The sequence below is a fragment of the Xenopus laevis genome, chromosome 6S (assembly GCF_017654675.1).
Source record: "Xenopus laevis strain J_2021 chromosome 6S, Xenopus_laevis_v10.1, whole genome shotgun sequence".
In the NCBI taxonomy this organism is placed as follows: Eukaryota; Metazoa; Chordata; class Amphibia; order Anura; family Pipidae; genus Xenopus; species Xenopus laevis.
In genome coordinates this window covers 73,346,397-73,490,575 of record NC_054382.1, presented here as the reverse complement: position 1 = coordinate 73,490,575, position 144,179 = coordinate 73,346,397, and the positions used below count along the sequence as shown (strand labels likewise).

General features: G+C 38.7%; 1 pseudogene; it reads right to left on the bottom strand.

Moving 5' to 3' along the window:
* Positions 1-29,417: 29,417 nt before the first annotated feature.
* On the bottom strand, positions 29,418-80,979 carry LOC108719713 (annotated as a pseudogene).
* Positions 80,980-144,179: the final 63,200 nt, after the last annotated feature.

Genomic DNA, 144,179 nt, shown 5'->3' with positions numbered 1-144,179 from the left:
GCTGCTAGTTTATTTAAAGTAATGATAATGGGGCATTTTAATTACCCAGATATTGACTGGAGCAACAGTACTGCTAGATCAGTTAATGGGAACATGTTTATAAACTTATTGCATGACAATTTTTTAGCACAGGTTTTGGAGGAGCCTACCAGAAAAAATGCTATTCTTGATTTAGTGATCTCAAATGACCCAGAACTTATAGTAAATGTGCAAGTCATTGAACCCCTGGGTAATAGTGACCATAATGTTATATCTTTTACTGTCTGGTACAAAAAACAAAAATATACTGGGGCAACAAAAACCATGAATTTTGGAAAAGCTAATTTTAGTGCCTTGAGGGCTGCCCTACAGAGCATTGATTGGGGCATTAGGTTTTCAGCTAAAAACACAGAACAGAAATGGTTGTCCTTTAAAATTATATTAAATCATTACTGTTCTCAATTTATTCCCTTAAGGACTAAACGTAGAAGCTCTAAGAATCATCCTGTGTGGCTTAATACAGAAGTAAAGAAGTTAATGGGAAAGAAGAGAAAGGCATTTAAAAACTACAAATCTGTAGAGACAGAAGCTGCATTTAATGAATATAAACACTGTCATAAATGTTGTAAATCAGCAATCCGGAAGGCTAAGAAAAGAAATGAAGAGTTAATTGCGGTGGAGGTAAAAACTAACCCTAAAAAGTTTTTTAAATATATTAATAGTAAAAAGATGCAGGTTGAGAGTGTTGCTCCATTAAATAATGGTACCAGTATGGTTGTAACAGATACAGAAAAGGCAAATGTGTTAAATCAGTTCTAAATTCAGTGTATACAATAGAGTCTGGGTTCACAGGCTCACTTTATAACTGCACGAATGGTTCAGCTCAATCTAGTCAGATTCAAAAAGCTTTAATACAAATTAATGTAAACAAGGCTCCAGGGCCTGATGGCATACACGGGTTCTAAGAGAGCTTAGTTCAGTTTTAGACCAGCCCTTATTTCTGATTTTCTCAGATTCACTGTCATCTGGTATGGTGCCTATGGATTGGAGAAAAGCTGATGTTATTCCAATATTTAAAAAGGGATCACAATCTCAGCCTGGCAATTATAGGCCAGTAAGCTTGACATCTGTGGTGGGCAAATTATTTGTAGGCTTGTTAAGGGATCAAATTTAAAATTTTGTCCTAATGAATGGCATTATGAGCAACAATCAGCATGGCTTTATGAAGGATAGACGAATTTGATTGCATTTTATGATGTGGTAAGTAAGATTCTGGACAGTGGGGGGGGGCAGTAGATGTGATCTATTTGGATTTTGCCAAAGCATTTGATACTGTGCCCCACAAACGTCTGCTTTCTAAACTAAGGTCTGTTGGGCTTAATGAAGTCGTTTGCACGTGGATAGGAAACTGGCTACAGGATCGGGTACAGAGGGTGGTTGTTAATGGGACATTCTCTGCTTGGAGTAAGGTTCTTAGTGGGGTCCCCCAGGGCTCAGTATCGGGTCCACTTTTATTTAACTTGTTCATTAATGACTTAGGGGAGGGTATTGTAAGTAATGTATCAGTGTTTGCAGATGACACAAAATTATCCAGCCCAATTAATTCCATCCAGGATGTGGCATCCTTGCAACATGATCTTGACAAACTGGCAATCTGGGCAGCTAAGTGGCAAATGAGATTCAATGTTGATAAATGTAAAGTCATGCACCTGGGATGTAAAAATATCCAAGCCACTTATACCCTTAATGGGACTGCACTAGGCAAATCCATTATGGAAAAGGACCTTGGAGTCCTTGTAGATGATAAACTTGGCTGTAGCAAGCAATGCCAGTCGGCAGCATCAAGGGCAAATAAGGCCTTGAGCTGTATTAAAAGGGGCATAGAGTCAAAGGAGGAGGGGGTCATTCTTCCACTGTATAGAGCACTTGTAAGGCCCCATCTAGAATATGCCGTACAGTTTTGGTCTCCATCACTCAAACAGGACATTATTGTATTAGAGAGGGTACAGAGAAGGGCAACTAAGCTGGTAAAAGGTATTGAAAATCTTAGCTATGAGGAAAGACTGGCCAAATTGGGGAAGTTCACGCTGGAGAAGAGGCGCTTAAGGGGTGATATGATAACTATGTATAAATATATAAGGGGATCATATAATAATCTCTCTAATGCTTTATTTACCAGTAGGTCTTTCCAGCTGACACGAAGTAACCCATTCCGATTAGAAGAAAAGAGGTTCCACCTAAATATTCGGAAGGTGTTTTTTACAGTGAGAGCTGTGAAGATGTGGAATTCTCTCCCTGAATCAGTTGTACAGGCTGATAAATTAGATAGCTTTAAGAAGGGGTTGGATAGCTTTTTAGCAAGTGAGGGAATACAGGGTTATGGGAAATAGCTCATAGTCCAAGTTGATCCAGGGACTAGTCCGATTGCCATTTTGAATTCAGGAAGGAATTTTTCCCCCTCTGAGGCAAATTGGAGAGGCTTCAGATGTTTTTTTTTTGCCTTCCTCTGGATCAACTGGCAGATAGGTAGTTAAAGAAAAAAAAAAAGTTGAACTTGATGGACATGTGTCTTTTTTCAACCTTACTTACTATGTATATTCTGATGTATTCAGGTAGACAATATGGGTGAATTATTTATTCACTACCTATTATTTTTTTGTCATTCAACATGACATAGAAAAGTCCATGGTCTAACAAATGGATTAGATATTTCTGTCCCGAGTTCATTATAGGCTATGCTTTCATCTTGTAATGTTTGGATGTGAGTTTTTAGGCTTGTGCATTTGAACTGGAACTTGCAACAAAACCCATAAAACAGAACTGATGTAACAGCCATTGCTGAAGTTGCACATTACTTACGACCATTCCCTCTTGTTCCATAATATGTCATCACTGGGAATGCTCTATCTTGGATCTCCAATTATCTATCTAGTCAATCCTTTAGTGTCTCCAATACAAGCTCCACCTCCTCGCCCTGCACTCTTTTAGTTGGGGTACCTTAAGCATCTGTTCTTGGACCCCTCTTATTTTCATTTAAAACTACTGGTCTTGGTCAGCTAATCAGCTCATTTGGGTTTCAGTAGGATTTATATGCAAATGATACTCAAATGTATCTTCTCACTACCAGCCTTCATTTTTAGCTTGTGTAACAGTCTAACAGCAATTTCTGTCCTCTCATTGCCTAAAATCAACATGAACAAAACAAAACTGGTCATCTTCTAACCTTCCACTCCTGTTTCCTTGCCTGACATCACTATATACTAACATCAGTATGAAAGATAAAAATAAAACCCAATTTCCCTGCTTAGGGATCACATTTGACTCTGCCCTATCAAACATTCCCCACATTCAAACTCTCACTAAATCATATCACTGTCACTTCAGAAACAACTCTTGCAACCTTTCCTTACACAAAGGCTACTAAAATTCTTATCCATGCTCTAATTATATCCTGTTTAGATTCCGCTTCCTTAGACAATTGTAATAATAAGTGGCCACTTCCAGCAATTTCACCAACATCACTAATAAATACATACATATGACCTTAATGTACCTGCCATATTTAAATTGAGTAAGGATGTTAAAAGAGAAGGAAAGTCTTCTTGCACTTCGGGGTGCCAAATGTTAGGCACCCGCAAGTGATTGTATTGACCTGAAACCAGTACTCCTATCAGTATAAAACTGCACCAGCCCAGGGTTATACCAGTGAGCCACAGAGCGATCCTCTCCCGTCTTCCTCTTTCTCTGCTCGGCTGAGCATGCGCAGTAGAGTGAAAAGCCGAACTTTAACTAAAAAGTCGGCTATTTCGCTCTACTGCGCATGCATGTGCCCCGGGAAATTTGAAGAAAGAAGCCAGAAGAGAAGCAATCCGTGGTACTCGCTGGAATAACCCCCGGGCAGGTGCAGTTTTCTGCTGATAGGAGCACCAGCCCGGGGTTTCAGGTAAGTCAATACAATCACTTGGGGGTGTCAACATTTGGCACCCCCATGTGCAAGAAGACTTTCCTTCTCCTTTAATGAAGTATCGATAGGAAGAAAGGAACGCTAGACAAAATTTGGGAAAAAATTTTTTGCGCTGAGAAATTTTTGCTGGTAAAAGTACTCAAGCATTCATTTGCTAAGACAAAGTTTCACATTTTGATAAATACAAATATTCAGCACAAAATAATGTCTTAGTTATGCAAAGTATGGCAGAGTCTTCCAAAGTGAAAACTCACACGTAAGTAGATATGCCCCCTAGAGTGAACTATTACAAATCTTCCCTTGCACTTACTAGTCCTACTGGGCCTACCTCCACCCAGGGCCTCCAGCACTACTTCCTCCAGCAAGTGGGAACCAATAGAGGCCAAGCACATATGGCCTTGTAAAAATGTAAAATAAACTCACAGGTCTAATCACATATAGCAATTAATCTGCAAGTAGCATTTGCTGGTCATCTGTTTAAAAGCAAACACCCTATTGGTTGCTCTGGGTTATGCGTCTTTAACTACATATGGAGGGGGATGATTCGTGCCCTTGGCAGCTTTATAGGGAAAGCAAAAGTTTACAGATATTTAACCGACTCTATGAGCAAGTCAAATAGTTTATATATGTACCAAACAGTTTCCTCATACAGGTACTGTATATCCCAGTGAAATGGAAAAGCACCACTTACATGGGGTTATTCACAAAGGATGGAGTAAAGTAAAACTGGAGAAAGAAAAATTAATGATGGGAAACTGTTAAAAACCCATCAAATTGACAAATGCTCAGTTTTGTTGTTCCTAGTGACACTGATATATTCCAAGTACAGTATAAGAATCACACACACACGTGTCAACATTACGAATGACCAGACCTGTATTCAGATCCAGTTACACCTCAGCCCGCATTGGTGATTTGTACATGTGCTGGTCGCAGAAAAGAGTTGTAGCCCATCTTTTCTGCACTAGAAGAGCTGAATTTACAGTTTGAAAACCAGAAATTTGCTTCTTAAAGTTACAAGGAGCAGCATTTTTGCCACCCCTGGTAACCAGTGGGGCACTGCCGCCTGAGTAAATTCCCCTGCCTGAACCTCATTGATGCAGCTCCCCTGCCTGACTATTACTGCATCAATGGGCGCACCAGACATGAGCCAAAGGAATTATGGGGTAATGAATGTTAACATTTCTTCTGACTGTATAGCAAAGACGGTGCACTTGCAATCATGCTCATTTTTACACATCAGCCACAATTACAGCTGGCATCATGGTAATCACAAAATGGGATTAATATATGTGAGGTTTACGTGAGAGTGAAAGAGCCGGTAACTATGGGGGAAATACCTTATTCAAAAAATGAAAGAGATAAAAAAAAAAGTTAACTTTGCTAACACTTCAGAAAATGTGAGTAATATTATAGTATGGGTTTCTCATGGTGTGTGTTACATTTAAAGCTTTAAAATATGCTTTTTATAAGCAAGGGCTAACCACCATATTATCTGAATAATAAATAATAAAACAGCCCCGACATAGGGAAAATCAGCATGGAGCTTCAGAAACAGAAGTCACATTAAACAGATGAGAACACTAGCATTTAATAGGGCTATTCAGTGTTTAATTTATTTCAATGTAGGCCTACACATACACACTGCATTTTTGTTTGTTGTATTCTGTTGTTGTAACAGTTAAAATTAAAAAAAGGCTAAAACCTTTAAAAGTTTATAAGCTGTGTTATGTTTTGCGGCTCCAGACTATTTTTCTTTAGTGGAAGAGTGGGCAAAATGGCTCTTTTGATAGTAAAGGTTGCTGACCCCTGATCTATTGCATGTCAAACTCATATGAATGTACAAATACAGCTACATACAATGGCTTGCTCATTTGCACCATCACACAGCTGTTGGTGCTTTGGCCAAACCATGGTAGGTCACATCCTCCCCCATCCTAATCCCTAAGAACATCCCCAGAACTTTTGCTGTACAAAATTAAGTTACTGAGTTGACAGGAGAACATCACATGACTTGCACAGAGCCTTGACCGCCTCCTAACTGAACACTGTGGGATAAACTTTGACACCAGTTGTAAACCCCGACATGAAACCCAATATCAGTTCAGAATCTCACTATTGTTCTTGCAGCTGATTGGAAGCAAGTCCCATAACTTGTAAGTAAATACAGTTAAGTGATCAAAGGGTTTGTGCCAGAGATCTATAGCTTGGATCTATAGGATTCACTTCTATTCTATGCACTCTTCTATTCAGGGCCATATAACATGTGGCTCATATGATCATTTGTTACATCTACTGGAGAAAATAATATAGGCTTTGAAATTACTCACTTCTTATCACTTCCACTTGGTAGCTGAGGTAGAGCTTCCACTGCATGTTTGAAGCTGGATCTGTAAGAAAAATGGGTCCATATTACAAACGTTAGAGCACTAAACTTTGTTGGTGTCTTTCTATTCCCTTCAAATAACTCCTTGTTCCTGTTTCTAATAACAAAGAAAAACCATTAAAAGGGGACACAAACCTTACTTATAATCATTTCATTTATTTGGGCACCTAGAGGGAACACTGGCATGCACATATATTCATTAATGCATAAAGCAGGGATACAGTGCTTTGCTCCATTATATTTACTGTCTTGGGGAATGAAATTGAAAAAACTCCAAAAAAGGCTTTTTATTCTCCATTGATGGAACCCATATGTTTTGTCTCTGAGCTGGAAAACTGAAATGCAGATAGATGTGCCTGAATGTGTTTGACTGCTTTGAGCTTGGACACATTTGTTTTAAAAAAAAAATCATTAATCCTGATGCAAGTCACATTCAGGGAGAAAGGACTTAGACATTACATTTCAGCACTGGAACAAAAATTGAATGTTAAGTAGAAAGTTTCCAGTGCAAGCACCCAAATAAAAATGATCATGCATTTGCCCTGGGTATTTCATATTCTGAACTGCATGATACACAAGCAAAGTTTGTGAATTTTTAGGCATTACCAGAATTTCAGTGTTAATTGCTCATAAAAATGACCTGAACCCAAACAAAATAAAAAGACAAAAACAATCTACATAAAGGGATAAACAATTGTGATTCTTGCCAATACTGAGCACAAAGTTAACCCCTTTATGTGCAGTCAACTGAAAGTCAGGAGGAGTTTAAATCATTCTTCCTTTAAAAAGTTCCAGTTTCTGGAAATGTTTGCATGAACAGATTTTTTTATATCAAAGCATCTCAGTTGGCCATTTCAGAATACAATATTTATATTGTTTAAGCTATTTCCCTGATTAAGTCCAGTCCACTTTTCTGTTGCATCATCCAACATTTTTTTTAATTCAATTAAGACGTTTATTCGTTTTTCAAAGTAGCATTGCCCACAAGATTAAAGACAAATGTAACAAAAGAACACAGAACATTCACAGTTGTCTCTTATTATATCAGAAACATGCACCCATTTCTACTAAATGGAAACTAAACCTGTGAACATCTCAGGTTTCTATAAAATGAGGTCATATAAAAAACCTAAATTATGTTGCCATCGTCTTCCTCTTCTTTAATCTTAACTCTGGCCCTGGACTCAGAGCAGATACACGGAAAAGCTGGCATTTTGCTTCTAAGTTTGGCTTTTCACTCTACTGAGCTGGCACACGCAGACTGGAACATAGACGATCCGGAAGAAGATGGTGGTTGTGGCACTCCTTCAGTAGTACCCTGGGGGTATCAGGCAGGTCCAGACTGAGAATTAAAATAGGCCCTGGCATTTCAGGTACACAGAGGCCCAATCAGCCCACATAGAGGCCCAAACAGCCTCCACCAGCCCACTAAATACTGACTTTCTATGGGACCTTATAGCACCCCCTCTGGCATTTGCCAGAACCCACAGATTGCCAGTCCGGGCCTGGTATCAGGGAAGCATTTCTAATCACAGGGACAAACCTAACAAATTGCCATCCCACATTGATTATGCCTTTCCTTCTTTATATGTGTCAAGAAATTTTAGAGGATAAAATCACCTAATACAATTTTGAATAGTAGTGGCCTATGAAGACCGGTTGATTCTAGCTTGTTCTTGTCTCACCACTAAAACATTAATTAATGGGGTGTAGGAAACATGGAATGGAAATGCTGGGAGTGGGAGGGTGGAGAGAGCAAAGACATTGCACAAATGCATGTGGGAGGGGGCAAGAACAAGGATACCAGGGAGGAATGATTAGGAGAAGGAGAGAGAATAAGGAGAAAACTGATATTGGGGGAAGGAGTAGATGGAAGGGGTAAGAACACAAAGGTGCAAGAACATCAGGGAAAAAGTGGATGAAGGAGCACTGATCACAGGGAAAGAGTGGGAATGATAAGTAGAAGGCATATTGTCTATACTTTTCCACATTATCCACAACATTCTCTGCCCAGGTTGTATCAATTACAAAATACTATCTGTGCTTAACATGTGAGGGATAAATACTTTGGTTTGCCTTAAGAATAAGATTCATTTCCCAGATAACATCAACAGCTTATCTACTTATGACCAGAATGGCTTAATCTCTTAAATATTTGACATTTTGAGTTTGCCAAAAGACATGTGGACGACAACCACAAATGTATGGAGGAAGGTGCTCTGGTCAGATGAGACTAAAATTGAACTTTTTGGCCTCCAAGGAAAATGCTATGTCTGGCGCAAACCCAACCCATCCCGTCACCCAAGAACACCATCACCAAAACATGGTGGTGGCAGGATCATGCTGTGGGGAAGTTTTTCAGCAGTAGGGACTGGGAAACTGGTCCGAGTCGAGGGAAAGATGAATGGTGCTAAATACAGGGATATTCTTGAGCAAAACCTGTGTCAGTCTGCCTGTGATGAGACTGGGACGGAGGTTCACCTTCCAGCAGGACAATTACCCGAAGCATACTGCTAAAGCAACACTCAAGTGGTTTAAGGGGAAACATTTAAATGTGTTGCAATTGCCTAGTCAAAGTCCAGACCTCAATCCAATTGAGAATCTGTGGTCAGTCTTGAAGATTGCTGTTCACAAGCGAAAACCATCCAACATGAAGGAGCTGGAGCAGTTTTGCCTTGAGGAATGGGCAAAAATCCCAGTGGCAAGATGTGGCAAGCTCATATAGACTTATCTAAAATGACTTGCAGCTGTAATTGCAGCAAAAGGTGGCTCTATAAAGTACTGACTTTAGGGGGGTGAACAGTTATGCACACTGAAGATTTCTGTTATTTTGTCCTATTTGTTGTTTGCTTCACAATAAAAAAAAACATCTTCAAAGTTGAAGGCATGTTCTGTAAATGAAATGGTGCAAACTCTCAAACAATCCATTTTTAATTCCAGGTTGTGAGGCAACAAAACATGAAAAATGCCAAGGGGGGCGAGTACTTTTGCAAGGCACTGTAACTTTTTCAGTCAGAAGATTTATTACATTCACTATAAAATTCACAATCTTTCTTCCACTTTCGGAAGTGGTAGCTAAACTGTTTCCAGGTTTGCAAAAGCTATATTAAATTTGCACAATGGAACGCAAAAGGCATCATTTTTCGCATTATGGTGAATATTTTTTCTGTTACCAACTTTTATTACATTATTTTACTGGTTGCCAGAATGGCTAAATCCCTTTAGGCATTGCATGTGGACTCTTGCAATGGATCGGCCTGTAAGAGCTTAGTGCACCCTACAATAACTGCGGCAAATTACTAATTGGTTCATACAGATACATTTGTTCTGAATAGATCACTTTAGAGTAGCGCCACACAGGGCCGAAGTCAGATATCTGAAATCCACTGGCTAATTTCAGCCCTACTGGGGGCAGTAGCCTCCTCTCTTTTCTGCATTCAGAAGAACAGACTTTAGAGAATTTTGGCTCAAAACGCAGAAGCTCGCGGTTCTTCTGTTTGCACGGAAGACAATACAACCCTTCTTAATGTGGAAAAGAGAGGAGCCTACTTCGTGCTGTAGGTCTTAAATCAGCCAGTGTATTTTAGCTAGCTGAAATGGGCCCTATCCTGAGGAAGCATGCTTGGTAGATGACACATTAATCACTGACTGATTGCATTTATCAATGTATCTAACTGTTATCTGCTCTATTCCTAAGAGATTCCAACACAAAAGCAGCCTCCTTTTTGATTGCAGAATTGGTCAAGTTGCCTGACAGTATTCGGTGGTATGTGTGAACTATATGAAGTATTAACATACTTATGCATGGAGCTTTGGTAATCTAAGGAAAATCCTGTTTGCTGTCATAGATAGATTGCACTACATTTCAGGTATATGCCAAAACTCCTTATTCTAATGCTAAAATTGATTTTTACAACAAGGTAAGATTTGTTCTTTTTACTTATTTATATTTTAAAGATATATTTGTATTGCAACATAAAGGTACACAGTGCTTCACAAGGTGTGGACACAACCAGGGGTACAAATAAAAAATATATATTAAACAATGAGAATAAATTCGAAATTGCTAAATGCTTCAATACAATCTACAATATGCTTTGAAGGAATAACAATTTGCAAATGAACTAGCACACTAAACAGGAAAGCTTTTGCAACAAAATAAGTCCCTACCCTATGAGGATTTATTTTTAATATTATTATATTAATAATTATTAATACATTATTAATAGGTATTAATATTTCATTAAAAACTAAATATTCAGTCGAAATTCTGAAATAAATATTGGCCAAATAATGACAGAAAATACTTGGATGTATTCTATATGAATAGGTCTATAGTTTTTGATAAAGATGCAGACTAATTTAAACATTATAGAACAACTTTAAAAGAGATTTACCTGTAAAGCCCCATTTCTGCTGAAGAAAGACAAACACTGCATTAACCAGCTGAGTTAATTTCCTACTGCCTCTGCAATCCTTACCATTACCCTGGGCAGCAGTTCTTTGGAAACTGCAAATACCTGGAATTACCAAAATGAAGTTCTGCTTATTAGAAAATGATCAAAATGCAAATTTATAGCTAAAGATCAAAAACACAGCGTGGGCATGGCAGCTCATCATTCATTAAATACTGGAGGCTGGAAAATAGAAAAAAGGGCCAGTGTTTTATTTACTTTCTGTTTAAGTAGGTGACTTTATTTAAAAAATATTTGCCCACTTTTTTGTTTTGTGAAGTACTTCATTTTCTTTTTTTTTTTAACTTTATTTTTATTAAAATTTTGTGTTTTTATACAGAAGGAAAAACAAAAGTGAAATATCCAATAAAATTAAATAAAATCCTAACAATGTCATTGTAACATTCTGTTGTCACCATGTCATTATTACCATCAACATTTAAAGAGCAATGGGTGTGTCTATTATAGTAGTTGGTGAGGTGCAGGCATCCTGCATCAGGTTTTCCTTCTTAGTCCAGGGATTCCAGATTAACTCATATATGTCAAGTTTATCTTTTATAACATAAGTAATTTTTTCATTAGCTGCAATCCACCAGAATTTCCTCTCTACTGCTAGTTGTTGCGGGCCTGGACCTTTCCATGTTGAGGCCAAAACACGTCTTGTGGCCGAGCAAATTTGAGTTTGTTATAACTCCTGGGTATGTCCTGTAGCCTCCTGCCAAACAATGCTGCCCATGGGTCTCGGGCTATATTAGTTTGAATTATTGTCTATAAAATCGTAAATGAATAGGACCATGTTTGTTGCGCAATTGGGCATGTCCACCAATTATGCCAGTTGTCAGTCTCCTGTCCGCTACCTGAAGTTTTTTGGATCCCATTTGTGGAGTTGATTTGGTGACACATACCAATCATAAAGAATTTTATACAGTTTTTTCCTTAATGATGGTATTCAGTGAAATCTGTGCCATTTCTGTAAATATCTCTGTTGATTGCTCAGTTGAAAGGTACTCTCCTATACGTGTTTCCCATCTTTGTTTGTGCTTTGTCCTTTCTGGGGTTCTATCATGCCATAGTAGTCTATAAAGCTTTGCTGTTAGGGCCCTCGGAAGAATAAATGATTGTATATCCATTTGAACCTTGTTAGTTTAGCTGCTGGTATTATTGGGAACACAGATTTGATGTAGTGAGATACCTGCATGAATTGAAATTTGTCCTGATCGATAGTCTCAAATTTGTCTTTAAAAGTTCCCAAGATATCAGTTTATGTCATTTGATGCACAGACCATATGCCTTTAGTAACCCAACTTTTTAAACCCAGTGTCACAAAGCCTAGAGCATAGTCTGGATTATTATGGATAGGAACAACAGTGCTAGCAGAGCCTCTAAATTTGAATTTTGATTGGCCAGAATCCCATATTTGTAGCGTATGGTATATATATATGGAGATAAATACTTAGTTTGGGTGGGTCGATGTTTGAGTACTCCATTTTCGGATAAATATTCTAGACAAACATCCTAAGAAAACAAGATTTGTCTTTTTTGTTCTTCTAAGGTCTTTTCGAGGGATACAAACTCCCATATGTAATAAAAGGTATTAAGTTTGTCCAGCTGCAGTAACCAATAAGATGTTTGCTTTTAAACAGATGACTAGATGCTCACAACTGGCCATTCTATCATTAAACATTTAAATTCAAGGTAAACTACTGCTTTTAGCTGGCCATTTTAGTTTAGTTTAGTACTAGTCAGAAAAACTGTTGCTCTGTTGTCAGGTAATACACATTACTATTTATTAATACATGAGATAAACATATAGTTCCAGCCCAGTATTAGAGGGAGATTACCATACTCAGGCTCATTTAAATGATTAATGATAAATATTGTTGATGATCTAATCTCTGGAATTATATATCTCAGGATACAGTCATTCCTCAATTTAATTAAAAAAAAACATAATACCATAAGGAAAAAAAATCCAGTGGTGACCCTAAATGGCTGCAGTTGAAGTCCCAAAGGGACCCCTTCAGCCTCATTTCTGTTTTCCTAACCTGTTAACATGTACAGTGAGTGTGCAAAAATGTAAAAATAATTGAGTAGTTATTGCCTGGTGATGAAAGTGGCTGCCACAATTTAAAGTGCTGCTGCAGAAGTCAATGGTGTTTTAAGGAAAAGTGTTAATGCTGCCAAGGTAACAGCATTACAATACACTAAAATACAAACTGTAAAATGTTCTAGTGTCTAAAAACATACTTGAGAAGACAGCTCAGCATTTCGAGATCAACTCACCTCTGCATGTATAGCAATAATGTTCAAGAGTGCCTACCTAACACCTAGGTAACAGAAAAAAACAGTAATTAAATTAGTTATTGGTCATCTTCCCTTCTTGTATGTATAGGGAATTAGGATGGGCAAGGGGAATTTGGACAGGAAAATGTAAAGAAGTTATGGAAAACTTGTCTGCATGATAGTAGCGGATTCATTTTTTAGATGGTGATGAAAGAATACTGCTTTACAGTGGTATAACGACCAGGGCTGCAAATCTGGACACACACCCCATTGAGGCCTGCAAAGCTGTGACCAGTCGTATAGCAGACAACAGGGCAAGGGGAGATTTTTTTGGCAGCTTAGGAGTGGGGGAGTAACTATTTACACCACTTTGCTTTGAAAAGATGAAGAAAAGATGGCCAGAGACAGGCCAATTTTAGTGTCCAGTTTGGGCACTCCAGAAAAAAAATCAACACTTATGTGGCTGATTTTTAGATTTGAGGCCTCTGGCACACAGTGGTACAAATTGTAATGGTCACAACATCCCAAAGCTTTTGGCTAAACTCCTGGAGTGTTGAAAGGCGGACAAGTGAACAGAGCCATTTTGTAAACTGGTTTTATGCTTGATGCTAGAGGCATGTCTTGATGTGATTCTCTCCTACAGAGTAAACTTAAACCTCTACTACACCTAGAGGAAAAACTTTCAGATCAGTCTGATTTGGCCTACTACTTGGGACAACTTCATGAAACAAATGCATCTTTCCATCAATATACAGATTCAAGCTACAGTTGCACAAATGCAGCCTCAGAGGTCTATGCCATCAATATGTGAAAAAAAAAAGAAAAAAACACAGGCCCGAGTCTCCCATCAATAAAATAACATAGCTATCACCACAAACTCTCTTTCTGAATGGGAGTTTCAGATCATGAAAAATAAGAAAAGAAAAAGCATTTTACCAGACAAACTATGAACTCACTGCTTCCCTTGCTATGAGATACATACCTTTAAACTGCCTATGCTGATGGCAAATCTCCTTGCCTCTCAAGGTAAACGGTATGAGATGTGATGACCTATTCTTACATATGAGAATGGGTAGCCAAAATGTGTAATTCGTGTCTCAATACTGATTTATTTGATGGGAAAGGGGTAAAGGAGCTTAATGGTGCTTCACTGGTATAGTGATCAAGTTTAAATAGACGTGCATTCATGAAATAATATTTGTGATATACATATATAAGCTCACTTGAGTGCATTATACATTAGTTTAGCATTTTCTACCATTCAGCTCAATGCTCTACACAACCCCACATTCACATCTTGCATAGCTGAAAGACTAAGGAACTGAAAGCAGCAGTTTATATCAATCCAGGTTACCATCACACAGAGATGTATCAGTAGTTACCAATGGAAATATATTCACTGAAAACATATCAATCTCATCAGTGTGCTCAGGCAATAAATAAACACATCAACATGTATCCAATAATCATTGTATTCTAAAATATAGATACATGACACTATGGTAGATAAAAATGTGAAACACTAGTAAAGAAATGTGCACTATACTTGTATGTGCTTGGGGTTGCCTTTGAGACATTTCTGTAGTACTACAGGTTTCGAACAAACCCTAAATGTGGCTTGTTTTAAAGAAGTTTGTTAAAGAACACTTTCACATTGACAAGCTCTGTAACTGTAAGAGCCTGAGGAACAAGCACTGCCTGACATCTCCTGTGTTCAATGTGTATTTCTCTTAAATGCTAGAACAATTTGCTGTGAGATATAAGGAAGTCTGATAAGAAAAGCTATTTCTATATATACAGAAATAAACTTCTTGTTGTTGTTGGTAGTGCTAACATACTTTGCAAAATGCATAAATGATGAGATGATATAAACCCCAAAAGTTTATGTATTTGGGATAGCAAAGAACCTAGCCTGGTTAGGGTGAGATGGGCTAAAATGAGCCAAAAAGCCCTTCATGTGCAAAACATGCAGCATAAGTCCTTTGTGAAACAGACGTTATTTACTTGTCTAATGCCATACACACAGCACTGCCTTAATACCAAAAATGAAAGCTTAACTCTCAAATAAGATATTATGGAAGGAGACATGCAAATCACTTCTGTCCCTTTGGCCAACAATACATCCAGAATCACTGATTTTATAACACAGCCTAATAGTTCAGAGACATAAATACTAACTTGCAAACAGCCTGTTTTGATCTTGTTAGATCTCATCAGTGCAAGATATTGAAACATGACTTCTGAATCGGTAGAACTTGTGGAGTAGCGAATCAAATAACCTAGCCTGGTTAAGGTGAGACTGCTAAAAGGAGACAAAAAGCCATTCAAGTGCAAAACATGCAGCATAAAGCTGGTCGGACTGGCCTGCTGGGGCACCGGGAAATAACCCGGTGGGCCCCGGCAGTGGTGGGAACCAGCTACTCCGTACCAACGGGCCCACTCATTGCCGTTCCTCCTCCTCCGTGGGACGGAGTGACCAGTTATTAGGGGCGGCAAAAAGCCGCCTCTGGTAACTTTAAGAGCCGAATTTGCATTTTTTAATAGCAATAGCACTCACTGCACTAGCGATGCGGCCTCTCCTCCACCTGCTCCAACGCTAGAATTTAGAAGTGTGGTGCGGGAGGGGGGCGGCATTGGGCCCACTTTACTTGACACCCGCTTAGCCTTCCCACTGCATCCCACCATGCAGTACTTGCAGGAGCACTGTTGCCGCCTGAAACAACAGTGGCCGCCCAGCCAGACTGTAATGAGCGCAACATGGACCCGGAAGTGGATACTGGCTCTGGCCTGTTCATCTGCACATGTAACCCGTCATCCTGAAGCTGGAGCGACGCGATGTCCCAATAGCCAAGAAGTATGCATGCACAGCAGTAGAGGTGCACGGTTCTGTGTGGTGTGGGCCTGGGCAGTAAGAATAGACTGCACGTGTGTGACTACTTATAGGTACCGTACTACAGAGGGCACCTGCATAGAAGAGCTTTGAGTTGGCAATTTCTTGCTGAAGTTTCCATTTGTTCACCACAGCTGTAACATCAGGTACTGAACTGACTGAATCTATTTATTAAAAAAAAATTAACCTGGACTGTCTCAATTCACTTCTTTACACATTTTTTTGCCAGAGAAGTTTACATTTTGTTATATGAAAAAATGTTCAAAGCCCAAACTGACACTAAAGTATAAGGATTAATTATATCTTAGTTGGGATCAAGTACAAGGTACTGTTTTATTATTACTGAGAAAATTTAACTATTTGATTAAAATAAAATCTATGGGAAATTAAATAATTTAAAAACCAAAAAATAAATAAAGACCAATCGAAAGATTCAAGAATTTGATTTTATTAAGAGCTTAATCTCTTGTACAGGCATAGTATCCAGTGCCATATTGGTCTCTATTAGTGATGATCATATTTTGCTGCAAAAATGATGCCCTTAGACTCCAATGGGGGAAAAAATTGTTGGCCACAGACTTCAATACATTTTGACAAATTAAAGATATTTCTCAAATTTGCAGTAAAGTGAAATGGGTCATGTATGTAAGTTGTTTATGTACTGTGTATGCACTGGGGTATAACTTGGAATGGTTGAACTCGATGGACAGTGGCCTTTCCTCATCTTCATCTTCCTCATTATTCCTCATAATGAGCTATGTAATATGTGTAAAACAAAGCAAACTGCAGCTACCCCAGTTGTCGCTCACATTGTGTACACTGACTACACAAACCTGTTTGCAGTCTATAAAACACTACTCAGTTTAGCGTGCACTCAGGTGTCCTGTGAATGAGTTTTCTGAAAACTAAAAATAGTGGAAAATCACTTAAGGTCCATGATTGGGCAGGAACTGTTAAAGGCATTTCTTTAATTGTTTAAATTGTATTTGCACTTAAAATTTACTTACTTAATATGCTTTTGTATTTATCACTTATATTTTAATTAATATTGCAACTGCCATTTCGTTATAAATATAAATTACAAATATAAATGTTAATTTTGCTATTTTGTAGGGGGGTGCGGGCCCTTGCGATCGGGTTTCCTGGTGGGCCCCAAGCAGCCCAGTCCGACACTGCATGTCTTGGCCCCTAATGCTTTATGTGAGAGTTAACCTCTCTCTTTTGTGGTATTAAGGCAGTGCTATGTATAGGAAACAAGGCAAGTAAATAGCTTCTTTTTTTCAGAAGGCCTTATGCTGCATGTATGTGGGATACACATTTTTTTTTTTAAAGTTTTTATTTAACACTTGGCTATACATCAAATCAGTGCAGCATTACAATAGCACACACGTACATATACACACAGCATATCATAGGAACCTCACAGAGATAGTGGAACCATATCAGTACACATAGTAAAGACCCGAGAGATGTTACACAATGGGTGTCATGGGAAAGACATCGACCCACGGACCCCAAACCTTATCAAACTTTTCGGGAAGCCCTCTGGCTTCATAGGTCAACTTTATTAATGGAAGCATACAATTAACCAAATTAGACCATTGAGTAGTTGTAGGGGGTTGGGGTTGGATCCAATGCATAACAATGACCTTTCTTGCATAAAATACTAAGGTTCTGTACATAATTCTGGTGTAACTACGGGGAACTAGTTCGTCTACGGCACCTAGTAAGCACGCCTCCGGGGACAGCACCTGTGGAAGGTCCAAATAATCACTGAGGTATCTCACCACATCCCTCCAAAACCTTGCAATTATCGGGCACTCCCAGATCATGTGAATAAAGGTCGCAGAAAGTTGATGGCATCGCGGACAGGCAGAGGATTTATTAGGGAAAACCCTATGCAATCTGGCAGGGGAGTAGTAATAGAAATGTAAAATTTTAAAGTTAATCAAACGGTCCCTAGTGGAAACCAAAAAGTTATAAGCATTATCAGTGGCTTCTGCCCAGACATCTTCGGAAACAGCAGGTATAGCTTCCTGCCATCTGCGATGTGCCAATCGGAAGGGAGAGGCCTTTGTCTCCTGCAGATTTATATATAGGGTAGATACCAACTTCAAGGAGGACGCCTGACGAAGTGTAGTCTCGATGTCAAATTTATGTATCAATGGGGTATATCCTCTGAATTGAGCATTGAATGCATGTTGCAACTGCAAATACCTAAACTCATCAATAGTAACACCTAACAACCTCTCTTGTAACCGGAGACGAGATGGAAAGGTACCAAGTTCCAACAGGTCACCCAGTGTTTTAATACGGAACCTGGTCCAGTAAACAAAGTCAGGGAGATTGCGGAAGTGTGTCAGATGTGAGTTGCCCCAAAGAGGGGTGCAGTGCGAAATCAGGAATGGGGAGATATTGCTCAGCCGCAGGGCGGTTTGCCAGGCCTGATATGGTGTCCGAAGGACAGGAGGGAGTGGGTCTGAGTCCTTCAACTTGCGCAAAGGACAGTGGAGTAAAGACTCCAATGACCCTAATATCAGCGCATGGAGAAGCATATTTGGATTGTCAGCATCGGGGTTAAACCACTCATGAATGTGGGACAGTTGAGCCGCCAGGTAATACAGCCATAGATCAGGTAGACCAAGACCCCCCCGAGGGATGGGCGCTGTGAGAGATTTCCAAGAAATTCTAGGTTGCTGTCCTGCCCATACAAAGGTCAATAGCTCCGTGTTGAGCTTCCTAAAAAATTCTTTAGAAATAGCCGATGGAGCGTTCCTAAAGTAGTACAAAAATTTTGGGAGATAAACCATCTTGAAGATGTTAATCCGACCCCACATGGTAAGAGGAAGTTTCCGCCAATGTGTGACTGCTGTTGTAAATTTCGCCAATTGTGGGGAGAGATTAAGATCACGAAACTCTGATGCCTGTGGGGAAATGTGGATACCCAGATATTTTATCTCAGACGCCCATTTGAGGTTGGTATCTGTAACCCGCTGCTGAGAGGGAATATTATCAATCGGCATAATGAGGGACTTGTCCCAATTAATCTGTAGGCCCGAAAAACTACCAAAGACTCGAATAATATCCAAAGTCGCCCGAAGTGAGGGGCCGGGATCTGCCAAAAACAGGAGTATATCGTCTGCATACAAGGCAATGCGTTCTTCGCACGTCTTGTAACGCAGTCCTTGGATCATGTCAGCCTGACGAATCGCTATTGCAAGAGGCTCTATCGCCACGGCAAAAAGCAGGGGGGATAATGGGCAACCCTGACGAGTGCCGCGATATAGCTTGAAGGGTTTAGATATATTGTTATTGATACGGAGTAGTGCAGTGGGTGCCGCATACAACAGTTGTATCCAAGCTAAGAACTTAGGTCCAAAACCAAAAGCCTGGAGAGTCTCCCAAAGATAAGGCCATTCTATGGTGTCAAAGGCTTTGGCAGAGTCCAGAGACACAATCACCCTTGAGCCGGTGTTATCATGTTTGAGTTGCAAGTTTGTATAAAGCCTACGTAAATTAATGGTGGTAGATTTATTTGGCATGAAGCCGGACTGGTCAGGGTGTATTATGGTCGTTACAACTTTCAGAAGCCTAGTGGCAAGAACTTTGGCCAGTAATTTTGCATCGGTGTTGATCAGGGAGATCGGCCGATACGAATCGCATAAATCTGGGTCTTTCCCTGATTTGTGAATGAGCACTATAAGCGCCGAATATAGCGAGGGTGGGAGTTTACCTGCCGCAGCGCTGTCATTCAGCATTAGCAGGTACTGAGGGATTAAGTCTGGCGCCACCAGCTTGTACCACTCAGCTGGCAGTCCATCTGGGCCCGGGGTTTTGTTCCTGGGGAAGGACTGAAGGGCTTCGGCTAATTCCCGTTCAGTAATGGGATTGTCCAAGTAGGACATTTGCTGATGATCTAAGCGAGGACAGTTAAGATCTTGTAGGTAATTGTGTATACTGCCTTGCGAACAAGTCAGCCGTGATTCATACAGAGTGGCATAGAAACTACTAAAGGCAGCAAGAATGTCAGTGGGGGATGTGGTAACGTTCCCATTATCAAGCCTAACTCTAGGAATTAACGTGGCGGGTATCGAAATTCTGGTTAGATAGGCCAATGTTTTCCCCCCTTTGTCTCCTTGCTCAAACAATTTTTGGGAGGTATACAGGGTTTTCTTCCTGGCAAGCGAGGTATTGGCCAGTTCTAAGGCTCGTTGCGCCTTGCACAATTGATCATGTTTAGCATCTGTGGGGTCAGCCACAAAGTCTGCTTCTGCTACATGTAAATGAAGTGTGGCCTCGGCCACTAACTGTTTGCTAGCAGTCCGCGCACTGGCTATGGCCCTGGAGAGTGCGCCTCTGCTCACCGCCTTAGAGGCGTCCCAGCAGACGTCTGAGGAGGCTGTATTCGTGTTAAACTGCCAGTAGTCCTTATACCCTTGAGTGCTGAGATCGCGAACTTGCTCATTTTTTAGCCACAGGGGACTTAGCCTCCACAACCTGTCAGCAGCGGCGGAACCCAACTGCAGCTTTATCAATAAGGGAGAGTGGTCAGAAAAGGCTCTAGGGAGATATTTGACTTCTGAGACTAGGGGCAGAAAGTCCTGGGAAGCTAATGCCAAATCTATGCGGGAGAGAGTTTGGTGAGTAACGGAATGGCAGGAGAATTGCTTACTATCTGGATATTTCCACCTCCAAACATCCTGCAGGCCCCTAGAGATAGCCCAATGTGCAAGAGGAGTAAGAGTGGTGGACTGAGGAACTAATCTATCCAACTGGGGATCAAGGGTAGAATTAAAATCGCCCAATATGCAAACTGGAGCTGATGGAAGATCCAAAATTTTGGTAAACATGCTATCAAGTGTATCTAGGGACATGGGAGGTGGAAGGTACACATTGGATAAAATCAGCGGGATCGAGTTCAGCTTACAGTGAATAATGACATATTTACCAAACATATCAATGTGGATTTTCAACAGTTCAAACATAACATGCTTTCTAACCAACACAGCCACCCCACGTGCATACGATGAAAAGGTAGCGTGGTAGTGATGAGCCACCCAAGCTTTCTTAAGAGCAAGAATCTTCTGCCCGACTAAGTGCGTTTCTTGTAAGAGTAGTATTGCAGGCGAAAACGCCTTAATATGCTGAAAGAGTTGAGCCCGTTTAAATTTGGAGTTCAACCCCCTGACATTCCACGAACAGATTGTAATATCAGCCATTGTACTCAAGTGATACCTCTAGCAAAGTAGACCAGAATAGGATACTGCACCTTCAAATGACAGCCAAGAACAGTTTTTTTACAAACTCGAACATATACAAAACTTGAGAAACTGCTGCTCTCCATGCGTCCCAACTTTACCCTTCCCACCCCTGCTTACCCAAAAAAAAAAAAAAAAAAAAAAAAAAACAAAAAAGGAAAAGGAGAAAATAAACCCTCAAAAAATAGAAAAATTTGAGTAAGCCTTAGCCCAAAACTTGTCGTACAGTGAAGTGGAGTTAGGTTAGTTCGTCGTGCACCACAGTCTCCCAAACTGTACTAATCGATGACCCACACTCGTGTCGATATCGTAGAAGCGTAGCGTAGCCACAAGAACGCCGCGGCAACTGCCGAGCTGTGGCCACCGTCGAACCCAAGGCACCGGATCTGGCATCGGAAGGAGACCCGTAGACGGGCAGTAGTCAACGACCATAAACAAGAGGATGAAAAACAAACAGCGGGAACCAAAAGCATTTGTAATCCACTGAGACAACAATCGCGTGCCAGGGGGAAATCAGTTGCCGTCTGCCGCCTGGTGTGGAGAGCGGGGACCAGCCGGAGGTGGGCGATGGGATTCTATCCACTGCATTGCATCCTCAGATTTATCAAAAAATGTCGTGGAGTCCCCAGTAGTGACACGTAATCTCGCCGGAAACAGCATTGCATATTGTATCTTCAAAGAGCGTAGATGCCGCCGAACTTCAGTAAAGGAGCTGCGCTTCCTTTGTACCAACGTAGAAAAGTCAGGGTACAATGATATCCTGGCATTTTCATAGCGGATCTCACCTTTGATCCGTGCAGCCCGCAGGGCGGCGTCCCTGTCCTGAAAGTTCAGCATCTTGAGGACTATAGGCCTTGGAGGGGCCCCAGGTGGTGGCCGGCGAGCAGGCACCCTATGGGCGCGTTCCACAGCAAAGAGAGTGGAGAATGTGTCGGCTCCAAGTGTTGCCTGTAGCCAGCGGCCGATGAAACTCTCCACTTGAGTGCCTTCACTGCCTTCTGGGAGGCCGATCACTCGCAGATTAGATCTGCACTGCCTGTTTTCCAGGTCGTCCACGTGATCAATGAGCAAGCGCTGGTCGTGCTGCAGCTGCTGTATTTGCCTTTGCATTGGCGTAACATCATCCTCCAAGGCCCCAATCCTCCGTTCGGCCTCAGTAGTGCGCTCACGGAGTTTTTGCGTATCGTGGCGCAGTAAAGATAAGTCCACCTTAATTTCCTCCATTTTGGACGTCATAGTGGCAGTGGTCTCAGACAGCTGCACCATTAGGGAGGCTTTGGATTCCGTTATCGCCGTCATCAGCGATTGCATAGTGGGTTCTGGGGATGATTCCTCCACGGTAGCAGATTGCGGTGAGCTGGGACCGCTGCCTCTGGTATGCCGCGAGGCAGATTCAGAGCTCCGGCCGCCATCTTGGGCGTGCTGTTTGCCAAAAAGCTTCTGGAGGCTTTCATATTTAGTTCTGCCCTGACTACGGCTCGACATTTTTGCTCAGCAGTCGCTTCTCACCGGTCACAGTTATATCGGATCGTTACTCACTCGCCAGAAAGGGTCAGGATAGTAGAAAAATACGGGAGCTGCGGCTTGGCACGTCCGTCCTGGATCACATCCTAGCTCCGCCTCCGGGATACACATTTTTGCTAGATGGAATTATATTGATTCCAGCAGGAAACTAGTCGCTTCCTGATAACAAAGGGAACAAATTATCAGCATTCCTGAACAGATATGTGTCAGTTTGTTAACGCCATTTATGAGTGAAATAGTCATATCATCTATTCTAAGGTAAGTACAAAGACAGGGAACACTTTAATAACACAGGGCTCTTAGCAGGGTTGTTTTTATTTTAAAACAAAGGAACTGCTGATGACAGGTATGGGATCTGTTTTCTAGAATACTCTGAACCTGGGGTTTTCTGAATAAGGGGTGTTTCTGTAAAATGGATCTCCATAACTTAAAGGAACAGTAACATTCACAAATAAAAAAATTAATTTATAATGTACTGTTGCCCTGGACTGGTAAAAATGATGTGTTAGCTTCAGAAACTACTATATTTTATATACATAATCTGCTGTGTAGCTATGGGTACAACCTTTAAAAGCTGAAAAGGCTCAGGTTTTACACTCTGTAAAATACAATGGGAAATCTTCTGTTATCTACTATGTAACCTGCCTCCATGGCTACATAACAGCTTGTTTATATAAACTATAGTAGGGGTTCTGAAGGAAACTCACCAGTTTGACCAGTGCAGGGCAAGAGTACATTATATTTTAATTATTGTAAAACACTTTAATTTGTTGTTATTACTGTTCCTTTAAATCCACTAAAAAATCATTTAAACATTAAATAAACCCATAGGCTGATTTTGCTTCCAATAGGGATTAATTATCGGTGGGATGAAGTACAAGTTACTGTTTTATTACTACAGAGAAAAGGGAAATTATTTTTAAAAAGTTTGAATTATTTGATTACAATAGAGTCTATAAGGGAGATGTCCTTCCTGTAATTCAGAGCTTTCTTAACTTTGCAGAGTTCAGCCATCTTTTACATGTTCAATGGAAGTTTGCTTAAAGGGCCAGTAACACCAACAAAATTAAAATGTTCTAAAGGAATGACAATATAATGTCATTGCCCTGTGCTGATAAAACTGGTGTATTTGCTTTAGAAAATAGTAAACAATGGGATTCAGAACGTATTTGTTATCGACTGTGTGTCCTGTGCTTGGATGCAGCTTGTTTATATAAACTATAGTTGAGTTTCTGAAGCAAACACACCAGTTTTACCAGTGCCAGGACAACTGTACATGTTATTGTCATGCCTTTAAAACACTTTCATTTTTTTGGTGTAACTGTTAAATCTCAAGTGTCTAATGCGGCGCAGCGCCTAGCGAGGCGCGCCGTGACTGTTAGGGAGAGAGGGAGCACTTACCTGCCCCCCGCACGTCGCAGCAATGACGTCATCGCTTGGCATTGTCTTCTTTTAATAGTGCTGTGCGCAAGTGTGCAATCTCTTTTGCCTGCCTCCCTCCCCTATGCAACGAGAGTTTTTCTGGGTAAGATTAGGGGGTCAGCAGCATCAAGCTGTTTTTCCTTCATTAGATCTTTTTCCTTTCTTCACTCTGCCCACCCTGTTTGTGGCCAATACACACTCTGTTTGTGGCCAATAAACACTATAATGGCTGATACATTTTTACAGCAACTAAAGGCCAAAGTGGCAGCTGAGGGGGTTGATTGGCTACAGGAGTTTATTAGCCCTAGGCAGCAGCCGCCTATAAAATCAGGGAGAAAGGGGATTAAAGTGGTTAATACTCGGCCAGCCCGCCGCTCCCGCCCACCTTTCTACCTCTGCACTCAAAGCTGCACCCCCTCCCCTTTCCACAGTTACCAGTGATACCACAGCTCAAGCCGCCACAGCGGCATCGGCTGGGAGCCACATAGTTTCCAATATCATACATCAGGTCAGTGGTACGGCTGCTTCTACTAGTTGTACCGATGCAAAGGGTACTCATTCACCTAATGTCATTCCACCCACTCAAAATAAACCCCCCCACTAGACATGTGCCACTAAAAGGACGTTCATCTGGTCCTGTTTATCGGGATTCTGAATTGGATATTGCAGTTTTTTCATCCAGCTCAGAAGAGGGTGAACTTCCCCTTTTTGATCCGCTTCAAGCCAATTCCGGGATTCACATTTCTGTTCAACCCTCTACTGCTGTGCCTACAGAGAGCGCAAGGGCAGCATTTCCCGTATTACAGGGGCAGATTTGTCCATCCCCCCAATTCCTGCTGCACCTTCTCTGTCTAGCAGGGGTCACGGGCGGGTGCATAAGAGGAGATCCCACTCTTTTCACAGGGATTCTGATACCCTGAGCTCTGGTCGGCGCAGCTGCCACCAGACTGCCTGAAAAAAGTCCTGCAAGGCTGTACGGCATAGAGGTGCTACCAGCCGCAGACACAGCAGTTCTGAGTCTTCATGGGCAGAGTCGACAGTTACAGGCTCTAACTCGTCACAGACTGCTTCCTCTTCTGGCAGTTCTACAAATCACCATCGTCACTCCAGTCGTTCCAAGAAAAGAACTAGGGGCCTCTTCAGCCGTCGCTATCGCACAATTGCCAGGTTCCTCGACGGCTACACAAGTTCATGGTGAGTCATCCTGTCTAGGTGCATGGGGTGAACCCCCAGCCAATTCCGAAATACTGCTGACCTTACGTTCCATTATGGGTAAGCTTGAAGGTACTCAAGGTCAAACTATGTCTGATAACGAGGTGGTGTTACCTCCCCCATTAAAAGATACTCATTTTTGTGGGGTTACACCTCTAGGTTGTCATATTACTGATGAACTCAGGGAAAAAAATTGGCGAAATGAATACATAGATATCTGGTCCCTTGTTTCCTCTGAACAACCCACAGTAGACCGGGAAAGACGTTTTGATAGACAGGAGAATAGAAAACTGAGAGTTGCAAAAACTTTTGGTAATTGGCTTTAAGCCTTTTCAGTGTTAGCATGTGTAATTGGTCAGAAGTCTCCGGCAAAATGTTCAGAACTTTTCATATACCTAGATATAATTTACGGTACATACAGGACTCATGGGGGTTCAGCCTGGTAGCGATACGATGAGGAATTTAGAAGTAGATTGGCACTGAAACCAGACTTAGGTTGGGATAATAAAGCTACTGATGTGTGGTTGCGTCCAATGATGACCCAACGAGCACACCCCTTTCAGTACCCTGCCGCAGCACAGAATGCTATTGGGGCGTCCAGTGCTGCGTCTCCCCGACCCCCCGGAGCTTGCTGGCTCTTTAATGAAGGGCATTGCTGATTCTTTGGTTCGTGCAGATTTAAACACGAATGCTCCTTCTGTGGAGGAGCACATTCAGCGCTCCGCTGCTTCAAAAAACCTAGTGTCCCCCCATGCCACACAATCACAGGTAGGGTTGAGAACCCCAGTGAGTGTGCAAAGGATGTCCCCGTGGTTAAACATGTACCCCAAGAAGCAGGAGGCCGCCCTACTTAGGGATGGATTCACATATGGTTTCTTTATCTCTTTCAGATATGACGCAACCCCTACCTTTGCTAACAATCTAAAATCAGCAGTTGACTACCCAGATATAATGGCATCAAAATTGAAAAAGGAGGTCGAATTAGGTAGAATAGCCGGCCCCTTCGATTCCCTGCCCATCCCTAACTTGAGAATTTCACCGCTGGGTGTTGTACCCAAGAAAGAACTGGGAAAATACCATCTTATTCATCACCTCTCTTACCCCAAAGGTGATTCTGTCAATGATGGGATCAGTAAGGAGGCAGCAGCTGTGACTTACGTTTCCTTTGACAGGGCCGTCACATTGGTTAGAAAAGCAGGTCCAGGTTGCCTATTAGCAAAGTCTGATATTGAGTCCACTTTCTGGCTCCTTCCAGTGCATGAAGACTGTTTTCACTTTTTGGGTTGTCAATTTGAGGGTTACATGTATTACGATATGTGCCTCCCGATGGGATGCTCAATATTATGCAAATACTTTGACGTATTTGGTTCTTTCCTTGAGTGGGTTATCCGGAGAGAATCTGGCCACAATTCCATTATACATTACTTGGATGATTTTCTTTTTGTAGGGCCACCCTCCTCCCGCACGTGCAAATTGCTTATAGATACATTCAAATTATTTATGAGCAAATTAGGGGTACCTATTGCACATGAAAAAACTGAAGGTTTCACAACCACACTTTCCTTTTTGGGAATAGAGATAGACACAATAAGGATGGTTATTAGGCTGCCGCAATCCAAACTCACTGACTTATTGGAAAAAATTTATGGTGTGATGCAGGCCAAGAAAGTTACTTTACAACAAATGCAGTCCCTCATAGGCCTTTTGAATTTTGCTTGTCGCGTGATGCCGATGGGTCAGGCTTTTAACAGACGGCTGTCACTGGCCACAAAAGGTATCAAGAAGCCACACCATTTTATTCGGGTGACACGGCAGATGAGAGAGGACTTACTGGTATGGCACTCTTTCCTTCAGGAGTATAATGGGCACACTTGCATGTGGGAGGAGGAAGTGTCTAACCATGAGTTAAGGTGGCCATACACGGGCAGATAAAGCTGCCGATATCGGTCGTTTGGACCGATTTGACAGCTTATCTGCCCGTGTATGGGGCCTTCAGACGGGTCTTCCCGATCAATATCTGGCCACAATATCGATCGGGAAGGTTGGATTTTTAACCGACCAACCCGTCGGAGCCCCTTGGCGCATCGTAATTCGATCGTTCGGCCGTACGGCCGAACGTACAAATTACCCCCGATATAGCCATGCCGTTTAGAGGCATATCGGGGAAAGATCCGCTCGTATGTCGCCAAACGAGCGGATCTTTGAGTCTATGGCCACCTTTAGCTCTTTACATGGATGCATCTGGAGCCATAGGTTTTGGTGCCATATATGGAAACAAAGGCGACTGGCCTGAAGGGTGGGCACAAATTGGACTTTGCAAAAACCTTACACTGCTGGAACTCTTCCCCATTGTAGTGGCCATTGAACTCTGGGGGCAGTACATGACCAACCATACAATTTGTTTCTGGACAGACAATCTTAGCGTGGTTTTTTGTATAAATAAACTAACCTCTGCTTCCCTTCCAGTTCTTGCCCTGCTCTGGCACTTGGAGCTAAGGTGCCTTGAACATAATATTTGGTTTCGGGCTCAACATGTACCAGGTAAATGCAATACCGCTGCTGATTCTCTTTCTCGTTCTAAGTGGCAAAAGTTCCGGCAGCTAGTTCCTGGAGCGGACAAGGAGGGGTCAACTTGCCCAATGTTATTATTTCTTATTCTACCTGGTGGAGAACAGCTTATAAACATGGTCAGGACATCTGTTTCACCGGCCACTTGGAGAGGTTATGGTAACGCTTTTGAGGAATGGTTATCGTTTGGGAAGGGATGTAACCTGCTGTATGATCATGTGCGGCTGCAGATTAAAACTGACTACCTCCTTGACTTACAAAATAAGGGGAAATCCGCAGGAGCGGCCCAAAAGCGCCTATCGGGCATAGCTTTTTTCTTTAAATTGTGGGACCTCAAAAAAATGACAACGCATTTTGCCATACTCCAAGCATTAAAGGGTTGGAGAAAACAAGTCGTCTCCAAGGATACCTGTAAACCGGTGTCTTTTAGTCTTTTACAACAGCTGATTATCTCAACCCATGAGGTTGTAAAAACTCATTATGAAGAGGTCCTATTTGCCACTGCTTTTAGCCTCACATTTTTTGGTGCCCTTAGAATTAGCGAGCTAGTTCCTCCCAGCAAAACAAAACCAGGGGGCCTTTTAGCTGAAGACATTGTCCTAGGAACTTGATTTCTCTCAGGAAATCAAAAACTGATATTTACGGTAAGGGAGCATGGGTTACTCTGCTGGGAATAAATAGCCCAGGGTGTCCAGTTGGACTTGCACTACCATTTTCCTTGCAGCGAACCCATGGTGATAGACGAAAATGGTTCCCCCCTTACACGTTTCCAATTCAATTCGATTTTCAAAAAATGTTTAGCCAACTTAGGGCTGGGCATCAAAGATTTTGGTACTCACTCCTTTAGAATAGGGGCAGCTACCGAAGCCAGTTTAGGTGGTATGGGCGAAACACAACTTAAGCGGCTCAGGCGGTGGAAATCTGATTGCTACACCTCCTACATCCGGCCAGGTTTGCTGTTTAACTAAACATTTTCTCATTTACAGGTACCTTTCTGCCTGTTGTCCTCTTGGTGGGTCATTCTTATATACATCGGGCCAGGCGGCGTGCAGAGTCCCGCCCTGGAGGACACAATCTCGGCTTCAAAGGGGTGCATGTGCACTGTAATGGTATACCCGGATTGCAATGGCTTCGTGTCCTCCCTGAGGTTGTTAGCTTCAGCAAGAAGTACAACGGCCCATTGGTGCTTGAAGTACACGCTGGTGGAAATGATTTATGTTACGTTAGGATAGCTGAGTTAATATCCATTATAAAATTTGATTTTGATCGCTTACCAGCCTTTTTTCCAAAAATAATCATAGTCTGGTCAGAGATTGTCCCCAGGCTTGTGTGGCGCAAGGGACGTCTCCGCAATTGAACGCGCTAGGAGATTGGTAAACATGAGAGTCTCATGATTTGCATGCGCAAGGGGCTGGGTGGCCATCCGCCACCAGCAGCTAGAGGGCGATAATTCGGATTTGATGAGTCCGGATGGTGTTCATTTGACCGACATTGGCCTGGATATTTTCCTCTCAGGTATACAAGATGGCGTTGAAAGGGCGCTATTCTTGTTGGGTGGAGGTCGTAGTTCAGTGTAGGGGTACATGAACTCCTTGTGGCGAAAAAAGTTTTGATCCTTGCCTAAGCACTTTATCAAAAAATAATTGTTTTCATATGCCCATTGCTCATGCAATGGCCGGCATTGGTGTTCTTTGAGTTGAATAAAGGGTTAAGTCGGTTTAAGAAATATGTGTTTATAAAGGTGCAAGGATCTTTATATAAAACATGATTAATAAAAGCTGTGTCCGACCTTCATCCACAAGTTAGCCTCCGAGTTCTTTATTTGGGCAATTCAAGTTTAAAGAAAGGGGGGGATTGGTGTTCTTCCCTGCAGTCTCTCCAGAACCCTACCATAAAAACTACATTTATTTAAAAAAACAAAACAAGCTTCTAGAATCCTGATTTTCAGATGTGCAGACTAAGGGAACATTTAAAGTAAAAGCTTTAAAATAGTACTTTCATTTTCTCTTATAGCACATGCACTTTATACAGGAAAGCAAAGAGCATTAGCAGTTTCACAAATATGCATACACACTGCCAGTAATTTCAATACAAAAGCACATAGGCAGTCCTTTCAAATAATAAGATTGGACCAGTCTTATGACCCCAAGACTTTCAGGTTTTAATAAATGTTGACTAACGTCCCGAATATGAATTTTGCCTCCCACCCTGACTCGTCATTTACTATTATTCAAGTCATCTAATATGTCACATTCTAGTTATAGTATCTCACATTTGAAAACCGTCAGAGCAAAGGTTTCCCTGCATTACAGAGGCAGTCTGCCAAGCCCACCCCCATATTATTCTTGCATACAAGCCAGAACTATGTATTAAAAATGTATTCATTTTCAGATTCATATAATGCAAAGTATGAAAGTATGTTGTTGTTTCACATGTAACAATATATGAAATGTGCCTTTCACCATTAGTAAACAAACCACATTCTGAATTCTCACGACATTTTGAATGGTTAGAATACCCTAACCTTTAAAATTCTTTTACTCAACAGGGGGTCAGGGGCTTCAGCAGCTGCACTGCGCTACCTGTTGTTGGCAACTCCATATCTGACTGAATTGTCCCCACCCACACATCCCATTAGTTGTACTTCTCGCCTACTTGTCTGCTTATACAGTCACACATGGGATTTCCCCAGGAGCACGGCAAAGAAAAACAAGTCGACACAGAACATTATTACAGCTTTACTCCTCCCCTCGCAAGGTCTTCCAGTAAACCATAATCAATTACCAATCCAATACACATAAATGAGTGATGGGTTGTGGAGAACAGCAGTTCAGTGCCCTCTTTCCTTTCTTCTGCTCACAGCTTGCAAGCCGGCTTTAAACAATAAACAGAAAAACCCCAAAAGGAAACATTCTGGTTGTGGCAAGGAAGTGTGACATCAAGTATTTTAATAAACACATTTTTTTTACTATTTGCTCTTATGCACACATCTATAGTGAATGGAACACGGAAAGATGTCTATAAAAACAATAGTATTGATAAAGCTGTCTAGTTCCCAAACTTAAACCACACATCACCATTTCTGAAATCAGAAGACGGAATACATCCATAAACAATATTTTGTTGGTCTCATTAGCAAAAGTGTATATATATATATATATATATATATATATATATATATATATATATATATATATATATATATATATATATATATATATATATATATATATATATATATGCAGTATTTGTGTTCTTTGCATTAAAAGGGATGGAAAAACAGAAATTCATTTCTTCACGGTACCAGCGGTGGCTATTTGATACACGAACTTACTTGCTGGACAGGTTGTACCAGTTTTCTAAATTAGCTTAATTATGTAAAAATACTGTATGATAAATAAAAAATTAGCTGATATCCAAAATTATATTTAAGCTGTTGAATTCTGAAATCCAGCCAAAAAAAAATCTAGTGTATAAACCAACATTATCTAGGGAGACTGAAAAACCTATGCTCACTACTGAGTGGTGCCATTTGCTACAGGTTACTGGCACATTGATGAAGTCAGAAAATTAGATCTCTCTACTTCAGAGACACCACTTAGTGCTTCACATATCAGGAGGAGAGAGCTTATTTATATCTTAAGCCTAGTGACAATGTATGACTGTATATATATATATATATATATATATATATATATATATATATATATATATATATATATATATATATATATATATATATATATATATATATATATACACACACATCCCCATGATGCCGACACTCTCAAAAAATAGTTCTTGTGCCTGGGTGCAGAAACCTTATAATCATCCATTCCAATTCCACAAAGATCCGCACTCACAGGTCTTTTTTTTTTTTAAATGAAACAGTTGTTTTATTACAGAGCTACTGACTGACGTTTCAGCCTGCCATTCTCAAAGTATATATATTGATGAAGGATCCTTGAGAATGGTCCCCAGGTGGGATTGAAACGTTGGATGAGATGCTGTATCAATAAAAGAGTATAAGTTCATAAACTACAGAGTGTGCTGATCCTTCATCAATCTATATTATAACCTTTTGGACAAATATATATATATATGGGTGCCTAGAACCAAAAAAAGTTTAACCCTGAAAAAGGCACTTTGAGAAATATGGACATTAGGGGGGTTATTTAATAAAATCTGAATTAATCGAATTTTTTTATTAAACAAAGCTTGACCAAACTCCCATCTACAATTTTGCCTAATTTATCATTAAAATAACTTGATTTTATGGACTTCTTTCCTGATCTGATTTATTCAAGTTACATTATTGATAAATGAGGCAGATTTTTGACTTTGAAAGGTTCATAATTAAACTAAAAAATTTAAATTTTGCCCCAAAAACCCAGACCAGAAAAATTTGAGTTTTAGTAAATAACCCCCTTGGAGTGCAGCCCACCTTCATTATATATGGGTTGCGGCACGCACAGAATTTATATATCAAGATAATTTATTAGACACAAAGTTTCAAACAGTTTGTACACTCCTGACGAAGATCTCGGTGGCAGATCGAAATGTTGAGTCTGATAAATTTTGAGTCTGTCTTTCAATATTATATATGAAATTGCGGCCACCTGGATTGTTCCGGTGTCAGTGGTGTGCACCTTTGGGACTAGGATACATAAGACTAGGGGGCCGATTTACTAAGGGTCGAATATCGAGGGTTAATTAACCCTCGATATTCGACTGGGAATTAAAATCCTTCGACTTCGAATATCGAAGTCGAAGGATTTAGCGCAGATAGTAAGATCGAACGATCGAAGGATTATTCCTTCGATCAAACGATTAAATCCTTCGAATCGTTCGATTCGAAGGATTTTAATCCAACGATCGAAGGAATATCCTTCGATCAAAAAAATTTAGGAAAGCTTATGGGGACCTTCCCCATAGGCTAACATTGAGTTCGGTAGGTTTTAGATGGCGAACTAGGGGGTCGAAGTTTTTTTTAAAGAAACAGTACTTCGATTATCGAATGGTCGAATAGTCGAACGATTTTTAGTTAGAATCCTTCGATTCGAAGTCGAAGTCATAGTCGAAGTAGCCCATTCGATGGTCGAAGTAGCCCAAAAAACACTTCGAAATTCGAAGTTTTTTTACTTCGAATCCTTCACTGGAAGTTAGTGAATCAGCCCCTAGGTGATTTTGAGGTTTATTGTGTGGAGAGTGATGCTTCGGCTATATACAAGTCTATATCTATAGCTCTATTATCTGTAAGTATTAAACAGTACAGGACATCGTAGAACAAATGTTAGAATTAATGTAGTGTATAGTACCATTGAAAAATCCTTTAAAATGAAAAGCATTGTATTTCAGTCAGTCCATATAAAATAGAGAAAGCATGTGTAAGTGCGGTGGTCACTGCATGATTAAGACAATTTATTTTCTCATGCCTACATCCAGTTAAGAACACAGCGGTTTCTGAAAATCAGCTTTTACTTTACTAGCACTTTCATTCACTGTTTTTACAAGACTTCATTACGTCTCTACAAAGCCAAATTTTGGAAACACTTTTGGAACATACCCACTTCTTTAACCACATTTCCTGTTTTCAGCAATCACTTTTTAAATCCTCTGCAAAACAGAACTAAAATTAGAAATATCAGCATGTTATAAATAAAAAGGTACTTTTTTTGTGCATAAGAGACTGGTAATCTATCAGTTAATTTATTTTCCAAAACAAATTAATTTGACGCCTCACATTTATTGTAAAAGACATCATATTTTAGAAGACATCCGGAAACAAATCAAAAAGTTTTGCACAATTCATAGACAAATTTGTCGCCAAATATGTTTTTAGCAAATATAAATTTGCGAATTTTCTTGCGCAAAAATATGTTGTCACCAGTTATTGCATTTGCTGAAAATAACGTTACATACACATTAACGCCTGGTTTACTAAACAGCGAAATGTGCAAAAGACAAAATTTACGCAAGAATATTCGCAAAATTTTACCGCCACCTATGTAGTGGCATAAAAGTATTTTTTCGCCAGAAAATTCTCAAGGGGCAGGAAATATCCCATAATACCTTTTTTTTTACCCATCATACTTTGCTGACAGGAGAGAGATCTGTAGCTATTGCTGACAGAATGTTTTGGCTTCTGCTTCTATCTGCTGCAATTTCAGCTCAGAGGCGTATTATTGGCAGCGGCATCACAGTCCAAGGATTCGTCAGCCTCTATGCTTTTTTGGTTTCATTGTGATTGGCTACAGTACATTAAGCTGTGCATTTCTATGAAGCAAAGAGATTGACTGGTATCATTTCTTGTTCATATGATTCTATTGGCAGAAGGGTTTATATGATGCAGACATGTTTGATTGGTGTTACTCAGGTAATGTTGTTGGATGGTATAATCATCAGTCAATAAAGTTTATGAGTTTTGAAGATGCATTTCTGGCCATAAATGTCACAGTAAAAATTGCCATAATAACCGCCATAAAACAAGACTATTTTATAGCATAAATATTTGCAAAAACTTAATTTGTTGCCAGAAAATTCACAACTCGCTAAAATTACCGCTAACGTAAGCTGGTTCGTTAATGTAGGTAAGTGATCGCAATGACTTCTGAGCGCATCGCTGTTTAGTAAACTTAGTCGCTGCAAATATTCTGGCGGAAAAATATTCTCAGCGATAACACGCGGAAACTTAAAGTCAAATTTACCGCAATTTAGTAAACGGACCCCTTACACTTTGACTATTTTAAAAAACAATGCCAACCCCCCCCCCCCAAAAAAAAACAAATTTCTTGTTGAACTGTTACATGAGAATCTGTATCCTTAAGTATTGTGGGAAGAGAAGGGACAATTGTTTCACCTACTGAAAAGAAGGATAAGGAACTTTGGGCCAGACTCAATTCAGTGAGAAAAAGTTTTATCACGTGAAAATTCGTTGAGTTAAAAGCTAAACTTTGCCATAAAAAGTCTGCCATTTTCACTTTACTGTGCATGTGCCAGCCCCAGAATTTTGAAGAAAAAAAAAGAAGCGGAAGAACAGGTGCTTGCTTGGGGGTGCTTAAAGGGATACTTTCATGGGAAATTTCTTTTTAAAAAAATGCACCAGTTAATAGGGCTGCTCCTGTAGAATTCTGCACTGAAATCAGTTTCTCAAAAGAGCAAACAAATTTTTTCATATTTAATTTTGAAATCTGACATGGGGCTAGACATATTGTCCAACAATAACAGCTGCCTGGTAGATCTAAGAACAGCACTTAATGGTAAAACCCAGGTCCCATTGCGACACATTCAGTTACATTGAGTTGGAGAAACAACAGCCTGCAAGAAAGCAGTTCCATTCTAAAGTGCTGGCTCTTTCTGAAAGCACATGACCAGGCAAAATGACCTGAGATGGCTGCCTACACACCAATATTACAACTAAAAATAATACACTTGCTGGTTCAGGAAAGAAATTTTACATGGTAGAGTGAATTATTTGTAGTGTAAACAGTGTAATTTAGCAATACAAAATACATCATAAAAATCATGACGGAATCCCTTTAACTTTTGGCACCCCCAAGTGTTTTGACTTTCCTTCTCCCTTAATAAGCCCATAATATAAACATGGAAACCGAAACGTTACGATATGCTAGTAAAGGACACCATTATTGAGAGAACAACCTCTGCCCTGAAAAGTTTACATACTAGCAGGTACTTACATACACCCATGACAAACATTATAAGTGCATGACAAGTGCTTTTCTAGAGGTTTAGCTAAGGTACCTTATTAATGGAGCCAGACTGGGGAAGTGCAGAAGTAACACATGTCTGTTTCATGTTTTACATGGAGCTCAGAGAAGGTATTCCCAAGTGAAGTACAAGAGATAGGTAGGCATTTAGGGCCATGTCCGCAGCGTCGGACTGGGATGCCAGGGGCCCACCAGAAAACTTAGACTGTGGGCCCACCATAAAACCTTAGGGCCCACTTTCCAAACTATTATTTTTCTTCTCCTCACTCAACCTCTTTGTTCTCCTAGTCTTTTATATCTGCTTACTTTATATCTTTATACTTTATATCTTTATACTTTATATCTTTCTTCCATTATAAAGCATTTTATCCCATAAAGAAACAGGGAATGACCATGAAATAGTCTAAATGATCAGAAGCAAGAGGGCCCACTGACACCTTGGCCCACCAGGAGTTTTCCTGGTATCCTGGGCCAGTCCGACACTGCGGGGCAGATGTATTAAGGGTCGAATATCGAGGGTTAATTAACCCTCGATATTCGACTGGCGAATTAAAATCCTTCGACTTCGAATATCGAAGTCGAAGGATTTTGCGCAATTCCTTCGATCGAAGGAATAATCGTTCGATCGAATGATTAAATCCTTCGAATCGAACGATTCGTAGGATTTGAATCCATCGATCGAAGGATTATCCTTCGATCAAAATTTTTTTAGCAAGCCTATGGGGACTTTCCCCATGTCTTTTTTTATCCTAAGACTATGGGGACCTTCCCCATAGGCTAACATTGGGCTCGGTAGGTTTTAGGTGGCGAACTAGGGGGTCGAAGAAATTTTTAAAGAGACAGTACTTCGATTATCGAATAGTCTAACGATTTTTAGTTCGAATCATTCGATTCGAAGTTGAAGGTCGTAGTCGAAGGTCGAAGTAGCCCATTCGATGGTCGAAGTAGCCATATTCGACCATTCGAAATTCTAACTTTTTTTCCTCTATTACTTCACTCGAACTTAGTGAATGGGCCCCTGCATGTCCCTATGGTTATGGATGATGATTAACTGGTATAGCCTATAGTATTAGGCATTATATAACATACAACACAAAACATATATACATACTGTACATCCCTAACTGTGTAGCCAAGTACAAAACTCAGATCTGTGGATCAAGTGTATACTGTTGCATTTCTGTTATTGCAGTATTTAGTAAGAGCGGAAATATAAGGAAGTACTAAAGAAGAGTTTTAAAGGAGAATTGAAAATGACAAAGGGGAGCCAGAAGAAGATGTAAATAATGTACTCAAAACTGATTGTAAAATTGCACTAACCAAATATATATACTGTAGATTGATGAAAAAGAATCTCACTATTCACACAAAGTAGATTACTTCATTTAAATAATTTATTAGTTGTTTTTTTAATTAATTAGAAAAATATGTTTGAGGTTTTTAATCTTTATACAAAAACATTGAAAATAATTCATGTATTAGGTATAATCAAATTTCATGTATATACATCAATTTGCCGAAATATCAGATTTCATATACATACATCAATTGGCAATATTGTTCTTCTCAAATTAATTAAGGTTCTACTTGTTTATAAATATTTGTTAAAATGATGACTCGTGGAGATGTTAGCCAATTAGCTTGTCTAACCAGAGTCTAGGCAATAATTATTTATTTTTTTCTGGCAGCTACTCAGCTTGCGAGTGATTGTTTAATTGTGTAACATTTACCGTATATACTCGAGTATAAGCCGTCCTGAGTATAAGCCGAGGTACCTAATTTTACCTCCAAAAACTGGAAAAGCTTATTGATTCGAGTATAAGCCGAGGGTGAGAAATGCAGCAGCTTCTGGTAAGTTTCAATAAAAAAATTGAGGGTTTCTGCTCCCATTGGAGGTGCTAACGTCTCGTTTTTGAATGCCGGCGACCATTCTTGGACGCCGGCGAATATTCTTGGAGACTATTATTGGACGCCGGCGAATATTCTTGGAGACTATTCTTGGGCGCCGGCGACTAGTCTTGGGCGTGGCGACTATTCTTGGGCGCCGGCGACCGTTTTTGCGCTTGACCCGAGTATAAGCCGAGGTAGAGTTTTTCAGCATATTTTGGGGGCTGAAAAACTCGGCTTATACTCGAGTATATACGGTAGTTTCTGCTTTGGTTACAATATGGTTATGTTTCCAAGGTCAGAATTGGAACAAGATAATCCGTAGCTTCAGTTATCAGACTAATCTTTTTTTCCCCTTTTGCCAGATTTCTTGCGGTTTATCTTAAAACGCTAACTTCTCCACATGGCCAAATATATATATATATATTGTACAACTAATTGTAACACCGTTCAAAAAGATCAACCTCTTTACATTACCTTTCTACTCTGTACCCAATTATAACCTTTGCTCTGCATGTGAATACTTTTCTCCTTCACCCCATTTCCATCCCACTCACTTCTCCAAGACTTTTGTATGCTACACATACCTCCCAGCTGTCCCATTTTTCGTGAGACAGTCCGATTTTGACAGCTCAATTCACAGTCTTTGATCCCCTGCACTGGACAGCCAAGTTTCTAAAACGTAATTGGCTTTTGTCACAGGTGCACTTAGATACTTTTGTAATAATTTAAGATAATCAAATAAACAAATGTAACAATTTAAGATAAGCAGGTCTCTTGGGGAAAGAGTGACTTACACCTTAAAGGGCTATTCACCCAAAACTGTAATAACACATAAAAACCACAGAGGTGTTCAAACTTTCATAATCGGTCAAATTTTTCAATTGAACATTGGGGGTGTGACCACAAAAATGGTTGTGACCAAAACAATTAATTGCAATCCACGCTGCAAATCTTTTTGCCCCTCTTTCTATTTCCAAAACGTTGGGAGCTATGCTAACACGTCATTAGATCTGTTCACTATACAAACATCGCTGTTATCTGTACAATTACGGGCTCTCATTTATAGATGAAACATTTTATTTCTATTTTCTAAATGTACTGGATGATAATAAAGGGCTGCAGAAAACTGAACCCTAAATCTTAATCTATCATTTATTCAAACTGAAAAATGCAAAAGAGAATTCGACATATACCATACATCTGCTTTTAACTATAATTACAGACTTCTATGTATTTCACTGCCTTTCCATGGTAAGTTTTTAAAGGATAAGTAAACCTTTAAAATAAGTGAATGTAAAATTGATGATAGTGCTATTCTAAGCACTTTTGTAATTGACATTCCCACCATTCTGACCACCATGTAGTCAAGGAAGTTGTCAGGAGAAACAAAGAGACTGCTCTGATGTGCTTAGGAAAACAATTAAAAACCTTTTTCAAAACTTTTTTTTTAAAGGTTTACTTATACTTATAATGGTATTAAAAATCCTGGTGAATAAACTGATGGACCCACAGAATAAAGAGCAACATTTTAAACTTAATGCAGTATAGCATTACTTTTTTTAATCTGTTTACCAAAATAGTTTTCTATAGCTTTGAATTCTGGGAGGAACAGTTTTTTTAGGGATTAAATATAGCATTTATTTTTGGTGTCCCACAAGAGTTCCACTTCTTAACTATTAGAAAACTCTGCACCTTAGGGATGTTGTGGTCAATTTAATTGAACCTCAAGTTCTGTTACTGTGTGATAGCTCTGAATATATCTTCCTTTAACAACATTTTTTTTAACTATTACATCTGAGTTTACTGATGGTGGAGAGCAAGAAGGCTGATGCCCACTGTTGGATTTCACATTATTGCATTCACATACTGTAACCCTGCCCTATGTATGGACCCATGATAAAAGAAAAAGGGAACAGAATCCTTCTTTGCCAAAACAATTACATTAATCCAACATGCAGATATTACTAACCTTTCCTGATTTTTCCTTAAAAAATGATACACACCCAATCAGTTTTATTTGGTTATTTATGAAATACAGGTGGGGGACCTATTATCCAGAAGGCTCAGGACCTGGGGCTTTCTGGATAATGGATCTTTCTGTAATCAGGCTCTTCATACCTTAAGTCTACTAGAAAATAATTGAAACATTAAATAAATCAAATTTGCTGGTTTTGCCTCCAATAAGGATTAATTATATTTTGATGAAGTACAAGTTACTGTTTATTATTAAAGAGAAAAGGGAAATCATTTTTTAAAATTTGGATTATTTGGATAAAATTGAGTCTATGGGAGACAATGTTTTCTGGCTGGTAGAGAAAAGGGCTGGAAGGAATTCAATGGAAAAAAGTAAAGACATTAACGTAAAGTAAAGGAGACTTCTCAATATTCATAAAAGCATGCACGGTAGGAATGAAACAGAAGACAGATTTCAATGACTTCAGCTTTGTCCCTTCAAAGTGTAAGTTCCAGTCCTGCCACTAGGGGATTCGCTAGACGGAGAAAGGTTCCAATGTGGTAACAAGAAATTAATAGGGTTGCCCCCCCATATGCAATAACATTTCCCAGAAGCAGTAACCCATAGCAGCCAATAAGATGTTTGCATTTAAACGGGTGACCAGTCAGTGCAACCTGTTTCATTTGCTATGGGTTACTGCACCTGAACAAACTGGGTGTTTTTTTTATATATGGGGGTAATACTATTAATTTCTTGTTACCACATTGTACCACACTTTTAGCCTAAAATCATGTAAGTGACTTAATTATGTGTGTGAGTCATTATTATGCCTAGTTATATTCTTAGTTGCATTACTAACATTTGATGGATAATATGAGCTCAGTCATAACCCCAATAATCAACTAAATAAACACATATCTGTGTTAATACTAGTGTAAAGATTAACTCAGTAGGTCTGTCTAAATAGCCATAATATTAATAGATATGGATCAAAGATGCTAGACAAAAACAAACTGATTCTGAGGAAGTATTCCTCAGAATCAACGGCACAGAATATTTAATTGATTGTATTTATAAAGTTTTTTTTTATTTCAGTATGATGAAGCTTATATTAAATCTTTATTTTCACAATAGTTCTTCTTTCAACATGATTTCAAGCCATTTAGCTGCTCTGCACAGTATCACACATCCAAACCCTCACTCCACAATGCAAATTATAACCGCAATGAAAATCCAAAGGTACCATTGGCAAAATGTAACCATGAAAATTGGACCTTTTAGCTGTATTACATTTGTACTTTTTCAAACAAATCTTTACAATTACTGTTACTGCTTAAGACAAGAGACTTCATATCTTAGCTTCTTACATCCCTGCACTTGAAGCAACACAGAAAGTGGCTTTCACAATTTGTTCTTTTTTACCGACAATTGTAGTCATTGCTACTCTTTTCCAGAAAGCTTTGGTGTTTTATCTGAATGTGGTTTTACTGCAGTGTATTTGTATGACAAATGCTAGAAAGGACAGCCTCTTGAAAATGAGTTTACTAACAGTAACAATTTTGAGTATGCAAACAAAAGTTTTGCAAGATAGCTTGATGAAAACTTAACAGGAACATTAATACTGAACAGTGAAAGTGTTAATAGTTATCCTGCAAACTACATTTTTTCCAGAAAGGAAGTGGTTAAATGCACTCAGTTTGGAAGTCTGTGTTTTTAGTCACATCTACACCCATTTATTTCACGCCATTCAAGAGTTCACGCAGTTTCAGGCACAAAAACAGAATAAACATGGAGGCCTAATTTAACTTAAATGTTTATGGAAAATGCATTAATTTTCATAATATGGCAACTATAATTTAACATAGGTACAGTTATGGAACCTGTTATTTGGAATCCTCAAGACCTGGGGTTTTCTGGATATGGGATCTTTCCGTAATTTGTTATCAATACCATAAGTATTCCAAAAATCATATAAACATTAAATTAACCAATACCTATAATAGAAGATCGCATCTATGACATCGGGATTATCTGTCTGGCAGGAGCTGGATATTAGATGCTTTGCGGGACGTTTAAGAAGTGATCGGGAATGGTGGGCTGTGTTGCCAAAATTGAGGCTGTCCCACGAAAAGCACTACTGTTGAGCGGGTCATGATGCGTGCAGCGAGACCAAGCCTCTGAGAAAGTCGCAGACGAAACGCGTAAGGCTGTCACTGGAGGGTGCCCCGTCGGTGAACACAAAGAGACAAGAGTTCCAAAGGCAAATGAGCGCTCTGGCTTAAAAAAATGCTTCCCACAGTGCAGACATTTCACTGTGGGACTGTTCCCAACAGGACATATTGATATGCATTCAGATTACGAATACCATGTGAGTGCATTTAAACACTTGGTTTTAAAAAGTAATAAAGGTATTTTTACACTACTTCAGCTGCATTTATCCTACAGCTCGCACTGGAAAGTGTACTCCGGTACCGAGGAGATTTTTTTATACATGCATTTGAACATAATTTGTTTGTGACTACCCATCTGAAAGCTTAATTCAAGGAGAGTTTTTTATTCTTTGTTTATATCACCTGTAGTGGTGGTGAAGACGGTGCTCCACATAAGGGCAAATGTACTTACCTTCGAAGCTGCGCCATCGTTGACTTTGCTGCACTTCACCACACTTCGCCAGGCGTAGATTCGCCAGGGCTGCGCCAATTCATGAACAAGTTGCGTACAAGTTACCGATCGTTTCCGAAGTTGCGCTAGCGATGTTACGATCATCGGTTCGAAGTTACGATAGCTATCGGAAATTTGCATATGGCGCCAAGTTAAAGTACAATGGCCGAATATGCAGCAGAAAACACATTACACTACACAAGGCCAGGGAACTTTAATAAATGTATTCTAATGCCCTACACATGTGCCCACAGTATAGTTTAGGTGCCATATGTTATCAAATGTAGGGGGAAGGAGGGTACCTTAAAAAAAAAAAAAATAACAATCTTTTTCAGCCTATCATCCTTAAAAAAGCACCAGCTTTTTTGGGACTTTTTCCTATCTACTCTATTGCACTTTGCCTGGTCTGTGGTGGCATAGTAAAATCTGGCACTAGAGGTAATGTTCACGAAAATCCGCAAGTTAGTGAATTAGCTTAGTTATGTCCCTTCACCATAGTGCAACTTCGCCTGGCGTAAGGGTGCGAAGTAGCGCTAGAGTAGGTCCACTTCGCTAGCGAATTTACGCCAGCACCCATTAGTAAATCGGCAAAGTGGTAAAATGACGTAACACTGGCGAATTTTCGCTAGGGTTAGCCACTTCGCACTTTAGTAAATTTGCCCCATAGTGTGGTGAATACAAATAACATCTCTTGAGCACAAAAACAAGGGGTTATATATACCAAACAATATTGCCCTATGTTTGTTTTATTTTGTCCTTTGCCTTTGGCGCTGGCTTCTATTATAGGTATTGCGATTTGGACTTGAGGGGATACAAGTAAAAGCCAGCAAAAGGACTGTGAACTCAATTGAACCTTGGGACACTGTACATTTTTCTGAACTTATTAAATTAACCAAGTAGATTTGTTTTACCTCCAAAAAAAGATTCATTATATCTTAGTTAGGATAAATTACTATAAGTACTCTTTTATTACCACAGAGATAAAAAGGAAATACTTTTAAAAAATAGCAATTATTTAACAAAAAAAATGGAGTCTATTGGAGAGGGCTTTCCTGTAATGCAGAGCTTTCTGCATAACAGGTTTCCAGATAATGGATCCAATAGGTGCAATGTTCTGTGTAATTAGCTTGGAAAGCATATTTTATCTTCCAACTGAAAGAAACATAAAATGTGGTTCACTAGACAATGGCACACACTGCAAACCCCCTATGTTTTCTCCACACTGTTTTAATTATGTTAATTATGAGCTGGGTTGCTACAGGAGCAACCCAGCTATGGAGATTCTCATCTGATTTTCACCAAAAAGAAAGGTTTTAGTACTCTAAATAAAAGTGATACAAGCACCATACCTCCCAACTTTCCCGTTTTCAGAGGGACAGTCCCTCCTTTGACAGCTCAACCCGCAGTCCCTTGTTTGACTTTCTCTTAACTGAACAGCCAGTATAAGAAACAAAGTTTCTAACTTAATTGGCTTTTGGCAGAGAGCCCAGAACAGCTAACAAATAAGATACTTTGTAAAAAGCAAATAAGTAATTGTTACAGTTTAGATAAGGAGGTCCCTTGGGAGAAGTTATACTTAAAGGGCAATTCACCTTCATTAGCAAAACTGTAATAACAAAAAAAAAAACCCACAGAAATATGTTTAAACTTTCACAGCCTGCCAAATTTTGTAAAAATGAACATGGTAATTAGGGGGTGTGGCCACAAAATTGGGCGTGGTCAAAAAAATTAGCTGTGCTAGGCGCGCCAACTGTTTTTTGTCCCTCTTTTTGTTTACAAAATGTTGGGAGGTATGAAACACTTAACAATTACTTTTCAAAACATTAAGGTACAATAAAAGTTACCTATAGGTCATGTTGATGATTTTCACTGATAGGTCTGCTTTTGTAAGTAACTGCTACTTGAATAATGCTCTGTCTGATCTATCCTGTTCACTGCTGCACTTAACTTCCTTGCCATATCTTTGCCTCTGACTTCCCTCTCCTGCAGTTTTCTATTTTTTACTATTTGATCTCTGCCCCCTTCCTTTTACAATTCCCTATTCTCTCCTATGCTGGCTGTACCCTCTTAGAATCCATTAAAGCAAGCTTAATTATATGGTAGCAGCTAAAAATTATATTATACACAAGCGCTCTGACTATCCTGTAAATTATATCCTTCCTTATAAACAGTGCCTTCATCCTTATGTTTTTATATGGTCAAGGAATTCCTCAGTAACCTATAATAGCCTTATATTTTACAATAGGGGGTACTTAATTCACTATACAGGAACGGGATCTGTTATGCAGAAACCTATTATCCACTAAGCTCTGAATATCAATCAGGAAGACCATTTCCCATAGACTCCATTTTAAACTTAAGGTATGGAGATCCAAATGACTGAAAGACCCGGAAACCATAGTGAACTTTTTACTGCAGTTTGGATTGCAGATTGCAGATTGCCCACCCCAGCTGCATGGCTCAGTGGTGTATTTCCATTCCATTCTTAGCTGCAATGAAAAGTCGAATATTTGTGTTTTTATAATTGCCTCCCTTGCATGTATGAAGGGGTAAAAACACTTCACAGTGAGCATGACCACTTCTTTTTCAAGCCAAATGCTTCAAATGGTGATGGTATTAATGCATCAATGCATGACATTTAGCATGTTGATGTTAGGCTTGCAAAGGACTGTTTGCCCACAGACATCCATTATTCTAAGCTCTGTGAGTTTTTGTAGTCTACCAGTCTGTAACAGAATTGATTTTGCTCATAGATGTTTCCACTTCTATTACTGTTAACTAGGGAAACTCTAAGGAGGCAGAAACTTGATAAACTGACTGGTTAAAAGATGAGATTCTATAACAGCCTTACATTGGAAATCACTGCTGCATACAGTATATAAAACCATCATACAAAACAGTCACGCTGCATTAACAAAAACATTATTCAAAGCAAGTAAAAAGTAAACCAATATTTCCAAGTAAACTTACCAAAGACATTAATCCTTCATTGTCAACAATCAATTAACAAAAAAAAAAAAAAAATAGTGTTAGCGCGTTAGCATCAATATTTAGGTTTTAACTTAGAGTTCTTCAGACCCTTCTTTGCAGTGAAATATTTGGGTAAGGCCCTTTAAATTCGGGTCACTGACTTATAAAAACATGAACCTAATAGATATGGGGCAAATTGGCACCGGGGCAGTTGCTCACAACAACCAATAACATTTTTGCTTTCGTCAGTGTACCTTCAGATGGATGAAACCCGCTAATCACAGATTATGGGTTACTGACCAGGTATACATTTGTGCAGTTAATAAATGAGCCCTGGTGTCTTATACGTGTCTAGGGACAACCAAAATAGTTTATATATGCTAGCTAAGGGTTGACCAACTGAAGGACCAGACTCAGCCCATTCCTCTCTGATACTCAGTTCCATGACCTTTATAAAAGCACTTGGCCCTGGGCTTCATGCCTTTGTACGTTTGGTGGATTCTAACATGCTTATACAGTATTTTCAGTAGCTGTCTTATTATTCACTTTAGAATGTATGTGATACAAGTGATAGAATTCTACCAAGATTTGCTTTTTCACCTTCGGTGGCATGCTGTAAAGTGAACATAACAGAACGCACTCGATACAATACTCAATGCAATACACGAGTATTAAATCTTGAATAGTTTGTAGCATATCGTTTGAATAGTTTTTAGCATATCGTTTGGTATCTCAAGGGCAGTCAAAGACTCATTACTGTTGGTGTTACTGAATGGGCAAGGGTTTTAGAGTTAAAATGGCTTTTGCAGTGGATTTCTCTTGATCTTCATATAAAGACATGACCTTAAGTTTGAGACATTTAATGAACACTAGTCAACTGATTTTTGTGAACTGCACAGCTTATAAAAGAAATATACAGTACTAACGTGTTTCCAGTAATGCAGATAATATAAACAGTCATATGGACATTATGTTTATTAGCAATCTTTTATTATGTAAAAGATACTATAAACTAGGTTTAGCAGTAGCTTGGCTGAAGCACAATTTAAGTACAGGTATGGGATCTGTTATGTGGAAACCCGTTATCCAGAAAGCTCCGAATTACAGAAAGGCCATCACCCATTGACTCCATTTTAAATAAATGATACAAATTTTTAGAAATGCTTTCCTTTTTCTCTGTAATAATAAAACAGTAACTTCTATGTGATCCAAACTAAGATATAATTAATCCTTATTGGAGGCAAACAAGCCTATTGGGTTTATTTCATGTTTACATGATTTTCTAGACTAAAGGTATAAAGAACCAAATTACAGAAAGATCCATTATCCAGACAGCCCCAGGTCCCAAACATTCTGGATATCAGGTCCCTTTTTTATTGATTTTATTTTATTGCATTTTGTTGTTTATTACATGTTTTGGCCCATAAAGCTGGAATTGGACAGTCTAACTAATAATGGTATTACAAAAAGGGCATTAACTCAAGAGATGAAAACATAATTATGCCTCTTTATAGGTCCCTTGTAAGACCTCATCTGGAGTATGCAGTGCAGTTTTGGACTCCAGTCCTTAAGAGGGATATAAATGAGCTGGAGAGAGTGCAGAGACATGCAACTAAATTGGTTAGAGGGATGAAAGACTTAAATTATGAGGGTAGACTGTCAAGGTTGGGGTTGTTTTCTCTGAAAAAAGGCGCTTGCGAGGGGACATGATTACACTTTACAAGTACATATATGTATGTATATATATATATATATATATATATATATATATATATATATAGAATTTAATTAAAAGTAGGGAGGGGTATGTGTATGGATGCTGGGTTTTCATTTGGAGGGGTTGAACTTGATGGACTTTGTCTTTTTTCAACCCAATTTAACTATGTAACTATGTAACCGTTATGAAACCGTGTGATGACTTATTTTACAAATTATCACTTATTTTACAATTTTTATGTGATTTTATTTCACTGCATGGGAGACCTAAAAGAAACTATAGCACCCAGTGGGTGTTTTAGCAATGGTGTATTTTTAGAGTACAAAACAGAGATGATAGGGCATTAGAGTATATGTGAAAACCTTCCAATTTACAGGCACCAGCCCCAGACCCTCAGAATAGGGAAGTGTAAAACTGTAAAATTACAAAAGGGCACTACAATAATCTAAAAGGCCATCAATGTAAAAATGTATCTTTACTTATCTCAACAACATTTCAAAAGCCTTACACATTTTGTACCAAGTTACATTTAATAATAAATATCAATGATGCCTATGACTACATGAAATTCATAAGGCTTCTAAAATGTTAATATAAAGCTATTTTATTTTTTACATTGGTGGCCTTGTGCATTCTTGTAGCATACCATACACAGTATGGGGTGCCGTTTGTCCCAAATACATTCTGTATACAAAACTATCCCTAATACACATAATGAATGTCTCTCATGTTATATCAGTATGTAAGTGACCATACACAGATAAAAAAATATACAAAAGACTTATTTCTATTAAAGAATGAAAACAAAATCTGGTTAGTGCACAAAAGGATGTCATTATATCACAAACTCCATTCTGTACAGTTTAACAAGCAATCTGTCTCACAAATGTATAACCTCCATATAACGGACGCACTTATGTGCAGAGTTACTTACAGAATGAATTATGTAAAAACAAAGTTGGACATAATATATAATAGTGTAACTAACTAGTGCTTGTCAAGCTAGATTTTACTGACAAAATAGATATCTGTGACAGAAAGCAAGATTTTATAGTACAGTATTCATTCTTTCCACAAAATGACAGTTTTGTTTCACAAAACAGATAAAATAACCATTATGTGAAGCAACACTGTCAGTCACATTCCTGAACCAATAAGAACAAAGCTTATTGCCATATACAAACAAGATGAGAAGTGGCCAGCTCTGCTCCACATGGCTAAGGCAAAGTATCTGACCTGCTATAGAGGGCGCCCTCTAAGGTCCCCTGTGCTGCATAGTAATAAACATGAACAAACCTTTCCTAAAAGAGCTGCTGTTAAACACTACAGGTTCATAAATGGAAGTTTTTACAAATGGCTGAGAAATATAATGCTGCACTTCTAATGATTGTAGAAAAAGAAAAGTATGCAAAACATAAATATGATCATTTTAGGTGATATGGCTATTCTTATTGTAGTAACCTGCTTGTGTGGCCATTTTGGTTAAGGGCATTCCTGCTGTTTTGCCATTATCTTATGACTTACTCCTATTCCTCTTCCTGTCTAAGCTGAGAGCAATAATGGGACAGGCCACACAGTTATAAATTTTGTATATTATAGTTAGACTCCAATGTCTCCTCCTAGCTGTAATCTTGCACCAATTAGCTTGTAGTAATCTCTTAATAATGTGCTTAGCTATAGTTCAACTACTACATAATAGATTTAGCCTTAGAGACTTAGGGACTGATCATGTGCACACATATCTCCCAACTGTCCCTTTTTCAGAGGGACAGTCCCTCTTTTGACAGCTCAACTTGAGGTCCCTCATTTGTACTGGAAAGTCCCTCTTTTCTCTGCACTGAACAGCCAGAAAAAGAAACAAAGTTTCTAACTTAATTGGCTTTTGGCAGAGAGGCCAGTACAGCTAACAGGTGCAACTAAGATGCTTTATAACAATTTTGAGATAAGAAAATAAGTAATTTTAACAGTTTAGATAAGGAGAAATATTTTCAAATTTTTATAACCTGCCAAACTTTGTAAAATGAACATGGTAATTATAGGGTGCGGCCACAAAATGGGTGTGGTCAAAAAAATTGCTGCACTACATGCAAAAAAATTTTTTGTGTCTCTTTTTATTTCCAAAATGTTGGTAGGTATAGTTCAACTACTACATAATAGCTTTAGCCAGAGACTTGGGACTGATCATGTGCACAGTCACGCATTCTGGATAGTATGATGTTTAGGTTATATGAGCAGCCACTCCTGAGTACTGTGTATAAACAAAAGGGGGTCATTTAAGCAGGGGCAATCATCATAATCTATTTATATAGAAGCAACAAGCTATACAATGCTTTATATTTATTTATAACAAAAGACTCTAATGATGCCGTCCCCTTATCTGCCCAGTGCTTAACCCTTTCACATCAGAGTGGGTAGAGGGGGGCACAACACTAGAGCAGAGAGCACAACTGCGCCCATGTCACATGCATGTTCAGGGCCGCCAGCAGGGGGGGGGATAAGTGTTCCGGGCCTGAAGGGGGGCCCAGAAGTGCTGCATTTTTCAAAGAGCCAGGTCCCCTTTACGAGCGCCCGAGCCATGCGGCCATTTCACATATTACCGAATGCGGGAGTGCCGAAAAGATGAAGCTGAAGTCCCGAAGTGGTGAAAAGACACAAATTCACGAAAGGAGGTGAAGTTGAAGTCCTGAAGTCTTTTGTTTACACACAGTTCTTAGGAGTGGCTGCTCATATAACCTACACATCATACTATACACAATGTGTGATGTACATGATCAGTCCCAAGTCTCTGGCTAAATCTATTATGTAGTAGTTGAACTATAGCTAAGCACATTATTAAGAGACTACTACAAGCTAATTGGTGCAAGATTACAGCTAGGAGGAGACATTGGAGTGTAACTATCATATACAAAACTTATAACTGACTCTGAGAGTCAGGCAAAGCAGCCAGACAAGCACAGTAACTTCTGGTACATTTAATAGAAGATGGCAGGTGGGTGTGGCCTGTCCCATTATTGCTCTCAGCTTAGACAGGAAGAGGAATAGGAGTAAGTCATAAGATAATGGCAAAACAGCAGGAATGCCCTTAACCAAAATGGCCACACAAGCAGGTTACTACAATAAGAATAGCCATATCACCTAAAATGAGCATATTTATGTTTTGCATACTTTTCTTTTTCTACAATCATTAGAAGTGCAGCATTATATTTCTCAGCCATTTGTAAAAACTTCCATTTATGAACCTGTAGTGTTTAACAGCAGCTCTTTTAGGAAAGGTTTGTTCATGTTTATTACTATGCAGCACAGGGGACATTAGAGGGCGCCCTCTATAGCAGGTCAGATACTTTGCCTTTGCCATGTGGAGCAGAGCTGGCCACTTCTCATCTTGTTTGTATATGGCAATAAGCTTTGTTCTTATTGGTTCAGGAATGTGACTGACAGTGTTGCTTCACATAATGGTTATTTTATCTGTTTTGTGAAACAAAACTGTCATTTTGTGGAAAGAATGAATCCTGTACTATAAAATCTTGCTTTCTGTCACAGATATCTATTTTGTCAGTCAAATCTAGCTTGACAAGCACTAGTTAGTTACACTATTATATATTATGTCCAACTTTGTTTTTACATAATTTATTCTGTAAGTAACTCTGCACATAAGTGCGTCCGTTACATGGAGGTTATACATTTGTGAGACAGATTGCTTGTTAAACTGTACAGAATGGAGTTTGTGATATAATGACATCCTTTTGTGCACAAACCAGATTTTGTTTTCATTCCTTAATAGAAATAAGTCTTTTGTATATATTTTTATCTGTGTATGGTCACAAATACTTATATAACATGAGAGACATTCATTCTGTGTATTAGGGAGAGTTTTGTATACAGAATGTATTTGGGACAAACGGCACCCCATAACACAGATATTTTAAGATATTTGAGTGTCAGATAATGTGTCTGACCAAGGTCTGGTGGGCTCTCTGCATTTACAATGTCTCTTGGCTGAAACTGCATTTGTATTCCATTCTGCAGCATGCCATACCATCCACACATCCCCACATCCCAGCACAGTCAATAACAGTGAAGGAGAAAAGTGCTCTAAAGGCAGGTGATCCAACTTTGAACCCCTGCTATTTGGGCCTGCTAAAAGCTCTGGGAAAATTGTGGACTGGAGACAGATGCTAGAAGAAAATCATGGATTTCATACAATCCAGCATTATTGTGAGCTCTTCTTTACTGAAAGAAACGGAAAGGAATAGGGAGTGAGAGGGAGCACACTGGTTCATTCTAGGAACACACAGAATGTACTATTTTTGGATTCAGTTGAATCTCCATTCTTTTGTGAAAGATTCAACTGCATACCGAACCAAATCCGAACCCTTGTTTGCATAGACAAATTAGGGGGTGTGCCCTGGAAGATGCCTCTAGGGCTATGGACACACAGGCTGTTTTCAGAGTAATTTTGCAGGCCGAGAGAAGCAGATATGCTCAGTGCATCTGCTCCATTGATTTGAATCCGATCAGTCTGTGTGTGGTCACAAACTGAGATCAGCCCAAATACGCAGGCTGAAAACATCATGTGTCCATAGCCTAATAGCTCCTTAATTTTTCTGCTTATTCCAAGTACACAATCAGTTAACTGAGCTTAGGTACCAAGTAATAATTTACAGGAAATATAAAATATAAAGGTCACAATGCAAGACTGATGATTATTTTAAATATGCATTAAATGGCAGCATAGAGACAAATGCAGTCTGCATCAGAATTGATTAATAATCAGTCCTATTACACCAGCTTCTATGGCAGATGTAATATATGCAAATGTTATATATGTATATTTAACACAACATTATAGCCAAATATTTAATGTAGTTCTCTAACTTTCAATTAAAAATATCAGACCTTAATGGAGAACTGTAATAAAAATGTTGCCCACATCTAGTAACCCACAGTCAGATGTTTGCTTTCAAGCAGCTGACCAGTAAATTATACCTGCTGACACGACCATCAATTACATTATCCCCAATGTATATAATTTTACAGTTGTAAAGTATTATTTTTTAAATGTTATTTTGTTTTGTATTTTCAAAAAAAACTTTGTCCACTTGCCCTTTGTTTAATTTCAGTAAATAACCAGTGTCTGACTGGGACACCAGGGGCCCACCCAAAAGCCCTAGGTTAGGGGCCCACCAAAAAACTTTAGACCAGGGGCCCACTCTCAGTACTATTATTCTTCCTCTCCTTCCTCCGCCTCTATTCTCCTAGTCGCTTTTCTTTATATACTATAAGCTATTATTCCATCTATTTGGCCTCTTTATTCTAATAGAAATAGGGAATGACCATGAAATAGGCCAAATGTTTAGCAGCATGAGGGCCCACTAACACCTGGGCCCACCGGGAGTTTTCCTGGTATCCCTGTGGGCCAGTCCGACACTGGTAACTGACTCACTTTAAAATAATTTTGTCTTTGTCTTGCGTTCTTCTTGGATTTTGTCCAGATTTTTGTCCAGATTTTTCTACTGTCTAAAGAAATAGAAAAAATTATTTGGTTTCTAGAAAAAAATACTTCAACACTTTCTTAAACTATTTAAAAAAAACCTTGTCAGTCACCATATATATCTACACATTTCACCAACAGAAAGATGTATTTCTATAATTATTGCAAATGAATAAAAGAAATGATGTAGCTGATGAAAAAATTGAGACTACAGGTATGGGAACTTTTATCCAGAAACCCATTATCCAGAAACTGGTTATCCCGAAAGCACCGAATTACAGAAAGGTAGACTCCCACAGACTCCACTTTATCCAAATAATCCAAATTTTAAAAAATAATTTCCTTTTGTCTTTAATAATAAAACAGTACCTTGTACTTGATACAAACTAAGATATAATTAATTTTCAGTGAAGGCAAAACCAGCTTATTTGATTTATTTAATGTTTAAATGATTTTCTAGTAGGCTTAAGGTATGAATATCCAAAGTACAGAAATGTCCATTAACAGATTCCATACTTGTATTCACATAAATTACAAAGTTAGCAAAACATCAGTGATCATCAGCAATAGATTATTTTATTAATATGTTCAAAAAGTATCACCATATTTCACTGTCATGTACAATAAATCAACCAGTACAAGAAAGCCCTGCCTAAAAGCTTACAATCTAAATAAATGGACCTTATGCCCAGCCACAGAACCCATGTGCAGAAGAAACTGTATAAATATTTAATTCAAATATATTATTTAGAAAATAAAGCAAATACCTAATTGATTGTTATAAGCACTGGTGCAATTTTGAACCTTTTTATTAAGAAAGTATGCTTCCAAGTTAAATGCACCAAATTTGTAACTGTAAATAAAATTACACTGGCTAGCAATACACTCTATCCCAGATGGTAACTGGGACATTTATTTAAAAAAACCCACACGGACAGGCAAAACAAAGCCAGCGGCATGGTACTCGGAGTGCTTCGTTCTCTGATGTCGTGCCTTAAGAGGAAACTTTGGGAGTCTTCGGAAAATGAAGCGTTCAGATTGCCATCCGGCCGGCGATTTTCATTCTAGCCGGCGGGAAGGCAGTTCAGGGAGATTAGTCGCCCCGAAGAAAAGGAGATTTGTCTCTGTCGACTAATCTCCCCGAATCTGACCGTGTGTCTCTGCCCTAAAAGATGCAAAACTCCAGCTAGGGATAGAGAAGGAGGAAGCTGGCTTTTGCAACATTGTTTAAAAAGTAAAAACCAGGAGTTAAAGAAACAGTAAAGCAAAAAAATTAGATTTGTGTAAGTAATTCTGTTATAATGTACTTTTGCTCTGCACTGGTAAAAATGTTGTGTTTTCTTCATAAAGATCACTATAGTTTATATAGCCAAGCTGCTGTATAGCCATGGGGCAACCATTCGAGCTGAAAAACAAGAAAAGGCACAGGATACACAGCAGATAACAGATAAGGTCTGTAGTCTACAATTCGATTTTTCAGAACTTACCATGACGTCAGTGGGCGGACCTATGATGTCAGTGGGCGGGGCTATGATGCGGCGATCAGCGATTGGTCGATCACCGTGTCAATCAAGGGAAGGGAATCCCGTTTCATTATTTGGAAAACCGGGCAGGAAGTATAGAATAGTATAGACCCAGGCAGCCCCTCAAAATACCGGGCTGTCCGGGTCAAAACTGGACAGGTGGCAACCCTATCCAGAACCTTTAGCTTTACCCCTTTCTTAGTAAGACCTGGTGGCATCCAATTAGCCAAGGGCTCCTCACGAGGTGAAAGGCGGCTGTTAAAGAGCCAAGACCAGGGAGCTTAGCACTGGTTCTGGATTTAGCGTGCCGAACGTGACATTCCTCACCGAATACCCTCTTTTTCATTGGTGAGCAAGCAGTGGTTTTGATCTGAATATACAGGCTTTCACACATATCCAGTACAGAACAAAACCCAAAGTAACTAATTTGGCAGCATGTCGAAATGATTAAAGCTGTAGAACAGCTGTGCAGCCATCTAAGTCACAGCATTTAGGCTAGGGCCAGATGATATGGATTCTTCTGCTGCCCGTCTGCTTCCCTTCTCTTCTGCAGGTACGTAGGATTTCGGCATGAAATGCAAAACAGTGCAGTTCAGCATCGTAATCTACTGCTTCTGCCTGCACCTGAGTGTAGACCATCCAATTAGCAGAGGGCTCCTCCCAAAGTGAAAGGCGGCTGCTACAGAAAGAAGCGGAGCCCAGGGAGACTAGCACTTGTTCTGGGTTTAGGTTGCCGATCGTGACATCTGTCCTGTATGCTTATTTGGCTGTAGTCTTTGCACAATTGTACTTAATAAACATGTAGCTTGACAAACAGGGGAGAAACACTGGCATCAATGCTCAAGAAAAGGAAAAGACTTGTGGTTAAGCTTAGATAAATGTAGAGTCTAAGTGTGGTTTCTCTAATTAGGGGTATCTAATTTTAAACACAACTACATGTTCAATTGCTTTTATGGTTGACATGTAGGTGCATTTTACAGCTCAAATTTTACAAACAATATAAAATTCAGCTTGTTTAAACACACAAGTCTGTGGACACTGGTGTAAATGCATTAAATACGTTTAAACAGATGCTTCTACTACAAACAAAGCATTCCTATATCCCATATCCAGACTAATTTTTAGCCAAAATTATTGACACTCTAAAATGTCTAAATGGCATGTCCTCGGTTGGAACACTCACTTCTGTGTTCCAAATGATCTATGTAATAATTTAGCATCAACTGGAGTGGTATAAAAGATCACCTCCATTGGAGTGATAACATTTTCATTTTGTGGCAGTCTATATGAATGCATAATGCTGACAGGGAAAATTTGGTGGAGTAGCAAAACTGGTCTGGGGAATGGTCCCTGGTTCCCCTGAAAGTAAACCTTAAAGGGATTCGGACATGATTTTTATGGTTTTTATTTCTAAATCACACTGTTTACACTGCGAATAATTCACTCTACTGTGCAAAATGTCATTCTTAATCCAACAAGTGTATTGTCTTTTAGTTGTGATATCAGTGTGTAGGCAGTAATTATGTCTGGTCATGTGCTTTCAGAAAGAACCAGTGTTGCACTATGGAACTGCTTTCGGACAGGCTGTTGTTTCTCCTACTCAATGTCACTGAAAGAGTTGCAGTGGGACATGGATGTTTACTTGATTGCAGTTCTTATATATACCAGGGAGCTGTTATGTGGTTACCTTCCCATTGTTCTGCTGATGGGCTACTGGGGGAGAAGGGAGGGGGATGACATTCCCCAGGAGGGGGATGACATCACTCCAATTTGCCGTACAGCAGTAAAGAGTGACTGAAGTTTATCAGAACACTAGTCACATGACTGGGGGCACCTGCGAAATTAATTAATAAAATAAATTAATTAATATGTCTAGCTCCATGTCAGATTTCAAAATCAAATATAAAAAAAATCAGTTTGCTCTTTTGAAAAACAGATTTCAGTGCAGAAGTATGCTGGAGAATCACTATTAAAAGGGATGTAGAGGCAAACAAAATAAAATCTCATTTTTACTTTCTTTAATGAAAAAAAAACATTCTCCAATTTACTTTAATTAAAAAATGTGTACCATTTTTATAAGAAACCTGACTGTATGCAGTGAAATTCCCCTGGACCTGGTTTATATATACAAGCTGTTGTGTAGCCATAGAAGCAGCCATTCAAGCACAAGATACACAGTAGATACATTCTAAAGAATCCCATTGTACAATACAAACCTTATATGTAATCATGGGCGAATCTGTGCCAAATGTGTTAATTTACCGTGAAATTCGCAAAAGACATTGAAGTCAATGGGTGTCAAAATAATTTTAACAGGTGTCAATTTTGACCTGATTGAAATTTTTATACACGTAACTATTTGGTCTGAATGCATTAAAGTCAGCGTCATCTGAATAATTTTGACGAGGGACAATTTTTATGAGCCCGCCAATTTTGATGAGTCAATTTTTTTTGACGTGGCAGATTTTTTTGCCAGCAAATTGTCGCCGCAGTTTTGCAAATTAATTCACTGCCAGTGAAATGCGGAAATTTGCCGTGATTTTGTCTCTGCCGAATTTATTCGCCCAGCACTACTTATATGTCAATTGCTGTTTATCCTGTGCCTTTTCCATTGTGAATTGCTTCCCCCATGGGCAAAAGCAGCAGTTGTACCAGTGCAGCGCAACAGTACATTATATTTTCATTACATTAAAACAATTAAATTATATGGTGTTATCCTGTTCCTTTAAGTCTTACGGCAGCTTCGTTAGTGCATGAGACACCCGTTACAACGTGTTCTTTTTTCAAACAAGTCTGTCCAGAAGTTTAGATTTTGAAAGTAGGCTGTAAACAGAACCTGAAACCTGTAGATTTCATGAATCAAGATTAAACTACTTTAGTAACGTAAACCTTTCCTGCACAGGCAAATCTAAACCTTTTTGTGGTAAAGCTAACGGATTCACTTTTCATCTTGGCAGTTTTGATGACTGAAAAGTTTCAACTTGGTTATCAGTTTCAACGGCCATACCGCTTACTATCAAGGCCAATTCTATATACTCTGTAGACAATTTCACATCCTTTCGATTCACTTTGAAACGTACTGCTTATCTGGTATAGGTGTTCCTAAAGTGTAGTGCATTTTGGGCCATAGTGCTCTGTAAAATTAAAAAAGTAATGACTGAAAGGTGCAGAGAATAGTATTCAATAATGCCCATGACAGGCCATGAATTATCATAGGTATAGTGTAAAGCCCATCAAGTGTAGCTTGTTAGATGAACAAATGGACCAAAACATTCTGACAGAGAATTGAATGCAAAACACTTTGTTTGCTGTGATCCAGTTTTTATATACTATTATTATTATCTACTACTGAAGGAATTACACACCTGAAAGCTTAGATGAATTAACATAAATATACACTGAAAGAGATACTTACAGGTAACATGCACATACAGTTAAAATAAACATCATAGCTATACTTCGCTAAACAGGCTTCCATTCACATATGAAATCCAGAGCTTGCAGAGGTTAGGAAGTTGCCCAACAACAACTTTCGTTAGTTTATTGACAAAGGACACTTGATGGGGTGTCTTATATCTCCATGCTAGAAATAAACATTAAATACAATAATCAGTGGTGTAACTAGATTTTACTGGGTCTCACAGCAAATATTTGTTCAGGCCTTCAAAATGTCAATATTTATTGAAATTTTATTTAATTAGGGCCTCATGGGTACCTATATCATCTGGCCCCCTGCAGCAACAGGGTCTGCTTCCTCCTACACCTCTGACAATAATAGAATATTTTACGGTTTACTGAAACATCAACAACATACATGCAGAATCTAACACATATTTATGGTTGCTTAGATACTGTTAATATTGTTTGAGCTGTACAATGGCAGTTAAAATATTTTATGATCAATAGTGGGAGGTAAATCTGGGCCACTACAGCAACATAGACCTGCATACTAATTCCCACACAGGCCCTGACATGTCGAAGAGAACGAGGAATGAATGAATTTTACTGAGTGAAGAAGAGAAACCCTCTCTTACAGGTTCACCATGTGGCTTGGCAGGGAGGGAAACAAGTGTACATAAAAGGCATCATATTGTCTTTAATGTTAATTTATACATGTGTGAACACTATCTGAATCATATCATGCTTCACAGTGTGCCAATAGATATAATTAAAGATAGGCATTAAATAGTAATAAATAGTTGCAGCACTGAATAATTCTGCATGTATTTTTTTAAAATCTGGAGCTTCTGTGCTGTTTCTACTGTAGTATAAATAAGGATACAGCATATTTTAAGTTGTGCTTGCGAGTCACACAAATGAATGCAAAATGTCTACAAGCATTAAATGCAATGCAAAACATGTAACAGTGGCTAGGCACAAAAAAGAATATAGACCTAATTTACTAACTGAAGGCAAAGAGAAAAAACATAAATGCACAGTTACATTTCTTTTCACAAACTTTAAAAGATAGGAACACATACACACAGGACGTAAAGGAGAACTAAAGCCTAAACAAAAATATGGCTATAAATGCTGTATATAATATGCTACATACTGTACCTCCATTAGGTTCAGTAGCCATATAACAATAACGATCTTTTGCCTTCAAATCTTTCACAGGAGGTTGCCATCTTGGATCTGGTTAGATAGTCTATTCTATGCACCATGAAATGCTAAAGAAACATAATGAGTCGTATTTCTAGCCTACATTTTTATTAAGCATTATCTCCTTTAAGATATGTTTTTGAAGACAGCCAGCCAAAACATCTCCCTTTAATAAATGCATACTGTCTTTACCATAGGCTCTCTCGTTCTTTCTATATATATATATATATATATATATATATATATATATATTCTTTTTTTTTTTTTTCAGAGATTACACTGCAAGAATTATGTTTTTTTAGCAATGAGTAAGTGAGCATGGTTGCTTGAAAAGGAAAGGAACATGAGTGCAATGCTATCAACAGAGTGTTGTAAGCAAGAAATCAGGTCAGTGTGCTGTGAGTATCATGGGGGCTAAGTCACTAAGTGCACTAAGAGCAAATCTTCACCAACAAGTTCCTTTTTACAGGAACCTCAACCTCTATATATATATATATATATATCTTATCAGAAAACAATCTGCAAATTTCTGTCTCCCTTTACCCTTAAAGGACATGTAAAGCCTACATTTTCCTACCATGTATATATATCTTCCCCACCCAAGCCACATCATGTGTACTGCATATACTCCCTCCATTTGCCAGCACCATCACATTTTCCTAAAACAAATTGCAGCTTTCACCCGCGGCCATTTTCCCTCTGACACTGACATTTCTAAACAGGACATGTATGCTGTAAAATTCATGGAATGCAGGCACAACATACTAATAAATAAATTATAAATACTGATAAAAAAATTCTGCTGTGGTTGAGCACTGTAATGGTTAAGCTGAGCTAAGAGTTGGTTATGAGAAAAAAATAGGATCAGAAAGCTAGAGCAGAGTTTCTTTGGGAACCAGCAATGCTATCTCTTCATTGGTTGTTAGGCTGGAGGGTGTGTTTATTAATCTGAGTTGAGAAGAATTAAACATGCTCATGAGCCAATAGACAAAGGAAATTATTGAGTTGAGTGGGTTAGAGGAGTAGATGGATTTTTAAGTGATTAAGGGGATGCTGCAGTCTTACTGTTAACCTTATAACAACCAGAGTGGCAGTTATCTAAAGATTTCAAAGAGGCTGTTCACTGATTACATTTTTGTTGGGGGGGGGTTGCATGGACCAAGGGCACCAAACGCTGGCAGAATATTTGTATATAACACAAGACTGAATTAGTGAATTACAGGGTCAAACAGGATGACCTCTGATCACTTTCCTAGCACTTTACAATACCTGTACAATAAATTACCTTGTATGCTTCCTATATTTGTAAGCATATTACTGATGCATACACACACACAAAATAAAATTTTAGCAATAGAAAGATGTAATGTAATTTTCAAGGATTCTTACTATCATTCCGTCCAGACTGAAAACTACTGCCTCACTGCAGTGATGTGTTTTGACTGCGTCTGCCTAGTGGTGATAGACGTCCATCGCTGTCCATGTCAGATAATGGGTTCTGGAGGACTGGTGTTCCTTAAAGGCAAACACGTTTAATATTAATAGATTTGTAGGCTCAACAGTAACTCACAAAGGACAAGAAAAAAAATATAGTGCAGAGAAGATGGAGAAGAGAAGGAGGCAGGTTGGCAGGCTGTCTCTATTTAAGCCTAGGGCATGTTCACTGCTAGTGACTGCGTATAACTGTAGATAAAGCCAGAATAGACTCTCACTCAAGTATGTGTTATAGGCTGAATGCTAAAAAAACGAAATATGAAATCTTACCCTACCATCAAATGAATATATTTACATGTACTGTAAATGCTGTATTCTGTTTGCAACAGCGAAGTCAAAATTAAATCATCGAAATGATCGAATGAACAGTGTCAATTGTGGAAAAAGAATCAGATTCTATGTTCCAAGAAGCCCTTGTTTTTGCACTCACAAACACATGTACTTGGTTAGCATTTACATGCCAAATAAAAAGACTGTTGGTCCCACTTCTTCTGTAAAATTTAGTGTATAGCAATAAAAAGATGACAACTGGTACAGATGTCAGATCATGTTAATAGACAAGTCTTTTGCACAGAGAAAATGTATTATAAGCCTGTACCAATTCCCGGAAGAGAGGTTAACTAGAACTAATTTCTTAATTGTTGATTTGAGGAATCCAATGTAGCAGCAGGGAACAGAGACAACATTTGTTCCCCTCAGGACTCATCAACCATCTGGAATGGATTAGTTTAAATTAATGCAATGCCTTCAATGGCCACAAGAGGGTAATACAACATAAAATTTAAAACATTATATGCTATTACATTCAAGGCTTCTAATGACACTAAAGAAAATACTCCAACCCCACATAATACTGATTATTAAGAAACTTCCTGCAGTTTTGAGCAAAATTAAAAAAAGCATATTCTTGTCAAGCAATATTGAAGTGTTATTAATAGGTATCTACACAACTTTATGATTGTCCATTCAAGACAGACCAATGCAGTATGTATAAAAAAAAAAGTATTTGAAAATGTTTCAGTATGTGCTGTATGATTGGGAAAGTTGTTTCCAGTAATTACTAAATCCTGTATCCAGGGCTGGATTTATATAGCGGGCGCCCCTAGGCCCACTGCCTTCGTCGCCCCCGTGCCCCCCCTTTATTCATGCAAATTTTCATTATCAGGACTGGAGCAATGTGGATTGGGCAAAGGAAATTTACAAAATTATTGTATCTTCTGCGCATCCCCAGTGTTTCTGAACCAATGTGGGCTGTGGTTGGGCAGAACGCCGCCCCCTAAAATCCTGCCACCCTAGGCCCGGGCCTAGGTGGCCTTTCCACAAATCCGGGCCTGGCTGTATCACCTTGTAGTTACAGCCTACTTTAGTATGTATTAGATTACAGAATATCTAAAGCAGTGGAGGTTCACATAATGAACAGGGGATACAGAAAAGAAAACAAGCTGTTGATACTCACTATTCACTTGTGTTTAAGATAAAGGTTATATTTAAACTCAATATTTATTTGGTTACATAGCCTAACAACAGTCACCTTTGTGATTAAAAGAGAAATGGGTGCAGTGAAAAACACTGTGGATAATTTCTAATGTCACTGTGCCATGGTATATATAAATACCAGCAAAACAAGTGCCTACATTTTTATCAGTGCAGCAGTTTTGCCAGATGTGAAACCAGGTGAAGATGTGCCTTCTCGCCATGGAAGTGTCCCATGCTGGGCTTTCTCACAGCTCACAATAATGTGGGGAAATTCTAAAACGTAGCCTTGGGACATTCTGAAACCATTCTGACTTCCTTACCACCCTTAAACACCTTTGAATATTTTTCCTGTGCACAGCGGGTCCTTGTCCTTTGCTGCAGCCTGACCACCCACTGTTGCTTGTTGATCAAACATACAGTACTGGTAGCTGTGCGGATACAACAAGGATATAGAATTCCTTCATACAGAAAGTGAATCTTTTGCACACATTTCACTCTTCTAAAATTAGGGGGTGGGGGAATTCTACAGCTAAAATGAAAAGTATGTGGAACAGGCAAAGATGTGCTGTGATTGTTAGAACATTCAAACAGGCCTTTAGGATTAAACACAGCAAACAACTGGTTTAACTGTATTTTCAACAGCAATATATTAGAAAACCTGCTAAAGTAAACAGAAATATAAACATTATAACCTGAATTAAAAAAGGTTTGCAAATACACATTCAACATTCTTGATGAACTGCACATTCCCAATTATCAACAGCTAATAAAGATAGCAGTGTCTAAAACAACAACACTGCATCCTTGCATTTGGAATGATTAAGACAGATGTCAAGCATGTTAAAAATGATATTATCGTTATTCTTATTAAGGGCTGCTAAATATACAGGTATGGGAGCCATTATCTGGAAACCTGTTTTTCTTTGTAATAATAAAACAGTACCTTGTACTCGATCCAAACTAAGATATAATTAATCATTACATGTAGAAAAAAACGCCTATAGGGTTTATTTCATGATTACATAATTTTTTAGTACACTTAAGGTATGAGGATCCAAATTACAGAAAGATCCCTTATCCAGAAAACCCCAGGTCCCGAGCATTCTGGATGTCTGCACACAGAATACTTCAGGCTTAGTGAGCCCTTATTCCTTTATTATTATTATTAACTTGTATTTATATTCTGACAATAAAAGGCTGGGGAAGAGAGATAACGTGACTAGACCATAGCAGAATCATTACAAGGAATCAGTACAGAGTTTTTTCTTAATCACACAATCCACTCACTAAAACTCAGAAGAATCTTTTTCCATGAAAGCTCTTGAATAGGTACTACTGATAACTATATTATCAGTTAAAACTAATTAATCTAAGGCTGAGAGCATATGGAATGTTAGCACCACTGCCAGCGTTTTTTTTTTTTGCAGGTTGAGTAAAGCAGAGACATTTTGTGCATACTGCAACTGAAAAATGCCTTACCCTTTGTAAAAATGTATAATGAAGCAATAGAATTCTTAATGAATCAGATGAAAATTGAGCATAGGACTGGCCAGATATGGGATGACTTTGACGTAGTTGGCCAGCTTAAATATATTGCAATATATGGACAAACAATCCCTGTTTTGTTTAAAGGGTAAGGCATTTTTTAGTAGCAGTATGCACAAAATGTCTCTGTCTTTGATAATGGGTTGAGTGCAGAGGACCTCTTGTATTTATATATATTAAATATATATTAAGCCTGCAAGTAGGAGCAACAATATTTTGTGGACATTGTTTTAATTTTTTGGTGGACTTTTCAGTTCAATGTTAACAGCAGTTATTATGTACAGTATTGTGATGACATTATTACTTTGCAATATAATTGTTTGTGTCAAAGGAGGGAGGGGCCCAGGGGAGTAAGATTTTTCCAGGGGGGGCATGAGGGAACGCATTTAAGGATATCAGGGGAAATCGGTATCCTGCATGCGCTGTCCTAAGACAGAGGAATGCGACATATCAAGCTTTTTTTACTCACCTATCCTCAAAGGCAGGTGTCACACCTCACGCTTCCCTCCTCAGAAGTCAGCTCTTGCTCCTCACTCCTCCCTCCTCAGCCATCCGTCCTGGGTCCTCGCTTCTCCTTCCTCAGTTGTCAGCTCTTGCTCCTCACTCCTCAGTGTGCGCATATTCAGCCCTGCGTCCTAATTATAGTTACTTCTTGGTGCGTTTTTTTTCCATCTTGTGAGGCAATTTCTTTTAGCCAATAGGCATTCCTGAGTAGTGAGGAGCAAGAGCTGATGGCTGAGGAGGGAGAAGCGAGAACCCTGGACGGATGGCTGAGGAGGGAGGAGTGAGGAGTAAGAGCTGATGGCTGAGGAGGGAGGAGTAAGAGCTGATGGCTGAGGAGGGAGAAGCAAGAACCCTGGACGGATGACTGAGGAGGGAGGAACGAGGACCCAGGAAGGAGGTGTGACGTCTGCCTCTGAGGTTGGGTGAGTGAAAAAGCAGGCGACGTTGCATTCCTCTGGCATAGGAGATTGCATACAGGACAGCAATTTCGTCTGAGGATGTCCTAAAATGCAATCCCAGGGTCTCTCCCGCTTACTCCTTCCTCTCTCTGCTTCACACATAGAAGGCGTGGCCAGGGGACCGGATATGGGGTACGTGCCTGGTGCCTACCCCTAGTTCTGGCCCTGATTTTAATATTTTTAATATTTAATATTACCAGTCTAGTATCTTATTATCTGGCTTTTGGGAGATGAAGTCCTATTTTGTTTTTTGTTTTATATGTTCCAATTGTTCTACCCAATATGGTGACTTGAGGGTCCCAGTTAACACATATATTCAGACCATGCTACTGATTCCAAATGCATGCAAGGTGGCTTATGTTGCCAGCTAACACCAGATACACAGGTGTTTCCCTTGCCCTCTCCATGTCAGTACTTAGCGGGTTAGCTCCTCCCCATATGCTCCGTCAGAAGAACCCTCCCATCCAAAATCAATAAAGCCTCCTCCTGAACCCTGTCTCGGTGTCTTTTTATTCTTCTCATATGCAACGCTTCTTTCAGAGCGCAGCTTTTAAAGTTTTTTAAGGGGTTAAACTAGCATGGGCCTGCCCCGAAGGCGTCCCTGGAACTATCTTTTCCCTCTGACTGAGGGTTTTTCTATGTCCCTACCTCTGATGAGGGTCCGGCTGAGAGTCGCGACGGGAGAGTTCCCCCCGCTTCCTGGGTAATCCGGCCTGCTCTGAAAAGCGTCCGGCACCTACGGCCCTGCACACGTGGGCTTCCGTTCGGTATGCGGAAGCGGGGAGAGGGGATGCGGAAGGGCCGACGTCCTGTGGCTGACTGACGTAAGCATCGCGCAGGTTCTTAACCTGCGCATCAGTTCCGGCGCGCCGCTCCTGTCTTGGCTCTGCCGTCTTCGAGCTGCCGCCTCGGGTCTGACCCGCATTAGACCGGTAAGATAGTGGGATGTCAGGAAGGCCTAGGATACTACGGTCCGCTTAATGTCACGGACTTTCTTTTTTGCCTTTAGGCCATTTGTTCCTGATTGTCCTAGCCGCATCCCCTCGCAAGTCTAGTTCCCTGGTGAGGTAAATAAAAAAAAAAAAAAAAGAGAGGAAGGTTCTTGTTGGACTTCCTAGGGTATTGCATCTGGTTGATCCTCGTTGTTTTTACCCTAACCTGCATGATTTTCTACTTTCTTCCTAGTGCCATGAATACTGCCACTAAACGGAAAGAAACTGCAGGCGCTTCCAGCATACCGGAAGTGATCCCAGGCACTTGCCTAGGCTGCTCGGATCAAGCATTGCCTAACAAGAAACTATGCCAGTCATGCCTAACGGAAGTTGCAGGTACATCGTCTGGTCCCCCTCCAGAGTTGAGAGCCTGGATCAAGGAAGCTGTGGCTCAGGAACTAGGGGCAGCCTCTGCTACCAGGAGAAAGGTCCAGGAGGCTTCTTCTCTAGAGCATGAGGATGGGATGGAGACTAGGAGCAAGTCTTCAGAATCGGAGGAGGATTCAGATGATGAATTTTCTTCATTCGATTTTACATTGGTATCCCCCTTAATTAAAGCGGTAAGACAAACCCTAGACTTAAGGGAGGAAGGGGATCCGACTACATCATTTTTACCCCCCAGTAAAAAGAAAAGCAAAGTCTTTCCCTTTCACCAGGAAGTAGCGGAACTGATCAAATCTGAGTGGGAGACACTTTCTAAGAGAAGCTCAACCCAGCAGAAGTTCAGTAAGTTATATCCGTTCCGCGAGGAGGATATTAAAGACTTTTGTTCAGTTCCAAAAGTTGACGCACCGATCCTTAATTTGTCAAAAAATACCCTGTTACCAGTCGACGATCAAACCTCGCTTCGAGACTCTATGGATAAACGAATGGAGACTGACCTGAAGAGGGCCTTCTTAAATGCCAGTGAATCTATTAAGCCAGCTGTAGCCGGTCTTTCAGTGGCTAAAGCCATGGAGTCCTGGCTGTCCTACATGGAACAGGCCCTTCAGGAGGGTAACGCAAGGAGGGAAATTATTGAAGGCATGACGGAACTCAAGCTTGGAGCTTCCTTCTTAACCAGCACCATGGTAGACATGGCCAGGTTAGCCTCTAGGTCCCTCGCTCTTTCAGTTTCCGCCAGGAGAGCCCTCTGGCTCAGATCTTGGGAAGCAGATACGGCATCAAAGGTGGCACTCTGCTCAATTCCTTTTCAGGGACAAGTCCTTTTTGGGAAAAAGATGGAGGATTTGATATCTAAGGCCTCAGGGGGCAAAAGCCAGCTGCTTCCTCAGAGAAAAAAGGCAAGATACACGGACTCTAAAGGCAAATTGCCATATAAGTCGGGAAGATCGTCTGATTCTTATTCCTTTCGGAACAGAAAGTCCAACACCAAGTCTACCAACTGGAAAAGGGATCGTTCAGGGTCCTTTCGTCAGTCCAAGGGTAAGCCTTCAGGCAATAACCAGGGGCAATTCTGAAGGTGGTGGTCCCCAGGAGACTCCAATAGGAGGAAGGCTTCGCCTCTTTTGGAAAACCTGGGAAAATTCCATAGACGACGCGTGGGTTCTAGAGGTAATAAAAGAAGGCTACAGACTGGAATTTGGGTCCAAAATTCCTATACATGCATTCCGCCCTTCTATGATATCAGCCCACCAAGAGAAGAGGGAAGCTCTTTTTCATTGCCTCAGGAACTTGCTTCACCAGCAGGTCATTGTTCCGGTTCCTGCGGGGGAGGTAGGAAGAGGAGTCTACTCAATCTTCTTTCTAGTCAAGAAGGCGTCGGGAGATTGGCGCCCGATTTTGGATCTCAAAATGATCAACAGATCCTTAGAGACCAGGAAATTTCGAATGGAAACCTTGGATTCGATAAAAGGGGCGATTTGTCCAGGGGATTGGATGTGTTCCATGGACATTCGGGATGCCTATCATCATGTTCCCATTGCCCCACAGGATCAGAAATTCCTCAGATTTGTGATAGGGGGAAATCATTTTCAGTTCCAGGGGCTTCCATTCGGCCTGTCCACGGCTCCAAGAGTCTTCTCCAAAATACTAGTGACCTTAATAGCTCAGCTACGGTGGCAGAGGATCAGGGTTTTCCACTACTTGGACGACCTGATCGTCCTGGCTTCATCCAAGAGTCAGCTGCTGAGTCACCAACAACAGGTTATACACTTTCTTCAGTCCCACGGTTGGTGTTTGAACTGGGAGAAGAGCCAGCTTCTACCATCCCAGAGGTTGGTATATCTGGGAGCTTCACTGGATTCTGTCAAGGGCATAATATGCCTCTCAGACAAGAGACAACAGGCAATTCTTCAAGTTGTCCAGGAAGTGATATCATCTCATCATGTACCAGCATCAAAAATGCTAAGCCTCTTAGGGATGATGGCATCGACCATAGGTCTAATACTCTGGGCACACTGGAGGATGAGAGCTATCCAATCAGTATTCCTGCACAACTGGAATGGGATAGACCAAGAACAAAGGATATTCATATCACCAAATCTATGCCAAGCTCTAGAGTGGTGGCACAACCCAAGAAATGTGGCCAAGGGTTTCAATTTATTCCCAGAACCATGGTCCATCATGACCACGGACGCTTCCGGCATAGGCTGGGGAGCAGAATTCAACGGGCAGGCAGCCCAGGGCCGATGGTTGGAGACATCCTCACACATACCATCAAATGTGTTGGAGATCAGAGCGGTAATTCAAGCTTGTCTGGCATTCCAGAGTCAACTGGAGGGCCGCAGATTAAAGATACGCTCAGACAACATAACCACGGTGGCCTACGTCAGGAGACAAGGCGGCACAAAAAGCAGGGTTCTATTGTCAGAAATACAGCCCTTGTTTCACTTTGCAGAAAGGATGCTGTCAGATCTTACTGCAATATACATTCCCGGAAAAGAAAACGTGAGAGCGGATTTTCTGAGCAGGAACAGTCTTTCGATACACGAGTGGAGTCTGCATCCACAAGTTTTCGAAGTACTGGTTCACAGATGGGGTCATCCGGAGGTCGACCTCATGGCTACTTCAGCAAATGCAAAGTGCAGAATATTCTATTCGAGGGAACCGGATCCAGGAGCATTGGCTTCAGATGCCTTCTGCCAGAAGTGGAGCCAAACTTTAGCTTACATCTTTCCTCCTCTGCCTCTGATCTCGAGAGTGATGCAGAAGATCAGGGAGGACAAGGCAGAAGTTATATGCATAGTTCCAGCATGGCCAAGGCGTCCCTGGTTCCCACAGCTGCTACAGCTTTCGGTGGAACCCCCTTGGAAACTCCCTGTGTCGAGCCCCCTCCTACTTCAGGGGACTTTCATTCATCCAGACCCAGGTCCATTAGCCTTAACGGCATGGAGACTGAGCGGCAGAACTTAGAAGCTCAGGGCCTATCTGAAACGGTAATTGAGACTCTCCTCAGATCCAGGAAGGCTTCCACTACCGGAAGGTACGAGAGAATTTGGGGGATATTTCTTCAGTGGGGTACCACTAAAGGAGTGTCTTTAGCCTCATTGTCAGTAGGCAACATCCTGGAGTTCCTTCAATCAGGTCTGGATAAGGGATTGAGTATCAGCACACTGAAGACTCAGGTCTCAGCTATTTCTGCATTTTCAGAAACCAGGTGGTCACTGAATCCTTTGGTGATTAGATTCTTCAGGGCTGCTTTAAGAATCCTTCCACCTAAAAGACCTTCTTGTCCTCAGTGGGATCTACCACTAGTCCTGACAATGTTGGCCTCAGCACCTTTTCATCCGACGGAGGAATGTTCACTTTGGCATATCACTTTGAAAGTAGTGTTTCTGGTGGCTATCACCTCGGCTAAAAGGGTTGGGGAACTGCAAGCACTTAAATGCGATGCTTCCAGCCCCATATTCTTCCAGGACAGGGTAGTCCTGAAGTTTGCTGACTCCTTTAAGCCTAAAGTGCTCTCAGCATTCCACATCAAAGATGAGTTGTCTCTACCAGCCTTTTCAGAGGATGAACAAGACCAGAATTTGCGATCATTAGATGTGGCTGCAGGGGTAAGAACATACTGTACAGCCACGAAACCTTTCAGAAGGTCAGATCGATTATTTATTCTTCCGGCAGGGAAGAACAAAGGCAAAGCGGCTTCGTCATCCTCGATTGCCAGCTGGATCAGGAAAACCATAGAGAAAGCTTACACATCACAAGGCCTTCAAACACCCTGCAAAGTTAATGCGCACTCCACCAGGGGACAGGCAACATCATGGGCGGCTGAAGCTGGCACGTCTTTGGATGTAATTTGCAGGGCGGCATCCTGGTCAAGTCCTAATACATTCCTTTCACATTATAAAGTGGATGTTTTTTCGGCAGAGAATTCTCAGTTTGGTTCTAATGTCCTTAGATCTGCTGTTAATAAATGTTAACTCAGTGCAACACCTGACTATGCATGAGTTCCTTCTTTTGGTCTCCCACCCGGGATTATGCAGCTTGCTACGTCCCGCTAAGTACTGACATGGAGAGGGCAAGGGAATAGGGAAAATTGCGTCATACTTACCGTGATTTTCCTTTCCTGGACCTCTCCATGTCAGTACGGCCCTCCCAAATGAGACCTTAAATTAGAAGCTTGTTACTGGACACCGAGACAGGGTTCAGGAGGAGGCTTTATTGATTTTGGATGGGAGGGTTCTTCTGACGGAGCATATGGGGAGGAGCTAACCCGCTAAGTACTGACATGGAGAGGTCCAGGAAAGGAAAATCACGGTAAGTATGACGCAATTTTCCCTAATCTTACATTTATTAAACATTTATTGGATCAATAATACCAAATACTGTACTTCAGTTCCCCCCATCAAACTCAGATACACAGAGTGCCTTTGCAACCAACCAGAAAATGTTAACCCTATCCATGCCATGGTGCCTTTTATTTTGCAATTCTATGAGGGATTGCACTGAAAGGGTTAAGAGACATTTTGCTTCGAGGACTTTTTTTTGGACAGTGCAGTCATTTACTTCAGCTAAATGTATTCTTGAGGATTTTACATTCAAACCATATTTAGTAGGATGTAGACATTATAAGCAAATTTGCACTGGTTTCTTTTTTTATTGTAAATGTTTTGTACGTTTTTTTTAGCTATACAGTCATTTGAAAATTCTACTAGCATGACCATGAGAGTTTAAACCATCCTTTACCGATTCAGCTTTCACTCGCAGAATTTGCTAATTCTGCACCAGAAGTTAAACACAATTATCCCAACTGGCATTTTACTGTGAAACTTAGACTTTCATGCACCAACTTTGTTTTTCACATATGAAGGTAATATGCATGAAAGAAGCAGTGTTATGCAATTTACACAATTACATTTTAATTTGTATCATCGTATTAGGGCCAATCGGAGCTTCCACTGTCAGATGGATATTTTCCGCTGAAGCCTAGGGGATGTGGTTAAGACATGAAATGACTCCCAGCTGGGAGAAGCCTTTTTCCAGATGTACAGTAAGTGAGGGCAAGTGAAAGGGAGCCAGCTGCATGGCTAACATGTTAAAAAGGCCCCTTTGACATCAGCTTAACTGCCTGTGTCAAATGTAACAAATATATTACTATTCATGGCAACCTGAGCAAATTTGTATGGTCTGTGAACACCGGTAGCACTATTCGTCAGTGTGCTTTACAGTAAGGGCAATCACGGTTGTACTAACAATAACTTACAAGCTTAAATGTTTAAAATCTCTTTTTATTTAATTAAATTGAAGTTTGAATGCCTCTCTTGAAGAATTCATATTCATATTTGCCTAAGAACATTGCTGAACAATAAATCATTTTGTGTGTTACATAGGGGCTCATTTACTTAGTTCAAGTGAAGGAATAGAATAAAAAAAACGTCGAATTTCGAATGTTTTCTTCGACCATCGAATTGGCTACTTTGACCTTCGACTACGACTTCAATCAAACGATTCGAGCTAAAAATCGTTTGACTATTAGATAGTCGAAGTACTGTCTCTTTAAAAAAAAAAACTTTGACGCCCTAGTTCGCCACCTAAAACCTACCGAAGTCAATGTTAGCCTATGGGGAGGGTCCCCAAAGGTTTTGCTATCTTTTTTTGGTTGAAGAAAAATCGTTCGATCGATAGATTAAAATCGATCGAACAATTTTTCGTTCGATCGAACGAATTGCAGTAAATCCTTCGACTTCAATATTTGATATTAACCCTCGATATTCGACCTTAAGTAAATTTGCCCCTTAATGTAGTCACTTGTATAACTATGGCTAACACAACTACCAGAGTGAGGGTAACCAATGGCTGCTAAATGTAACCGTATTGGCGCAATCCAACGCCTATTTTAATAAATCAGTGGCCAAAGCTAGCGCTCTGTTTGAATCAAGTAATGGTTTAACAAACAATCAGTTTGTTGGAAATACATGGTCTAATTGGCAGATGATACTAAAGATACTGTGAAACCTGCTGTTTCCATACGGTTGTGAATTCTGCTGGCGGATGCTGCTAGGGGGTTAACATGGAGCCTTTTTCCTGGCAGGAAAAAACAGGTCTAATTTTAGCTAAGGTTTAAAGGGTGAACATACAAGTAAAAAGAAAAAAACATATATTTAATAGCAACATTCTTAGCCATACAAAAATTATCCCTGTCCCTGTTTTTTTATAATAAAGCAGTTGATTTTGGCACTGTTGTTGTACAAGTTCACCTTTGCTGATTACTGTAGATGACATAGCCTCTGTTATGTCACAGGATTAAAGGGGAAACTCACCTTTGATTAAACAGTACAATGCTTCCTAATGTTGTACTAGTGTACCATCCTACCCCAGGGTAATGCCACTGAAGCCAGTAGCCTAAATTAATGAAAAGGCTACATATTACTTTATAAATGTAACAAAAGAATTGGAATTATGTTTATAATAAATGTTAAATAAAAGAGAAAGAAACAAATAAACAAATGCAGTGTGCAAAGTGCAATATCAGGTACAAGTCTCCCTGTTTGTTACTCACAATTCATTGGTTTCGCCCACAGTTCTGGCATGATTGTGCTGAAAATTGGTGATGTTCAGATATCACCATTTCCAGCACGTGTGCCTGATTTTTTAGGCTCATGTTGTTTGCATCAACTAGCACAGAACACTCTGGGGACTTTGGAGCTACTGCAAACTTTGAGGGTAACATGACCAGCAGAGCTTTCACAACAAGCCCTTTTGCTCACTGGTGACATGGGTGTTGGATACATTTGCTCCATCAGTTAAATGCAGTAATATCACAAGGAAATGGTCATGTGTTTATTCGGGTTCTTTTTGTCTAATTAGATAAAACTTTTTTTAAACAAATACTTTTTCACATCCCTGTACTATGTCAGGTCAAGGCAAAAAAGAAAAAAAAAAACATTATTACAAAATGCAAAAAATTATCATGTTGCATCTTGCACCCATATTCTTTGTACTCCTGGAATTAATCTTGCAGCACTGCCCATGCTCTTTGGGTCTACATGCTGAAGGAGCAGGAGTTTGGCATCCCCTGGGAAGCCCAACAGCTCACAAGCCATCATAATTGACAGGTGACATTATTGGGGGGCACATTTATCAAGGGTCGAAGATCGAGGGTTAATTAACCCTCGAATTCGACCCTCAAAGTTAAATCCTTCGAATATCGAATTCGAAGGATTTAGCACAAATACTTCGATCGATCGAAGTAAAACGATAAAATCCTTCGAACAATTTTAATCGATCGAAGGATTTTTCTTCGATTAAAAAAACGAAGAAAAGTGATGGGGAAGGTCCCCATAGGCTAACATTGCACCTCGGTAGTTTTTTTAAAGAGACAGTGCTTAGACTATCGAATGGTCGAATAGTCAAATGATTTTTAGTTTGAATCGAAGTCCAAGGTCGTAGTAGCCTATTCGATAGTCAACGTACCCAAAAAAATACTTCTAAATTCGAAGTTTTTTTTACATTCGAATCCTTCACTCAAGATTAGTAAATGTGCCCCTTATAAGTGTTAGAAACTTAATAATATGCTCCACTCGTGTGAACTATGGTCAGTCCCTATATAGTGCAGCTTGAACCTACCACATACATAGTTAAATTGGGTTGAAAAAAGACAAAAGTCCATCAAGTTCAACCCCTCCAAATAAAACCCATCGTTCATACATACCCACCAACATTCAAACTAACCCCTCCATACATTCACAAAAAACTATATATGCCGATATCTATACTAATTGTAGATTTTAGTATTACTATAGCCTTGGAGATTATGCTTGCTCAAGAAAACATCCAAGCTAGCCCTCTTAAAAGCATTAACATACACAAAGTTCTCCCTGCATATGGCCTACAGGATGCAATTTGCACTCCAAGCACTCAAGCACACGTGCCACTGGTAAATATTACATTTTCCTGCAAACTGTCTCATTTTGAAAAAGCTGATATTTGTTTGTGTGCCTAAACACAGAGGAGCTTATACTATGAAGTGCAGTATAGGTGTAAACTAAACTAAGTATAAGAATATTACATTTATGACTCAGATCCGCCTGAAGAAGAAGATACATGTTATATTAGAGAATTCTGTGCTGGCTCATGGAGTAAAGCACATCAGTAAAGCACTGAATATAATGGTAATAGTAGTGTAAGTGGAACGGTTGCAGATAACAATACTGAAGATAATTCTGAAATAAACTGGGAGAAAACAACTGTTCAGAAAATATGTATTTTGATTGGTACCGAAGTTTATTACATTCAAGCAATTTTATTGGCAGAGGGCCTAAATCCCATTATACTTTTCATTCTAGTCAGGTCTAATGTTTACAAAAAAGAAACAGAAAAACAAACTTTTAAAATGGATTCCTTAATTCAGTCAAACAACCAACAAATCTCCTTTCAATAATTGCAATTTGAAGTGGTTTCTTTCCCCACTCTAGCTCTAGCTTGCAACTATCATCTTGATTGTGAGTGTGTTTGTTTGAACAGACTGGCTTCTAAATGCTCCTTTTCTCTTTGTTCTCCTTCCCAGACCACCGTAGAGTTTCTGTAATTTGGTGAGTTGCTCCAGCCTATGGACACACACGTTACAAAAAGCACAACAATGTACTTCATTCCTGAACGTTAGCATCAGCTCAGGCTAAAGATTGCTGCTCTGCATTAACTTGTGCTATACATCACTAAGCTGTCCAATAAAACGGAGAAGCTAGAGATAAGGGATTGTAATACAAATGACACGCCAAAGAGAAAACCTGAAGTAATAATCCCATGCATTAGTGCTTTATAGAAATGAATGCCAGGACATACTGACAGCAAGGATTTAGTAGATATACAGCAGGTTAAGCTGCCCTGCTCTGTTACATGCCCTCTGTATTCTTAACACTAAACATCTCGGTCATAAAAATAGGATATTAGCAGTACACTAGAGCATGAGAATTTTGCAGATAAGAAATATCCAGTTGAATCTTGATCAACAAGTCTTGATTTGTGGTGCATGCAACATTATAAAATATGGGGTAATGCGATCACAGTGGAGATGCAAAACTAATGGCAAAGATAGAATCTCCAACTTATATTTTAACCCTTATATACAACATAGAATCTAGAGAGCTCACATAAATAGGCCAAAGTGCTGATCTACTTCCTTCTGCCTGACATCAACAGGCAGATGCTGTGCTTATCACTGTACAGTGATGTTGGAGTGAAAGGCATTGGATCAGCATTTTCCTCCTTGATTTAAATTTAAATGCCTTAGTTGGCACGGTCCTAAGCGCTCATTTATGATTGTTCGGTGCACCACTAGGCATATAAATCGGTGCACAGTGGGCCATATGAAGCTTGCATGCTTTGATTACATTGCACTCCAAAAACTAAAATCTTTGCAGCACATAATTTAATACCAAACAAGAGCTATATACTAAAACCAAATACAAACAAAATTCAGCATTCAACAATGTTTTCAGGGCTGCAGCACCATGAAAAAATAAAACCAACTAACTGCCTAAGAAGCACTTCAGGCAGTAGTTCTGTTTCTGTCTGCTTACAAAAAGAAGAGCAATCTTCAGTACATATTAGACAGGTTGAATGCATACCTATTAGCTAAGACTGCTGTAGCTTCCCCACAAAATATCAACATATAAAGGCATAATGACAGTAACATTGTCCTGTCCTAATATTTCTCAAGTACTAACCCTATGGATAAGGGTGCATATTCCTGTTACCATATCTTTAAACAAAGGTAAGAAAACACCTTAACTTTTAAACAGCTGCCTTGCAGCTTAAACTAGTTAGCACAAAATGTGGTGTAGGGTATTTCACACCCCTTGAGTGTTGCTCCCAGTGGCATCAAAATAGGTGCTTATTTTTGAATTCCAGGCTTGGAGGCAAGTTTTGGTTGCCTAAAGACCAGGTGTACTGTCAAACAGAACCTGTAGACGGCCTGTCCACATAGGGACCATCAAATAGCCAATCACAGCCCTTGTTTGGCACCACGGGAACTCTTTTTCATGCTTGTGTTTCTCCCCAACTATTTTTAAATTTGATTGTGGCTTACGAGTAAAAAAGGTTGGGGACCCCTGATCTAATTGGTATTCATTTAAAAAAAAAAAAATCTAAATTTTTGTCTAAAATGCATTTTTTAAACATTCATTGATGATTCAATGAACATTATTAAAACTGTCATATATTTTCCTCTGAGGTCACATCTGAGCGTTCACCTATTAATGGGTTAGAAATAACAAGTTAAACGCGTGTGTGTATAAACATAACTGCCCTTGCCTTTCAGTTCTTTCACATAACCCTCTTTACACCTGTGCATGAGTTGAACAATCCATTTATGCTACGCTCCAATAAACTGCCAAGCAGGGTCACCAGGAGCGTGGAGATTGGAAAGATATCTGCAACAGCAACCATCAGTCAGTGCCTTCAACAACAAAACTCAACAGAAGCAAGCTGCGAGTTTTCTTCATCTAGCTTTGGTCTTTATCTGTTTTTAATGTATAATCTCCAGTCCTCTGTTCATGCATTTAGTTGTAGAACTGTATTAAACATATTTAGCAATGACTTACTTGCCAGCTTTGTTCAAATAATGAGTAGACTGGTAAACTTATAAATATGATGTCAAGAAAATGTCAACTATTTATTTTTGTTGCATGTGTCAAAGCATATCTTCCAAGGGAGGCTAGCAGCAGGACTTATTTCTTTCAGTGTATAGGGCTGATTCATGTGGGATTTCAAACAGCAGCTCAGAATACTGTACTTCAAACACTAAAAAATACAAATGAGGGCTTTATATGGCCAGTTAAAAATATCTTAAAATTGCAAATACAAAGACCAATTAGTTATAGGTGCCAACGAATATTTTTACTGCACTAAGCAAAGACAGAAAAGAATTGAGAATTTAAATGAACAAACATATGCAGCTATACATTCAGAACTGAAAAAAATGTTTGCATAGGATATTGACACCAATATAACAGAGTAACCTCATTTGACATAGATAGAGACTTTTTTTTTTTAAAGAAATTATGTTAAGTTTAGTAGAATTATTAAATTGCACCAGAGATACAGCAACCTACAAACTATATGTACAGTATAGTCAAAAACAGTGCTTGATAATCATACTTAACATAACAAATATTCACATAGGAAATTAAATGTAAACATAGTTTTAAGTTAAGGTGCTTATGGGAAGAATAGCAACACAAGTTGCCATACTGAGCTAATCATAAACAGTCTCCATTTCAAGTATTCTAAGATTAGAAAATGGTTGTTTAGATGGTAGTATAATAGTAGACTTATTTATGCAACATCACAAAAATGAACTCAGTTGCTCCAACATTTTAACACCCAGTATAGCAAATTAAGTTGCTAATGAATTAATTAGCAAAGGCTGTACTGTCGCATGATTTGGTAAAGAGCAAACTTAACTACACATGTTCTTTTTGGTTCCTAGGATAAAATATCAGTGCTATATTTAATCATGTTTTTCTGCTATACATTTTAAATGGTTTTACTGGGCTTCTTGGTCTTTATCATGACCCACTTAACATTAATCAGGAATACTGGAAGTTCAATTTAAAGTACCTTCACTTTAGGGAAGAGACAAATGCTCAGATTCTGGGAGATTTAGTCGCCCGACGATAAATCGCCTCTACTTCGGGGCGACTAATCTCCCCAAACGGCCTCCCGTCACCTAGAATCTAAGTCTGCGGCGGAGTGGCACTCAGAGGGCTTTGTTTTCCGAAGTCATCCGAAGTGTCTTTGTGAGGCAACTTCGGGAGACTTCAGAAAATGAAGCGCACCGATTGCCATCCCGCCAGCGATTTACATTCTAGCAGGCGGGAGGCAGTTCAGGGAGATTAGTCGCCCTGAAGAAGAAGAGGAGATTTGTCTCTGGGCAACTAATCTCCCCAAATTGGAGCGTGTGCCCTTGTTATATACAAGAAAACTGCAGTAGCAAAGGATAAATTGGTCAGGACTACAAGCCCAGTCGCTAGTTGAAAAAACAGGGTAATCGTCCTTTTTCAAAAATAAACTCTGCAAAGGCAGTATCGGTGGCTGAAATCTAGTATATAAGTTACATTTTACATTTTATAGAATGAGCTAATAGTATAGGAAATAATCCAGAAATAAAGTCAATAACATTTGTGTTCAAAATAAGTGCAATTTTAGTCAGTAGTACTTTTTACAGTAGTTTTTTATGGCAACACAAAAACCTCCTGGCTCCCTAAAGACACTAATTGAATTTATTTGTCCAAACTGCAGATTTGATGGAGTTTCCAACAACTTATCCAAAAGTAAATTTCTTAAAGCTTCAATATGGGTTTAAAAAATGAACATATGTAAAACTACAATTCTGTGAAATACTACAATTTAAAAAAAAAAAAAAAGGTGACAAATGTTATCGTATGATATCAATATATAGGTGGATTTAAGTCTCATGAAGATAAATGACCATATGACTACCTACTCCCTGCCACATGAATGCCTTGAATAAATAGGTCAGAGAGAAAAAGTTATTGCATTCCTAGAGTATGAAGAAATATAATAAAGGAATATTAAAAAAAGGAATGTGATTAACATTGCATCTAGGAGGCAGATTTTTAAAGATTCAGCCATCTGCATTTTTGCAAACAAATAAAGAAACCTTGAGTTCTGTTTTTGACAAGAATAAAACAGTTTTGAGAACATTTGGAGTGACCATCAGAGCAGGGTGATTTGGCTCAACAGTATTCTACTAGAAGACAGGCAATTCATCCCATGTGCTATTAACCTTAGAGTTTTAATGGAGCTTTAGTGTCTTCATTGCTAGACAAGCAAAATGCAATTGAACTTGTTAGGTATAACATACAGTTTTCTTCAAACTGAAAGATCCTCTTCATTTGCTCCACTGCAAATACACTAGCCAGGAACAGTAACACTAAAAAATAGTAACAACAAAAATAAATGTTTTAAAGGAATAAAAATATAATGTACTGTTGCCCTGCACTGGTAAAACTGGTGTGTTCAGAACCACAACTATTGTTTATATAAACAAGCAACTGTGTAAGAAGGAATCCCATTGTATACTAAAGAGCTAATCTATTATCTGATGTGTATCCTGTGCCCTTTCTCCTTTTTCAGCTTTGAATGGCTGCCTCCATGGCTACATAGCAGCAGGATATTTTAATAATGAAAATTATGGCAATATAACAGATGAACAAAAGATAAAAAATAATATAAGTTGTTACACCTGGCCAGTGGTCAAGGGCAGGCAACAATAAAGGCAAGTCCGATTAACAGGCCGAGGTCGGGGGTAGGCTGATGGCAGAGGGTAGTCCAGTAAACAAGCCAAAGTCAATTACCAGAGCACAGGTAATGGGAACAGGAGCAGAATAGGAAACCAGGCAAGATAATCTCAGGTCTGTAGAAACAGGAGCTAGATCTGGCTGTGATGCTTAATTATCAAGCACTTGGGCATGGTTTGCAACAGGCTTATAAAGCACCTTAATTGGCAAACTACACACACCTGCGTTTGATGAAGGAGGAGGAGGTGAGCAAACACATAAGGAAATCACAGTGTCTATAATCATTTGCGTAGAAACAAATCCCGAAGGTCTCCAGTGGCTCTGTGGGGTAATGCAGGAACTTGTAAGTATATAGTTTGATTCCAGGTAATCCCTGACATTACCCCCCCCTTGAGGATCAACCTCCTGCCGATCCCAGGATCAGGTGGGAATATGTATTCACAAGGATTTTTAGAAATGTTATGTATATTAGATAAACTGTTTATACACCATTTGAAATGCCCAAGCCTTTTATCATCAAATACAGCTGGAATCAGATAATCTATACGCATATCAGAAAATTCAAACCTATGAACAAATTGCATATTAATGAGGAGCAAGAGAAGACATAGCCAACTAAAAATATTTAAACAGATATGGGAGGACAGCCTACTGAAGGTAAAACAAAATAAGTCAGGTTTCAGAGCAGGTGGGTTACTGGAATCAAGAGCCAGAACTGAGAAGTCGCCCGGGTCATAAGCCAGATCAGAAGAGTCGCCAGGGTCGGGAGCCAGATCAGAAGAGTCGCCAGGGTCGGGAGCCAGATCAGAAGAGTCGCCAGGGTAGGGAGTCAAGACAGAAACATTGCCAGAGTTGGAAGCCAAGACAGGAAGGCAGACGGGACCCTTCACACCCATTACAGGTGGTGGACCAGCACAGGCACGCATTACAGGTGTAGGACCAGCACAGGAACCCATTACAGTAGTATTGCCCAGGGTCGGACTGGGGGGCCCGGGGCCCATCGGGACTGCTTTCCAGGGCCCCCCTCTGGCCCCCCCATCCCCTATTGTGACGCGAAGGCGCCGCTCGGCATACTTGCCCAGGCGCGCATGTGCAAACATCGCTAAGCACGCATGCGGAAACGGCGCTGCGATGGAAAAACTGTTGGGAGAAGGGGTCTGGCCCGGCCGGGGCCCGGTGTCCCGCTGGGCCAGTCCGACACTGGTATTGCCCAGGACAGCAGGAAGCCCACCACAGATAGCAACGAGACTGATAGAATCCGGAGCATCAGAACCATCAGATCCCACAGCAGAGAAGGCATGTCTGGAGGTAGATTTGTCCTCGGGCCCAGAGGCTATAGTATACAGGTCTTCCATGACTGGATCTGGCAAGGCTGCTGTTGGGACAGAGGCTGGAACCTGCAAGGCTGCTGGCACAGAGGCTGGAACCGGCAAGGCTGCTGGCACGGAGGCTGGAACACACAAGGCTGCTGGCACAGAGGCTGGAACCCACAAGGCTGCTGGCAGATAATCTCAGGTCTGTAGAAACAGGAGCTAGATCTGGCTGTGATGCTGTCAAGGATTAGGTAGGGGGCGCTGTAGAGACTGAAGGGAGAAGGTGAGTCCTTTAGGCAGGGACTGTCTGTGTCCACAGAACACAAAGGGAAAGGCAGGAACAGGGAGACTAGTCGAACTGGAACAGGTGCAGAGTGAAGCAGGACGGAGCGGGCAAAGGTCACGACCAGACTGGACGAGGAGGGCGTAGATCGGGGGACAAGACAGTGGGAGGACAGGAGACAGACTGGATGGGACAGGACGGTGCGGGTGTAGATCAGATCAAATTGGGGATAGAGTGCAGAAGGAGACTGGAGCAGGATAGCAGGAGAGGACTGGAGAGCAGGATGGCAAGAGAGGGAGACTAGAGCAGAGGGAAACTGGATAGGAAAATAGGAGAGACTTCCGGTTATGGCGCCTGAGAGAGCGGGAGGGCAGGAGTGAAGCTCCGCGCATTTCCACTTACAACAGCTATTTAAATTCGGCAAGATACTTCATTTACTTACCTTTAAGATCCTCTGAGTTCCTGGTCTCTTTTGCGAGTCTTCCGAAGTGATCCGGTTGCGGCTGGGGAGAGCAGAGGAGAGTTTTGACTCGATGCTGGCGGGTGCCCATGGCCTTGGCTCTGAAACGGAGACTTGTTAACCTGTGAACCGGAAAGGAAAGAGAATTATTTCGAGGATTTCAGTAACTATAACTTATATATTAATGATTTAAATAGTTCCTGGCAAAACTAAAAGATTTGGGAGTCATATACTTTTGAGACAAAATGGCTGACAGAAGTATCACCTCATGATAACTCCTTTTACCAAGCCTAACAGTTTTCAAAATACAGAAAACCAAACTGAGGGAAAGGGAAATATTTATTGAGGAAAAAGTCAGTGACTAAGTTTTTGTAAAGGAGCAGTAATAACCCCAAGTATAACAAAAGTTATTACTGTGTGACGCATTTGTTTATGAAGCAAGATGGCCGACAAGGGGTTCTTTCTTTACCTCAGGATGCACCCTTATATTATGCCTTAATGCTTCTACACAAAAAGTATTGAGCTGGAGGAAAAGTTAACCGGTGTGAAGGGAAAGACAAAGTGAGTCTCATTGTTTTTACTAAGGAGATGATAAGATCTTCAGTCATATCTAACTTTGACTAATGAGAGACGCATCTGTGTGAGGAAAAAAGGTGGTTAAACTATAGCCTCATGTTACACTCTCTTCACAAATAGTAATATTTGTGCATAAAGACTCCTGTATTGCAAATAAACAGAAGCTGAGGTAAAAACAAGCGAATTATCTGAACCTATTTACTGCATCTTCATTCCAGACTGCAAAGAGTATTGCAAACTGTGAAGAAAATATATATTTGGGACATTTTATTCCACCCCAAGTCTGAAACACACACCAGTCTACATTCAAGTAGATTAAGTGTTTTCTTGAGATACTGCTTGCAACTATAGTGGATTTCGATATATATATATATTACATATATATATATATATTTTTTTTTTTTTTTTTTTTGACGAAAATCTACTGCTGAAATATGGATACTTCTCCTGCCCCCTCAGTTTTCTCTACTAAAAGCAATGGGAAAACCTATGAAAGAAGTAAATTGAAGAATTCCAAAAATTCTGAAAATGACAATGGCTCTATTAAAAGCTCACAACAAAAATCTACTGAAAATTCTCTTCTAGCAGCCGAAGTTGCAAAACTACTTAACCCAACGATTGAAAAGGCTATTCAATCAGCTATTGAAAAAGCACTTGAACTTCTACAAGGCACTATTAAAAGTTTGTCTGAAAACCTTACCTCACAGAATCGCCAGATGCAGGAATTACAATCTCTGGTTTCTGATATTCAAGATGACACAATTTTCACTTCTACGAGATTGGATGATCTGGAAAAGAAGACAAAGGATATGCAATCTAAAATTGATGATCTCGAAAATAGGACAAGAAGAAATAACTTAAGATTTATAGGAATTCCGGAATCTTATAAGATGAGTGACATTATCACTATGATTACTTCAACGATTCCTAAAAAACTAGGGATTTCACAAGACTTGACAAACATTAAGCTGGAAAGAGTCCATCGCATTGGACCTTTGAGAGAACAAGCTCCCCTCAAACCAAGAGCAGTTATTGCTAAGTTCTTAGACTATTCTGAAAAAGCTCTATTTCTTCAAGCCTATAAGAAAAACCATACATTGGATATTGATGGCTTCCGAATCCTCATATTCCAAGACTATTCAATTTTGCTCTCTCAAAAAGGAAGGAGTTCACTACAATTTGCCAATCTTTATTTAAGATGAACATTAAATTTGCACTCACGTACCCAGCTAAATTGAAGATTTTTCTGGCAACTGAAACCCACATTTTTGAAAACCCAAAAGATGCTTCAAACTTCATATTCCGGCTTGAGAAACAATCCTCATCCTCTATAAAGGATCACCCTAAAGATGCAAGATTTGGTTTTCCTGCTTCGGCTAAGGAAAGGAGGCAAGAAACAAAAGTTTTTTCTCGTCCCACACAGAAGATTCAAGATAAGAATACAACAGCAAATCCAAGATCTAGATCCAGATCCCCTATTACACAGGAACAATCTAATTTGGATAATATGATGACCTAATTTAACTTGATATTTCAATTAAAATTAAAATTTGAAGGTTTTTAGTTTGTAAGTGGTAGATGATGTGGAATTTTCCCTGCCACTTATCTTTGTAAGAGAGTTTAAGCTTTCTCTCTCTTTAGGAAAAAAGTGAAGTCACTGAACCTAATGTTTATTCTTCTGGTGCTTTGTTTTTTTTTCTTTTTTGGTTGGTTGAGATTTTTTGATACCAAAGCACTAAAGTTAAGAAGCTTTTGGTTTTTTTGGGTTGATATACTTAAAGATGTTCATTTCATCAATAGATGGTTTACATCCCTGATGTCTTTTTATGTATTTTATTGGAGTTTTGTCCAATTTTTTTTTATGATGATTCTATTTTATTTTTTCATTCACTTGAGTGACCTGGCTTACATTACATTCTCCTCTTATTTTACTAGACCTGGTATTTTTAGAAACTTTTGGTATTCTTGTAACAATGTTTTATATCTTATGATAGGTTTTAATGCTTAATATTGTTACTTGGAACGTGAATGGGCTTAATTCATTTATAAAGAGAAAAAGAGTGTTAGCTGAGTTAAAAAAATTGAAATCAGAAGTAGTTATGCTACAGGAAACTCATCTTTCTGACGTAGAATCTGAAAAATTAAAAAAGGGATGGGTTGGAAATGTAGTCTATTCCCCTGCAGTGAAAAAAAAAAGGAGGAGTAGCGATCTTATTTCATAAGTCTTTAAATATCCAATTATTGAACTCAGAAAGAGACAATGATGGAAGATTTGTGATAGCTGAGGTGCTTTTACAAAATAAGGTTTGGTTCATGAGTTCCTTATATGCTCCTAATTCAGGTAAAGAACAGTTCTACTCTCAGATAATCCAGAAGATAGGGATTTATCCACAAAATAAATTTGTTATTGGCGGAGATTTTAATGAATCTTATTTATGGCCTTTAGATAAAAGTGGCCCAGTCCAAAAACAGTCTATTAAAAAATCAAAATTGTTATCGAATTTTGAAAGTCAAACTAAGATGGTGGACCTTTGGAGAATGTTGAATCCGACAGATAGAGATTTTACCTTCTTCTCTCATCCTCATGGAATAGGAACTCGTATTGATTTCTTATTTTCATCAATCGATGTACTTAATAAAACTAGATCAGCAAATATTGGTAGTATCAACTTATCAGATCACGCCCCGGTCTTAATTGAGGTAGATCTAGGTCCTTCACCAAAATCTTACATTCCTTGGTCTTACCCAATTTTCCTCAAAGATAAGCCGGAATTTAATAAAAAGCTGAGAGAGAGATGGAAATTGTTTCTTAAAGAAAATATGTCAACTCAGGAGGATGAACCCAACTTGCCATTGTTATGGGATGCGTGGAAAGCGGTAATCCGTGGGGAAATTACTTCATATAGAATACATTATATGAGAAAAATTAATAAAGAATTTATTTTGCATTCTAAAGCTCAAAAAAAGGCATATTTGAATTTCGTTATGCATCCTACTAAACAACACAGTGAAAAATATAAAGAAGCATTAGATAAACTTAAACATTGGGTTAATTTGAGGGACCAATCTTCTTTCGCCTACTGTAAAGCTGGGTTTGGTAATTTACATAATAAATCAAATAGATTTCTCGCCAATATGTTTAAACATAGTAAATGGTCTCATAAACCAATGATGATTAGAAATCATTTGGGTAAGATGACTAACCTCCCAAAAGACATAGTAAATATCTTTAAATGTTATTTCGAATCTATTTATTCTCCTTCACAGCTGGATGAAACTGAAAGTCTGAATTTTCTTTCGAAGGTTAATTTCCCAAAACTATCTGAAGAGCAACTAGAGGTGCTTAATCAACCAATTAATATTCAGGAAGTATTGTCTACCATAAATTCTTTAAAGGATTTCAAAGCTGGTGGGCCGGATGGATTAATTTCTCCTTTTTATAAAACACTAAAATTGGAACTAGCCCCTTTTTTGACCAATCTATATAATGAAATTTATTGTCATGGGAAAGTCTTAAATTCTAGTATGGTTTCTCATATCAAATTAATTCCAAAGGAAGGCAAAGATCTTTCTCAACCGGCTTCCTTTAGACCAATTTCTTTAATAAATCTCGACATTAAAATTTTAACAAAAATAATAGCTGATAGGCTTTCTTTATTGCTACCTAGTATTATCTCTCCTCAGCAAAATGGTTTTGTAAAAAATAGAACAGGGGTTAAGAATATACGTACTTTAATAAATATTATTTACAAAGCCAAGAAGGCTATGATTCCATGTTCAATATTGAGCTTAGATGCTGAGAAAGCCTTTGACAATGTCTCTTGGAAATATCTCTCAGAATGCTGTGACAGATTTGGTCTTAAAGGTCAGTTTATGTTATTACTTAGCTCTATTTATTCTAATCCCAAAGCAAGAATCGCAGCAGTTGGGGAATTATCAGAGACTTTTGATCTCTTCAGAGGAACTCGTCAAGGGTGTCCTTTGTCCCCACTTTTGTTTAATATCTCTATGGAGCCTTTAATTAGATTTCTGGACTCTTCAAATATATTCCAAGGTCTGATGATCGATGGTAAACATTACAAATCATTAGCATATGCTGATGACCTTCTCTTGATTGTTAGTAATCCAACGTTATCACTTAAAAATATTTTTAATTTTTTTGACTATTATAAGACTTTTTCAGGATATTTCATTAATTCCAGTAAAACAGATATTCTGAACATTTGTTCTAACATTCCGAGGCAATTGCTAGCTGATCTTCAAATTAAATCTCCTTCTGGTAAAATGAAATACTTGGGAATTTTGATCCCTTCTGATCTCTCTAAATTATACCCTTTAAATTTTTCTCCATTAAGTCACATAATGCAAACCCATTTCAAAAAATGGATGGATAGTCCATTGAACCTAATGGGAAGGATAGCATTATTCAAAATGCTAATTTTTCCAAAAATTGCGTTTCCTATTCTGAACCTTCCACTATTGCTAAAACATCTTGATGTGCAGAAGTTAGACCGAATCCTCAGAAATTTTATTTGGCATAACAAAAAACCTAAAATTTCTTTATCTAAACTTAGAAAACCTAAAGGTTTAGGAGGACTTAATGTCCCAGATTTCAGAAAGTTTAATATTGCTGCTAATACTAGATATATCGTGGAATGGCTGTCGGGTACTGAGAAATTTACTAATCTGAATCTGGAATTATTTTTGGACTCAAAAGAACATATTATATCTTCTTTACATAAAAACTGGTCTGAGCAACATATAGATATTAAGAGAAATCCAATTTTTAGGGATACAACCAGTACTTGGAAAATTCTATGTAAACAGAATAATCTAAACTTCAATGTCTCACCTTTTTTATCTCCTTTCTTTCTGAAGGGGTTTCCCATAAAGCAAAGAATTCAATTTTCTTACAAATGGAGAAAATTCGGTATTTCTCAAATTACTCACATTTTAGATCCAATTTTGGGAGACCCACTCCCTTGGAAAATGTTTAAGGAAAAGTATAGTCTTTCTGAGAAGGAAAGGCTCAGCTATTTGCAGATTAGACAAGGCTTTCAATTAATCGATAATAGAACAAAAACACAATTAAGTCATCATCAGTTTTATAAAGATTTATTACAGTTGGTTGATGATATTAAACTAAATAATATTTCATGGATCTCATTACATCTTTTAAAGTCAGTCTCCAAGGATTTAGATCCACTAGAGAATTCGAGCAAAAAATGGTCTTCATTTTTGGGAACTGATGTTTCTTCCAGGGAACTTCTGCATTCTTTCCAAAATTTTAGAAAGAATATATGTTCTGAGTCCTGGAGAGACCAACATTTCCGGCTCATTCATTTAGGTTATGGCTTATTGTTCCAAAACTGTGATAGCTCTCAGAAGATTTCTTTTTGTCCAAAATGTACAGAGAAGAATGTTGACTTCTTTCATTATATCTGGGATTGTCCGATTATTAGAAACCTATGGGAAAAAATAAAAGGTTTTATTAAAAAATTGACTAATTGAGATGTCTCTTTAAATCCTCAATATGCTCTAGTAGATGTGAAGGACTTTTTTCAGGTATCTTGCAATGGCTCTTCTATTAATGTCTCAGATGAAATATTATCTTTTTGTTGGTTAGTTATGGCAGCTACTCGGAAATCTATATTCTTGTACTGGATAAAAGAGAACCCCCCTTCTTTGAAGGACGTGCTGTCTTATCTATTTAACTTATGTATTCAAGAGGTAATTAGATTTAGAATGGATGATCTTCTCCAGAGAAATAGAATAAGGAATAGATGGTCTCTTTATATCTCATCTTTAGAGGCTGATAAGAGGTCATTTATCCTTGGTCTTATGGGACAAGATCTATGCTAATAAAATGCTAAAAGAGATATTTAATGCCTTCATTCACAAAAATGGTTCTTCATATATTTTTTGGCATTGTCAGACTTTAATTGGTAGGAGAGAATACCAGGTCTATTTTTCTAAATTATCTAAATTAATTTTATTTTACTTTATTATTATTATTCTGATATTTCATTATTTTATGTTATTTGTATTTCCCCTTTTTCTTTGTTTGTTTATTTATTTTGTTGTCTTTCATGTCAAATGTTTACTGTAATGCTCATGAATACTTCTTTTGCTCCTTATTGAAACACTGTATGTTTATCATATTGTCATATACTTGTATTTTATTGAAAATCTCAATAAAAAGAATTTCAAAAGAAAAGAAAGGAAAATAGGAGAGGGAGACTGGATATCAAGATAGCAGAGGGAGACTAGGGAAGCAACAAGACAGGGCACAAGGCAGAACAGGTCAGGAAGCAGGAACCGGCAAGGCAGGTACAAGATGAAGTGAGTGAAAGGTACAAGGTGGAATAGGAAATGATAACAGGCATGGGTCAGATCAAGGTCAAGGCTGGGAAGGTACAAGATAGGGTAAAGCAAGACAAGACTAGACAAGGACAGGCAGACAAAGGCAAGGAGGAATAATAAGGGAAAAGGGGCAAGAGCTAGAACTACCTAGTTAGAGGCGCTGTCACAGTACTAGGGAGAAACAATGTAATGCTCTGGCAAGGAGTGTTCTAAGTGCGGCCCTTAAATAGGGAAGAGTCAGCCCTGATTGGCTGATTACAACTAGGCAGCAGCTGGGTTGGGGTTGTAGAGGCTAAACAGGCTGCAGCTGGGCTGGGGCTGGAGAAGCCAATCTGGCTGCCGCTGGGCTGGGACTGCAGAGGCCAGTTAACACATACCCTACAGGCTGCTCATCTGGCCAAATGGTTAAGGTATCGCGCCAGAAACCCAAAGGTCCCTGGCTCGAATCCCAGCAATACCTGACAGATGCTTAATGATCAAATACTTGGGCATGGTTTGCAACAGGCTTATAAAGCTCCTTAATTGGCAAACTACACACACCTGCGTTTGAAGGAGGAGGTGAGGAAACCAGAGTGTCTATAATTATTTGCGTAGACTCAAAGGTCTCCAATGGCTCAGTGAGGTAATGCAGGAACTTGTAAGTATGTAGTTCAGAATTTGATTCCAGGTAGTTCCTGACACTTAGGGGCCGATTCATGAAGCTCGAGTGAAGGATTCGAATTAAAAAAACTTCGAATTTCGAAGTATTTTTTGGGTACTTCGACCATCGAATTGGTTAAATTCGATCGAATTCGATCGAATTCGAACGATTCGAAGTAAAAATCGTTTGCCTATTCGACCATTCGATAATCGAAGTACTGTCTCTTTAAAAAATACTTCGACCACCTACTTCGGTAGATAAAACCTACCGAAGTCAATGTTAGCCTATGGGGAAGGTCCCCATAGGCTTGCCTGTGATTTTTTGATTGAAGGATTTTCCTTCGATCGTTGGATTAAAATCCTTCGAATCATTCGATTCGAAGGATTTAATCGTTCGATCGAACAAAAAATCCTTCGATCTATCGATCGCAGGATTTGCGCAAAATCGTTCGACTTCGATATTCGAAGTCGAACGATTTAGTTCCCAGTTAATTAACCCTCGATATTCGACTCTTGATGAATCGGCCCCTTAGTGTTCTCATAGTCATTAATGACAACATCATAGTCACCCTAAATAAGAATAACGGGGAAAAAAGCATCTTTTACATAAAAGTGATATTAATTTATTAATACTAGACATTTTGTACTACTGAAAGGCAATGAAATAATTCATGCTTTTACTGAGTAACTATATGACATATATAGAGCATATAAATATGGAACCATGGAGATAAAGTATAGGGCTAGCAATATACCAAAGATTAACTATACACTTACTGACAAGTGAAGATATAGGTTATATACAGTTTAACAATCTTACAGAAAGTGAGTATATTTTGGCATCTAATTTACCAGTGCCAAAGCAACAATGAAAAGTTGCTGAGAACTGCATCTTTTACTATGCAATAAACCTTTTCTGGGTGGAGGATTCCTTTTAAAAACATGTATAGTGTGAATGAAATACAGAAGTTGAGTAATGGCTGCAGAAGTAACCAGGCTACAAAATACATGGACCCACAGCCCATACTTGCAGGCCAAGCTATTGTTGCTCAAAAATGTGGTTATTGTCATGAACTGGAGGCAGGGGGCCACCCAAAGAATTCTGTTGCCTTCCTAATCAGCTGTAAATCGCTCAAGGCAAAAAAAACATTCTTAATTCTGTTATTGCCCTTACATTTCTAGGTAGAGGCAGAATTGAAAGGCAAATAATTAAAAAAGAAAATCGCATGAAAGGAACCAGTTGCAAATTGGTAGAGTGAAATTGTTCAGCAGGTGATTACCTTTTGATTGTTCTTTTCAATGTTGAGTGGACGGTTAAATAGAAATTTAAATCTCTGAAGCACATTCAAGGCATTTCTTGTAGAGTCTGCTTTTTCCTTGCGACCAAGTTGTGCTTGCACCTGGAGACAAGCAGATGTTCTCATCAATATCATTTTCCAAAGGTGTGGACCGTATAAATAATTTTAAAGCACTCTTGTATATTAAGAACACTTCATAACCTTACATGTAGAAGTATATCAGTGGAAACTTTCTGCAAAACTAACTGAACAGGGTATTATGGAAAAGGCAATATTCACCACTCAACATGACTTATCTCCTGTGATGTCTCTATCTCATTTAATGCAAAAGTGTAGAGAATAAAATAAGTAAAACATTGTCAAAAGCTGTGTTTCCTACGGACATTTCTGTAATGTACTTAATAATAGACTTTAAATGTACCGATTACTTTTCCTACTCATTTATAGGCATTTTTCCTAGTTAACAAGCATTTTCTTTGTAATTATTTGTATTTTAGAATTCAGATTTTTGGTTTAGAAAACAGACTCTCTATAACATTATAAAGTGCTATTGTGATCACTCAGTACAGGAGACCATTTATTTAGCTTGTAAATAGCTCACATATTTTTACCCGTGAATGGCCTAATTATTCCTTTACCAAAAACTAAAGAAAATAAAAGAGAAAACTGGAACCATTTTGGGCCGTTTTGATCACTGCCTGTAGAAAAATCTCTACATTATCTGGTCTAGTGACCATACTTTAAGCAAAGATGAGAAAATTACATCAGACTCTCTGGGTGGTTTGCCTGCCATATTCTCTCTTCAGCACTGTGGGTGGCCCACAGAATTTGAGCACCGCCGAGTTAAAATAATTGTTTAATACAAATAATGTTAGAACTCAGCTGGAATTTTACAGCTCTGATGCAAAAACTCTGACTCTGAAGCTGCTTTCTTTTGCAAAACAAGATGGAAGGGGAAATTATGATTTGCATAATTAGCAGGTGGCATTCAAAAAACAATATTACTTTAAGCATATTTACCATGTATATAAAAAGGCAAATATTGGTATACAGAGATTGGAACAACACCAGCATAAATTAGTTATTAGCTATATTTATATTTATACCATAAGGCATTGTGTAAACATTTATGGATGCTCCTAATTATTGGGGATCATTTACAAAACTTGTGAAACTGATGGTTTTCTAACAAAGTTATAATTTCTACAGGAATTAACAGACAGCTTTATACTTTATGACTCAAAAACCTTTTTTGCACAAAGCCGCATTGTATCATTTTAGGATTGAGTAGCTTTGGAAAGCAATTTCTTAGGATATCAGGCAACTTTATTAGTTTGAGGGTCATCATTTTAGTTAGCTTAGTGAATGCAGGGTCTAAAAAATCACGGGTTACTGAACTCACTTTCCCTTTTATCAAGAAACAATATGATCACATAAATTAGATTTACTAAAGGGGCGAAGTGACAATTCTCCAGCGTTACCGTCCACAGGGACATGGCCGATTTACTAATGGGCGCAGGCGTCAATTCGCTAGCTAAAGAAATAGGTGCTAGCGTTCATTCGCACTCTATCTCCAGGTGACAATTTGCTCTGGCGGGTGGATGTTACTCTGCAAATTCACTAGAATTCGGATTTTACTGAACGTTACCTCTTTCATCTGACTTGCCTTCGCCAGCTCAGACCCGGCAAAATGCACAGGAGTGCATAGATCTTCCTTAATCTTCTGTTACTTACATCATATTCTTTAGTGGAAAAAGCATCAAAGTTCAAAAAAAGCTGGCGTCTTTTAATTTTTTCAGAGTGATAGCCTGCAAAAGTCCTTACATTTTTTTTTCTGGGTAACCGGTTTCCCCATACATCTAACATATGGAACATTAAATATACAGTGGGCTCGTGTAGGTTCCCTGGACTTGTGTAATTAACAGTGGAAATGTAATGTATTTGCTGCAACATATACTGTAACATAAAGACGTCCATTCAACTTTAAATTTCCCACCGTATGCAAATTAACCTGAGCGCAAGACCTCTAGTGAACTTGCACTAGCCAGAAATGAACGTTAGTGCATCTTCACTTTGAATTGCTCACATTGGCAAAGTAACGCTAGCAAAAAATCGCCAGCGTTCGGCGCTAACGACAAAACTTTGCATCCTAGTGAATTAGTGTTGTCTGAGCGAATTTTTGCCTGGCGAAGGGTAGCGATGGGTGAGAAGCAGTCGTTGGTGACTTTTCGTCAGTAAGTGAGTCTGCCCCAAGGTCTTGAAAATGCCTGAAATCATCCAAAATAAGTATGCACGCACTCATGCAGCCAAGGCGTTAGAGGTTAAAACTTGTAACTTTTATTCCATCTTGTTAAAAGGTATGCGTCCTTATGCGCTTCGTATCAAACGATACATAATCATAGGCACAATCAAGTGCCTATGATTACGTATCGTTTGATATGAAACGCGTTAGGACGCATACCTTTTAACAAGATGGAATAAAAGTTACAAGTTTTAACCTCTAACGCCTTGGCTGCAGGAGTGCGTACATACTTATTTTGGATGATTTGCCTAAGCTACGGGTTCGGGCATGGCACCCGGGCCATTTGGCCAATCTGGTGAGTGTAAGCTCTGCTGACCTTCAACTATATTGAAATTAAATTGTTCACCTTTCAAGCGACGGACCTGGGGTTTGGACACCCAGGTCACTCCTTTCCACTCTGTGAGAATTACCCAGTGGCTTGCTTTTTTGTCTCTGAATGTTTTATAAGCAAGATTAGAATTGATGTCTTTTGCTAACATTTAATTGGTCCAAAAAGGGATTATAGGCAGCAATTTTCTTTTTCGTATGTAAAATGCCTGAAATGGCTTAATATCAGCATCATGATACAAAGTTATTTGACAACTCTGCATGTCAGTTTTTTGGGCATATGGCTTTCCTCAAAAAAAAGTATAACTCAGAGTTTAGCAAAAATGGTATATATATATATAAGCAAGTGTTGTGCTTTTTATTAGCAGACAAATGACAAATGATATATGACAATGGTGAAAGATCTCAGCCTAAAAATATGACCCTACAGTGATTTTGGCCAGCCTCCATTGTTGACATCATTAGCAGGGGCGGAACTACCGGGGGAGCAGGGGGTGCGAGCGGGCCAGGGCCCGCACCCCCTCAGGGCCCCCGGCAGTCCGCCCGCCGCATGTTCCCCGGCCAGTTCCGGGTGTACGGAGGGGGGCGGGGGCCCGGCTGCGCGTCCTGCGCCAGGGCCCGCCCCCCTCTAGTTCCGTTTCTGATCATTAGACATGTTCATTATAGTCTTCATTATAATGTAATATGCTTATTAGGATTTAGGGTAGTCCAGAGCTCACTGAATATCAGCACATATTAACAGTAAACAGGGAATTGTGCAATTTCCAGTGAACAATATGGAAGACCCACACCACACTATTCCTGTCTAATGTAGCTCGTAGGCACAAGGGGCACCCATACTCTATCAGTTCAGTCTCGCGAATCAACACTCGATTTTAACTCTATTTATTTAATAAGTACAAAACAACATTTATATACATGAAAAATTCAGATCTTTCAAGTACTTATCTTTTACATAGATGAATTGCCATATGTAAGATTAAACTTAAATACCCTCTCCAATATTCACTCTTGTTTTTAGCTCACACACAAAATAACTTTTTGTTCAAAAGTAATTGCATCAGCATTAGCAGGACTGGAATGAAAGGAACCTCTTTAGCTGTTAATAGATATTTTTCTTTGGAGTATAAAACTTACATTTAAAGGAATTGTTCAGTGTAAAAATAAAAACTGTGTAAATAGATAGGCTGTGCAAAATAAAAAATGTTTCTAATATAGTTAGTTAGCCAAAAATGTAATGTATAAAGGCTGGAGTGTCTGGATTTCTAATATAATAGCCAGAACACTACTTCCTGCTTTTTCCAATATTTGCGTCATTGACCCTTCCACTTTTTCAGTTCCATCCGCCTCCAATTTTGGATGGATTGTTGCAAAGAAAAGTCAGCAGTCAGTATTTTAACTTATGCATTGCACAAAAAAGTTTTCAGGGATGCTAATCGATTTGCTTAAAAGCCTACAGTTCAGAGCAAAAATATTACAGAGGACTCCACACAAGTTAAATCTTGCATGATACTTCTGTTTTTATGTCTTCATCGGATTTGATTAATTTAGCTTTGTCTGGTAAATAAGAGATACAAAAATAACTGAGCACTATACTAATAATGCCTCCTCATTTTTTTTTATTACAAATGGTCTTGGGCAAGCACATCTATATGCGTTATTTAAAGACACAAGTAGGAAAACAATGAAAGTCATGTTACTCATCCTCCAGATGTGACCATTTTACTTGAGAAGGAGCTTCAAAAGCTCAGAAATTGTTGTATTTACAATTTGACATTACAACTCCTATTTTAATACAAAGATATACCTGCATAAATACACAAATGTTTAAAATGTTCTGATTCTGATATAACATTATAATGTATTTATATTTCTTTCCAGTGTTTAAAACATTGAAAATTCTGAGCAGGATGTGTATAACAAAAAATAGCGAGAAAGTTCTTACCTGCCAGTGCATCCTGAGCTTCAAATAAATGTACTAAGACAGTGGTCCCCAACCAGTAGCTCGTGAGCAACATGTTGCTCTCCAACCCCTTGGATGTTGCTCTCAGGGTCCTCAAAGCAGGTGCCTTTTTTTGAATTCCAGGCTTGAAAGCAATTTTTAGTTGCATAAAAACTAAGTAAAGTGCCAAGCAGAGCCACTTGTAGGCTGCCCGTCCACATAGGGGCTACCAAATAGCCAATCACAGCCCTTATTTGGCACCCCAAGGGACTTTTTCAGGCTTGTGTTGCTCCCCAACTCTTTTTACATTTGAATGTGGCTCACGGGTTAAAAAGGTTGGGGACCCCTGTACTAAGTCCTCCTTTCACAGAAGCTACATTGCCTTAATTCTTTTTACTTGCTTGTTTTCTTAGATTGTTTGCTGCTCTTTTGAGCTGCTCAAAGCTGGAACCAAAAAAAGAAATAAAAACTGGTGTGGAAATTTATTGCCAGAAAAATATAGTGTGCTGTGACATCAGAATTACACTTTGATTTTTCACAAGATCCGTTTTAGACCACATTTTGATGACAGCACACAGGACATTATTCAGTGTTTTTGGACTGAAATTCGAAGTCCAGGATCATTGCTACTATTGAGATGCTGAAACTTTAGGGTGGTACAATAAGGTCAGTATGTAAAATATGGCATTTTTAACCATATTCATTTTTAGGGTTTAGTTCTCCTTTAATGGAGAGAGAAAACCGAGACCTACACCCATTTTCATGGCATAAGACCATGAATAAAGGGATGGGTGTGGGGGTGCTACAACAATGTTAAAGCTTGGCCATTCTTCCTACAGAATAATTTTGCTAATGTACAAAATACATAAAAAGGGAGGTTGTGTGAGTAGTTAAATGGGTTGTTCACCTTTGAGTTAACTTTTAGTGTGACATCAAGAGTGATAGAGAGTAGACAATTTTCAATTGATTTAATTTTTTTTTTACTATTTGTGGCTTTTGGGTTCTTTGGCTTTTTATTAAACAGCTCTGAAGTTAGCAATTTTAGCAATTTGGTTGCTAGGTTCCAAACTAGAGACCACAATATAAATAGGAAAGAACCTGAATGGAAAGATGAGTAATAAAAATAATATAGACCAAATGAAAAGTTGCTTAGAATTGGCAATCTATCACATACTAAACGTTAACAGGGATACTTCATTGCATATATAGATAAAAAAGGCAGACAGTTAGATTGCACTTACTCCATCTTAAAATAATAACACAAGGCACAGACTCAGCATACAATCAGCTACAGAACCTGTATACTGTTTACTTGGAAATGAAAACACTTTGGGGTCAGGAAAGCAGCATTTAGCTTGTGAAGTCAGACACTTCCTCGAAGGAAAAAAACAAACGTTGTGCTAACCAAAACATTAGTCTCAAAATACTCTCTAGTTCCCTTTTTCCTAGGTTAAGCAGAGTGCAATCAATCTAAAATATTTACTTTGTTATTTTGCCAAAATATTATGGAGAATTAGAAATTAAAGTTGACCAAATAAATCCTTAGCTGAAATAAAGCTTCAAGCTCTTTTCTTTGAATAATAAAAAGTGGATACATCAATATGTATTGTAATTTAAATTTAAGTATTTTGTTTAACTACAAGTGGGATAGTCTACTGTGTTAACAGGTTAATTGTTATACCCTTTTCCACTTAAATGAAAAGAAAATTGTGCCCATTGAGTCACAGAATAGATATTACACTCTCAGAGAAACATGGCCAGCAAGTCATTGAGTTATATGGATGTCCAATTCAGGGGCCACATGAACATGCCACATCATGATTCCATAAAAAAAAAAATCTGGGTAGATAAATCTGAACTACTTACGTAACTATATAGTTAACCACTCCAGAGTGTGTGTCTGTGTGTGTATTTATATATATATTTATTTATTTGTATTGGGTCTACTTTTATTTAATTTGTTAATTAATGATTTTGGTCAATGGTATTGTAAGTAATGTATCAGTGATGATGAAATAAAACTACACAGCGCTGGTAAGGCCCCATCTAGAATATGCCGTACAGTTTTGTTCTACAGTGCTCAAAAAGAACATTATTGAATTAGAGAGGCTACAGAGAAGGGCAACTAAGCTGGTAAAAGGTGGAAAATCTTAGCTATGAGGAAAGACTGGCCAAATTGGGGTTGTTCACGCTGGAGAAGAGGCGCTTAAGGGGTGATATGATAACTATGTATAAATATATAAGGGGATCATATAATATTCTCTAATGAATGAATTTATCATTACTTTCCCCAAACTGGCAGTCTTTTCTATTTGCATCAGGAGCTTAGTCTCCTCCTGCTAATTTACAGGAGGAGCTATAGCATAATCCTAGAACTAATTTGCTGGACTCTTTACAATCATTGAGGAGCTCCACCCATAAGACTTCCGGACCCTCATTTTCTAACATAACCTTACTTATCCAGGGTCGGACTGGGCCAGCCCCAAAAAGAAATATGTGGCTAATTGCACCATATGTGGCTAATTGCACCATCTACTGGCAGGTCATGCACACAGGGCCCAGCTTTCACACATGCGCACTGGGGGCCCGAAGGTTTTGAACTCAGTGGGCCACAGTGATCCAGTCCAATCCTGTACTTCTCTACACTGAACCTCATTTGCCAGTTTGATGTCCAGTTTTCCAATTCAGTCAAATCAATCTGCAAAATTGCAACATCCTGCATAGAACTTCTGCATAATTTAGCATCACCAACAAAAGAAAGAAACAGTACTTACAATGCCAAACTCAAGGTCATTAATAAACAAACTAAAAAACAAAGGACAAACCCCTGTGATACTCCACAAACAACATTATTCCAATTAAAAAAATATTCTACTTACCATCCCTCTTAGTCATCTATCCTTTAGCCAATTCTCTATCCAAGTACAATTAAAGTGATACGGACACCAAAAAACAACTCTTCAAAATATTAATGTACCCTAAAAGTTACCTATAGCTCATGTTGACCTTTTTTTCGTTGATGGGTCTGCTTTTGTAAGTAATAGTTACTTGAGGTTCCTAAACCTGATTGTTTTGCCAACCTGACGGTCCAATCTCAACTTGTCAGTTCTAATTCTAACGGACTATTGCCGCACAAATATGAAGGCCCCCTCATAAAAGAACATGGGGGATCAGATAGATAATGTAAAATAATTTGGTTAAATTATAAATAGCATGCAAATACAAAGTTCTGATGTTTAAAAAAGGTTTAATTTGTGGTGTCAGCATCTCTTTAAGTTCCAGGCCAATATTCCTTAATTAAATAAGAAGCATTTTATAAAGTATTGTTATGAAATGCTTTAGAAAAAAACAAGTAGATCCCATCCACTGTCTCCTCACAGAAGGCAATACAATTTGTCTGGCAAGATCTATTGCACATAAAACCATGCACAAAACGATTGTAATGTGATCTGAAATGTACCGTATGCTGTATCTTTCCTTATTACCTCCTCCAAGAGCTTCCCTAGTACTGGCATCAAACTAACAGGCCCACAGTTTTTAGGCTGAGAGAGGATGTGTAGCATTAATATACACACTGAAATAATTGCTGTGGATGTTGAAACTTGGTGGTGTCACTAACCTGTAGAGAGTAAGGGAGTCCACACATCTACTGTAAAATTGTTTTTGGAAATTTAGTGCTTTTTAGGAGTACTTTTAGAAAAATGTGCATGCTTACAGTAAATCAACATTATGAAGGGATACAGAAGAAAAGTGAAGTGCTGGAAAGGGCCAATAAAAGTTTAGGCGGAAGATCACAAAAAGGACATGAAACTAGACAAAAGCCCTGAAAACAGAAAATAATGTAACAATAATAAAGGAGATTTCAGTTATATAAAAAGGCTGTTAAAGATGAGTTTGTTCACAATGAGTATAAGGATAATAAAGAAGCATGTGATCACTTTATTAAAATATATAAGCTAACCATGCATTATTTTTTTTTCACACAGCATAACAGAATACCACCTGATTTTAGATGGGTTTATTTTCTATATATATTTCTAAATATGAAAAGGGAATGTTTATATTAGGGAGGAAAGTACCTCTTGAAGATATTATTTAATTTGAATAGCTTTGGAATGAGTTGGTTATGTTGTTAGCAAACAGAACAGTATTGGAATTAATGCCCCTGGTAATGTTTGTTGTTGGGGTTAGTCTAACTGCAGATAGAAAAAGTGGTCTCATATTTTCTACTACAATTTTATAGAAACACATATATATATTTAAAGAAATCGGTTTTGCTATTATAAAACTATACATAATTTTTGTGCTGATAATTGTTTAAAAACACACATCAAAAAGTCTTCTACCTAATGAATCCCATTTTTTCTCAGTGGGGAAGGTTCAGTGGTTAATTATGAGAAATGGTATAACTACTGTATTTACTTTACTAATTAATCTTTAGTTGTGCTGCCTATTGTTATAAACTTATGTTTATAAATATAATAAAACAAGTATTGTGTATAATTATAAAAATGAGGCAGAATAAATACAAAATCTTGTAAAAGTACCAATAAAAATATATACTGTACTGATAAGAATAAGAGGTTAAATCAATAAGAGTTGAAACATAGCATGCAGTAGATTGATTTGTTAAAAGATACCATGTTGTGTTAAAATTTTCAGAATTGAAATCTCCACTCATGCCAGGAAATAAAGACTCATTGGCCTGGCTTTGATTTTTTTTACCTAAAATACACAAGGAAACAAGAAATTACAAGTGAATAGGCTAGGGAAAGGCAGAAGACAATTTTAGATGTAGCTGCCCATTGCCCCTCTATCATTGCGTCCTAGGCAGCTGCCTCTTCTGCCGACTCCTAGTGCCGGTCCTGCCTGGTTAGTCACTTCCGATGACTATCTTGTTAGAAAACAGACCACTACTGAAACTACTGAGGTATGAAAGCACTCTCTGTGAAGCTTAGGGCCATAATAGAGCAAAGAGAGGAATTCATAAATCTCATAAAATTATTCTAAAGGAGTAACCCAGTAGTAACAACCAGTTACTAATTAACTGGTATAATGTAAGGCAAAATAATGCTTTTATTATTATTGCTACAATGTTTTAAAGCATGACTTTATCAAGTACCACTGTATAATAAAAGGCCTGATTGTAATGAGCGACAACTTCAGATTAAATTAACATCCTTTTTGTGAAGAGAAATTGAATTGTGCAAAAGCCACGAGAGACCATTTGTGACCCCAAAAACAAATATATTCACTATTAGCAGCAATTAATGTTCAATATATACAGCATTATTACTTAAACTTTTTTTTTTTTTTTTTAGAAATCCTTGCATATAATGTTTGTCTCAAGAACCAAACCTAGACTTTCTGGATCAATGTCCTGTGACTAAAGTGAGAAGGATATATCAAAGAGAAAATAACTGCACTTTCTGGATAAATAAAGCTAATGGCATATGCAGGTGGAGAAAATGCCACTATACAGTAGCCAAAGCCTCTATTTTCTTAAACTGCAGACATGGGCTGATTCTGCCCAGAAGATGTGTACTTGAGCATTCTCTGGCAGAAATACAGCTCAAGCATTCAGTAACTGGTGGGTACCATTTTTTTGACAATTAATGAGCAGTTTATGTAGTGTTCAAGCCACATTTTGCCTTAAACCCACAGTCACAAGAAAAGAGGGATAATTTGGAGGTATGCAATCATTTTAGTGAAAGTGAAAAAACAAATATTTTTAATTTGATTCTGCTCTGTTACGTTACAGAGTTAATGGCCAAGACACCAATTATACACGCTCTTTATTCTGAAACATGGCTCAAGCAAGGAATGTAACCTTATGAAGGCGGAGCATTAGTAGTTGTTTAAATGAGCAATACTATCCACATATTTAATTGTTGCTGTAACTATAGTGAAGCCTGTTAAGGGCAGTGAAACCCAAAATCACTGGGGGCAGCTTTGTAGGCACCCCCTAAGAGATTAAAACCACTAACCTGGGACCCTGGGTTGGTGCTCCCCTTCTTTAAAACAAAAAAAACAAAAAAACACTGGCTTGGCAAGTCTGCAGAGAATTGGAGATAACACCATCACAATATCATATCTCCTGCACCACCCCCCTTGCACCAAATGAAGTTATGCACGTGTACCACAGAAATAGCCAAAGAGTTTCTGCACTGCACATGCACATATCCAGGGCTTCCCAGGTTATTGGAAAAACCAACTAAAATGGATGCTCTATTCTCTGAAGTGCGTAGCTCAAGGTCTAAGGTTAGTAGTAAGGGGGTGTAAAAGAAATTGGCAGTCTCTTATTCATAGTTACATAGTTACATAGTTAAATGAGGTTGAAAAAATTCCATCGAGTCCAACCCCTCCAAATGAAAACCCAGCATCCATACACACACCTCTCTCTACTTTCACATAAATTCTATCTACCCATACCTATACTAACTATAGAATTTAGTATCACAATAGTCTTTGATATTCTGTCTGTCCAAGAAATCATCCAAGCCATTCTTAAAGGCATTAACTGAATCAGCATCACAACATCACCCGGCAGTGCATTCCACAACCTCACTGTCCTGACTGTGAAGAACCCCCTACGTTGCTTCAAATGAAAGTTCTTTCCTTCTAGTCTAAAGGGGTGGCCTCTGGTACGGTGATCCACTTTATGGGTAAAAAGGTCCCCTGCTATTTGTCTATAATGTCCTCTAATGTACTTGTAAACCTTGACAGTCTACCCTCATAATTTAAGTCTTCCATCCCTCTAACCAGTTTAGTTGCACATCTCTGCACTCTCTCCAGCTCATTTATATCCCTCTTAAGGACTGGAGTCCAAAACTGCACTGCATACTCCAGATGAGGCCTTACCAGGGATCTATAAAGAGGCATAATTATGTTTTCATCCCTTGAGTTAAGGCCAATTAATGCTTTTTTATGCAAGACAGAACTTTATTCAATCAATTCATTGTTGCTAAGGTAATTTGGACCTTAGCAACCATATTGTTGAAATTGCAAAATAACTCAAAATCCAAAAAATAATAAAAAAATTAAAATCAACTGCAATTTGTCTCAGAATATCACTCTCTGCATCATACTAAAAGCTAATTTAATGGTGACCAACTCCTTTTAAGAGACATGGGGGCAGATTTACTAAGGGGTGAAAATTTTCTGGTGACTGCTTTGCACCCACCGCTACACTTCACCAGGCGAAAATTCGCTCAGAAAATTCAAGTTTACTATAATGCAAAGTTGTGTCCAGGGTGCCGAACGCTGGTGAATTATCGCTAGCGGTACTTCGGCAATCAAAGTGAAGATGCGCTAGCATTGGCTAATTTGCATACAGTGGGAAATTATAAAGTTGAATGCATGTATTTGTTGCAGCAACTACATTACTTTACACAAGTCCAGGGAACCTTAATAAAGAAAATAGAGTTGTTATAATGCCCGACACATGAGCCCACTGTATAGTTTATGCTCCATATGTTAGAAAATGTATGGGGGAACGTGGTTACCCGAAAAAACTTTTGCAGGCTATCATTCTGAAAAAGGGAAAAGACGCCAGCGTTTTTGGAACAATTTTTTAACTGAAAATTGAGGAAGATCTATGCACTCCAATGCACTTCGCCTGGTCTGAGCTGGTCAAGGCAAGTCTAGCAACGTTCATAAGATCCACATCTTGGTGAATTTGCGAGTAACGTCCATTCACCAGAGCGAAAATTCGCCTGGCGATAGAGTGCGAATGAGTGCTAGCGTCTGTCTCTTTCGCTACCAAAAGTGGTAACACTGCCGAATTTTCACCAGAGTTAGTCACTTCGCCCTTTAGTAAATCTAATTTTGGCACAAATTCTGCAGGTGACACATGACAAAAATCAAGCACATGAAGTAATTTTGTCTCATGCAACACTGTACTGCTTATTGCATGTTAGTTTAGCCCTAAAAGGAGAGTTTAGAGCAATGCATACATATATATAAAATAATCCAGCAGGTGGCATTGTGATACCAGATAGCAGCAATCAGCTGGGGCTGTGGAAAGATCTTTCAGAAACTACTGAGAAGTTGGTTGGTGAATGACTTGAAGCATATTTACAGTTTCATTTTTATTTCTGGACTTGATCTCTAGTGATGACCCAGTGTGGCATGCAAAACAATAAACAGTACTCTGAAAAAAGTCCAACTACATTCCTAACAGTCACAGATAAATTGGATGGCTTTAGATCATATTACATATTCATAGTTTGCTCAAACTACTATAGCAACCAGTCGTGCTCCACATCTGTTCAAATACGCAATTTACTTAAAGGAACAGTAACGTCAAAAAATAAGCGTTTTAAAGTAATGAAAATATAATGCAGTGTTGCCCTGCACTGGTAAAACTGTTGTGTTTGCTTCAGAAATTCTACTATTGTTTATATAAATAAGCTGCTAGGTAGCAATGGGGGCAGCCATTCAAAGGAGAAAACGCTCAAGTTACACAGCAGATAGAAGATAAGCTCTGTCTGTCTAATGGTGTTATCTGTTATCCATTAGTTAACCTGTGCCATATAGCCATTTTTCAATTTCCGCCAGCAGCAGCTTGTTTATATGAACTATAGTAGTGTTTCTGAAGCAACCAGATCAGTTTTACTAGTGCAGGGCAACAGTACATGATATTTTCATTACTTTAAAACACTTACATTTTTTGGTGTTACTGTTCCTTTAATATACGGAAGCATTAAGCATAAAGTATATCTTTTACACAGTATAACTAAATATAAATATAAATACATATAAATATATCTTTATACGTAAAGAAACACAAATTGTAAATGTCCATGTCTTCAGTTAAAATTCTGTACACTAGATGCAGAAAATGTATATAAGGAATGTATGCTGGTCTGTGCATACTCACATATACACATATTCCACTAATGAGTTTCTTATTCAATGACCATAAACGTCCATAACAACCAACAAAGTATGTAATTGTTCAAGTTAAAGGGTGGTTCCATTTTAGTATGTTATAGGTTGGCCAATTTTAAACTTTTAACTTTTCCAGTTTCTTATTCAAATCAATGATTGGTTACTAGGGTTATGTGGACTCTAGCTACCAGATCACTGAAATTGCAAACTAAAGAGCTGCTGAATAAAAATCTAAATAACTCAAAAAACACAAATAATAAAAAATGAAAACCAATTGCAAATTGTCTCAGAATATAACTCTCTGCGTCATATTAAAAGTATATAAAAGGTGAACAACCCCTTTAAGCAAATATCAAATTGGTTACAAACAGGGCCGCTCCAGCCATGAGGCAAGGTGAGAATCTTTTTTTAAAAATCGAAATTCGACTCTTCTAGTGCAGCGAGTGCAATATGTGGCCCCTCCCCGACCCCCTCCCGACGATACAAGTTCGAAGCGCGGAGCTGGAGGGGGGCGGCATCAGGACTGGTACTTCCTGTGAATGATATTGTTTTTACTTATGTTTGTAAAAAAAAGCCTCAGCAGGAGACATCTGAACTAGGTTTCTGTGCTTTTTCTACATCTATTGTGCATTTGAAAATAAGAAAAGGTTAAATATTTATTGCCTTTTAAACACAATTATGTGTTACTGCAGAAAGAAAAATACAGGTATGGGCATCCTTTATCCGGAAACCTGTTATTCAGAAAGTTCCAAATTAGGGAAAGGTCAACTCTCACAGACGCCATTCCTTTTTATCTGTAATAATAAAACAGTACCTTGTACTTGATCCAAACTAAGATATAATTATTTCTTATTGGAAGCAAAACCAGCCTATTGGATTTATTTAATGTTTACATGATTTTATAATAGACTTAAGGTATGAAGATCCAAATTATGGAAAGATCCATTATCCAGAAACCGCAGGCCCCAAGCATTCTGGATAACAGGTCCAATAACTGTACAATATATATAAAATAAATATGAAAATAACTATGCTGTACTATACTAGTGGTTTTTACAGTTACTAGATGTTAAAAAGGTACTTACCTTTAAATGTTAATTTTTTTTAATATATTACCTCCTAACCTTTTGTACATGAAAAGCCACTTATGAATATAAAGTTCATAATTAAAAAAGTTAATGACTTGAGTTTTTCATTAGATCTGGCAACTGATTCATGAAGCAAGAATATACATTGCATAAAAAAGGTATTATGGCTTGTAATAAACTGGAAGATCCATTTTAAGTTCTGTTTCTATATTTTTATTGCAATATTCAGTATCTCTTTGGTGCAGGCATGGGATCCGTTATCCGGAAACCACATTAAATAAACCCAATAGGCTGGTTTTGCTTCCAATAAGGATGAATTATAACTTAGTTTGGATCAAGTACAAGGCACTGTTTTATTATTATCCAGAAAACTCTAAATTACGGGATGGCCGTCTCCCATAGACTGCATTTTGTCCCATTAATCCAAAATTTTTTTATATCCTTTTTCTATGTAATAATAAAACAGTGCCTTGTACTTGATCCAAACTAAGTTATAATTCATCCTTATTGGAAGCAAAACCAGCCTATTGGGTTTATTTAAAGTGTAATTGATTTTCTAGTAGACTTAAGGTATGAAGACTAAAATTACAGAAAGATCCATTATGTGATATACTTAGTCCACTTTTGAAAAGTGAGAAACAAACAGGGAAGAAAAAAGCAAGAACACTTTTCTCTGTATTAAAGAATTATCAATAGACATGCTGTAACTTGAAAATCAATAGTCTATATGCACACCTAGAACTGTAGTTCCAGAGGTTTTCATTAATTGCCACTAAAACCATAAAAATATTTATAACTTTTTGGATGAATTCATTTTTTCCAGCTTCACTGTTAGCGGTAATTATATTTACATGATTGAACTACTTATATAAACCCTTTTTGTTGGGGGCTTACATACAGGAAAAAGAAATACTGAAGTTTACTTTTATTTATCTAGCACAAGACGTACAAAAACAGAAAAAAATGTTCTCTCTCTCGAGAGGCTGTGAAGTACAGATATTTTATCCATGAAAAAATATATGATCGATATATACATATACACACACACAAACATAGATATAACATTCCAGATCAAGACACTGCAGCCATTTAGGGGTTCATTATCTGTAGAATCTCATCTGCAATTATAAAATATAATTGTGTTATACTGAGAGATTTTAATTGGGAAGGTACTAAAAGTATTTCTATTTATATAGAAAATAAGTAGAATCTTGCTGGAAAACTGAAATAACAATAAATATAACACAGAATTAAGGCAGAGATCCCTACACTCAGGCCACCCAGCTTGTCGACAAAAATTCTGTCCTATGTTCCCAATGGATTTCCTATCAGTCAGCTATGGGACACATTACATAAACATTCTCTCTGAAATGACTGAGGCAGGCTTCTTTACCTTCAGCAGGGCGTTTCCTAGGCTTTCATTTAAGGCATTCATCACTCGAATATCTGTGCATTTGATTACACACACCCTTATTGGGAGAAACCACACTTATTTTCAAGCTATTTCACTTCATTGGTTTCAAAGCGGGGAAGAAGGAAATAGTCGTTCAGTGTAAGCAAAATCAAAAAGAGATTAGGAGCTTGTTTTATGTATACAAATTCTTAAAAGCCATAAATATAGCCATGTAAATCTAAGCCTGGTATAAAAGACAAAAAAAAATTTAAAAAAAGCACTGCGGAATGAGGTGGTTTTGAATTTTTGTGTCGGGCTTTTCTAATCTGTTATGCAGTCTTGCAAATATATCAGACAAATATTGCTAACCCCTTGGGTATTATAAGATGTTATTACCCAGATAAAAAAAGAAATGTTTAGGTGGTGATGAAAGTGTGATATACCCGAATGGTGTGTTCTTGTTACTTTTTAAACTCATATAAAAATGTATATTTACATAGTCGTTAATATAGGTCATAGTATGAACTGCAGTTTAGAAACATAGTTATAGGGTGTGCAATGTACAATGAATAAGGTTTCAGTTGTATTCAGCAAACTGCTGTATATAAGGCAATCAACAATTATCAGTTGTGGCTACAGAAGAAAATAGAAAAAAGGTGCTAATTTACTTTTTGCCAAGACAGGCAGCTGTCAAACTGAAAACTGATTTATTGTCTTCTTAATAGGGTTGTTCGCCTTAAAATTAACTTCTACTATAATGTAGAGAGTGATATTCTGAGACAAGCTGCAACTGGTTTTCATTTTCTATTATTTTGTGTAATTCGTTTTTTTATTTCGTTTTTTATTCGGCAGCTCTCCAGTTTGCGATTTCGAACAACCATGCATTTATTTGCCTGGAATATGGACAAGGAGAGGACCTGAATAGAAATATATATAGTAGCAAGAAGTAGCAATAACAATAAATGGATAGCCTTACAGAGTATGTGTTTTTAATTGGGGTCAGTGACTCCTATTTGAAAGCTGGAGAGAGTCGATGAATAAGGCAAATAATTGAAAAACTAGAAAAAATTAAACATTGAAGGCCAATTGAAAAGTTGCTTAGAATTAGCGATTCTATAATATACTAAGAGTTAACTTAACCACCCCTTTAATCTGAAAACAATTATAAAGTGGCAGTATGAACAGTAAACTGGATTTCGAAAAATGGTTTATTTTTCATATGTATTCTAAAACACAGACCCTTCGGGTATAATGAAATACATTGTATTATATTGCCTTTCTAGCCGGTCATTTGATTATTGCAGGTTTTTGCTTTTAAGGTACAGTGTTTTCAAATCATGGTTTAATGTTAAATAGCAGCAAAGAGGCCAATTTGCTTGGTGCATACACCCGACAATTGAAGACACAATTATATACTGTTATCTATGAAAAGACAGAATAGCTTGTCATAAAATATAATAATAAATCCAACTGGTTTCAGATGTGTGTTTTTTTTTGTCTGGAAATATACTCAAATAAAAAAAAATTTGCATAACAACTTGTTTTTTTATATACTAGCAAAAACTGCAGTCTTGAAATATTGATTTGATTCAATCATTGATTTAGCGGGTTTATTTCTTTTTATCTTGGTCAGTACAATACATATCATTTTCTAAGGTAGGTGCAAGTTTGTCCCACTGCAGTAACAGCACATTAACAGTAAAAGCAATTAGCTTTTCTTATTCATGCTGCACTAGACTAAACAAAGATACTGTAAGGGGCAGATTCATTAAGGGTCGAATTTCGAAGTTAAAAATACTTCGAAATTCGACCCTCGAATTGAAATCCTTCGACTTCGAATATCGAAGTCGAAGGATTTAGCGCTAATCCTGCGATCGATCGATCGAAGGATTTTTCGTTCGATCGAACGATTAAATCCTTCGAATCGAACGATTCGAAGGATTTTAATCCAACGATCGAAGGAAAATCCTTCGATCAAAAAATCACAGGCAAGCCTATGGGGACCTTCCCCATAGGCTAACATTGACTTCGGTAGGTTTTACCTGCCGAAGTAGGGGTTCGAAGTTTTTTTTAAAGGGAAAGTACTTCGACTATCGAATGGTCGAATAGTCGAACGATTTTTACTTCGATTCGTTCGATTTCGTTCGAATTCAAACGAATTTAACCAATTCGATGGTCGAAGTACCCAAAAAATACTTCGAAATTCGAAGTATTTTTCATTCGAATCCTTCACTCGAGCTTAGTGAATGGGCGCAGGATTAGCGCTAAATCCTTCGACTTCGATATTCGAAGTCGAAGGATTTCAATTCGAGGGTCGAATTTCGAAGTATTTTTAACTTCGAAATTCGACCCTTAATGAATCTGCCCCTTAATGTGTTGCACAGCTCAGGGGTACATTTGTACCAATCTTAGTATAGAAGAGCTTCACTGTGCATATTCATAGTGACATATTCACATATTTTACATTTTCGCTCATTATTTGGTAGGGATGCACCGAATCCAGGATTCGGTTTGGGATTCAGCCAGGATTCGGCCTTTTTCAGCAGGATTTGGATTCGGGCGAATCCTTCTGCACGGCCGAACCGAATATTTCATCAGATAGTATGGTCATTTTGCACAGTCCCTTGAGAGGAGTAAAATCAGGGCTCTACTGTATTGGTGTTTTGTAAAAAAAAGTATTTGATCCCCTCACATGTTTTAGCGTTCCTGCTTGGGTATCCAATCCCATACTTTTGGATAATCTCACTAATACTAAATAAAGTAGACATTAATTATACAGTATATCTAAGAAAGATGACATTTTGCTGGAAGGCTATGGGTCTAACTAGATTTTCACCTCATATAATAACATATAACCAGCTCTGATCAAATTATATTTTCCCTGTTACCATTTAAATCAATGAAAGCCAGGAACTCACAATGTATTTTTCAATATACGTTTGCTGAACAAGTCACACAAGCTGCTCAAATGTTAGGTAGTAGGTAACTTGTAAATAAATTGTGTTTGTGAAAATCTTTGTCTGAAAAAAGAAACTGGAGCCAGTTTTTGAAATCCTGTCGCTATAGCTGCACGGAAATTACACACTCAGGTCTGTTTATTACTATCTCTAAATGTAAACACAACATGGATCATTAGTATAGGCAATCAGTGTTTGACTGAAAGCGACCACTGATAGATTTGCTTGTGTGTACAGAAAATAAATTAGATGTAATAAGCTGCACATGTTACTGAGCTGGCTACGTCAGAAACTGCCAACACTGGGTGTTTTGGTACTCTAGTGTTGCATGACTAAATAGGTAACCACAACCATTACTGTAAGATAGCTCTCTCAATACCCAAAGGATTAGCAGCTCTTTGTGACAGAGAAGAGATCCCTTTATTTCTGTCAGTACGGGTATCATAGTAATTCATTTCCTCCACCCACACAGCAGATTGGTCCAAAATACCTACCAAAAATAAATGCATATAAATATGTATATATTTCCTTGCAAATCCCAACAATTCACTAATATGAGAACAAAAAATATGCATATATGGCCTTACAAATCACAACAATTCATAGTGATGAGTGGGCCAGGAAAAACTCAACCCACACCTGACCCTAACCCACAAAACTTGCCATAGTAGGACCATAACTTGACCTTCTGCATGCCTCTGGTTCCAAGACAGGTAGTCTTTGAGAGCAGTGTATGAGTCTACTTAGCGGGACATCGGGTGTGGGTCAGGTTCTGAGTTAGCGGATCCCGCTTGGGCACAGGTCTGCCCAACTGGACCTACACAGGTCCAAAAATGAGATAATAACTCACTGAGGATGGAAATGCAAATAGCTCTTTTTGTATATTTGGCCAATTATATTTAAGACCACGGGTTAACTGCACAGATATGGTTTTGGTTTAGCAATATAAAGAACTGTACCCATCAAAATGCACAACAGTGCCATGTGTTTCAGAACAGGTTCAATGCCAGCAATCCAGCTAGTAAAACTTACTATGTCTCATTTTGCCTCCTTATATAGCTTTGGTTTGTTTCCTAATGTCTCAACTTCTGCATGAATCAAAAGCACATCACAAGATAAATTACCTATTTTATCAAGTTCAAGTAATTTAAAGAAGGTCCCTTTCCTCCTGATTTTGCTCCTCTCCATTCTGCTGTTAGGAGGCAGCTAAGGCCACAGATTGTTAAACCTGTAAGAAAAACAAAATGTGAATAGACTTCACATATATAATCCAGTGACGCATTTCTTATGGTTAGGATACTGCAGACAAAATCCTGTATTCTCAAAATACTGGCCACGTAATAAGAAGGTGTTACAAGTACAGATTATAGTGCAATCCAATCAGTGGCGGAACTACCGGGGGAGCAGGGGGTGCGAGCAGGCCAGGGCCCGCACCCCTCAGGGCCCCCCGGCAGTCCGTTCGCCGCTGAAAATGCCGGCATATGCGGCCATACAGAGGGGGGCGGGGCCCGGCTGCGCGTCACGCACCAGGGCCGCCCCCCTCTAGGATCGCCACTGAATCCAATAAATAGAATGAACATGTTAGAGGAGACTCCATGGGGCATATTTATTAACATTGGAGACAACATCACCTTTGACATTGCCCACAGCAATCAGATGTTTGCTTTTGTTTTCTAACTTGTAGGTGACTGTTGAAATCTAATTGTTGATTGGTTGCTATGGGCAACACCGTCGATGGTGTTTGTCTCCAATATTAAAAAAATGCCCCTTTATGTAAAGATTTGACCATAAATGTGGATGTCTAGACTGCAGAATTCTGATCATCTGGCTTGCTGAATGGGTGCCAAGATCTTAGAGGAACCAAGAGCAAATGATGGCTTCTTTTATTACAGACCTGTCTGATGCCCCTCTACATGCTCCCATGAGTGATTTTATGCGGTAGTCAAGCAACTATTATTTAATTAATAAGATTTTTACCAAGGACCAGCGCCTCATATTTTTAGCAAATAAAACTTGTGTGTGTTTTTAAACATTTTGCATCATTTTAACCATTTACCTCTGCTGATACACTGCTGTTCCAGAGTATATGTTGTTACTATTTCATAAAAATAATGAAAAAAATCATGAATTTTTTAAAAGTCAGATCTTTTAAAAAAAAAATCTAATTTTTTTGGGGATTTTTGCAAAACATGCACATTTATTTAATTTGGGGCAGATTTATCAATGGTCGAAGTGAATTCGAGGGAATTTTCGAAGTATAAAAAATTGAAATTCTAAGTAATTTTTTGGATACTTCAACCATCGAATAAGATACTACGACTTCAAATTTACTTAGAATTAGATTCGAAGTAAAATAGTTTGAATATTCGACCATTCAATAATCAAAGTACTGTCTCTTTAAAAAACTTTGACTTCAATAATTTGCCAAATTAAACCTGCCAAAGTGCTATGTTAGCCTATGGGGACCTTCTACAGCATTTTTCTATGTTTTTTGAAGTCAAAGTAAAATCGTTCAATCGTACGTTAAAATCATTTGAATCGTTGACCGCAGAATACAGAAATTCGATGAAAAAAGTTCGAATTCGATATTCGAATATAACGTTTTTTAATTCGATGGTCGAATTTCGAAGTATTTTGTACTTCGAAATTCGACCCTTGATAAATCTGCCCCTTAGTGTTCATTAGAAAACTGATTTAAAATGCTGCCAGCTTATAAAGTTTCCACATAAGCATAAACTATATTAAAAGGATAATGACACAATATACTATTATTAATTAAATACTAAAGACCATATGGTTAATTAGCATTATAGTTGTCAAGAGACTTCTCTTTCCAGTTGCCTGATGAGAGACCATTGCATTAATTTTCTGAAAGGACAATGTACAGTACTTGTGTAATTCATATAACACGGCTGGCCAGACTAGAGGTTTCAGAAAAATACAAAAGCTCTGGAATGGAAACTGGCAGCAGCAGCATCCGTACAAGTGTGAATTCCGGAGTCACTCTGGAAGCTGGTTGTCAGTATGCAACCTTATTTCAATAAACCGCTGAACTTATGCTATTGGCCATAATACAAGTTTCTGCACATATTTAAATAGCATGAAAAGATACAAATTAATATCGCAATTGTACAAACCTAAAAAGTATTCAAGATATAAATTTGAAGCTGGTAAAATCCAATTCAATATTAAGAATGAATAATGAAGAAAAAGTTATTTATTTGGTTCTTAAAAGGAGAATGCTGTTTCCTGGATAAGGGACTTTTTATATTTCAGACAATAAGGTGGCTATTTATTAAAACTCAACTTTTTTCCATTACAGGTATGGGACCTGTTATCCAGAATGCTTGGGACCTGGGGTTTTTCAGATAACGGACCTTTCTGTAATTTGGATATTCATACCTTAAGTCTACTAGAAATCATGTAAACATTAAATAAACTCAATAAGATGGTATTACCTCCAATAAGGATTAATTATATCTTAGTTGTATTCAAATACAAGCTACTGTTTTATTACTAAAGAGAAAAAGGAAATCATTTTTTTTTAAAAAAAATTGATTATTAGATTATAATGGAGACTATGAGAGACAGCCTTTCCGTAATGCAGAGCTTTTTGGATAATGAGTTTCCGGATAACAGATCCAATACCTCTATTTTAATACGACCAAAAACTCCAATCCATGATCTGGCTTAGTTTACTAACAGCTCAGATCAAAAATTGTCCATGCGGGAAAGAACTCGTCAAAATTGTGTGACAAACTGATAATTAAATTGCGTGACTTTTTGAAAAAAACAATAAAAAACAGGAATTATTCTGATTAATTAAACTAAAAACTCAGATTTTTCGGATTACTTTAGATTTAAGGAAAGATTCAGGATACTTTAGATTCAAGTAATATTTTGAATACTTTAGGCCTAGGGCACAAGAAGTGTTGGCTCTGCTGATCTCAGCAGGCTGAGAAATCTGCTCCTTTCCCCAGTTCCATTTATCTGCACTTACAGCTTTCGCTTGAGTGCAGGTACACGGAACAAAGCTTCTTTCTTGTGTTTCCGGGCCCACCCCCACTCTGCTCAGTGTACCCACAGACAGTGCAGGTAAACGGAGATGGGGAAGGGTTAGGATCGATTCACTAAGCATGCCGAGAAAATCGAAAGCATTATTATAACATAAAGCGATGCAGAGCCACGGCTTAGTGTGTTCTCTGCCTTAGGTCATATTTTTTATCAAGTGCAAAAAAGCTAAACAATGTGCAGTTATTTAATATTGAGCAAGAGTCAATTTATGCTGCAACTAGTGGTGCACAACACAAAGTTCTATGTATGACTGCTCAAACATTATTTAGAAACTCACACATACACTAGAGTGCATTTCAAAATCCATAATGTTCTTTTATAAATCCAATCCCATTAGCTTGGTACTCAAGTCTACAATATTCAAAAACTTGTTTTTAAAGTGATTAACTCTCAATTAAATACCAAAAGCCATGTGTGTTGCAAGTTATAAATCAGATTCTAGAAAAATATATACACAAAAAGCACTCATGATCCTTGTTTTAAATGTTTTTTTGTGAATAATCTTTTCACTTTTCTATGAGACTTTGATGACTTGCCCTAGAATAAAATAAAAGTAAAGGTATACATGTTCAAAGCTGGCATTTACAGGAACAGCAGGAAGCAGAACAGAACGACCTTCTGTTAGGTACTATTAATGGGAAAAAATGGCTGGATATATTTTTGTTTCTGTGTACACACATTATGTGGGACTGCTAATCCTATGTTGAAGCAAGTGTGCTGCTTTTGAAAATATATGCGCTTGCACAAAATTACTTAGGAAACAGGGCAGGGGACTAGGGAATGTGCATTCATTAATCCTCTCTCTTTTTAGCATTACATGCATGGCTGTTGAGTGTATAATTGCACTATGGTAGGAGCTGAATGTGAATAAGTGTTGGAAAGGTATGTCAATTAACAATCAAAGTATAGTTAATATTCTGAGTTTCCAGAATAAATATGCTATTTAAAAATATGTCAAAACTATGTAATTATCAAGGGGAATTCTGGTGTATTACTGTTTGCTAAATACCCTTTTGAGCTAAACACCAACCTCTCCGGTTTCACACGCACACTTGACTTCCGGGTATGTGACACAGAGCCGGGCCAGGGTAGTTTGGCACCCTTGGCAAGGGTTCCAATCAGTGCCCCCCCTATATTAGCATTTCCCACTTTATGTTTTTTTAATATAAGAAAACGCATTATTGAATGAAACTTTTAATTTATATAAATATGTAATGTTTACAAACAAAAATAAGGTACACCAAAAAAGTAACAGCCCCCCATCTGTACCAGCAGCCATCAAGGCCCCAAGGCCGCCCCCCATCTGTACCAGCAGCCAGCCCATCACGGCCCCCAAGGCAGCCCCCCCATCTGTATCAGGAGCCAGCCCAGACATGGCCCTCAAGGCAGCCCCCCCACCTCTGTACCAACGCCTCAAGCCCCCATGATCTGTACCTGTGCCAGCAGCCCACCAAGCGACTTCAATGTAGGATAAGATTAAAGCCAGGGCCCCAGCCAGTACAGACAGCAGGTCTCTCTTCAGCGCCAAGTACTGCTCCCTCTAGGCGCGAACAGACAGCAGGTCCACTCCTCTCTCTACGGCCCAACCAAACTGATCCTTATTTGCAGCCCGATGCCCAGGTAGGGAGCGCTGCTGCCTGCTTCAGGATTAAACAAAACCCCAGAGAGGGGGTTGAGTCCCTTGTGGGCATGCGATTTTTTAGAATTAAGTTTTAATACTAAAGGCCACCATGGGAACAAAATTTTAATAATGAAAAAAAAAATTCCCCCTGAGAAGTGCCCCCCCCAGTTATTGCACCCTAGGTGGTTGCCTACCCTGCCTACCCCTTGTTCTGGCCCCGATGTGACGTCACATTTGTAGAGAGACGGGCACTTTCCCCACAGTTTTTCACCCTGGCAACGTGCATATACAATACTGCATTCCTAAGTCTGCTGCCGTCTAGTAACCTTCCCGTGATAGACACTACTATCGTCCAAAAAACGATGTACTAACCCTATTCTTAATAACATCCTAGACCCTGGTTATAATTTTGTTTCAAGATGCTCAAAAACCCTTACAGACACACTTTCATCTAGTTATGTAAAGACAAATGGAACAATCAGAACCACTTGCCTGCCTAATATCGGTAAATACGAATATGACTTACAAAGATGCATTATGTGCTGTTATGTACAGAAACAATTTATCATTTGCAAATGTGGTCAAAATATAACCCAAATGAATGTGCTCATGTCAAACAGGAGTTTATACTGTACATTCTCTTTAAGCAGCTGGTCTGAGGCTTGAGCACCAGGATCCCACTTTACTTATGTGGGTCTACCTTAGTGTACTGTTTTCATCATGTATAGTATATGAATGTATGCATTTATAAAACTAGTTAAACTTTTATAATACGCTGGTGACCCACTTATTTTGCAAGTGCACCATTAAGTTGTCAGGCATTTAGGGGCAAAATAAGGGTCAAAGTGGAAATTTGAAGTACAATTTTTTTTGTTTACTTTGACTAGCGAATAGGCCAAAATTAGATTCAAATTTGAAAAAATGAGACTATTCGAATATCGAAATTTATAATCTACTGTCTCTTTAAAACTTCGACTTCGACCATTCACCATCTAAACCTGCCGAATTGCTGTTTTAGCCTATGGGGGACCTTTTAAAACCTATTTGGAGTCATTTGGTGGACTTTGAAAAAGCTAAGTTTTTTTGGGCAAATTCTTCAATTCGAATTCAATCAAATGCGCTAAGACTTGGATTTGAACGACTCGAATACAGCATATTCACCCAACTTAAAAATGTCAATTTTTTTAATAAATTTCAATTGGTCTTTTTTTATTCAAATTTTAAAGTTATGGGAGTTAAAAAAAATTGATAAATCTGCCTCTTAATGTGTAAAAAGATGTGATTTCAGATTTGTATTAACAATTTATTAAATTGAGAGTCACAAATATTTAAATAATCCTTTGTTTGTAACTTAAAATGTGCAAGTTAAAGTATCAAGTTAACATGCTACAATTTCAAGAGGAGGCTTAAATATCAGAAAAAATACTTCAAATATGGAACCATAATAATCACCTTCAGTATACCAAGTCATGAAATATTATTTTATCTATTAGATCTGATGGTCCAGTACCCAGATGGTCACCAATGGTCTGATGGTCACCTTTGTCCATGAAATACCTTCTTTTGCCAGTGACTAGAGGAGGCTGCCTTGCTCTTGACTTTATTCCAATATAAGATACCAGTTGTTTGGTGAAAAAAAAGAAACAAAAAAATGAGAATTATACAAAAAAATATCACAGGATATCTAAAATCACCATAACAACCATTATAAAGTGCCCCACAACAGTTTACTTATTTTAAAATTTAGGACAACAAAGATTTGAAAGATTGGTAAAATAGTAAGGAAATGTTTATTCTAAATGCTATTTATATCCAGTGGTGCTTGAAAGTTTGTGAACCCTTTACATTTTTTCTATATTTTTATATGAATATCACTTAAAACATTTGATTTTTAAACTAAGTCCTAAAAGCAAATTAACAAAACTAAAGAACAAGTTAAACAAATGAAACAAAAATTATTATATTTGGTCATGTATTTATTGAAAAAAATGACCCAATAACATTTCTGCGTGTGGAAAAAGTAAGTGAATCCTTAGGATTATTATATAATTTGAAGGTGAAATCAGAAGCTGGTGTGAGAGACCTTGTTTGTAAAAAAGGCGCCCCTAGGCCGGTCAACTTTTGTGCCCCCTACCCCTGACGCACGCGCACTACCCCTGATGTGCAAGCACACACTACCCCGACGCGCATCACAACAGCTCACAACAAAAACTCAACGCTGCTTCCCACTGTAACTCCGCTATGGGTGTCCTGCTGGAACCCGGAAATATAGATGCAGCTGGGCGGCATGCTGTCCCTACAAATGTGCCGCCCTAGGCCGTGGACTTTGTGACCTTGCCACAAATCCAGGCCTGGGATCCAGCAAAGCCTAATCACAAATAGAAAACATTTGTTGATCTCTATCATGGCTCGAACTGAGCACCTCAGAAATTTAAAGAGCTGTTAATACCCATAAAGCTGGAAAAGGTTACCTCTAAACAGTTTGGACCCCACCAATCAACTAATTGACAGACTACATACAAATGGAGGAAATTTAAGACCCTACAGAAGTGGTCGACCATCAAAGAGAACTCCAACTGCAAGGTGTCTAATAGTCTGAGAAGTTACAAAGGAACCCAGGGCAACTTCTAAGCAAATTAAGGCCTGTGTCACATTAGCGAATGTTGATGTTCATAAGTCCACCATCAGGAAAACACTGAACATCAGTGATGTGTATGGCAGGGTAGCAAGGAGAAAGCCACTGTTTCCCCAAAAAATACTGCTGACCATCTACAGTTTGCTAAAGATCATGTGGACAACCCAGAAGGATGCTGGAAGAGTGTTTTGGTGACAGAAGAAGTCAAAATATTTTTTTTGGTTTAAATAAGGAGCTTTACCTTTGGAGAAACACTGCATTCCAGCATAAGAACCTTATCCCATTTGTGAAACATGGTGGTGGTCGTGGGAGTGTTATGATTGAAATATTGTGGAAAGACCTAAAGCGAGCAGTTCATGTGAGAAAACCCACCAACATACAAGAACTTAAACTGTTCTGTATAGAGGAATGGGATAACATTTCTCAGACTTGATGTGCAGGACTTATCAACAATTACAACAACATTTAGTTGCAGTTATTGCTGCACATTTAGTTGCAGATATTGCTGCACAAGTTATTGCTGCACAAGTTATTGCTGCACCAAATACTGAGCGAAAGTAAGCGAATACTGATTCACTTACTTTTGCCACACGCAGATATGTTAACGGATCATTTTGTTTGAAAATCAGAGGATGTTTTAGGTCACAAAAAAATAAAAAATTTTAAAGGGTTCACAAACTTTCAAGCACCACTGTATTAAATGTGTTGTGGAAATTCAGTTACCAAAGAGAGAATTTTATTCTCTCTCACATGCATTTTTCCTTAAACAGTTAATACATTATAGAGTCATGGCTTAGTCTGTGGACAAATGTATTCTTCTAAATTTTTGTATTTTTAAATCCTCATTCCAGACATTTTTGGGTTAAGCTAGCAACAATTTGCCAATGTGAATCTTTCAAAGATAGAATAAAAATGTTTGGAACTAATGGTAAACTGCACCGTTACAATGTATTGAAAGCGGCATGTCTCTTGGCATCAAGGGAAACAAACATAGGTTAAATTGTACACCTAAATTTAGGCTTTTTATTACATTGATGGTAAATTAATGTTTAAGGTCTGTAAGATCCACTAATCACTGGGCACACAGGGCAGATTTCGACAAAAAATTATTGTGTCTGCAGTTTTTGGCTGAAATCCACCTTAAGTAGTCAGTGACAAAATGAAGCCATAAGCCTGAGTTAAATCAACCAGGCGGATCATAACCCTCAGCTGGGTGGAAGGCTATTATTTCTTGAATTGACCATCAACTAAAAAGACCAATTTGCCAGGAAAACAAAAGGGAGCTGCCTGCTTGCCCTGCAAACATAGATAGATTGCACTGGGACCGACAAAGATTTTTTGACCTGGCCGATCAATTTCCTGACAGATGTCGGGCGAAAAATCGTAAGATGTACGATCGTTCGAATCGTTCGATTGGTTTGACATCCCTAAAATCGGTCGTTCGGCAAGAAGAATTGTCGCGTCTATGGGGATCCTAAAGGTTTTTATATTGCAAACTACTTACTCGTGTAATTCCCAATCTAACAGCACATGCTCATAGGTTACAAAAAAATACTATTATTTTACAAGGAAAAAAATTAGGTTTTGCAGTTTTTCTAAAGACGGATTCAGCAATTTGATAGCTTAATGATTAGTTGAGTTTTAGCAATAAATAGGAAAAAGCTCTACAATAGTGGGCCTGGTTTATAGCTGAGTCCCCTTACACAGAACCATTGTTTCACCTAAAGGATTATCTCTATGTTAAACAAAACAAAACAAAAAATGACAAATGCATGAGGCAAGCACGATATGGTGACAATTGGTAAAATGATTGATTAAATCCTATGAATATAAAATTATGAAAATAAAGTTATGAAAAATAAGTACTACAGCGGATATACGCACGTTACTCCATGATGCAATAACTCTTTCAGCACTTTAATAATATGATTTTCAGCACTTAATGAATACATTGTGATGGACAGCTAATGAAAGCCACTACCTATCCTAAAGCAAACACATCACAACTTGTCTTGTTCAGTTTTAAAGCAATATTGTCTCAATGCTTTAGGTCGTAAAGAACAACTAAGGGTCACACTGCACTTAGTTCAGCGTCAAAGCACAGCCTTTGTCTAGCAAAAAGATTTTGAAACCCTGAATGGGTTAAACTTTTCAATATCACTATTATTTTGCAACATTCCCTCTGGAATTTCAGTGCCCAAAGCCTTCTTTAACACATCACATCAACAGCATCAACCTTATTCCTACAATCTGTGCCAGAAAATACTGGGAAAAGAGCAAGTTAAACAATGGTGAAATTCCAGCCGATATTAGAGCAGGCACAAGTTTATTTTAATAACAATAAAAGGTCGACTTGTCAGTTAAGATATAAAAAAAATGGTGCTAAAAAATAAATCTTTGAAACACTAGAAACCACTTGTAATAAATGATACTTTAGGAAAAAAGCCTTATCTTTTTTTGCAACAATAAAATAACTCACATTATATATATTGGATAATACAGTGTATACCCTCCGCTGTAGTTTGGAGGGTACATTATTCAATTTCCACTGAGGAGTTCTGTGACTATGTAAACAAGGTCATAACCCTTATCCTTAATGAAATTATCCTTCATAATCTAATTTATAACAATTTATGAGTTTAAAATGTATGAATGTTCCACAAAGCTTCTAGAACCACTGCCCCTCTAATAATCCTGCCCAAGTTTCATTAACCATTTTGCACCATCCTCAGACAAGCTACCAGCTCTCCTGTGATTTACTAAATAACTCCCAGCAAGTGATGGGCGAATTTGGTGCGTTTCGCATGCATGAAGTCCCATTTCTGCAGTAAACTTACAACTCCATTCCACTGTGCTAGTTTTACTAATGAGCACAGGGGAGAAGGGTAGTTCTTCTCCGACCCTGACATATTTGTATTCATTTACTGATGGACTCCATCTTTCTCCTCCTTTCTCTCTTTCCCTCATACTAGTTAACCGATTCATTCTACTTTTACACCATAATTGGTCTTTTTTTGTAATATAATTCCTGTGTCTCCCACCTCAATTCCAGCATTTATCTGCTCTCCCCCTGTAATAGTTTTGTTTTTTATCTGTCTTTCTTTCATCTGTTGTAAGACTGCCAGGCCTGTAACTCTCCCCATTGTAATGTATTTACTTTTCACCAGCTTCCAACTAGTTCTAACTGCAACAAGTCACCTATAATAAATTGTGAGAACGCATGCTTGCGTCCTGTCCGGTGCAGGCGCGGACGCGCTAATGCGCGTCGGCGTCTGACGCGGGACGCTGGCGACGGTCGCGGACGCGGAGGCGCCGGCGACGGTCGCGGGCGCAAGGACATAGGCGGAAACGCCTGTGACGGACACGCTGGCGTCAGCTCCGCGACATCAGCGCAATGACGCCAGTTTGGCGCCAAAACTTCTGCATTTAAACCCAAACCAGATTAACATGCATTGCCTGGTTATTAGGTTATTTCGACTGAAACCCTAGCGACTCTGAACTTGAATTCCTGATTATTGACCCTTGCCTGAACCCGGACTTTGATTACTGCCGCCTGTCTCGACCTTCTTGCCTGTTTATCGACTACGAATATTTCTGCCTGCCTTTTGACCTCGGATCTCCTGACTACGACTTTTGCCTCATCCCTTGTACTTTGCTGATCGTCTCACTGGCTACTCTCCACAACCCTGCTCCCTGTTCCACTCCAGGTGGGTAGCGGTTGTGTGAGGCGCTTGTGGGTTCATTAACTTCTGCTCCAGCCTCTTCTACGTCTGGATTATACTGGTAAGTCCTGACAGTAAATTGCTTTATGTCAGACATGATGATTGGCAATGGTTTGACCACGCACATTGAGGGCACAAGATGGAGATCTCCCTTAATTCAAAAATCAACTGGCCAGGGTACAGGTAAACTACAGCTATGGGATTAATTTCTGAATTAAGCTCTGAATTATCTCCCATAGAGTTCCGTATATTGGAAATATACCTTTAAAATTTGGCAGGTGGTCTTCTTCCTTCTAGGCGACAGTAGATTCTCCGTTCTCCTCAGCAGATTCAGCCCTCATTCAACTTTTTGTCCCACTTAACCCTAAATTAACTGGCCCACAGGGCATTAGCCAGCCTTGAAAGCAAAACTTAATGGAACATGGGTTGTTTTGACCACAGCTGCCCACTAGCTAGGGTTGCCGACCTTCCTATTGCCTTCCGCTTGTCCCCCGGGTAGGAAGGTTAGTTAGCCTATTGCAGGTTGGGTCGGGTAGCGGATTTGCAGGGGAAAATTGTGGTTTGTGGGTCTGGGTTTGCAGATCACGTGCAGTGGGTATGTGTCGGGTACGGGTATCAAAAAATAGACCAGCGCAGGACTGTATGATAGGATTTTAAAAGAAAGCACACAGATTAAACTTTAGGCCTCTGAGGAAGCTGATTTGTTCAGCAAAACGTGGCAGGTGGAGGTGACGTCACATTCAATCTCAGGTAGAACCACGAGGGGCAGGCTTGGGTCCTCCTCTGGAATGCAATAGAAACCTAGAAGACATACACATATAGGTGACTGATCTCAAGAAACCTTATACAAACCAAAGGTGAGTGCAATTTATTTTTAAAGTTTTATACATAATAAATGGTATTCCATTATTTGGATCTTTCTGTTTGAGTCTGAAGGTGCACTGTGATAGAGGGGGATCTGCTTGACAAATACATGTAACTACTGGTTTGTAAGTAGGTATTTTGGCTAAATGGTGGAGGCTTTGGATTGAGTATCCAGAATTGTTCACAGCATGACGTTAAAGAGCATTTGATTTTATGTATTACTTCTGCAAGTGAAAAACTTAAAGGAGAATTACACCTTTAAAGGGGTTGTTCACTTTCAAAACACTTTTGTCAATTCAGTTATTTTTAGATTGTTCACCGGAATAAAACTCAGGGATTCTGCTCAGCAGAGACAAAAATAAAAAAAAGTATCAACTAAATGTATCAATTTAGAACAGTTTACAGGGTCAGCGACCCCCCTCCCAGAGCTGCTTCAGAAGGTGAAAAATGACACTTTACATTTTAAAATTAGAAAAACGGTGACACATGGGAAATAGAAAGTCATTGGAAAAAGTTGTTATTCCTGGTGATCTATTTGAAAACAACTAGTTGTTTGAAGGTGAACAACCCAATTAAATACTTTCCCTAACACTGGGTATTGTTTTAAGTGATTGAACTTACTACACTATATTAGTTTCTGACTTCTCTGTTGCCATAGGCGCTGGTCTACTTTTACATTGTGGGATTTCATATACAGCCGAGAGACTGTGAGATGATAAGCAAGAGAAAATAATCCCAAAGGAATAACATTCCTAAATATTTGTTTTTTTACTGAAGCTATATTTTTTGTTGCTGTTTTTTTCTATAGGCTGCAACAAAACAGTGACTCATATGTTCTACATGGAACACATATCCAACAAAAGGAAAACACATTATTTCTCATAAATAAGGTGATGCTTACCTCTTTAAGTGCCAGAGTGTCTTGATCTTGCACTTGCCATATCATTGGTTTTGATTTTAGGAGAATGCATGCTAACCAAGAACCATTGTTGAGCTTCAGATTTACAATAAATAGCATTGTTGTATGTGTGTGACATAATAAAACAAATCTTGTCACATTTGATTAAAAGTCAATACAATATTTGCGTGTTAGAGAACTAAGATAATCAGCTGTAGGACCTGCTAGTCAAAACATCCTAATGACCGCAGTTACTGATATAAAGTATATATGGGGAAATATAATAAAAGTCACAAAGAGCAAAACAATTAGCACAAATAAGAATAAAAAGTCTAATTGAAATGTTATACTCTTCCTTAAACTGTTATTACATTGCGAATTTTAATTGCCCACTTTTAAGAAGTACTTGAAGGTGTCATAATCTTTTGGAGCAAACATAACTTTTTCAGTAAGAAGTTTCATTACATTCACTGTTCACTGGCGCTAACTATACAACTCGCAAACCTTCTTCCACTGTCGGAAGTGGTCGCTAAACAGTTTCCGGGTTCGCAAAAGCTACATTATATTCGCACAAAGGCAAATTTGTTTTCGCACAGGGGCATACCTTTTTGCATTGCGAATATTTTTTCCTTTACCGACTTTTATTACATTCCCCCAATAGTTTGCAGATGACACAAAATTATCCAGCCCAATTAATTCCATCCAGGATGTGGCATCCTTGCAACATTATTATTTTATTATTATTATTAACATGTATTTATATAGCGCCAACATATTGCGTAGCACTGTAAAGTAAATGTGATTATACAACTACATCACATGAATTACATATATAGAATATATGGAGTAACAAACATCACAATCAATACAGGTACAAAAAGGTGAGGAAGGCCCTATGCATAGGCATACAGTCTAAAGGGAAGGGAGTAATACACAAGGTGTGGGAGTGGGCAAGATCGAATTAAGTGGGTGAGAAATGTGGTATTGTATGTGGTGTTGCGTTTGGTAGTTAAGCAGAGTGAGGGTAGGCTTCTCGAAAGAAGTGCGTTTTTAGAGATTTTTTGAAAGCAGAAAGGTTGGGAGAAAGTTGGACAGACCGTGGAAGAGCGTTCCAGAGGAGGGGTGCAGCCCTTGCAAAGTCTTGAATGCGAGCATGTGAGGAGGTAATGAGAGAAGAGTTGAGTAGCAGGTCAGTAGAGGAGCGTAGTAAGCGAGTGGGTGAGTATATAGAGATGAGTTCAGAGATATAGGGTGGAGCAGAGTTGTGAAGTGCTTTGGAAGTCAGTGTCATTAATTTGTATTTGATTCTGAAAGGTAATGGAAGCCAGTGCAGGGATTGACAGAATGGCGAGGCAGAGGAGGAGTGGTTGCTGAGGTGTATGAGCCTTGCAGCAGTGTTCATTATGGACTGGAGAGGTGACAGTCTCTGGAGGGGTAGGCCAATTAAAAGAGAGTTACAGTAGTCTAGACGCGATATGATGAGAGAGTGAATAAGAATTTTGGCAGCGTCTTGGGTGATAAATGATCGTATTTTGGATATGTTCCTTAGGTGGAAGTGACATGATTTAAGAAGTGACTGGATATGAGGAGTGAATGACAGGGCAGAATCTAGGATAACCCCAAGGCACCGGGCCTGGGGAGAGGGGGTGATAGTGGAATTGTTAACTATGATGGATACTTCGGGGATGCTACTGGTGTTAGTTGGAGGAAAAAGAACCATTTCAGTTTTAGAGAGGTTTAATTTAAGGTAGCATTGCGACATCCAGTTAGAGATAGCGGACAGGCAGGAGGAGACGCGAGTTAGGAGTTCTGGGTTGAGATCGGGAGATGAGAGATAGATCTGAGTATCGTCAGCATAGAGGTGGTAGTGAAAACCATACGAATTTATTAATTTGCCAAGGGAGGAAGTATAGAGGGAGAATAGTAATGGTCCCAGGACAGAGCCTTGAGGAACTCCAACAGAAAGAGGTAGGGGAGAAGATGATACTCCATTGTAGGAGACACTGAAGGAACGATTGGTGATGTAAGAAGAGAACCAGGACAGGGCTGTGTCACGAAGGCCAAGCGACTGGAGGGACTGGAGGAGGAGAGGGTGATCTACAGTGTCAAATGCGGCTGAGAGATCAAGCAGTATTAGTAGTGAGAAATGATTGTTGGCTTTAGCGGTTAAGAGGTCATTAGTTAGTCGAGTCAGGGCAGTTTCCGTGGAGTGTTGTGGCTTAAAACCAGATTGTAGGGGGTCCAGCAGGTTATTGTCAGAGAGGAATGAGGTAAGTCGGTTGTAGACTAGGCGCTCAAGTAGTTTAGAGATGAAAGGTAACAGAGAGATAGGTTGGAGGTTGTCAAGAATAGAGGGATCAAGAGAGGGTTTTTGGGGGTGACAAGAGCATGTTTTAGTTGAGAAGGAAACAGTCCGGTTGAGAGTGAAAGATTAAATAGGTGAGTTAAGGCTTTGATTAGACAAGGATTGGTATTGCGGAGAAGTTTTGAGGGAATTGGATCAAGCGGGCAGGTGGTAAGGTGAGAAGAGGCCAGAAGCTTTGAGACTTCCTCATCAGTGACAGGGGTGAAGGAGCACAGGAGAGACTGGGGAGTGTGGAGGGAGGGTGGTGGAAGTCTAGGGGGGTTGAGTAGTGTAATGTCCCTTCTGATAGTGTCAATTTTGTTTTTGAAGTGCTCAGCAATATCTTGAGCAGAGACAGATGTGCATGGAGGGGGTGGAGAAGGGGAAAGGAGAGTGTTAAAGGTGGAGAAAAGTTGTGCTGGTTTTTTAGAAAGGGAGTTAATGAGTGAAGTAAAGTATGTTTGTTTGGCTTGGAAGAGGCTGGTGTTAAAGGAGCGCAGGGCAGATTTGTAGCTCCAAAAGTCTGATTCTGAACGGGATTTGCGCCAGCGACGCTCAAGTGCACGTGAGTGTCTTTGGAGCGCTTTTGTGGTCATGATCTTGACAAACTGGCAATCTGGGCAGCTAAGTGGCAAATGAGATTCAATGTTGATAAATGTAAAGTCATGCACCTGGGATGTAAAAATATCCAAGCCACTTATACCCTTAATGGGACTGCACCAGGCAAATCCATTATGGAAAAGGACCTTGGAGTCCTTGTAGATGATAAACTTGGCTGTAGCAAGCAATGCCAGTCAGCAGCATCAAGAGCAAATAAGGTCTTGAGCTGTATTAAAAGGGGCATAGAGTCAAGGGAGGAGGGGGTCATTCTTCCACTGTATAGAGCACTTGTAAGGCCCCATCTAGAATATGCCGTACAGTTTTGGTCTCCATCACTCAAACAGGACATTATTGTATTAGAGAGGGTACAGAGAAGGGCAACTAAGCTGGTAAAAGTTTTATCCAAACGGAGCACTCGGAGTGATGTGTTAAAATCATTAAACTTTAATAATCCAAGTTAAAAAGCAGCGTGTCAACATACAAAATATCAGATCATACGCTTTACGCGTTTCATGGCTTCTCGCCACTTCATCAGAAGCGTGTTTAAGCTGGTAAAAGGTATTGAAAATCTTAGCTATGAGGAAAGAGTGACCAAATTGGAGATGTTCACGCTGGAGAAGAGGCGCTTAAGGGGTGATATGATGACTATGTATAAATATATAAGGGGATCATATAATAATCTCTCTAATGCTTTATTTACCAGTAGGTCTTTCCAGCTGACACGAGGTCACCCATTCCGATTAGAAGAAAAGAGGTTCCGCCTAAATATTCGGAAGTGGTTTTTTACAGTGAGAGCTGTGAAGATGTGGAATTCTCTCCCTGAATCAGTTGTACAGGCTGATACATTAGATAGCTTTAAGAAGGGGTTGGATTGCTTTTTAGCAAGTAAGGGAATACAGGGTAATGGGAAATAGCTCATAGTCCAAGTTGATCCAGGGACTAGTCCGATTGCCATTTTGGAGTCAGGAAGGAGTTTTTCCCCCTCTAAGGTAAATTGGAGAGGCTTCAGATGGGTTTTTTGCCTTCCTCTGGATCAACTGGCAGATAGGTAGTTAATAAAAAAAAAAAAAAAAAAAAAAGGTTGAACTCGATGGACATGTGTCTTTTTTCAACCTTACTTACTATGTTACTATGTCACTATGTTACTATGTTACTTTGTAGTGTGGTAAAGGTTACCAGGCAAAACAGGCTCCTCAAGAATCATCACTCTAAGGTGCTGGCAAGATGAAGTCTTGGCAGTCTCACCTTGAAATGGTAGTAGCAGAGAAAAATTAAAGCATAAGTAAACTTTTTTTTTTACTATCTCTAAAATGACTTCAGTTTCAACTCTTTAAGTTACATCCTTGTCCAGCGTGAAGCTCTGCCCCTTTCATTTTCTGAGCACTGCTTCTCTCTCCCCCACAACAAACACTCTAAGAGAGGCCTACTGGGCATGCTCACTGCCTCTACTTTAATGGAACTCAATCAAGTATTGGCTGTAGGTACATCTTGAGGAATTCAAAGTTGTAGAGTGAAGGAGTATTCAGAAAGCAAAAAGGGGCAGAGCCTCATGCGGTACAAGGAAGTAACTAAAAGCACTAAAGTTGAACTGGCTGAAATAGAGAAACAAAATAAATATGAATGCAGGGAGAAATGTTATGTTATTCTGGAGGGCTGTCTAGAGCAATTTTAAGGGATTTTAAATAAAAGGATTTCTTATCCTTTAGGGCTATTCCACACGGGGAGATAACGACGCGTTTGCGGTCGCGGCGACAAAGCGCCGCGACAGTCGCCGCGACCGGCGCAGGCGACAGTTTTGTATGGGCGCCTATGTAAAAACGCCTGTGCTAACCACACGAGGCGATGCGCTTTTCAACAGTCGCCTGAAAATGCCTCGCCAGGCTTTTTCAGGCGACTGTTGAAAAGCGCATCGCCTCGTGTGGTTAGCACAGGCGTTTTTACATAGGCGCCCATACAAAACTGTCGCCTGCGCCGGTCGCGGCGACTGTCGCGGCGCTTTGTCGCCGCGACCGCAAACGCGTCGCTATCTCCCCGTGTGGACTAGCCCTTAAGCCTTTCAGACCAGTCTCTTGTTACCATGCTGTGAGGTGCTAGTCTACAAAAAATGGGCAGAAGTAAATAGTTTAAAAACATCATATGGATTTAACCTTGATGTGGTATGGTGGCTTGTAAATTTTATAATCATAATATTGCAAATAAAAAACCCTGATTTTGAAAGTACAGTATATGCATTGACATAGATACTAGATTACTACTAAACTAGGGTACCAGGGAATGTGCATTGAGCTAACTCCTCTCTTTAATGTGTTTGAAGCAGATCAGTGTGTTTATCTAAATGTGTATGACTGATAAATTAAGTTCTGGATAAATTTGTCCCTCAGTTGTAGAAGCATTAACAACAAAAGAAGGCTCTATTTAGGACAGAAAGGAAACAAACCTATGTACTTGGATCTGGACCAAATATAGAAGCACAGGCAAATACAGTAGATGAATAAATCAAATTTTACTCACCAGAATAACCCTAAGCAAACCTAACAGACAGGGTACAATTTAAAAAAGAAATGACAATGCTGGCTATTGTACTAAGATCGAGGCAAATGAACACAGGAGTAATACTGCAGAGCAAACTGACTGAAAAGTCAAGAAACAGCAGGCACAATGGAAACTCTGCAAACAGAAGCTAATTGCATTGGGAGTGAAACTCTGCAGTCAAGCACAGGAAAAACACTGGGCACTGCTACAGCATCAGAAATGAATGCAAACAGTGAGCAGGCAGCCTGTATGAAGTCTAGTGGACCACACACTCAGACCACACAGCACAATCTAAACTCACTCGCACGCAAGGCTCGGGAGCTGTCATCTGGCTGAAGGGCAGAACAAGGAGGACTGTTAGAGAAGGCAGGACTTTACTCCTCAACGTACAAATATCATCAATACACTAATGACCCCAAGAACTGAAGAAAATGGGATAAAAATAAGACAAATATACATATAAGCTATCAAGAGCACAAAGCACTTTCCAGGTCTCATTCGATACAACCTCTGACACTAGACACATTATTTAATGAAAATGGCTGATGAGCTGACACTTTAAAGTTGCAACAAATGCTTTATTTGCCATAAATGAAACATGGACCATTTGTTAATGTGCTATAAAGTATGCATAACAGTAAACTACCCCTTATATTGAAAAAATAAAAAAAGAACTATATTTTAAATAAATTCCTATTAGGAATGCACCGAAACCCGTACCCTTCATGAAAAATTCTGCCAAATCGGAATCCTCATTTGCATATGCAAATTAGTGTCAGGAAGGGCCAAAAGAATGTTTTTTAGAAAATAGTGAAAACATTTTGGATTTTGATAAATAACCCCCATAGTATTCTGATTTGAAATGTATTCATGTATTGTGTCTTCCAAAAAGCTTTTCTGTCGTTTTCAGGCTGAGAATACAATATCATTTTGCATAATGGCATCACCTTAGTAATTTGCCAAAGTGGTTTGCCAATCACAGAGCTGAGGTCTTGGGACCCTGGGATGAATACCATCCGGTGCTGGACTTTTGTTTACTTTCACATGTTTTTGCCTCATTTGAATTTTTACCAATGGTTAAATCAATGTCATCAATGGTTAAATTATTAGAATTGGGTCTATTAAAAAAGGAAACCTTCATTCGCTGGTCCCTCAGTTGTGTAAACAGATAAAGAAATAGCTCAGAATCTCTACTTTTTCTCTGTTCTCATGTTCTCCATCAGATTCTAAGAGTAGGTGGGTTCAGTATCAGAAACCGGCAAAAGGTCAGGCATGCAACCAGTTTAATATGGAGAAAATGAAGATAACACCCTTTTATAAGCAAAGCAAATAGTTGCAGAGGGTAAAGATGTGGGTTAGTGGGTTAGTCACATAGGAACTATGAAAAGCTTCTTGTAAATCAAAGTGGCACAGATTCTGGACATTGTGCATTACACTAGTGTGTCTGGAGGCAACAGGCAACAAAGTATAACTGGGGGTAATATGCAACAGGCATTGAAAAGAGAAGAGGCAATCAGAAAGCACCCAAACCTAGAGTGTAGGAATAAAAGGTAAAATAGCTGTGTGAGGAGATCTGGCAGGACAGGGGTTGGTGTTGAGCAGGGCAGGACCTTACAGTGCTCCCCAATGTACATAATAATGTCACACACATGGATGTTCCTGATGTCACTTCTGCAAACATCCCTTTTGGATCACTTTTGGGAAGATAGTTAAAAAACAAGTGCTGCCTTTATGGTGGGTTCCCAAGTGTAGAGTACATCTAGTAAGGTATGAATTCACTAAAATTGTATTATTTTACTTCAGTTGTATTTTACTTAAGTTGTATTTTACTTAAAGGGGTGGTTCACCTTTAAGTTAACTTTTAGTATGTTATAGGATGGCCAATTCTAAGCAAATTAGTCTTCATTATTTATTTATTTTTATAGTGTTTGCCTTCTTCTTCTTCTGACTCTCTCCAGCTTTCAAATGGGGGTCACTGACCCCTTCTAAAAACAAATGCTCTGTAAGGCTACACATTTATTGTTATTGCCACTTTTTATTCTCATCTTTCTATTCAAACTCTCTCCTATTCATATTCCAGTCTCTTATTCAACTCAATGCATGGTTGCTAGGGTAAATTGAATCCTAGCAACCAGATTGCGGAAACTGCAAAGTGAAGAGCAGCTGAATAAAAAGCTAAATAACTCAAAAACTACCAATAATAAAAAATGAAAACCAATAGCAAATTGTCTCTTCATTATTGGTGTGTTAACCCTTTATTCACTGATTCACTCATGAATTATTTGAAGCACAAGCACTTTTGATACTGTAATTATAAGTAATCACTAGAAGATTTTTTGACGCCGGCACCGGTTTTTGACGCCGGCGCCCGTTTTTTTGACGCCGGCGAATTTTTGCCGCGAATTTTCGCGAATATATTCGCTGCTGGAGAATCGCGCAAATTCATTCGCCCATCACTAGTTAGAAAAGCTTTACAGACACATGTTCCCTAAAATGGATATTTTAAATAAAACATGGGCATGATTTATTTGAAGGATACAAATACAAAAGATAGTAATGGAACTGAGTGACCTTTTGAGGGATAATAATATACTGGGGAACTCAATCACATTTCTCTCCAAAAACATTCACTCCACAGTATTCTCTGTGATTACCTACCTAAAATATACTTACTTTATATAAACAAACAAATGTCCCCTCTACAGTGAAAACAAAATCTGTTGAGCTGGTATTTAATTGATACCATCTTGAAGTGTAGACAGGAGCAGAAGCCATCTGTTTTCGTGCATCCAGAAGAATAATTCAGCCCTATATGGCTGGAAAATTAGAAGCTGAGAAACAAAAATTCAGTATAAAGTTGTTATTTCTATGTCTTATTGATGCAATAGCCCAGTATGGGTAATCCAGCTTTGGGAATGTTGAACATCCTCAAGGAGGCCAGAACAGCAAATATAGAATTTGTGGCTTAAAAATATTAGCTTACATACTTAATATTACCTGGGGAGTTGACATGATATGAATTCCTAAATTGGGATGCATCTACTGTACATACTTTGGCAGCTGTCACTATGGCAAACATGCATCCTTTCTACAGAGAAGATTAATGGTATGTGCCTTAGTGCCTGTAGGTCAATACAGAGATAACAGATAAACTTTACATTTACCTAACAGCCTGCTTCAGATTGATTAACATTTCAGCTAGAGGCGTGTAGGACTTTAACTACATGGGACACTTCTTTTTCTGTTTACTGCATACAATGTCATATAAGGATAAATATCCCACGTTTAGCCCTGAGTTGCAAGTAAGAATATGGGGTCATGGATCACAGACACACTTTTGGAACCCCGGCCAAGAAAAAGTGTCAAAATCATAGAGGTAGGGAAGAATTATTTCTTGCATATCCCATCAACAAGGAGGACAGGTTGGGATTAATGGTATAAACCAATTCCTAATTGACCCCCTTATCCAAAAGTTAGTGTGGGTAGGTGAAATTGTTTTCTCTACCCTAAACTCTGCTTCACAATTTGTGAATTGTTCTCATTTCAAGTTCCCTAGTAGTTTTTAATGTGACTACTCTTCATCCATAGCTTATCGTTTTACCTATGAATTCAGTGGAGGAGATAAATACTACTTTTTGTATGTACAAAATGCAGCAATAATGGTAGTCCCAAATTTTTTTGGGAGGGGTATTCCCTCAAATATTTGGTGTATTTAAACAATATTTAGAAAAATTAAACACGTGCATCTAGTCTTTGTTCTATTATGAAACTAGGAGAAAATAAATTGTTATAATATAACATGTACATTTTTTAACACACTCTCACATCCATACTTTTGTATATAAAGGCAAAGGTAGGGAACAGGGACCCTTGTTATAAAGTGTTCTTTAATACAGGTGTGGGATTTATTATCTGTAAAGCTAATAAGTAGTGATGGGCGAATTTATTCCGTGAAGCGAAACGCCCCAAATTCGCCCATCACTACTAATAAGCTTGGGATAAGATTTTTCCCATAATTTAAACTTTTAATCATTTTAAGTATTAAAGCCATTATGATTGTTTTGCCAGCAACATGAATTTATGCAACTTAGTTAGGATAAAATACAAAGTACTGTTTTATCACAGAAAAATCAGTAGTGTTAAAATTCAATTTCATGTTGACAGAAATGATGAGATCTACTTTTGGATATACCTGAATGCAATTCATGTGTGTGGATTTGTACGCTGTCTACTGAACAAAGCATGCATTGTCCTCCCTGGTACCCCATATCACGAGGCACTTTATTTAAACTTTGACCACACTTGACAGGCATGCAATTTTTGCTCTCAGTGACATTCTTTTCTATTTTAAACCTTTTTTTCTTAAAGGAGAAGGAAATCTAGTCGGCGCAAACCCCCCCCCCTCCCGTGTGTTTCCCACCCTCCCTCCTCCCCCCGGCCTACCCGTCCCGCAGGGCAAATGCCCCCAACTGGTTACTTACCCTTCTGCGCAGGTCCAGTCCACGGAGTTCACAGACAACATCTTCTTCCAAGCGCTCTTCTTCCTGCTTTGACCGGCTCATGCGCAGTAGGAGCATTTCGCCGGTACGATTCTACTGCGCATGCGCCAAAAGTCCCGAAATCGGAAAACTTTGTGACTTTTGGCACATGCGCAGTAGATCCGTACCGGCAAAATGCTCCTACTGCGCATGCGCCAAAATTCCGGTCAAAGCAGGTAGAAGATCGCGTGGAAGAAGATGTCGTCTGTGAACTCTGTGGACTGGACCTGCGCAGAAGGGTAAGTAACAAGTTAGGGGCATTTGCCCAGCGGGACAGGTAGGCCAGGGGGGAGGAGGGAGGGTGGTCAACACATGGGAGGGGGGGGAGGGTTTTTGCGCCAACTAGGTTTCCTTCCCCTTTAAGGCACATAAGTAATTGTGCAGTTAGCAATGCCAAACAGGAGCATATTTATGACAATATTTTGTGGGTACGATGAGTAATGAAACTTTAACAAAATTGAGGAAAAAGCAAAGACAACCGTCTCAGAATTATCTCTTTAAATTCCCAGAACCAAGGTGCCTCTCTTTACAAACTCTAGAATAGCACATCAAAAACAAAATGCAATCCTTTGTATTATTAAATAATCTTGAGAAAATTCGCACACTGCTTTAATTTTTTTGGCTAAAAATACCACTTCGAGATCCAGAGAGCATGTGCACTGCTGACCCAGAAGTTTTGCTATTTCAAAATAGAGCATAAAAGCATTCATTATATTCGGCAACTATAAATATTCACTTATTTCATATCTGTAGCTTACAGTGGCGTGAGCAATGTCAAGTAACAGGAAGTCTTTGGAACAACGACAATGCACTGTCTTTTTCCTATGTATTCAGGGAGCATAAAACAACATGATTTACAAAGTTACTTGCTACAGTATCAAAGCTTCAAGATTCAATTCTGTCATCTGCAAAGAAATGTAATGGAAAAGACCAAATGTCTTGCAGTGTGTAAAAGACTGATATTGGCCCAAAATAAACAGGTTTTTTTTAAGTATTTAGCTTTAGAATTTGTAACATTTACAGTTTAAGCAGCACAAAAAAACTGGAATGCAGTGTGACAGCACATCCTAAACTAAAACTTCACAATACACTGAGTTTAAAACTGTCCTGCAGCCACTACTAGCACTACTGTAGGATAAACAGACTACTATCCGAAGGTGTAAATCAGCATTTAGTGTGCACCCTAAAAAAAATTAACATATTGAGGTGGCACTAAAATGAATGACACATTAATATACATAAAATATTACTTTGTCCTTGATAATAGTTGTCACCAATAATCCTTTCAAGCCTTTTTAAAAATGATACATTATTTGCATATCAATAACTGGTACCTTGATGTAGATATTAGTAAATATGCATGCACCAGTGCAGTTACCCAAAAACAAAAGGAAATAATTATGAGTAACAGAAGTGCATTGAACTGCAAATTAACACATTTCAAAAGTGTACTTTGTGAAGTGTACATACCACAATCTATTCCATGACCAATAGGACAACCTATAAGCTTTCACATTTAGAGGTATTTCCACTCAGTCCATTAGTGGATTTGCTATCTAGCCTAGGTAGCTTTTTTAGATATTGATTTAAAAATATCAATATGCATCAATATTTGCAAAAAAATGCAAAACTTGCATGCAAATGCTATATTACATAGTTACATAGTTAAATCGGGTTGATAAAAGAGCTAAGTCCATCAAGTTCAACCCCTCCAAATGAACCCAGCATCCATACATTTCTGGGGTTATTTGTGAAAATCAGATTTTTTCAGATTTTTTAAATTAAACTAAAATCCACAAATTGCCCTTATTTATCAATAAAAAAAAATTGGATCAAGAAAAAACGCAACTGGATTCGGATTGTCATGCGAAAATCTGAACTTTTACCAATTGTATAATACCAAACCCAGCGCTGACAATTATATCTTCAAATTGTAAATATGACCTCTGCCATTGACTTCTACAGGACTTCGACAGGTGAAGATGGAATATTTTTGGATTCTGTTTGCATGCTCTGGGTATAATAAATCTCAAAAAATTTAATTTTACAGTAACAATAAATTATTTTTTATATAGCTATCCAGAGATTCTTGGGCAGAAAATGGCAGGAGATCTGTAAACTGAGTTTAATCTGTAAGAAATTAACAGTTAAATAAAATAGTAAATAAAAGACAGCCCGTGCCAAGGACAGGTGAAATTTAACTACTTTATGAATGTCACCATAACTAATGCCATTGTGTTGTCATGTGTGGTAATTGCTCAGGATTGGTGCAAATACAGGTACAGAATCTCTTATCCAGAAACCTGATATCCAGAAAGCTCTGAAATATGGGTGGGCCATCTACCATATAATCCATTTTAAGCAAACTATTCATTTAAAAAACAAAAATTCCCTTTAACCTGTAATAATAAAACTACCTTTTACGTGATGCTAACAAAGCTATATAAATATATTGAAGTCACAACACTCTTATTGGTTTGATATATTTGATTTTAAGCAGCCTGTGATCTAAAAACTCCTTAGCTGGTAAAGCTAAACATTCTGAATAATACTGTAGATCCCATACCTTTATATAGTATGTCAGTTCCACAGTTGCAAACTCTTATAAAGCAATAGGCAGTAAGGGAAACTGCTTGCTTGTAGCTTATTAAAATATGTTTTCTTATAGTGTCAGTGATGATGTCTAGTTTATTTTTATCTGTCCCCATGCTTGAGGCCTCCTGCACAAATGACCCTAGCCTCAAATAGCAATGACACTCAGAATAAATTTTTTCACTGGCAGCCACTACATATTCACATAAACCTGATACATATGTCAAATACTTGTGCCAGCAGGCAGATATTTACATTAGAAATTTGATTTAGAAATGATTTTAGGCACTGCATTGAATTCATCTGGAACTGCCAAGAGATGGAACTGCTACACTCCTTTTGTGACACATGCTATGATCGAGCTACATTTCTTCAGTTGATTATATTATGTTGGAATGTCTCCTTAGTTACAGTGGTTACATCAATTATTTTTCTTTTTAATTATTTATTCTAAATAAAATACTGCTGTTCTTCTGTTCATGCTTAGTGTGTATTATTAATCAGATAATTTAGATATTGAATATAGTATTTAGTTAACCATTAAAAAATATCTACAAAAGAATTAAATTGGCAACTTGGAAAATCATGGTCCTGCAAAGTGTACTTTGTACTAAATGTATCAATTGAACTAGCACAGAACTCCTGACAGGCAATGTTTTCAGTACTTCATAAAAAAACATACATTTATCATACTCCTTCCAGATGTTGCCAAAACTATAATAAGAACATTTTTAACTTTTCCCCCTTTAAATTTCATGTTGAACTCATATTTACATAGATCTCAAGTCTAAACAAAAGCACTCCAATACCTGTAAATACAAATAAAAAAGAGAAATTGTAGATTAGTGTTGATTTGTGTACTTGTAAATACGAAATAGTTAATAAAAAGAGCAGAACTCTGAATGTCCACATCATCAAGCAAAATTGGGACCGCCATTCTTTTCCTACTGTTTCATGTAAAAATTAAATTTTTACAGTTGTCCTGCATTTATTCCTTTGCTTTCGTTAAGTTTCATCATTTCAGACACTACTAATGAATCCTTTTATATAACCAGTGAGTTTAAGACATTACCTCTGGTCTGAATGGTCTGCTCTACATTTAACTAGAATTTTAGTCATAAGGCTAATGTCAAACTATTCATTTTCTCTGCCAGTGGAAAAACCCGCAGATACAGCCCATTACTGCACTTTGTTTACAGTAACTAACTTGAATGGCATCTGTCTGTCACTGTGCACGCAGGGCACTTTATTCACAGATATTATAAGTATACAGGAGTATATAAACGTGTAAATTACTGGTGTCAGATTCTCCAGCGTGACAATCTATTGAAACATTTAGGCTGTGAATACTTAAATCAGTTGAAAAAAGTAAATGGCATTTCATACCACCCATGTTGATAAAATGCCAAAACATTATTAGCTTCTGCAAAACACATGTGATAGTCCTTTCTAGAATAAATTCAGAAATGTTGATTATTAGTATTAAAGTGTTTTGCTTCACATCTATGCACTGTAAGTTAATAGCTGATACCCCCTCTAGTTGTTAGGAGGTGCTGAAAACTCTTTTGGATTTTATTACATGCTAATGTACCTAACCTGCCATAAAATAGATAGTGTCGCTAATGTTGTTTTGGAACACAATCTTGCTACGCAAAATATGGTAACAGCTTCCATTAATTTTAATTGCATTATAAATGCATAAATTCTTCTAGATCACCGTCTGTATTCCCCTACCATTTAACTTCTAACGCCATAGAAAAGATCATGGCGTGCTCTCCAAACGTCTTCTGTCATTCTTCTTCTTTTCTTACAGTGTGTTTGAGAATGAAATGCTGCACTGCTGAGAAAATGGCATGAAAATATAACCCAGTGCTTCCCATGAAAATAAATAAGCAAGGCCACCCAAAAATTCAATTAGTGCTAGTGCAGAATGCAGGAAATGGCTGGAGATCCGTCAAAGGCTGCCTTAGGCTAGATTGAGGATACGGAACAGTGACAGGAAGGTTTGGAGCAGAGAATCAGACTCAGTGTGAAGATGGCTCTACTCCAAGGTAAACTGCATGCTAATAGGTTAATACAGATTTCCTGAAACATCTAGCTTGGGTATTACAAGTTGGAATTCACATTCAGACCAGGGCAATGACTGATTCTCAGACTTTGCTTTTACCGTGATGAAATAACACTAGAGAGTTCAAGTCGCATTAGATATTTCATGTTTTAAGCTTATTAAACATTCAGAGTACAAACTGTGCACATTTCTGGGAGCCACCTGAATAAGCATCAACTCAAGCCTTGAGAAATTTACTTTTACCTCATTATTTCTCAGCCCAAAAAAAGACACTCAAAAGTTAGTGGGTTTAACAAAATCTGAACTGATCTATTTTTGGAAAGCCACTTGGACCGAATCCTAACTGACTTTCCCCCCCTATTTATCATTGAATTTTCCCGAAAAAATGCTGGAAAAGTTTTGAAAAGATCATAAAAAATCGGTATCGCGGATTTGACGCATGCATACTGCAACTTTTTTGAATTGACACCGAATATCGCAACTTTTTACGGAAACCCAGAACAGATCTTCCGGACATCTGCCATTGACTTCTACATGAACTCGGCAGGTCTGAGTTAAAGTCCTTTTTTATTCTGACTTTTAACACCATCGGGGTGTAATAAATCATGAAACATTCGATTTTTTTTTTCTACGAAAAAATGGTGGTTTTACCCTTTAAAAGTCAAACCAGAAAAAAAAATCAGATTTTGATAAATAACTAGCTAAATGTATAATGTAGTAGAGGGCTGTTCTACTGGAGGATCTTCGGCTGGATGTGACCCTTAGAAGAGACTTCTAAATTGGTTGGAGGGATGGAGGACTTAAATTATGAGGGTAGACTGTCAAGGCTGGGGTTGTTTTCTCTGGAAAAAAGGCGTTTGCAAGGGGACATGATTACACTTTACAAGTACATTAGAGGACATTATAGACAAATAGCAGGGGACCTTTTTACATAAAGGGGATCACCTTACCAGAGGCCAACCCTTTAGACTAGAAGAAAAGAACTTTCATTTGAAGCAACGTAGCTGGTTCTTCACACGGGTGATGTTGTGATGGCTGATTCAGTTAATGCCTTTAAGAGTGGCTTGGATGATTTTTTGGCAGACATAATATCAAATGCTATTGTGATACTAAGCTCTATAGTTAGTATAGGTATGGGTATATAGAATTTAATTAAAAGTAGAGAGGGGTGTGTGTATGGATGCTGGGTTTTCATTTGGAGGGGTTAAACTTGATGGACTTTGTCTTTTTTCAACCCAATTTAACTATGTAACTATGTATGGTCCCAGACTGTTCAAGAGCTTCATATTTTCACAGGAAAAATATTTAAAAACTCAATAGACTCAAATATTTAAAGTATCCTTTTTTCAGAGAAAAAAAGGTACAAACAAACTTAAGTGCCATGGTTCCATTTATTGTCAACAACTCTAATTCTAATTTTCAACAAAAAGATTCTTCAATATATTCAAAGACATTCACATTTAATTTTTTCAGTTTTTTCAAGTCCAGAACATTGCAAAAATGCTCAAGACCTGAGATTTTCTGGTTCAGGGGTCTTTCTGTAATTTGGATCTACATAGATTAAGTCTCCTAAAAAAATCATGTAAGTTATATAAACTCAATTTCATTATTACCATTATTATAATTTTTAAAAATCTTGATTGTTTATTTGAAATGGAGTCTATGAGAGGTGGCCTTCCTGTAATTCTGAGCTTTCTTGATGTCAGGTTAACAGATAATGGATAATGTATTGCATACCTGTAGTATGAAAACATAAATTGTGTAAAAATAAAAGAATAGGAAAAAACACCTGGGTAAAGTTGAAAATTGTGGAAAGATTCTGAAGGGAGCTTTCTAAACCTGCAAGCTGTAGGGGCAGTATACCACTTTCACTTTAGCACTTTTTGTCACGTCTGGTCCCAAAGAACTTCAAAGTGGGTTGATAAAACTAATTAGCAGTCCAGTAAAAAAGCCCCTGATAACCAGCCGCTCAAAGGATGCTGCTTAAATAAGAGAGAGATTTGTTTGTTAAAAGGTATATTTGGAGCTCTGAACAAATTGCCCTGTGTAAGGGGGAGTGTAAGTTTGGTAAACATAGACTAGGATATAGGCAGTGCTAGTGATGATTTAGGTGATGTAAAGGCAAAAAATAAGATCCCATTTTTACTTTCTTTAGTGACAAAGAAACCTATCTCCAATATACTTTAATTAAAAATGTCTTCCGTTTTTATAATAAACCTGACTGTATGCAGCGAAATTCCCCCTTCATTTTACTTGCTCTGACTGCTGAGGATAGAAAACTGCAGACGGTCCCTAACTGCTCTACAGGTAAACGATCATACTTTCAAAAGGCAGGGGGTAGCCCTCCTTACTTCCCAGAACTCGAGCAGCTTTGTTTCCCTGTAGAGCAGCCTGTGACCGTGTAGAGATTTGTATCCACAGGCGCAGTGCAGTCTGCATATTCTGATTATTAATAAGTCTTTATTAATAATGGCACAGTGGCAATTATTATATGGCACAGTGGCAATTCCAAGTATAAATACCCCCAGGACTTACAGTATATTAAGATGGCACAGGCACAATTCCATGTATAAATGCTCCCAGAATTCATGGCAGGATGGCACCATGGCAATTCCATGTATAAAACCCCCAGATTTCATAATAGGATGGCACAGGATCAATTCCATGTATAAATACCCCCAAAATGCATAGTAGGATGACACAGGCGCAATTCCATGTATAAATACCCACAGATTTCATAATAGGATGGCACAGACGCAATTCCATGTATAAATGCCCCCAGAATTCATGCCATATGGCACATGCACAATTCCATGTATAAATGCCCCCAGAATTCATGGCATGATGGCACAGGTGCAATTCCATGTATAAATACCCCCCAGAATTGATATTAGGATGGCACAGTGCAGTTCCATGTATGCATGCCCCCCAGAACCCATAGTAGGATGGCACAGGCTCAATTCCATGTATAAATACCCCCAGATTACATAGTAGAGTGGCAGAGGAGCAATTCCATGTATAAATACCGCAAGAATTGATATTAGGATGGCACAAGTAAAAAAATATTTTATGAAAGAGAAACTGGGGGTGATATTATACCCTTAAATATGATTTTATGTAGAATTGCAAGTTTTTTTTAATTTTTACTACTTTTTAGCACTAGACGTTAGCATAAACACATTAACTGATGCATTATAAAAGCAGACAGAGTAAATATCTCTATACAGCACCTAATGAAGCAGCATACTTAGTGCAACTTTTCCCCCATGCTCCCCTATAGTTAAGAAGCCAGCCCGTCACTGTCTCCTCTTCCGGGGTCTGTGGCAGGCGGGGCTGTGGCACGATCTCCCTCTGGCTGCAGGGGAAGGGGGGAGCGGGCCCAGGTGCAACTTCTCCCCCAAGCCCTGTAGTTACGCTGGCAGCACTCCGAGTCTACTGTCTCCTCTTCCTGTCTCCTCTTCCGGGCTCTGCAGCAGGCGGGGCTGTTGCGCAATCTCAGTTTGCCCGTGGGTGAAGGGGATGAGCGGGTCCGGTTGAAACTTCTCCCCCATAGTTACACCACCAGCCCACCTGCCCACCACTGTCTCATCTTACTGGGCTCACAAATGCACAAGAAAAAAAAATTTGTAAAAGAATTTGTGGTAAAAAAACGTTTCAAACCGGAGGAGGAAAATTCTGGGGGTGGGCTATAGACTCTGTAGCCCCCCTGGTTCTGATGCCTATGGCCTGCAAAACCATCTGCCAACCACATAAAATGCTTATAGTATAAAATGCTACTTTCCCCTGCAGTTTTACCAACTGTATATACCTCTGGTAAATTTCTAATGTAAAATATTAAAGGTGAAAACACCTGCCTAAGTGGGTTTTATGGTACCACTCTGATTTTCAGTTAACACCTGCCTGACAAAGACCTCTTGAATGATTGGAGTAATGTTTTCAAGACTGCTCAAAAACTCCTATTGTGTTAAATTTATATATAGACAATACTGTATTGTCTATTAAAGATTTGTTAACTAGTGTCTAATTTGAATTAAATGTCTGTGCCACTGTATTAATGTTCATCATAATACTCTCTATTATATATTTTTGTGTCTGACTCAAACGTTATTTGGCTGTTTCTACTATGTCTGTTACATGAAAAGTGTAAATCTAAGTCTTATGGAAACAGGCAATCTATGTTAACTAAACAAGCTTTTGAGTAAAGAAATGTTAAGAATAATCTGTAACTGAGTATTTTTCCGGTGTATGAATGTTGTATTTAGGGATGTAGCGAACTGTTCGCCGGCGAACTAGTTCGCGCGAACTTCGACTGTTCGCGTCCGCCAAATGTTCGCGAACGTCGCGCGACGTTCGCCAATAGGCGTTCGCGTCAAAAATCGTTCGACCATTCGACCATTCGATTCCTTCGACCGCTAAAATCGAAGGATTTTCGTTCGAATCGAACGATCGAAGCCATTGGATTGAATGAAATCATTCGATCGAATGGCTTCGATCGTTCGATTCGAACGAAAATCCTTAGATCGAACGATTAAAATCCTTCGATCGTTCGAATCGAACGATTTTCGGATGTTCGAAGTTCGCGAACTGTTCGCGAACTGTTCGCGAACTGTTCGCATATTTTGCCGGTGTTCGCGAACGGCGTTTGCGAACACATAAACAGCAGTTCGCTACATCCCTAGTTGTATTGTCTATTTCTTCATGGTAGGGTTGTATTAACTGGTACAATAGGTACAAATATTATATATGTAACAAACATTCATATTGTCACCATTTACAACAGAAAATCTAAACGGTTGTCATTTATCTGCCAAAACATAAGCTCCTCTCAAAAATTATACTTCACAGTTGACTTATTGCTTATTGCTGTTTGTTTTGGGTCATTCGTTGTACCTTATGTGCAAATAGTTTTAGGGAGATCAAAAGAAATGTAGATATTGAGACCTTCTTATATTTACATTTGATGGCCATAAGTTCCATGGCATAACAGCAGAACCAGTCATTTGTGGATATTACAATTTGTGAACTGTGAAAGATAAAGTGCATCTTTTCTCTAGTTATTGAGAAATAATGGTAGAGGCAATACTATACATCTCATTTTATTTAAAGGTGTAGTAAACCTTTATGTTAACTTTTAGCATGTCACAGACTGTCCTATTCTTAATTTTTCAGTTGGTCTTAATTTTTTATTTATTTTAGTTTTTGTTAACTATTTGCCTTTATTTTCTGCTTCTTTCCAGCACTCAAATGAGGGTCACTGACCCTTCCAGCCAAAAAAAACTATTGGGAATGTGAATGTCAGTACATATTGGAATGTTCATCCATCTGAGCAATAAACACCATGTATATGACACAGAGTTCTTTTAAAATAGATAATTTTAAATCACAACTTCATAGGAATGTGGGTAAAATGTGTAATATATTGATGATGATAATGCATGTGTTATATTATTTTATTTAAGATTTTAACACTCTTATCCATTACACTTTTTAATGTGCATTTCATAATGGAATTTTGCTGAAACTCTAATGGGTTATTGAGCAACATATAAACTGTAAATGAAAAGACACTTTTGTTCTCTTACTGTCTCACTTGAGAGAAATGTTGGTAAGCCAGTTTTTGTTAATATGCCTGAGTGCACCAGCCCCCACCATTCCCATCTCCAGTGCTGTACAGCCCCCACAATCTTGTCAGGGATGTGCTTGATAAAATACTATTTATTGGATGTATTCACTTCACCAGTACCTAATCTTTATTGGTAGGGCTAGTACAAGTAAATCATATAATACAAACACACATACCTGTATATGTGGACCACTATTCAAATTCATACAATACATAAGAGGAACAGTATCTCCAAGTTCCATAACTGAAATGTAGCTTGGACATGAGGCATCAGACATAGTGGGCAAATGATGACAAATAACTAGTGATGGGCGAATTTATTCGCCAGTCGCGAATTTGCGGTGAATTTGCGCGATTCGCCGCCAGCGAATAAATTAGCGAAACGCCCGCGAAAATTCGCGGAAAAAGTTTGCCGGCGTCAAAAATTGTTCGCCGGCGTAAAAAACGGGCGCCGGCGTCAAAAACGAATTTATTCGCCAGGTAGCCCAAAAAAACTTTGAAATTCGAAGTTTTTTACCTTCAAATCCTTCACTCGGAGTTAATGAATCGGCCCCTTAATGTTCTTTATCTTCAGATTCTCATATTTGTATGCATAAAAGGATCAATATGTGGAATCTAAAGATTAATTTTGCAGGTAGTTTATTTCCCCCCATACTATAATTCTAATGTTACATAAGGTATCCCAAACCCAGAACAAACCCCTAGGTCCTGGCCTCAGCTCATGCTTCCTCCTATAAAAGCCACCTTTTGCTCAGGAGAAGCCCTCCACTACTAAAGAAAATAAAGGCTAACAGTATGGGGGTTATTTATTAAAGTTCGGTTTTGTGGTTGGACTTTTAAAGGAAAAAAACACCACATTTTGTAGGAAAAAAAACTATTTTTTTAGTGATTTATTAAACTCTGATGGTGTTAAAAGTCAGAATAAAAAAGTACTCCAACTCAGACCTGCCGAGTTCACATAGAAGTCTATGGCAGATGACTTGTTGATATCCTGATCTGCTCTGGGTTTTGATTAATAATCTGAAGATTTCGTGGTTTCGGGCGTCTAATCCGAAAAAGTTGCAGTTTTCAGGGACAAATCTGAAAAATTTGTAGGATTCAGATTTTTTTCGTCTATTTTATTGTTTTTTTCCGCACAAAAAAATTTTTGGAAAGATTTATTGATAAATGGGGGGGGAGTCCTTGCGGATTTGGTCGGAGTCGTTTTCAGAAAACAGTAAGAACTTTTTGAATTTCGATAAATAACCCCCTGAAAAGTTGTAATTAATGGGCTGAGCTGTAATTGTTCCTGCTCTATAGGCATCAAAAACAGTTCAGGCAACAGTTTATGTGAATAAGCATAAAGTAACTATAATCTGGTTAAAGATTATTCCAAATAGTGTGTATACTGGATGTCTATTATTATTATTAAGTTTATGTTCTTAAATTTCATGCACACTTCTTTGTAATCTAGTTTTTGCTTAATGACAGTTTTGCAGTAAATACTATTAGCTTCTCACCTGTAACATTTTGCTCCTGCTAATGTATGCATATGAGTTTAATAACACAATGCCTATGAACAGCATTCCTGTTATCAGATTTT